The sequence below is a fragment of the Triturus cristatus genome, chromosome 5_1, assembly GCF_964204655.1.
Source record: "Triturus cristatus chromosome 5_1, aTriCri1.1, whole genome shotgun sequence".
In the NCBI taxonomy this organism is placed as follows: Eukaryota; Metazoa; Chordata; class Amphibia; order Caudata; family Salamandridae; genus Triturus; species Triturus cristatus.
In genome coordinates, this window is record NC_140587.1 from 437,114,331 (window position 1) to 437,258,509 (window position 144,179).

General features: G+C 46.7%; 1 pseudogene; it reads left to right on the top strand.

Moving 5' to 3' along the window:
• Positions 1-44,771: 44,771 nt before the first annotated feature.
• On the top strand, positions 44,772-45,857 carry LOC146831016 (18S ribosomal RNA; annotated as a pseudogene).
• Positions 45,858-144,179: the final 98,322 nt, after the last annotated feature.

A 144,179-nucleotide genomic window follows, 5' to 3' on the forward strand; every position in this document is an offset into this window, starting at 1 on the left:
CATGAAATAATACCACAGCCAGCAAATTCAAGCTTGCATCGGTAGTGAGAATGGTTTTCGTTGAGACATTGAACTGTCCCAGGGCAGGCATTTTTGCAATTGTGCCTTTAACAATTCTAAACACTATCTCATGATCCTCAGATGAATCAGAACTTGCAACTTTCTTGAGAAAAAGTCTAATTTTCTGAATCACACTAGCAAAGTTGGGGAAAAATTTGGCGTAATACTCCGCCAGGCCCATGAAAGTTCTAACCTTCTCTTTATTAGTGGGAGAAGGTGCCTCAACAATAGAATTGACAAAGTCCAGTTTATGACACATACCATCACCCAAAATAGTATTCCGAAGATAGAGCTCATTCCAAATCTGCATTTTTCCCTTTCCAGTGTAAGACCCTTGTCCTTAAGCCTTGTCAACACTTGTTTTAGAGTGTCGTCATGACTCTGTTTGTCCTTACCATAGACTAAGATGTCATTTTGGAAGAATTTCCACTTCAACACCACCTTCATAGGTGATTGAAAACATGTCACCACTAATGCCAAGCCAAAAGACAACACTCAAGTACCTGGACACCCTTACTGGTGTGACGAAGGAAGTGAGTGCCTTCAAATCCTGTAGCTGCACCTGGTGGTACGTGGCAGAAAGATCCATCACACGGAACACACACACATCCTTAAGCAAGGTCAGGGCTTCAGCAATATTAGAGAAAGACTGCTGATCAACCTAAATACACTGGTTGAAATACCTAAGATCCGCACACATCCTAACTTTATTTTCATTATCCTTGGGAGCTAAAACTTTGGGAGCCAGCCTGTAGTGTAGTTCCTATTTCCCTTATAGGCTCTGCACATTGGAATAATATACACTATATTTGTGGCATAGGACTGAGGTCAGTATGCCTCTATCAAGTACATTAAACTTAATTACTTTGTGTGCCAGCTAACTCAGAGGCCACTAGAAACTCCTTGAATAAACAAGAAGGGAGTAGTTTCTGGCAACCGCATAAACATGACAACTTTGTTTCCCTTAGAATCGGAACATGTCTCAGAATCGTGGAGACATTGGATAACAGTTTCACTCAGTCAATCGTGCATGCTTAGTTTCTTCAGAGTTACACAGAAATAGATAGACGGGTGTTTTAATAAAAGGATTTATTGAACAGTCTTGTTTCTCATGTAAGAGATATGAGCTGTTACAATTGCAAGACAGTGTGCGAAATATAATACGCACAGCTTAAGCAGTAAGAAGAAATAATACTGTAATAGCATTGTTTTCTAGCTATGACATATATTCATATATGTATACATAAATAACATAGGTTAAAAAGTGGATACTCGTTTGATACTTCTAAATCGTTCTATCCCAGTGTACCTAACCTAAGTGTAGTGCAAGGTAAGAAGTAGATGCTGTATGGGATGCTATAGTTTTGCATATGCCAAGAGTCCCTCTAGGTTCTAGTCAGCTCCATACCTTAGAATGAGAGAGGTGGGAATCCACAACAGAATTTCCCTCAGGAAGAAACGGAGAGGAGTACCGCAATGCAACGCCCAAACAGGCCATGGCTTCTTTGTAAGCTTGAGAGCTAAACGCAGGGCCCTGGTCAGAATGTAGTGTGCCAATTGTGTATGTGCCAATAAAGACTCGCAAATCTTTTAAAACAGTTTGAGCGACAGCCGAGCGCTGAGGCCACATCCATAGGAACCTAGAACACAAATCTACTGCGACCATGATATATTTATAGTTACCAACCCTTTGCAAGGGTCCGCAGTGATGCAGGTAAACACAAGCTAATGGTCTATCTGAAATTAACAGGGGTGTCTGCGCAGGACGTTTCACTGTAGAGACTTTCATCTGTTGGCATATTTCACATTCCAAAACATAGTTTTTGGTCTGTTTCCTAATGCCGGGCCACCAATATCTCTGTTTTAATAATGATACTGTGGCAGAAACACCTGCATGGGCAGAGACTAGCCCTTCATGTGCTGCTAGGTTTGGTCCTAATCTACGTTCCATGTTTGGAATTACCCGATCCCCACTCCAGGGATTCGAGCAAACGGAACGTTGTTCGCATCAATTATATACGAGTATTTGAGTGGAAACTTTTCAGGTAATGCTGCACCACTGCCTTTGCTTGAAGCATTGACAGCCAATAATATCTCACTGTCTATTTTCGTTTTTGAACGAGTGATCGCAGCTACGAAGCTGTTTGCACAGCCCCCTTCGCGGCTTCGTCAGCCAATGAATTCCCTTTAATGCGAACGCCATCACGTTGATGACTCAGCGTGTGTATCACATGAGTGTTTTGTAGTCCATCTTGCAACTGAACTACTTGTTCCCAAAGCATTTTATGCTTGATTGTGCCACCTTTTACATCTTTGAAACCATTTTGAAGCCAATTCTGTAAATATTAATTATATGATTGAACGCAGTAAAAAGAATTCCGCACTATAAGTGTGGGGAATTCTCGATACGTATTTTCAAGTGCCAATTTGAATGCTCGTAGTTCAGTTCGCTGAGCTGTACAATCTCCTAGAGATTGTGTTTTAGTGACCATTGGTCGGAATTTACCATCGAGCATGCGTCCTTTAACGATTGCGCACACTGCACTGTAAGCTTGCTTACTTTTCGGAGCGGGTTGTGCTGATCCGTCTATATATATTATAAATTCGTACTGATCAAGAGGGAGAATCTCAATAGGCAGAGTACATTCATGTTCATATTGCAGGAATGCTTGTGTTTTTAAATAAGGATCAAAAACATATTCAACATCTGTTGCAGCAAGAGACTTAACCCATTGTATCCAACTTGGATGTAAAGCTTTTGCATTTGGAATGCTCGCTTTTGTAACTGCCTCTAAGGCTGGTACCAGAGTCACAACAATAATGTGTTTCCCCTGAGCTAGAGCTCTTTCTTTTGCTACAGCGGAAGTGAAGCGCATTTCCGCTTGTGTATACAAATGTGATTTGTATGCAATTGGTACTTTTTCACCTTCATTAAAAGTAGGTGAATCTGCATTAATCCGAAATTATTCAGATCACTAAATTGCGTGTATTTACATGTGTTTGTAAGTGATTTGTTGCTAACATTGCAGCTTAAAGTGAAGGCAGGATATCAGTGTGTTCCTGTGTCCAATTTTTATTTTGAAATCAGGTTTGATTAATTCGTAGAGAGGTTTAACCCTGTCTGCGTAATTTAGAATGTAAGTTCTTCCAAAATTCAGGAAACCTAGAATTGACTGTAAGTTTTTCAACTTTTTTCGGAGGTTGGAACAGCACACACTTTTCTAAAAAGTTAGCTGCCAGGCTTTTAACTTGGATTATTTAAAGTTGAATTTATAGCCCTCAGAGGCGAAGCCCAGTATAGTGCTATTTACCCTGTTCAAGTGCCCATCCAAGTCATCGTCTGTCAGATAGATATCATCAACATATGACAATGCCTCGTCATCATAAATTTGTAGTAACTCTGTTACTCTTGCTGAGAATAACCCCGGGCTGTTCTTGAACCCTTGAGGGAGTCGACAAAAGTGACGCTGTGTCCCCATTATTGAGAAAGCTGTCAAGTACCTACTTTCAGGTGCTATGTTTTGACAAAAGAAACCATTTAAAATGACTAATGTGGTTTTATATTTTTTATGCACAATGTTATTCATTAATGCTGTACTGTATGCATTTTGCACTGCAAATGTCTTACAACAAGTGTTATATTGTCTGGTTTGGAGACAGGAAACAAAGGATTGTTCATTGATGAGGTGCATGTTTCAATCACCCCTTGGTATTCAATTTGATCTAAGATCTCCCTGGCCGTTTTTTAGCTTCTTGCTTAATTGGGTACTGCCTTTGTGCAGTAGGTTCATTTTTTAACTGTATCTTGTGGTGAGGTAAGTCCTCATCCCATCCTACATGATTTTTGTATAATGCTGGGGCCTGGGCAACTGCCCATTTCCTGGCATATGTATATTTTAAATGTATTGGAACATGGTTGGAGAAGGCTGGCATAATGATGTCTTCACCATGTGGGCAATCCCTGACAAATTCTGGTGGCCCGTCCTGTTCTGCTAGCTATGACATATATTCATATATATATATATATATATATATATATATATATATATATATATATATATATACATAAATAACATAGGTTAAAAAGTGGATACTCGTTTGATACTTCTAAATCATTCTACCCCAGTGTACCTAACCTAAGTGTAGTGCAAGGTAAGAATTAGGTGCTGTGTTCTATAGTATGGTATGCTATAGTTTTGCATATGTCAAGTTTGTATGCCAAGAGTCCCTCTAGGTTCTAGTCAGCTCCATACCTTAGAATGAGAGAGGTGGGAATCTCTTTCCGGGTCTCAAACTCTAACACCCCACGAAGTTAGTCAGAACACTGGAAGCTGGATTCTCTGTGAGGAGGGATGGCAGCGTCTGGTCAGTGCGTCAGGCAGGGACTCGAATTCTTCCAAACTTGCCGTGGCGAGCCGTATCGAGCTGTGTAGCCGAGCCGTGGTTTGCCATGGGAAGGGAAGGTATATTTATACCTGGAAGGTGCTTAGGAATGTTAGCATTGATGTAAAGTCGGGCAGAGGAAGACGTCATGAATGAACCCCTAAGGAATAGTAGTTCATGCATAATAGATGAGTTCTTGGAAAAATCAATAATCCTAGCTAGGGAAAGTCCCAATGGCTTAAGGGTATGGTTTCTAAGAACTCGTTGTGACGTGGATATGGACGTATCTAGGTGACCATGCCTGTATTTGGATAGCATGGCTAATATCTAAATAAGGACTAGGATTCTATGCCTAAATAAGGGCAATGCGAATTGTGCCTATATAAGGGCATGATTTAGGAGAACCTATATACGGGCATCTAAATCGAAACACAACACCCACTCCACTTTTGAATAATCGATAGTACTAAATGCTAAACATTTAAAATGCTAAACATATAAAATTGAGTACCACATGTTGCTAAAAACATTTGTAAAAGCATACTAAATAAGTCTTTGCTAAAAACGTTTACTAGACATAAAATGCAAAGGTGCTGTACATATTCAAAGCAATGTTCCATTCTACGCATATGTGTACAGTAAATGCTAAAGGAATGAACATAAATATATACAGTAATGAAATGGCTCACGAATACAGAAGAAAAAGTCAAAGCCATTTCATGTCATAGTAAATAAATGGAAATTTGGTGAATAAAGGTGTCAATGTGTCCCTCGAAGTCTGTTCTCTATGAATAGTTCTACTGTAAGCAGATTACTTTGCCATAAAAAGAAAACTTCAAATTTAGAAAAAAAAATTAATCATAGGAAAAAGTTCCAAGGTTTTGCCTTTGTTGTGAAGAATGAGGCCAAATTCATAGCTTTCCCGGTACAAATCATTCAGAAGACTCCATTTCTTCATTCACCTCTAAAGACGATAGTTTGTCAAGACTATCCTGCAATGGTCTCGACGTTAGATCATGCACCCTCCTCATCTTGTGCACAAGCCAGCTTGGCTTGGCATTTTTCTTTGAAAAATGCTGTGCTGAAAATGCTTCAAAAGACCCACCTCTTCCCTGAATACATCCTGGAATTCTTGTAAAATATCCAAATGCTCATCCACATTGGCGATTAAGAGAATTTGTTCTGGGGAATTAGGATTGACAATGATGCCCAAGTCCCTTTGTTGATGACACCCAAGGAGGTTATCAACACACTTGGCCATGTAAACTTTTCCCATGGTTTCTCTGCCTTTAAAATTGATATTTATGACCGTGTAACCAATCAAATCACTTTATTTACTTCATATACTTTGTAATATTTGAACATGCGGGCAAAATCTCCTCTTTTTTCACAACTTTGACAAACAGAATTGTGAGCAAAACAATTTGGGTTATTCGATAAATGGTTGGGACTGCCACACTTAAAACATTTGAACTTTGAGTTCTTCTCTTGGATATGACTTTTAGTTGGTCATGCCAACGAGGATTTTTCATTAGGTCTTCTCTTGTCTTCACTTGTATCCTTCCTCACACTCCCTGGGCTGTCGTTCATCGTTAACAATGGTGATTTGATCTAAACTTTCATGTACATTACACCCCTCTATGCCTAAGTTGGGAAGCAAAATACCTTGCTTTCTGGCAGCAGAAAACTTCTTTCTTCCAATCGCTATTCGGAAAGAATCAAACAGTCTTTTCACTTCTTCCAAGGTAGTAGGTGTTCACCATAGTCTGATAAAAATTGGGAAGCTTTTGACACACAAGTAGCGGCCATCGTAAAGCTACCTGCAAGGTAAGTGTAAACAACAAACTAAAGAAATTGGCAGAAACAACAAACTAAAATACCAATTCCACAATTAATAGACTAATATAACAAATTAAAATAACAACGATTTTCATGTTCCTGAATTATTGTGCTAGGAATCTGACTCTGAGGCAGCACTGCCCATTCATAGTAGGATTTTAGTAAATAAAGTATTTCCTTCCGTTGTTTCCACTTACAGTACATTTAAATGCATTTACAGTCTTGTTTTTCCAGTAATTATAGTCTTCAAAAATATTCTTGCAGTTTAGATTCTCAAAAACGGCAGATCACATGATTCCTGTGTGAGAGCCTGCCACTCCTACTAAATGCTCTGCGCGAAATAAGACTCGTGTGGCTTCACTGGCTAATGTCTCGAAGAGCAGTTTCCATATTGCGGGAGCTGGAGCACAAAAGATTGCATGGTGTGTACTGGGTTGCAGGCCTTGTACTGGCTTGGGAAGTGTACCGGCAAGCTTGAGTTAGCATGCACTGCAGTGCACTACTGCCTCAAGCGGCAGCCACCTCAGTAGAGAGATATTTGAGTGAAGTGTACTGCTTGCCAAAGCAACAAGTTGACACACACAGGAGAGTGGTAAAAGCTGGATAGAGGGTGAGACCTGCTGCATCAGAGGGATGATAGTAGGTTAGTTAGGAATCACCTCTTTCTTTCTTTTACTTATTTATTTATTTTAAACAATATCTGTCCATAAAATAAGAGTACTTGTGGTACTGCTATGGCTGAGGCTTGTCTTGGCTTCTGCAGAGGCGTCTCCCAAAATAAATCTTTAAAGAATGTCACACTGGGTCCTGCCAGACTTCCTTCAGGGGTGTTGGTGGATGTCCTGCCCCTCTCAGGCAGCTCATCTCTAAGGTTGAGATGCTAATCCATTGTACTTTGCATGTGTGGGTTCATATCCCATCCTTGTTGCCAATGTTAAGATGAACTTCAAAAAGCAGATGGTGCTTGAAGTTGTATTTAATCCACTAACAAAACAGCACAGATAAGTGCAGCTCCCACCCCTTCGACAGTCAACTGTGTATATACGAATCAGTTGCCATTGTACAGTTACAACAAAATAGCTCAGCACACTTGTAGATATTAGATATGGACAATCCACAAAGAATTCGTCTATAGCACAATTGTTTTCCCAAAAAGGAGTCGATATGTTCTGTTGATATTAAAATTCATCCTTTGTTCACATATTTTTTGCAACCACCAACTTCTTCAGGGCTCACAGCATAAACTTTATCTGTTTTCAAGTATCCATTTCCAATGTATTTGGCCAATTGATTTGACAATGAGTTTATCCAGACACTGTACATCTACAGTTTCCAAAGAAGGCCCAATTAAAAAAAAAGAGTTCTCTTTTACAAACTTGACGAAAGCGCGAAGACTGGTGCACTCAATCACTGATATACTTTTAATTGGGCCTCCTTTGTCATTGTAGCTCCGTGGCCGTTAGATCATGAAAGCAGACCACGGAGCTACAAGGACTCGTCCCAAGATGTGATAAGACGTTGCCACAAATTGGTATAAATACGGAAACGGGACGAGTGGAGCCTGCACCCACGATCCCTCAAGAAGGAATTACTGGGAACGCCATCAAAATTGAGAGGAACAGCCAAATAAATGACAATATGGCACTTTTGAATTTGCTAGATCGGCTGATCTAGACTACGATTGAGCTTTTAGGTCCTGATGAGAAGCCCGTGATTCGAGGGGGTTTGAAACACGTACACCTACTTTTTTCTGGGCCATACGAATTGTGAACCATTTTCAATTGTTTGATACATTGTATATAGTGTGTAGTGTGTTTTCTATGGCTTGTATTCAACAAATCTAAGGCTTTATGAAAAAAAATTGTTTTGGTGTGACAGGATATTGGGTGTGTGAGTGCTGGATGATGCGGTGAATGACAACAGTGGTGAATGAGAATGTATGGAGGTGCATGAAGATGGTAGAATGGGTGTTAAAAGGGGAAGAGTGGTAGCCAAATGTATCTGAACTAGGAGGTGATAGTAGTGTGTAAGTGTTTTAAGACTTTTTTGTGATGTATTGTGTGAAATAATTTAAACAAAAGAAACTTTTTATTTACTCAGACGGAAAAAGAGGTCTGTGGTACATGTTGTTTGATTTTCAATATGTCCCCTCGTAAATAAGTGAGAGTGAATAGGTATCAGTATTGGCAGTTCTGCTGTTTTTTGTTCAATGGAGGCTTGGCCTTACTGATTGGAGCCCAAACCCAGTTTTGGTATTGGCCTTTATAGTGTCTAGCACAGGGGTACTCATAGTACGGCCCGTGGGCCGCCAGCGGCCCGGCAAGCCTTCCTTGGCGGCCCGCGGACCATGCAGACATCGTACCTTGGCTTTTTGTATTTTTCAAAGTGTGTCAGCAAACACTGCCGGACTCCGAGAGAGACTGCTCTATGGGGGCCAGGAGATTCCAGGATAGAGTGGAGACAGGCGTACAACGCCCGTTGGACTCAAAGGGCTTCAGCCTCCCGTCATGTTTGGCTGCCCGGGATGAGAGAGCTTCCCGGGAACACACGCAGCCGCACCCGAGCACTTCACAGGTCTTTAAAAGACCTTTTGCTTGTTAACGAGGCTTTGATGGTGTTCAGTCCTGCTTACAGCCCCTGCAGCTCCACTCTGCCTTTTGCTTGAAGCATCAGCCTCCCCCCCAAAATGTTTTCTTAGCCCCCCCCCACCTGAAATTTGACTCTAGTTGCACCTCTGAGTGGAGATGCAGGGGCGCTAAGAAGAGGTGAAATACAACAAAGCATCATTAGCAAGTAAATGGTCTTTTAAAGACCCGTGAAGTTCTCCTGGTGAGGCTGTGTGTCAGCCCGGGAAGCTGTCTCAGCCCGGGCTGCCACACATGCAGGGTGAGGTGACAGAGGACAGCAGGGTGAGAGTGCCCAGTGAGGTGAGGGTGGGGCAGCAGGGAGTGAGAGCCAGCGAGGAGTGAGAGCCGGGTGAAATGGCAGAGGGTGACGGGGGCAGCAGGCAGTGAGAGCCAGGTGTGGTGACGGAGGGCAGCAGGATCTGAGAGCTGGCTTTTACATTACACAGGGAGAGGGGGAAGTGGGGGGGCTGTTTATGGGCTGGTGCCAGGGACGTGTAGACACAGAAGTGTGCACTGCCCAAGGCCCAGAGACAGAGAGAGATATAGATAGACAGGGACAGACTGACAGATAAAGGCAGGAGGCAGGCAGAGGCAGGTAGCGGCATAGACAGGGACAGGCACAGAGAGAGGCAGATGGAGAGAGGGAGACAGACGGAGAGAGGGAGGGAGACGGAGAGGGAGAGAGGGAAGGAGAGAGACGCAGAGGGAGAGAGGGAGACGTCGGGAGGGAGGGAGATGGGAGGTAGACAGAGGGAGGGGGAGGGAGGGTGAGGGAGACAGAGGGAGGCAGGGAGGGAGAGGGAGACGGAAGGAGGGAGACGGAGGGAGGGAGGGAGGGAGAGGGAAGGAGAGAGGGAGACGGAGGGAGAGAGGGAGACAGGCAGGGAGAGGGAGAGACAGACACAGAGAGAGAGAGACAGAGAGAGAGAGAGAGAGAGATGTGCGTATGCCAGGTTTGGTGGCTGAGTGGACGAAGGCGTCCACTGCAGGAGCCTGTGTTCAACCTCATGGACACAGTTTTTTTTGCTCTAGCCCCGCCCCCTCCCCCACTGACCCCGCCCCCACCAGTGCGGCACTCAGCCACAAACCACACTGTAAATTTAGCCCCTGAGAGAAAGTTTGTGAGTACCCCTGGTCTAGCACCTTCCCTGAGTTAAGTTAGATTGGAGTGGGAATAGTAAATCATGACCCTTTAATGTTCAAAATCTTCCCTGAATCATTTTATCTTGGAGTGGGAGTAATATATCTACCCTTTTAGTGTCCAACACCTTGCTTGAGAAAGGTTTTTGCTGCAGTGTAAAAGGTAAATGTTGCCTCTTCAGTGTCCAGCACCTTCCGCAAGTTAAGTTAGATTGGAGGGGGAACAGTAATTGTTGCCCCTTTAGTTTGCAACACCTTCCCCTACTTATTTTATTTTGGAGTGGGAATGGTATATTTAACTCTTTTAGTGTCCAAAACCTTCCCTAAGATATGTTTTGTTGCAGTGTAAATGGTCAATGTTGCCTCTTTCGTGTCTAGCACCTTCCCTGAGTTAAATTAGATTGGAGTGGGAATAGTAAATGTTACCCCTTGAGTGTCCAACACCTTCCTCGTCTTATTTTTTCTTGGAGTGGGAATAGTATATTAAACCTTTTGGTGCCCAGATCCTTCCTTGAGATGTTTTGTTGCAGTGTGAATGGTTAATGTTGCCTCTTTAGTGTCCAGCTCCTTACCTGAGTTAAGATAGACTAGAGTGGGAATAGTACATTTTGCCCCTTTAGTGTCCAAAACCTTACCTGAATTATTTTATCTTGAAGTGGGAATAGTATATGTAACCCTTTCAGTGTTCAAAACCTTCCCTGAGATACATTTTATGGCGTCAATGTTGCCTCTTTAGTGTCCAGCACCTTCTCTGAGTTAAGTTAGTTCAGAGTGGGAATAGTAATTGTTGCCCCTTTAGTGTCCAACATTTTATCTTGGAGTGAGAATGGCATATTTGACAATTTTAGTGTCCAAAACCTTTCCTGGGATAAGTTTTATTTCAGTGGGAATGGGTAATGTTTCCTTTTAGTATCCAGCACTTTCCCTGAATTGTTAGATTGAAGTGGGATTAGTAAATGTTGCACCTTTAGTGTTCAAATCCTCCCCTGACTTATTTTATCTTGGAGTGGGAATAGTATATTTAACTATTTTAGTGTTGCAAATCTTCCTAGACAAACATTTTATTGCAATGTAAAAGGTCAATGTTGCCTCTTTAGTGTTGAGCACCTTCCCTTAGTTAAGTTAGATTTGAGTAGGGATAGTAAATGTTGCCCCTTTAGTGTCCAACACTTTCCTTAATTATGTTATCTTGGAGTGGGAATAGTATCTTGAACCCTTTTAGTGTCCAAAACCTTCACTGAGATGAGCTTTATTGCAGTGTAAAAGGTCATGGCTGCCTCTTTAGTTTCCAGCACCTTGGCTGAGTTAAGTTAGATTGTAGTAGGAATAGTAAATGTTGCCCCTTTTATGTCCCACACATCCCTGAATTATTTTATCTTGAAGTGGGAATAGCATATTTAACCCTTTTATTGTTCAAAACCTTCCCTGAGAAACGTTTCTTTGGAGTGGGAATGAATAATGTTGCCTCTTTAGTGCCCAGCACTTTTCCTGTATTATGTTAGATTGGAGTGGGAACAGTAAATGTTCCCCTTTTAGTATCCAACACCTTCCCTGACTTATTTTATCTTGGAGAGGGAATAGTATATTTAACGCTTTTAGTGTCCAAAACCTTCCCTGAGATGAGTTTTAATGCAGTGGGAATGGACAATGTTGCCTCATTAGAGTCCAGCACCTTCCTTGAGTTAAGTTAGATTGGAGTGGAAATCGTAAATGTTGCTCCTTTAGTGCCCTACACCTTTGCTGACTTAATTTATCTTGGAGTGGGAATTGTTTATTTAACCCTTTTGGTGTCCAAAACCTTCCCTGAAGTAAGTTGCATTGTAGTGGAAATAGACTATTCTAAGGGCCTTATTACAAGTTTGGTGGACTTCCTGTTGCACTGCCAAGCCTGTAATGAACCCGCACACCAGATTACATGTTGAATCCAGGGTGGGTGGTACGATGGCAGTGGGTATGTTAGGCTCATAGGAGAGCCTGAACAGGATACCACCAACGTGACAGCACCTACAGCAGATTCATGCACTGTGTGACATGCAACATGTCATGCATGCCACACAGTTTATGCACGGATGTGCAATTCTAGGTGGGCACAACATGTGCCCCCGCAAGCACCTCTATAGGCAGATTCACCTGGGTACCTGCATTTCTGCCACCATTTTCAAGGCGGGGTCCCCCCCATGAAATGGGTGATGGAAATGCAGGTCGTAATCTGCTGTGTGGTGCCGGCACCATTCTGTGCCCCTTTCCACACCACCACCGCTGTGTGATACTGGTTCCCGGCGGAGGTGGCGGTCTTGTGGCAGTTCCACCACCATCATAATACGGTGGTTGAACTGCCAGGTTGGTGGTGGTATGACCACTATCATGAATACTTCGGTCCCAGGACCGCCCTATTTATAACAACACCCTCAATATTTAGTGCTATATATATATATGTGTTTACTTTGTAGTGAAGGGAGTAGTATGTGTTATGTTTGTAGTACTAAATATTCTGTTAAAGTTGATTTTGCATTCATATGGTAAAAAAGCGTAGCGTTAGCAATTCAATATTATTTTAACATTAATCAGTATTAGAAGAACACAATACACATGTAAGGCCTAATGACATATACAGCAGTCCTGGGACCAGCGTACCCATGGATGGCGGTCCGACCGCCGCCATCGTGTCAGGCCTCCTGCCTGATTATGATGGTAGTGGTGGGACAGCCACTAGACCGCTGCCACTGCCAGGATCCAGGATCCCGCAGCTGCAATGCCAGCACCGCCAAGCAGATTACGATCTGCCTTTCCATGCCCCCCAAAATTGCACAGTTGTGAGTGCACTGTGTGGCATGTACCACGTGCACCGCACTGCAAGTCCTGGATTACTGTTACTACAGGAAGACCACCAAAGTCGTAATAAGGCCCATAATGTTTTATTATTTTTATTTTGAAGAAAAAACACCCATTGTAACCTTTTCATATTTTTTATATATATTTGTTAGAAAGAAAATTCATTAGTTTTTTATTTACTATAGAACGCATTTTTAATAGTCAAACAAATACAGAACAAATATTTTTTAATACATTTTCAGTAATATATTTGTATATTTTTTTTAAGCATTGCACATTTTAAAATTTGTTTCACAAACATATTTTACATAGATTTTCATACTGTTAATGAACATAAATATTTTCAATGTATTTTAAAATGAATTTATATGTTATTTTTTTAGTATATAACACTTTTTGTAATAGTTGAACAAATACAGAACAAATATTTCTGAACACATTTTCTGTAACATATATTTTCATATTTTTTTAAACATTGTACATTTTTATATATTTTTCACAAATACATTTTATATAAATCTCCATAATGTTATTTAACAAAAATATTGCAAAAATATATTAAATAATTTTATATGCACTATAATATAATTTAATATATATTTTAGTTTTTTTTATTAATGTTTGCTACATTGTTGTACATGTGTTATATTCTTTAAAATTTTTAAACCTTTTAATAAATAGTTTTATAATATTTCAGCTAATTTTCCCATTGATTCCTATGGGTAGTTATTATTTTTTTATTTTCATTAGGCGCCCGCTGTATGACAAGGTTCCCTATGGGCTCGCAGCGGTGTTTCTGATGGTGGTGTATATTTATTGATATGTGTCGAAACAGGCATATATTATTTGACTGCAATGTACACATTTGCATGACATATGTGGAAAAATACCTACTACCAGTACTTTCCCATTGCTGGAGTCTGGACCATATGTGCCAGATCCAGTCAATGGGCAAATAGTACAAAGCGGACTTACCTGGATTTCAGCGCCAAAAGGGTCATTCTCTTCGGGGTCAAGATGCTGCTGTGAAAGGAAACCCTAGAGGAAGGTATCCAAGTCAGTGACTGAAGGGAGGAAATGGAAATTGGTGAGTATGCACCCCAAATCCTTCGATTCCGCTGACTCAAAGCAGGCACCCCCACCACCATGGTCAGCTCATCAGAAAACCAACTTGTAATTCAGACGGTGGTGAACGTATCTGTACCGGCCTATGACAGCTGCTTTTCCCCAGCCGCCGCGGAGGTGGTCAGTGAATGGCTGGCTTTGTCAGCGGTGCGCCTGCGATATTTCGTTCAGCAAACCGCAAAACTCATAATATGGCTATCAGACTGCATTGTCGGTTAATCCGAAGCCACTGCTACAGCGGGCTTGGGACCGCCAACTCGTTGCCAAGCCCTTAGTGCAGATTTCTGTAAGTGGCACCATATACTTTGATTAAAATGATAGTAACATTCCTGTATGTCTGTGTGGGGGTATATTTTTTAGTATAGATTGGATCTTAGCTAGCTCAAAGTTGATAATAACATTTTGGGGATAGTAGTTATTTGTCTGTTGCTTAATGTGGTTAAACAGCTCCATATAGGTGCTACCCTGTTTGTTTGGGAGTAATGCATACACAAAATATATATTCGTTCTTTGAAATTCACGACATATGGCATATAATTGATGGAATGGTTATGGAACATTTTAAATACGTTTGTCATGACTTTTATTATCATATAATATGAATTCATCCTCTCTGTGGGTCATTGTAAGCTGTGACAGGATGTGTACATCACTGAATGTTTTAGGAGCAGGTGGGGTGTTACTAGTGGCTCTTTTAGTTCGCGTTATGAGGTATTTTAAGGTGGTTATTGATGATAACTGGCCTGTTATATGTATGGTATGTGGGGTAGTATATCTTTAGGTGTGTGTGCTGTGGGCTCTTGGGAGCTAGGGCTTGCTTCTCTTAAATTTTCTAACACCTCCCTTACTTCTATGTCTGTTACATTAGGAGGGTGGTTATGCTCTTTTACATGTATTACTACAGTTTCTTTGGTAGTTGCCCTACCATAACATGCATCAGAAAAATATTTGGTACATTTCCAAATAATATGTTCAGCAGAAGCATTTTCTTGACTGTAAGTGTATCCCATGTAACACAGTAAACATTTTCTCTTCTGCAATGTTATAAATTTTTTGCCTTCAGTCACTATGGGCCTGATTACGAGTTCAGCGGTCCATAGGACTGCCGAACCCGTGGTGTTGGTCCGACCACTGCTCCACTGCGGGACCACCCGCAGTGCTACGACTGATAGTCAGACTGCCACCAGACTGCTGCGACCACCAGGATCCTGCACCGTTTACACATCGGTCAGAGGCCGAAATATACTGGTGGTACTGCAGCAGCATGGCCGAGCATATTTCCAGTTGCGGTGGTCAGGCAACTAGGGGGGCCCTAATATAGCCCCCTGCCACCTCATTGCCCAGGGGGTGCATTCAAGTAGTGTACTACCCCTCTAGATTTTCAGCCCCAGTTCCTGCAATGTGTGGCATGTGTGCCACACCATGCAGGAAGGTGAAGTTGGCACTCTGGGAGTGGCAGTCTGCATGTTATACTCTTCTATGAGCCTAACAGACCATCAATGTCCGAGCAGACCAGCATTGAAGTCCTACTCTGGCAAATGGTCGCGCCACAAGTTTGGTGGTCCTATAGCAGATGGCGCGCTGTGGTATGACTGCCAAACTCGTAATTGGCCCCAAAGTCTTGATTTACTGTAATAACATGAATACAGAAGGATAGTTGTTAAATAAATTTTGTTTAATAGAATATAGTTAAATAGACATTTTTGTTTTTTTGATGGTCCTTGATGTGTACTTCTTGATAGAGTTTAGTTAAAGGTTGAATAATCGACTAAAAAGATTAAATGTTAAAAACTGTGTTAGTGATTGTTTAATAAGAATTGTTTCTTAAAAGTAAAATTATTTACCTTCCCATTTCAAATTGTTACTTACTTGAAGAAGTGGATGTATAGTTGTATATGTTGCAGGCTTCTCTTTTGCAAAGAAAATCCAGCAAAGTTTCCTCCACATCAAGGGGCCGATTCCGATCCTGTAAAAAGGCCCTACGATTCGTCGTACGGAGCGTTTTCTCCGTACAACTCGCACCCGGTAAACTGTCCCTACAACCTAGGAAGTACGATTCATACAGAAAGCCTATTTCCGTATGAATCGTACAAAAGAGCGTACGTGGAAAAAATACCTACGATTCTGATCCGGAACAGCTTGTACGCAACGTCCGGACGTATTCAGGCAGCGGTTTCCGGCCCAGCAAGTACGATTCGTCCCTACGTCACTCCGTACGGCTTTTTTTCTACGGGAGTCAAATACAGCCGGAAAAGCAGATTTCGATGTGAACCGCCACTCAACGGATCCCCGGTACGTGACGTTCACGCCATGAACCCCATCGTACGTGTCATCCCGGTCCTCTTGGTCTACGACCCGGTGCACCGCACCCGACACATACGCCGCAAAAGGTGAGAACAACACCCAGGGGCCAGGGGGGGGGGTGAGGGGCAGGAAACATACCCCATAACCAAACCCAAACCTATAATATGGAGGCCATACATTACCACCAGGGTCTGGTCACTTTGGGGGGCGTGTCCAGCAACCCCTGGGTACCGCAACAACAGAAGTTGACGTGTACGGTGCGTACCACATGTACCCCTACGGCACCATTACAACAGTGGCACGGACCGTACCCACGCATGAATGCGTGGGTATGGTGCGTACCACACCTACCCCTACGGCACCATGACAACTCAGGTACGGACCGTACCCACGCATGAATGCGTGGGTATGGTGCGTACCACACGTACCCCAACCGCACCATGCCAAATCAGGTACGGACCGTACCCACGCAAAAATGCGTGGATACGGTGCGTACCACACGTACCACTACGGCACCATGACAACTCAGGTACGGACCGTACCCACGCATGAATGCGTGGGTACGGTGCATACCACACGTACCCCTACGGCACCATGACAACTCAGGTACGGACCGTACCCACACATGAATGCGTGGGTATGGTGCGTACCACACGTACCCCTACGGCACCATCACAACTCAGGTACGGACCGTACCCTGGGTACGGTGCGTAACACACGTACCCCATTACAGCAGCAGTAAATTTGGGATAGGATGCGTACACACGCCAGGAATGTGGGTCTAGAGGACTGGCCCAGCATGATACCTTCATATTGGTGTGGGTGTAGGTCCAGGCCAGCAGTGTACAGCCCCAAGGTGGTGCGTGGGTGGGTGCATATGACTCCCAGCAGCATCCAGACCTATGAGGGGTGGGTGCATATCACTACCAGCAGTGGACAGACATATGAGGGGTGGGTGCAGAGGACTTCCAGCAGCGTCCAGACATATGAGGGGTGGGTGCATATGACTCCCAGCAGCGTGCAGACCTATGAGGTGTGGGTGCATATCACTACCAGCAGTTGACAGACATATGAGGGGTGGGTGCAGAGGTCTCCCAGCAGCGTCCAGACCTATGAGGGGTGGGTGCATATCACTACCAGCAGTGTCCAGACATATGTGGGGTGGGTGCAGAGGACTCCCAGCAGCATCCAGACCTATGAGGGGTGGGTGCATATGACTCCCAGCAGCCTCCAGACCTATGAGGGGTGGGTGCATATCACTACCAGCAGTGGACAGACATATGAGGGGTGGGTGCAGAGGACTCCCAGCAGCGTCCAGACATATGAGGGGTGGGTGCATATGACTCCCAGCAGCGTCCAGACCTATGAGGGGTGGGTGCATATCACTACCAGCAGTGGACAGACATATGAGGGGTGGGTGCAGAGGACTCCCAGCAGCGTCCAGACCTATGAGGAGTGGGTGCATATCATTACCAGCAGTGTCCAGACATATGAGGAGTGGGTGCAGAGGACTCCCAGCCGCATCCAGACATATGAGGGGTGGGTGCATATGACTCCCAGCAGCTTCCAGACCTATGAGGGGTTGGTGCATATCACTACCAGCAGTGGACAGACATATGAGGGGTGGGTGCATATGACTCCCAGCAGCATCCAGACTTATGAGGGGTGGGTGCATATTACTACCAGCAGCGTCCAGACATATGAGGGTTGGGTGCATATGACTCCCAGCAGCGTCCAGACCTATGAGGGGTGGGTGCATATCACTACCAGCAGCATCCAGACATATGAAGGGTGGCTGCAGAGGACTCCCAGCAGCGTCCAGACCTATGAGGGGTGAGTGCATATCACTACCAGCAGCATCCAGACATATGAGGGGTGGGTGCATATCACTACCAGCAGCGTCCAGGCATATGAGGGGTGGGTGCAGAGGACTCCCAGCAGCGTCCAGACATATGAGGGGTGGGTGCATATGACTCCCAGCAGCATCCAGACCTATGAGGGGTGGGTGCATATCACTGCCAGCAGTGTCCAGACATATGAGGGGTGGGTGCAGAGGACTCCCAGCAGCATCCAGACATATGAGGGGTGGGTGCATATGACTCACAGCAGCGTCCAGACCTATGAGGGGTGGGTGCATATCACTACCAGCAGTGGACAGATATATGAGGGGTGGGTGCAGAGGACTCCCAGCAGCGTCCAGACATATGAGGGGTGGGTGCAGGGGACTCCCAGCAGCGTCCAGAACTATGAGGGGTGGGTGCAGGGGACTCCCAGCAGTGGACAGACATATGAGGGGTGGGTGCATATCACTACCAGCAGTGTCCAGACATATGAGGGGTGGGTGCAGAGGACTCCCAGCAGCGTCCAGACCTATGAGGGGTGGGTGCATATCACTACCAGCAGTGGACAGACATATGAGGGGTGGGTGTAGAGGACTCCCAGCAGTGTCCAGACATTTGAGTGGTGGGTGCATATGACTCCCAGCAGTGCCCAGACCTATGAGGGGTGGGTGCATATCACTACCAGCAGTGGACAGACATATGAGGGGTGGGTGCATATCACTACCAGCAGTGTCCAGACATATGCGGGGTGGGTGCAGAGGACTCCCAGTAGCGTCCAGACTTATGTGGGGTGGGTGCATATCACTACCAGCAGCGTCCAGACATAGGAGGGGTGGGTGCATATCACTACCAGCAGCATCCAGACATATGAGGGGTGGGTGCAGAGGACTCCCAGCAGCGTCCAGACCTGTGACGGGTGGGTGCATATCACTACCAGCAGTGGACAGACATATGAGGGGTGGATGCATATCACTACCAGCAGTATCCAGACATATGAGGGGTGGGTGCAGTGGACTCCCAGCAGCGTCCAGACCTATGAGGGGTGGGTGCATATCACTACCAGCAGCGTCCAGACATATGAGGGGTGGGTGCATATCACTACCAGCAGCGTCCCTACATATGAGGGGTGGGTGCAGAGGACTCCCAGCAGCATCCAGACATATGAGGGGTGGGTGCATATGACTCACAGCAGCGTCCACACCTATGAGGGGTGGGTGCATATCACTACCAGCAGTGGACAGACATATGAGGGGTGGGTGCAGAGGACTCCCAGCAGCGTCTAGACCTATGAGGGGTCGGTGCATATCACTACCAGCAGCGTCCAGACATATGAGGGGTGGGTGCATATCACTCCCAGCAGCGTCCAGACATATGAGGGGTGGGTGCAGAGGACTCCCAGCAGCGTCCAGACATATGAGGGGTGGGTGCATATGACTCCCAGCAGCGTCCAGACCTATGATGGGTGGGTGCATATCACTACCAGCAGTGTCCAGACATATGAGGGGTGGGTGCAGAGGACTCCCAGCAGCGTCCAGACATATGAGGGGTGGGTGCATATGACTCACAGCAGCGTCCAGACCTATGAGGGGTGGGTGCATATAACTACCAGCAGTGGACAGATATATGAGGGGTGGGTGCATATCACTACCAGCAGTGTCCAGACATATGAGGGGTGGGTGCAGAGGACTCCCAGCAGTGGACAGACATATGTGGGGTGGGTACATATCACTACCAGCAGCGTCCAGACATATGAGGGGTGGGTGCAGAGAACTCCCAGCAGCGTCCAGACCTATGAGGGGTGGGTGCATAACACTACCAGCAGCTTCCAGACATATGAGGGGTATGTGCAGAGGACTCCCAGCAGTGTCCCACTCCCAGGAGGATGGATGTCTTCCACACACTGCATGACACACCACATGTGGGTGTGAGGACATATAACACATGCATACCCACCCATGGCGGAGGCAGCACAATACACACCCAGATTTCATGCCAACAGACTATATAGTTGACCTTTCAGCAGCATTCGATACTATCTCTCATCGAATCCTATTGTGCAGATTACAGGAGCTTGGGATCAAAGGACCTGCATTGAAGTGGCTGTCAGACTTTCTGTCCAACCGAACTCAGGCAGTGACATTGGGTTCCTTTTCTTCTGCTCCCTCACAGGTTACCAGGGGTGTCCCCCAGGGCTCATGCTTGAGCCCTACTTTGTTTAACATCTATGTGACCCCCTGGCTAAACTTATGAGGGATTTGGGGTTTAACCCTATCTCTTATGCAGATGATACCCAACTCCTCCTCACCTTCGACAAAAATAGATCTGACACACAAATAATTTTTTCTCAGGGTATGATGGCTATTGCCTCCTGGATGAAAACAAACTATCTCCAGTTAAACTCTGAGAAATCTGAGATTATGTTGTTTGGGGGTGCTGATATCTGTTGGTCGCCCAGTTGGTGGCCTGAGGAGTTGGGCAAAGCTCCTTCTCCTAAAGAGGAGGTTAAAAATCTGGGCATTAAGCTTGATCGGAAACTCACTCTTGAGACCCACATTAATACAATTGTTGGTTCCTGTTACCACATTTTGAGTTTACTCAGAAGAATCTTTCCGTTGCTCCCCATTTCCACTAGGAAGACTCTAATTCAGGCACTAATTATGAGCAGGATTGATTACTGTAATGCCCTCCTTCTTCCTGCTCATGCAGCTGCTCTGGGAAAAATACAGGTCATACAAAACACGGCTGTCCGTTTGGTAACTGGTTCACCTGCTAGGACTCCCTCTCTGCCTTTGCTATCTAAACTGCACTGGTTGCCAGTTAAAAAAAGAATGGAATTTAAAATGGGCTGTATGATATTTAAGGCTCTGAATGAGCTTAGCCCCTCCTATCTTGTCAGGAAACTGAACGCATACATTCCAAGATGCTCACTTAGATCGGGGGCTAAAAGACTTCTTTCTATTCCTAGAACCAACAAGGCCCGTACGGGAGACAAAGCCTTCTCGTATCTTGCTCCTATGTTTTGGAATAGTCTCCCTCAACATCTTCGTGCTGAAATGTCTCTTCTTCAGCTCAGAAAGCTGATGAAAACTCATCTTTTTTAGTGCCAGGATAGTCGTCGGTTGCAAGCGCAGAGATACCCCTTGGGGTGATTCAGCGCTATATAAAATCATAAATAAATAAATAAAATAAATAGTCATGGTACTGCATACAAAACTAAGATAGCCAAAGGGAACAAACACTGTCACGCACATCCCAGGACTGATAGGAATGTCCAGGTGCTGGTCCAGCCACCAAGATGTGGTCTCTCATGGAAGGAATAGGGTTCAATTCCACCAGATACAATGCCCACAATTGTGAGTCAGGTGCCCAAATACCCTGCATAACAAGTACCATTTGTGTGGTAGGCCGTGATTACATACATGCATAGTGCTGAAAAGGGCCAATTTGTCCCTGAAGGTATTTCTACATACCCAAAACACAAGTACAGTGACTAGCAAGGATGGCACAGACGATTCAGCAGGAGACATCGGTGAGCAGGCATGGCCATTGTTGAAGGGATCCCTCACCAACAAAGGAAATGTGGACACAGGTCAGCACAACAATTGTGCAACTGTTTGCAGGGAAGATGTCAGGTGCCACAGTGGAAGGAACACTCCTTGGGACAATGTATCCAAAGAAAAGGAACACACACTACCAATGATTCTTTGCAGGGACATTGTGATGGCACACAGATACCATGGTCCACCTCTTGACCATCATACAAAAACATTTCTCAGAACCCTAACACATTACCAGAACAAAACCTCCAGGAGCCTCATCACCAACATCAAGTACCTGAAATGCAATAGTGTTGAAAGTAAAAGAAAAGGCTTTATTCAGCACACAGAAATAATAAATTAAGAAGACACTATCTACAAAGGCCAATGGCCAGTCCTTTGTTATAGTCCAAGGGTGGACGTAGGGGACTGTGTCCTCCCCTACCTTGCCTGCACAAAGTAACCTTAAGGTTTGTCATCTGTGGCAGGACCAGGCACCGCAGGGACAGGAGGGGGTTGGGTAGGTGTGGTGGGTGCAGGGCTGGACGTCTCCACCACAGGGGGTGGGGCAGCGCCAAAGGTGGAGGTGAGCTCGGTGCTGCACACTGCTGCCAGGGCGTCCAGAGTAACCCCTGCACCTGAAGAGACCCCAGGGCCAATGGAGGGGGGTGGCCGAGGGATGGGGTGCAGCACTCTTGGGGGAGGGGGTGGACATGGGGGTGGACTCAACTCCCCTGCCCGGGGACTTCCTTGCCCGCTTGCGGGGTGGTGTCACAGTGGGGGTGAGGGCCAGCCCACCCATGTAGAGCTCTTTGGGTGACAGTTTGGCAGGGGAGTTAAGGGGAGTGGTTTTGGAGGGACTGAGTTGTGAGGACTGCGGACTCTGACTGTGGCTGCGTGTCTGTCATTTGCCCCCAGACCCTGTGGGTGTGCCTAGATCCCCCTGAGTGTGTGTGTCAGGAGGTGTGTGCTGTGTCTTACTTGGGGGTGTGCTGGATGTGTCTGTTGGGGTGCGTGCCCGTGACTGTCTGTGTGTGTGTTGGGCAGGCATGGGAGAGGGCAGTGTGGATGGGTCCGGGGTAGGGGGGGCGGAGCGCTGCAGGAGAGAAACTGCTTCCGTCAGTGAAGAGTCCATGGACCGCAGAATCCTGCATTGCTCAGACATCATTGATGACATGCCCTCCACGAACGACACCAAGCAGTTTAGTGAGTCCATGGAGGACATGCAGCACTGATGCCTGACCAACCTGCAACTGGCGCAGTGTGTCCACAGACTCTTCACTGAGGGCAGCAGGGGTGACAGGGGCAGGGGGTGCGGTGCATGGTCCGAAGGAGACACGGTGGGACCCTGCATGGACAGAAGGGACGGGAGCAACTGGGAGGGCGGAGATGTCAATGGAGGAGGCGGGTACAGATGGTGGGATGCTGCCAGTTGTTGGGGCATCCTCCGCCTCCTCAGGGAGTTCAGCCTCGGACCCGTCGGCATCATAGACAGGTCCTCCGACTGACTCCCCTCGCCCTCGGTGCCACTGACTCCTGCTGACTCCACAGCACTGGCGGCACTGGCGCTGGGTCCCTCCTCAAGGTCCATGCAGGTGTCTCCCTCGCTTGCGGATGATGATGCAGTGGGCAAGGAGAAGAAACCAAAATGCATCAGGCACCTGTATACATCTGACACATGAGCACAAGAACAATTGGTCACAGTGCATATCAGGCAATGCATCATGAGTAACAGCTAGCCTACTCCGCACATATATAAGCCCTGTACTGCCCAGTTGTTAGACCCACCATGCCACTTTGACACCAGGAAAATACATACACAAAAGGCCACAACTGGTATGAGAAATACACTGAGAAGCTAGTGTCTGTGAACCGGTGAGCACAGCAATACAATGAAGTCATGACACCTCTTGTTTAGCCTGAAAGAAACAGTAGTGATGCACTCAAGGTAAACTAACACACCTCAATACTCAAGGTGTCACCACACTCAGAGACCTGTAAGTCCTTTGGAACACAAAACGAACAAATGTTGGTACCTTGGGACTCACAATACTTTACACAATCTACATGTTTGAAATGTGCCAATTGGCCATTTCGTGAAAAGAACACTCATCTGGCTGCATGCAATATGTCGCACAAGGCAGTGCACACAAAAGTACATGTACACTGTCATTGAAGAAGCTGGCACCTTTTCGGAGAAGCCACTGTTAGAAATAAATGGTGTTGCAGAAAGTACATATACATGGGCCCACGGAGGTCTTGATGTCTTGAGACTCGTTAGTTTGTATCACCAACAACAAAGGAGTCTCACAAAATCAAGACCACTGTGGGAACATGTATATGGAGAATCTGCAACACCATTTAATTTGCACATTGGCTTCTTTGAATAGGTGCCAGTGTGTTCCATGAAAGTTGAAATGTCGTGTGGTGTGCGCTACCTTGGTAGACTTTTTTCATGCAGGCACATCAGTGTACTTATTACAAATCATCCAATTTCCACATTTAAAACATGAACAAATGTTGACAAGTGCTGTGAGTGCCAAGGTACAATTTTGCAAGAGTAACAACTTTAATTATGTCAGTTCTCATCAGGCCATCCGTCACCTGATTACACAGTTGGCTACACATATGACCTACTGCCTGTCATCTGGAGTGGCACACATGTCCACACCCAGGACAATGCATTAGCTAATGGGCCTGCAATTGGGTAGACAAAAAGCCTAGCTGTACAGTTGGGACACCCTCATGGCAAGCCAGAATGTACACACAGATGTCATCACACAAAGTCCAAAATGCGTAGCATCAGAACCACACACAGGTGCAAAAAATTTATGATCAGGATTCATGTTGGTAAAATAATGACACAGGCTGCAAAGCACGAACATTGAGCACTGGCCACCATCACAGGGGCACTGCACAATGTATTTTTGTACAGGCAATTCTCACACACAAGCCAGACCTGGCAATGAAAAATCAGGGTTGCACATGTATGCCTCTCCCTCACCCCCCTCCCAATACCTGAGTCAATGTGATTGATACAGATCAAGAACTGACACCTCTTATTCTGGGTTACAACAACTGCGCTTGAAAAAAAGCTTCATTTACACAACATCACCTCGTGGGGCTGCAAACACATATTTGTGACAAACAACCATTAACAGATTGTTGTGAATAGCCACACAGGTACTGCCCAGTGTGAGTATGCACAAGCAAAATGGTGTATCCCTGTCCAGTGGACACAGGTAGCACACATTAGCAAAATACAAACTAGGCCAGGGAACAATGCCACAGAGGCAGACCTATGCAGAACACACAGAGAAAGTGCACAGTGTTGGATGACAAACATGATTAAAAGACCAGGGTGTCTCACGGGACTGTAGTGGGCACACTGCTCCGTGGTCCTGGAATGAGCTGACTGTACCATGTTCAACCGTCATGGCACTATGCATATCTCACACTCATGCACATCATGTCTGAGCCCACAACATTGGTCATGCATGCTGCAAGGGTGTCCAGTTGAAAGCTCACACTCCTATGTGGAGATTCAGCATCAGTGACAACAACTATGGACCCCCAACATAGTGAACAGGTCATGGCACTGGCAAGGTACCAATACAAGTCACAGACCACCCTCCCACATGATGCAGAAAGCAATGTGCACTTAGATTTACTGGCACCCTAGATGACCATGTGCAAATGTGATTACACACAGACCAGGGGACACATGTCAAGGAGGGGAAGGCATGAAAAAGAGCAACAGGTGACATTGGGGAACAGAAAAATCAATGCACATATCAACTCTGGGAGTGTATCCAGGCTACAGAGCACTTACAAAAGCTTGCGACACATAACACGACAAACAGCCATGTACCTACCCCCTCCTTACTGCAGTCTCTCCTGCAACTGCCTATCGAGGTCTGGGAAGACCACCGCCAGGACACGTCTCATTTGGGGGGTCAGCCGTCGGCGTCTGCCATGGGGGCGAGGACTGTTGAGTCCCAGCTGGACCCGGGCGATCTGCCGGGTCCAGCATCGGATGTCCTGCCACCTCTTGCGCACCTGTGGCAGCTGGCGATGACGATCCCCCTCAGATCTCACGGCCCTGACGATGTGGTTCCAAATCACCCCATTCTCGTAGGCAGTTACCTGTCAGGATGACAAAGTGACACATCATCAATATACCTGCTCCATGTCCCCGAGACACACATTTGAACCTCCTAGAAATGTTGAACAGGGCATAGGATGCAGACAGAAATTACATCATACACAATAAGAAATTTGCCTGTGTGCAAGCCCCAATGCACTACATGGCATTGAAAGTCAACCGGTTGACATGAGGGTTGCGACACACTCACTGATCATGCCACACACTGTGCAGCAGATGCTACAGCAGGCTGATGGCCAGCACGTGCCAAGCAGTCACATGTCCCACTCCACTGACGCACCCTCAGCATACTAGACATACACACCCAAGCACAGATCACTCGCCTGTCATTGACAACAGCAGATACAAAACTCACTCTGCACATGTGCCACTTGCCAGTGGGGTGTCACAGGTGTCATGCTAGCTATGCAAGTCAGGCACATAGCACGGCTTACTTGTCACATCAGATGGGTAGATATGTTGCCACCTCCATGCAGCTGTGGTGCAACACTTCACATAGACACTTAACCACATGTAAAGGAAGATTCACACACATCAATGTCCATGAGGTCGTACACATCATTTGGACACTCTCTCTGCAGGTCCAATCAACTCATACACATCTGTGGGTACAGTCACCTGTCACACCGGGGGGAGCACTGAATCACCTCAGGACAATAGGAAAAAAAAACACCAAGGATTTCACAGGCTGAATGTGTCATGCACTATCTAGTGAAAGTCACAGTAAGCACAATGCAAGTGAGGAGTGCACACAGGAACTATATCAGGATCTGCATGAGAGACATCAGCATGTCCCCCACCCTGGGACGCACTCTAAACAACATAGCATGTCTGTCCCACCTGGACACAATATTGACAGTCACACAACAGGTGCCTAGGCAAAGGTAGTGGACTCAGCACTCACCTGCTCTCCTGGTCTCCCATACAGGCTGGTGTACTGTGGGAGGAGGGCGTCCAGCAAGGCCTGATTCTCCTCCTGGGTGAAAGGCTAGGCCCTCTCCACAGTACGCGACATGGTCCAGAGGAAGCAGAGATAGCAGCAATGTTGTCGACTGGAAAGTTGTGCAGGCAAGTGCCCTCTCATGGGTTCTGGCTGCCTTATATCTGTCTTGCTGAGGGGCAGTCATTTAGAGGAGTACATAGTGATTGGTCAGACTCATTAGCATCCTACGTTTACTCCAATCCCTTTAAACATACACCAATGACTTTAAACATACACCAATGACAGCATTCGCATCGTTCAAATTTTGAGCATCATGTCAAGTCAACAACCACTTTGCAACATTGTATTTTGTGGCCAACTGACTGCTCCAGGACACATGATGGACACTTTCCAACTGAAAACTCTGTCTCCATGACAACCAGCATGCATTTAGGGCCTATTACTTGTCCCTTATGTGTCCCCTATGTAATTTTTAAATCCATACACAGGTACGGTGCGTTTCACACGTTCCCCTACTGCACAAGTACAATGGTGAAACAAAGCGTACACACGCGATGATAGCGGGTGTACGGTGCATTTCACACGTACCCCTACGGCACAAGAACAATGGTGAAACGAAGCGTACACACGCGATGAAAGTGGGTGTACAGTGCGTTTCACACGTACCCCTACGGCACAAGTACAATGGTGAAACGAAGCGTACACACGCAATGATAGCGTGTGTACGGTGCCTTTCACACGTACCCCTACGGCACAAGTACAATGGTGAAATGAAGCGTACACACGCGATGATAGCGGGTGTACGGTGCGTTTCACACGTACCCCTACGGCACAAGTACAATGGTGAAACGAAGCGTACACACGCGATGATAGCGGGTGTACGGTGCGTTTCACACGTACCCCTATGGCACAAGTACAATGATGAAACGAAGCGTACACACGCGATGATAGCGGGTGTACAGTGCGTTTCACATGTACCCCTACGGCACCAGTTGTACAGTGCGTTTGACAGGTACGTGTACTACTAGTGTGTACAAGTACGTGTACGCACTAGTAGTACACGTACCCGTACGTGTACTACCTTAGTACACGTATGTGTATGCACTAGTAGTACACGTACCCGTACGTGTACTACTAGTGCGTACAGGTACGTGTACTACCTTAGTACACGTACGGGTACGCACTAGTAGTACACGTACCCATACGTGTACTAAGGTAGTACATGTACAGGTACATGTACTACTAGTGCGTACACATCCGTGTACGCACTGTACTATTAGTCCATGCACCGTACGTGTACTACTGGTGCGTACCCGTACGTGTACTAAGGTAGTACACGTACGGGTATGCACTAGTAGTACACGTATGGTGCATGCACTAGTAGTACAGTGCGTACCCATACGTGTACTACCTTAGTACACGTACGGGTACGCACCAGTAGTACACGTACGGTGCATGCACTAGTAGTACAGTGCATACCCGTACGTGTACTACCTTAGTACACGTACGGGTACGCACTAGTAGTACACATACGGTGCATGTACTAGTAGTACAGTGCGTACCCGTACGTGTACTACTAGTGCGTACACGTACGTGTACTAAGGTAGTACACGTATGGGTACGTGTACTACTAGTGCATACACGTACATGTACGCACTGTACTACTAGTGCATGCACCGTACGTGTACTACTGGTGCATACCCGTATGTGTACTAAGGTAGTACACGTACGGGTACGCACTAGTAGTACACGTACGGTGCATGCACTAGTAGTACAGTGCCTACCCGTACGTGTACTACCTTAGTACACGTAGGGGTACGCACTAGTAGTACACATACGGTGCATGTACTAGTAGTACAGTGCATACCCGTACGTGTACTACTAGTGCGTACACGTACGAGTACTAAGGTAGTACATGCATGGGTACGTGTACTACTGGTGCATACACGTACGTGTACGCACTGTACTACTAGTGAATGCACCGTACGTGTACTATTGGTGCATACCCGTCTGTGTACTAAGGTAGTACACGTACGGGTACGCACTAGTAGTACACGTATGGTGCATGCACTAGTAGTACAGTGCATACCTGTACGTGTACTACCTTAGTACACGTACGGGTACGCACCAGTAGTACACGTACGGTGCATTCACTAGTAGTACAGTGCATACCCATACGTGTACCACCTTAGTACACGTACGGGTATGCACTAGTAGTACACGTACAGTGCATGCACTAGTAGTACAGTGCGTACCCGTACGTGTACTCATTTCACGTGCTTACATTGGTAATACAGGCGTACACATGACAGGAATGGAGGGCTACGAGTCGCTCATGGATGTCCATCAAGTACTTGTCATTGCATACTTACATGTGCAGGCCCTAGGTGTGTTATCCAGTGATATTGCACAGGTCATCTCATCTAGTTGCACAATTGATGTGTGATGACCTGTGGACACATGTCATGTGTGATGGGGCACTATGTGGCACACATCACCTTGCCACTTGCCACATGTGTGTCTGTAGTCCAACTGTGTCATGCACAGCAGCAGTGGGATGGCACAGTAATCAACACCCGCACCTGTCTCCTGATGCCAGGGACAGGGACACTCAATCAACTGACATGTCTCGATCACCGTGCCCCTTTGGGACTATGTCAGGTGTGTGTCATGTGTTCCCATGAGCTTGATATCAGTGTCCCGTCAACTGGATCTGCTGTTGGTGCATCCAACAGGGGTCTGCGTGGAGATGGGCATGGAACACGTCTACGCACACCATGCCACATGTGGATTCCCACGGCTGTAGGGTCTGTGTGCATCGTGCATCATATTTTCCCAGTCAGACATGTGTGCGTTGTCTTAATGGCTCTGTTTTTTAGTTGTCACGTGTACCCCTTCATCGCAATGTGTTTGATATGTACATTTGACATTCCATGTGACCTGTGCGTGTGCCTTGCAGTCAGCTGTCTGGATGAGATGACATCCTTCCAATGCAGCTATGTGGATGTGTGTCACTCTGGTGATACCTCTGGCTGTTCACTCAGACTGGCCCCCAGCTCATTTCAGGGCATGTCATGTAGACTTGACAATCAACAGGTGTATCCGGCTTTTTGTAGGAGTGCCAGCAAGCTTGCATATGTGTCCTGGATGTATTGCACACACCCGACTCCATAGTTACCTGATGTGTATTAGCAGTGTAGCATGTGCTATGTTCATTGACATTGATGTTGGCCGACTCTCAATCTTCATTCATCCAAACAATGTCTTTCAGGGCACCACCTGTACCAAGACTAATGCCAGACTTGGGTGCCATGAGGGAACGTGCCTGCATCCGACGTTACAGATTCGATCAACAATTGATTGAGGACTTGACCAACAGGCTGGCACCACACCTCCAACCGCAACACAGGTATCCTACTGCACTGACCCCAAAGATGAAGGTGATGGCAGCCCTACATTTTTTTGCCACACGTACGTTTCAATTCACCATAGCTGATGTTGGTGGCATGTCACAGACAATGTTCAGCCGTGTCCCGCATGATGTTTTAGCAGCCATGTTGGAGTACCTTGATGAATTTATCACATTTCATACTCCTGAGGTGTTGACAGATGTCAAGGGTGATTTCTATGCCCTGGGAGGGATGCCCCATGTCATTGGGTCCATTGATGGTACACATGTGGCTTTGGTACCACCACAGGCACAGGAACAAGCCTATCGCAATAGAAAACATTACCACTCGATAAATGCCCTTGTGGTGTGTCTTGCTAACATGCTGATTTCCCATGTCTGTGCACGTTTTCCAGGATCAGCACACAATGCCTACATCATGAGGCGTAGCAGGGTGCCACAAATGATGCTGCGGCTGCACAACGAACGAGCATGTCTTGTTGGTGGGTATACTCTGTTTGTCCTGTGTGTTGCGGTATCTTTGGCTATTACGGCATCTCCTGACCCTGTTTTTTACATGATGTTTCCATGTAGGGGACTCTGGATATCCCAACATGCCATGGCTAATGACACCTCTCCGCAACCCAAGAACAGCTGCAGATCACAGGTACAACGATGCACACGGGCAGACCAGGCGAGTGATTGAGAGGACGTTTGGCCTCCTGAAGAGCCGATTCCGGTGCCTGGACAAGACAGGCGGGTCCCTCCCTTATGCCCCGAAGAAGGTCTGCCGAATCTTCCTCATGTGCTGCATGCTGCACAACATGGCAGTTGAGAAGGCAGTGCCACTCATCCTGGATCCGGATGAGCAGGAACATCCACCCGTGGAGGATCAAGGGCTTGATCACGAGGCTAGTGATGAGGAGGAGGAGGAGGAGGATATCCGTAGTCAGCTCATACGCAACTTCTTCTCATAATGGTGAGTCACTGGGTATGAGTGTGCAAGCTTGTAGCATTGAGTGGCATGTGTTGCAATGTGTGTGTCCAGCTGACTGAATGCAAAGTGACTTGGATGTGTGTTCTGATGTGTCACTAGAGTGATGATGTCATGCCACACAGTTTTGCGGAGAGACATGTGGCAAACATTGTTCATGTTTGGTAAATGTCCATCTGTGCGGTGAGAATTGTTTTAGGTGACTTCTTGTGTGTCTGTCATTCCCAGGTATTTAGCGCCTGTTGTCTGCTCGTGTCATTGTTGTCCTCCTGCTATTCCTCATGAGGATTGCAACGTTTGCTGAATCAGCGTTCCATGCACGGACATGTGGAAAGGTCAGTCTTGGTTAGGTTAGCAGTAAGAATTTTTTGTGGTGGCACGGGTTTGGAATGTGTGGGGACTGCTTCTGTGCACGTTGTGGTACCATGCATACATGTCTTCTCACCATGGAGCATATAACATGTAGCATCACTCCCATGACATGATAGTCACCCTTCTTGACAGTCATCTGTAGTGGAGTGTGGCGTCTGATGAAGGCATCAATGTGTGTAAACCTAGCCTCTGAAACATTGCAGATGCTATGGGTGGACATAGTGGGGGACATCACAACAACAGGCTCCATGGGGAATTGCAGCCTCTCCGTGTGCAGCAGGATGTGTTTGCTCATCCCCTTAACTTGTGTGCCAGCTCATTGGGATTGACGTAATCCGTGTTGTGAAGGGGGTGTCCAGCGTATGTCCCTTCCCCCTCCACCCATTCGAAATCCAGGCAGCAGCTTTTCTGTGGCACTGTAGCCCCAGTGCCGTGCCAAAGGCCGGTACGTATGCGCCTGCAACATGCACAGTGCACGACCCTCTAGCCTTTGCATGACCCACGTCACATAACAGGCTCATACTGCAGCCACTCTCCAAGCAATGTCATCGTGACAATCATCCTCCTGCTATCAGGCAACCCCTAAACACACACACGACACCTTCGCATGCTGAGTGTGCTACTCCAACTGCCTACACAGCGCTGCCCAGACTACAAGACCCTGTCAGAACAACCAGGTAATCTGCCTCCTACTCCACACTTGCTCCGTCCACCAGCATGCCATTGGACTCTGTTACCTCCTCAACACGACAGCCCCACACATCACCTTCATGACAGTAACCTGGACAAAAGCATCCTCAGCACATGACGTCTTCATTGCCATCTCACACAGATACAAGACCACCCGCAGGGACGGCAACACCAGTCCTGGGGGATGAATTGCTATTTATTCACAAGTACACCCTCAGAGTCACAAATCCGGGTTTGCAGCAACTCCATGGCAACCCTCAGTGTAACACTCCTCTACAGATCTGCAGGACTACATCCACTATTCCACTAAGCTATCAACACGTACATCTGCACGCACGCCCTAACCTCCACGGGCTACATGTAGCTGTGTGCCAGTAACTTCTTGCTGAGGGGAACAACACCACCATCCATCATTGGTCCATCAACATTTGAGTCCACGTCTCCGACAAGCAACACACTGGCTCACACCCCGCTACCGATCCCCCAAAGATGCTTGATGTAAGTCACCACAGACAAGCTGTGTGGGAGACTCAAAACAACACCCCCGCCACACCCTGCAACCTCACGCACTGGATCAGCAACTGATCCAACAATCTTGCCACATTGACAGACTTTTCTGTAAAGCACAACAACAGTTCAGGCACCTGGGATAAGGCAGACCTACAGGACTCCTACAGACTTAGCCGGACTCTTGTGCAAACCTTGCAACACAAAGAGCCATCATTTGCCTTACAGCCCTGGAAACCACCACACACAGCCATCACAATATCATAAGCAAGGACAAGTGGAGATCCTTCAGATAGTGCCGAGACACCCAAACACACTACATCAAGGAGCTCATCAGCATTGTGAGTGAACTGACAGCAGATCTCCATCCAAGACACCCCAGCCTTGCAAGGCAGATCACATCCCTTGCAACTTTGTACCACTGCAAGCTCATGGGTATACAAGACAGCCTTGGCACACAGACGCAGACAGCACTATTATCCGCAGGACAAACCCCCATCAGGTTATGGACTCCCATCAGCAGCAATGACACAACCTGGCTCATTGCAACATACACTCTGGCTCTCCATCAGGCCCCTTCCCACACAACATCTAAACCACATCATTCCATATCCTTGAAGCCCACGTCCAGCGCGTCCTGAATGTCTCCTTTGAGTTTGCCACTTCCATGGGTGCAGGAGGCATGCAGAGACCCAGGCCCTTCTTAGACAACGGACGGCAGTACGGCAGGAACTCCTGGTACATCACCCTGCTTCCCTACCCAGGAAATGTCATCAGGAAGACGCTCAACAAGCAAATGACAATTTTCCTCCATGCAACCTTCTCCAGGCAACCGGCACCAGACCATCTTCCACTGTAATCACACCACTGCAACCGTCAGCATTGCCACCACCAACGACAACTTTGCCATGCTCAACAATGTCAGGCCACTACCCTTGACCTCTCAATGGCATTCTACACCATGTGCTACCACACTGTCAGCTCACACATCTCCAACACTGGTAACCAGAGGAGGGCCCAGAGTTAAATCAGAAAATCGCTCACCAGCAGGGACCAGGGAGTCTGCCTCCACCCTGCAACATGTAGTACACTGGGGTCATCTGACCCATGCCACAGGGCTCTTCTCTCAGCGTGACGATCTTCAATGTCTCCATGACCACCCTCTCCACCATCACATGCGCACACGACCTCATCATCATCTCGTATGCCATTGACACCCAGATGCTCCTCCAACTCACCAAAGACCCAGCCATTGCCAGATCAAAACTTCAAGAAGGCATGAGATCCGTTGAGGAATGGCTGAACATCAGCCACCTGAGGCTGGACTTGGACAGGACAGTAGTCATCATCTGAGGATTGTCCCCTTACAGCTGGCTCAACTCCTTGTGTCCCACTCGTCTGTGCACCGCACCAGCACCCAGTGGCCATGCACGCAAGCTGGTGTTCATCATGGACCCATCGCTGACAATTACCATGCAACTCACCACCATCTGTACCTCATGCAGCAACACCCCCCACATGCTGCAAATGACCCACAGTTGGATCCACTCCAAGGCAAGACAGACCGTCCCCCTGGTCAACGACACCAGCCGGCTCAACTACAGCACCGGCCTCTATGGAGAACAACAGCAAAACTGCAGGAGAAGTTGTCCACATCCTGGGTGCATCCGCACACCTCATCTGCAACATCCCCCACCCCAGCCCCATCACCGTCCACCTGAGATAGGTACAATGGCTCACTGTGTGCTGCAGGATCACCTTCAGGCTCCTCAACCACACTCAGGAGGCAGTCCACAACCCCAGACCCAACACCGACCTTGGATGTCTGGCCCAACTCCACGCAGCCCACCTTGCCCTGGCCACCATTCATCACATCCACATGATAACTGCATGCAGGAGATAATTCTCCCACCTTGCAAAACAGACCTGGGACTCCCTCCCCGGGCACATCAACATGACTCATGACCTCTACACCTTCATGATACGCTTCCAAATTGGTCTGTCTGAGCAGTATTGCAAGCCCCCTCTCAGCATCTTGAGGCCATCATGTGTGAGTATTGTGCTCCATGTCTGTTTTTTGTGATACATTGTGACCCATGTGTGTACTCGACCGGACTCAGATCCAAGTGTAGGGATGGCTGGAGTTTGTTCCACACTCAGGCATACTTCGACATATCCCCACACATATGTTGTGTAATCATGCTAAATGACTGCAACATAAAATCTCATGTCTTAATTTTTTATTTATATCTCTGGGGCATGATTAGTGCACAGAAAAAGGTGCTATGCAGGGACCATAGAATCCAAAGTTCACAGGGGGGGATGGGATCCTTGGCATTTGAAGTCATCAGAGTCCAGACCACAGTGTTTGGCATAATTGGTCAGACTGTGACCAGCAAGTCCATATGGCAGATGATGTCAGTCAATGAGGTGATGCTGTCGCACATGAAGGCCAGGTGCCAGGCCAGGTGACCTGGGAGATGTGGATGGTCCGCTGCCTCTCATGGTCTTTTCCGTGGATGACCCACCTTCCTCGCGGGGCCCTCAGATGCAGCCCTTGACGATGCTTGGGACGCTCCGTCGGACGAATCCTCCTCCTCCTCCCTCCCGGTGGTGGTCTTCGCCTGGTGGCACAGGGAGGGTTGCCCATGTTGTCGGCGATCCGACGGAGTGAATGGCTTATGTCCCATTGCACCGCCAGGAGCTCAGCCAGTCTTGCCTCCATCCGTCCTTGGTGTTCTTGTTGACTGGCGTGTTGCTCGGCCTGCTGGTTCTTGATCTCTGTGAGGGTCAGCACTACCTGACTGAACTCCCTGGTGTCACGCCGGTATGCCTCCATGATGTTGTGGATGTGTGACATACCGGTCCCTTCAGCTGGCTGGTCAGGTTCTCGCCTCCACCGTCCTCCACTCCCACCACCCCTGCCCACGCGAGCCTGGCCTGACGTTGTGGGCACATCGGGTCTACGGGACCCCTGAGGGATGGCAGTGTCGGTGTTGTCTGCCTCCTCCTGGGTGCCCGCCGCACCTTGTCCCTTCTGGTCAGACTGGCTCAGTTGTTCACTGCGGGCAGGGCTCCTCAGCGTCTCCTGGGATGTGGCAGGAATGGGGGTGGTGATTGGCACAGATGGTCCTGAACCAGGTTCTGCAGGGGCTTGGACACCAGAGGGTCCAGGTCGGTCGGGGTCATCCGCGGAGTGTTGAGAGGCGTCGCTGCCGGTGGGATCAGGTTCCTCCCGAGCCTGTGACTGTGATTCTTCCCCCCATTGTTGGGGGGATATTCATCACGTTGCCCTGTGTGTGAGAGACAGACAATGTTAATGCTGTTTCATGCAACATGCATGTTTCATACACATTCAAGTTGGCACTGTTCCTCCAGGTAGTTGTATGTGCCTAGCATTCTCCTCAATGTTCACTTGTGGATGGGTATGTTGCGGGGGGCAGATTGATATGTTCTACTGAGTCTTTGACATGTCGATTTGTGGCTTGGATGCTTCTGAGGCTATGTATTGGTCTTGTTGTATTGCATGTCCATTGTGACAGTGGGTAAATCCATTGCCTGTCCTGGTGGTGTCTGCTGGTGTAAGGGGTGTGTGTGACAGGGCCTGCTGGTGGGTGTAGTGTGATTTTGCACTGGGGCTCCTAGGTGATGTAGCTGTGCCCCCATGGAGCATGCTGCCATGACAGTGAGTGTGAGTTCCTGTCCTAGATATCTGACCTTGTTGTCTTGGTGTTTGTGTTTGCACTGGTCACAGGAGGGCCTTGTGCTGCCTACACCCAGGCCGAGTGTGAGCTATCTTGTCAGTACTTTCCCAATCCCTGTGTATTGCGCATGGTGCATGGGTATGTAGCTGGGCCATATGGGATGAGGGCAATTGTGTCTGATTTATGATTCAAACATGCGTTTCGTGCCTCCCACTCTCCCAGCATACCAGACATCCATTCTTGGGTTGGTGCTTCATGTAGCATGGGACATAGCATGGCCTTGCTTTCTCAATGGGGCATACATATGTTATTGCCATTAGCATAGTTTTTGACTGTGGTTCTGGCCGGTGATGGCTTGGGGGTAGGTGCGTGCATTTGGTGTAGTTGGGGTGTGGATGGCATTACCCCCATGTTACGTAAGTTGTTTGTGTACTCACCAGGCTCTGCAACTCCTTGGCGTCCATGTACTCCCACCGGCGGAAGCATGGCCATCACCTTCTCCTCCCAGGGATGGTAATGTACTGGTCTGCGGGGCGCACCACCTCCAGTGATGTTGCTCTGGGCGTAGTCCTCATTCATTTTGCGATTGACCGCCCTCCACAGATCGTACCACCTGGCTTGGCATTCATTCCTGATCCTTCTGATGGGTGCAACAGCATTCACCCTATCGACGATCCTCTGCCACAGGTATGATTTTTCAGCTATGCTGGTCTGTCTGACCAATGTTCCAAACAGCTGTGGCTCTACTCTGATGACTTCATTGACAAGGATCTCCAGCTCCTCACTTGTGAACTTTGGATTCTTGTCTGTGGGCATGTTGTGGGGTGAGGGTGTGGATGGTTGTGGGTGTGTGGGTCTGAATGTGATGGTGTGGGTGTGAATGTGTAGAGGGGGTATGTGTGAAGGAGGTTGTGTGACGGTGTATATGGTAAGGTGGATGGGTGCAGTTGTTGGTGTGTGCTCTGTAGCTGCAGTGAGTCTGTTGCAAAGGCTCATGGTTTGTGTGTGTGGGCCCTTTTTATTGGTCCATTTGTGGGTGTGGCTCAGTTTGAATTTTTGGTGGGTGTGTCATAAGAGGTGGTTGTGAGTTTGCCCTCTGTTTGCCTGTTTGGATGTGTCCAGGTGAGTTCTTTCCATTTTTTGTGCAGTGTAGACGTGTTTTGTGGCATTGTGCGAGTCGAATTGACCCTCCTTGTGCAGTTTTCCAGTGTCTGTGGTTCAGCACGGTACAGGGGTACGAGTCATACAGACACACGGCCCCATGCGTTGTGTATGTACGGGGCGTATGCCGCCATTGCTATGTATGGTGCGTACACCGCCATCGCTGATGTACGGTGCGTACACCGCCATCGCTATGTACGGTGCGTACACCGACATCGCTATGTACGGTGCATATGCTGCCATCGCTATGTACGGTACGTACACCGACATCGCTTATGTACGGTGCGTACACCGACATTGCTATGTACAGTGCATACACCGCCATTGCTTATGTACGGTGCGTACACCGCCATCGCTATGTACGGTGCGTACACCGCCATCGCCATGTTCAGTGCGTACACCGCCATCGCTTATGTACGGTGCGTACACAGACATTGCATTTGTTCAAGTCATTCCCCGTGTACGGGACGGATGTTTTCCGTACAAATCGTAAATCGGTAAGCTGGTCCGGATCGTACTTGTACGCTCGGACTGTGTTTTTACGATTCGTATGGAAAAGTGTCTGGGTCTGTCTCGTACAACTTTTCCCGCTACGATTCGTACGGATCGGGCCGATCCGTATGTACTTTTTCCCGTACGAATCGTACTTCACGGGTCGGACATGACTTGTACGATTCGTACGGAAAAGAATACGGATACGAGTCGTACGGTAAAAGAAAATACAGGATCAGAATCGGCCCCAAAATGTTTGGCATTTTCTGGGCTGTTTTTTTGGTTAAATTACTGTGGCTTTTATATTGTTGGTTTCATTGGTTAAGCTATTCTATTGGTTATAATTTTGTATATTTTAATATTACTGGTTGTTCTAGCTTTATTAAAATTATTTTTTCAGTTATGTCCTTATTTGGAAAACACCAATTAATCTTTATTTATGCTCCTATCAGAGATAACTTATTTTATTTAAAATTATATGTATTACTTTTAAGTAAATGAATAATATTTGTTGAAATCTAAATATGTGTTGTGTGTAAATGGGATGTAAATATTTGTAATATATATGTTAGTGGAGTTTTATATTGATTTATTTTAAAAGGATTATTTTGGTTAAGTAAATTTTTATATTTTATTTATAAATTGTAGTTATTAATATGGGATATATTTTTTGCTGTTTGTTTTTTAATTAATGTGTTTTTCATATTTTTCACTGCTACTTATCACTTGTTTTAACAATATTTATTTAATCAATATTCTTGATTTCGATATTTTCGACAGTCTATGCTTAGTTATAAGTCACAATATGTTTGTTTCGGATAATTTAGTTTTTGAGATATGTTAGATTAGATATTTTTGACGTCAATAATTTTTTAGTTTGATATTAGTGACTTTTTTAATTAAATACAGGTTCTTAGTATTTTTTGTTAACTGTATCAAAGTTTCGATAATTCTTAAGTCGATATTTGATGTTTCACTATTATGTCAGTGAACCCTTTAATGTAACTTCATTTATTTTTCCTTCCCAGGGAAAAGTTTATTCCCGAAGAAGCCTGTTCTCCATCACCCCAACTAATTTTGATCTTCATCTTTTCCCATTCCCGTCTGTACTTGACAGAAGTAAATCTCCAACTTTTCCAGGATAGGACTAAGTTATGGAGAAGTTTGAATGACTACAAATTCACAAGTTTAAGGGCCTGACTACAAGTTAGGGAGTCCATCAGACCACCAAACCTATCGTGGAGGTGTGGTGGTGGTCTGGGTCCACCGCACTAGTGTTCCGACTGCCATGTTACAAGTAAGGCGGTCAGGCTATTTTGGGACCACCGCAACTGCCAGGGAACCGCATTTCCTAGTGGTGGCGTAGTGGTCTGGGCAGCAATATGCCTGGCGGTGCTGCTGTGGCAACAAATGCAACAAGTTAATGTGTCTCAAGGGTTGTTCATATGCTTCTGAGATCTCTAGAAACATTTCTAAATTTTAGTTTGTAAAGTTGACAAATGGTTTTAGCATACCATACACATTCTCTCTAGTGTTCTCTTTTCACACAAGCCATCATAATGTGACTAGTTAAAAGTTACAAAATCTCCTCACTTGTAGTCATAGAATGTAAAATAAAACATAGTCTGTCAAAAGAAGTTGCCTGATAATTTCCAGTCTTTCTTTAAAGCCACAAAAAATGTTGCCACAAAACAATTAACAGGCCTCTTTATCCTAAATTCTCCATCTGAACTCAGCTATAGGTGCAGCAGCAGCTCCAGCAGCCCTTATTACAGTGCCACTGGTTCCCCATCTAGCCAATGGTTACATATCATCAGGGTTTATTTGCAAGACCATCGGGATCCTGGTGCAGGGCTATTTCTTGTACTCTGCTTCCAAGTACCCAATGAAAAGCAACCAGTCAATGTCAAAAGCTTTGAATTTATTTTCTAAAGCCATCAATAGCTTTTCAATTGCCATCAATGGCCATATACAAACCAACCACCGCACATAGTGTCAGTTGTATTTGTTTTCCCATGTTTGGCCAAACTGAAGGTGAGCCCCAAAAGTGAAGACCAAGTAGCACTACACCAAGTAGCACTACACCAAGGTTTCTGAGGATGCTCTGTTGGAACATGACCGCCATTGCCATCAAAACATCCTCCCAAAACGTATGTAACTTTGGTTAGTGTCATGAGAGGTGTGTCAGTATACCCACCACCTCACACGCCCTCCAACACTCGTCCGGTTTCTTCCCATCTCATTTGCAAGATACTGTTATAGATACTGTTTATATATTTTGATTTTATTTTTTTTTTTAGAATTTTTATATAGTGCTGGCTGGACCCAGAGGTATCAGAGCGCTTTACAAGGGTAGGAAAGAGGTCATATTACGGAACAATAAATCAATAGTAAAACCAATCAACATGTTAAAAAAAACCTAGGAACCGCTTAAGTCAAAAAACAGTACAGAACACCAAAAGAGAGAGCTAGGGCAATATGCATCAGTGATATCAAGATGCGGGAGATCATGTTTAGAGTGGTGATGTGAAAAAGGGGGAAAAGGCAGTTAAACAGCTGGGGGTGGGAGGTTGGACGATCAAAACATGGAGGGGAGAGGCAAAAGGGAAAACTTAGGAGGGAAGGGACAAGAGAGAAAGAGAACTGAGAGAGAAAGAGGAGGAGGGAGTAGGGTAGGAGTGAAATCAGCGCCAGTAGGATGCAGGGGCAAGGGTATGGGGGAGAAACTGGATCAGGTATATAGAAAGTTCTCTAATACTCCATTCCTTGTGGCAAATCACTGTCTTTTTTGTCTTGTTGTCCAAAGTAATGCTTGGTTCTTATAGCTCTCTTCTTTTTTCACGCCCATCATCCATTTTTCAAATATTGTCAGTTTCATGGAGGCTGGAAGCTTTATCAATGGTTGCAAGACCCAGTACAGAATCTGCAGGTAGTTAAGTCAATGAGATTCTGGAATTTTAAACTGGACTTTTAAATCTTCAAAGGATTCAATCACCCCATCTTTGAAGAATGAATTTTTACTGTCTATAGGACAACCCTGCTTTCTCTTTGTCTTCGCAGGAGCAGCATCCATTTTACGACACCATAGGCCGGAAAAGGGAACCCAGTGCCCTGGTGGGCTTGCAGACCCAGGCCTGCTGGCTCCCTGGCCCTGCAGAGCCCCGTCTTGTGGCCCAAGAGCCCTGAACGGGGCCATGGTCAGGGGTTTCTAACCAAGTATCCCACAGTCACTAAATAAGTCCAACTATGCCCGATCGACCAGAGTCCAGTCTGGACTTCCCCAGGCAGGCCCCCAATCTGTGACCACAGAGACCATTTCTCCCTGCTGCACGCATGGAGGCATAGAAGACCAGTGTATGGAGCCCGGGCCCAGCAGGAACACTGACCGTGGGCACGACCAAGGCCTCCCTCCCTGTCAGAGACGGGGAGAGGGCTTCCCAGGCCTCCCGCTTCCCCTTTGCCAGGCCCTGCTCATTCTTAGGAGAAAGCTAAGCCTTGTGCTGACAGTACCTCCTGGTTGGCACTGGACATCGACAGTCGCTGCCATTCGAGACTAGGCCTAGGTGTCTACTGAGAGCCTGCCAGAGCTCTCCCATGCTAGTGTTCCAGCTCGGCACCCCAGGGGGGCTGGGCCTCCATGCAGGGCTGGTCTCCGCTCTTTACCCCAAACCCAGAACAGGAGCAAGAAAGTCTTCCTTGGACCTGCAGCAACCCTGCCATGGGTACGGTTACCGCCATACCATGGACTCAAGGTGCTGCCTTGGGTGGGTGTTTTCCACCCTCTTGGAGGCCCAGGAGCCAAGGAGAGTTAAGCCCAGGACACATCCTCTCCCAGCGGCCTGACTGGGAAGCCCATTTTCTTCATTTATTAAGCCCCCACCCTGGGGGAGTACAAAAGTTGCAGTTAGCCAGCCATCTAGTCATGCAGCATGTTGACCAGATGGCCCAGGATGACCAGGCTTAGTACCCAGTCACATGGCAGTCCAATGATGACAGGAGTCGCCATGCAATCAGAGGCCTTTGCTCAGGGCTGCTTGCCTCCCTTGGACTCGTGCAGGGGGATCCGACCATCTGGTTGTCTTGCAAGAGATCATGCCCCCATCCCTGCACTCAACTGTGCAGGGACATGAGAGGGAGGCCCCTGTGCTGGGCAGCACGTGGTGGAATCATCCTCCCACCTGCCCACATTTCCCCCTCTGCTTACCTCCTGCCGGCCTGGCAGCAGAGGGACCCAACCCCAGGAGTGGTAGCAGGGACAGGAAGCTGCCATCCCAGCTGCCTTGGAAGTCTCAATAAGGGATCATTGGATACGTTAAGCCCGGGTAGGGCTCTAGGAGGTTGGGTGTGTTTGTGCTGGTGGTCCCTTCTGTTCCTCAGTGCACAGAGATTACGAGAAAGGAGGGTAGTCTTCCTCCGGATTAGTAGGGATAGTGTGCTATTGACCCCCTTGTGGTCTGGCAGTTCTCAGCAGGCGACCAGTTGTACAGGGGTCCAAGGGCCCAGGGAGGCATATCCCATTTTTCTGGTTTTAGGAGCTGTGCCTGGGGACCCCAGAGGGCCCTGGGGTTGGGGGCCCCACTCTCCTGGGCTCCGTCTTCCAGCCCAACACTTGGCAATGTTCCCGGGTTGGGGCCCGCAGGCCTGAGGAGGCCTTTCCTGTGAGTCCAGGCCTTAGGAGCTCCGACTGGGCCTTAGCTCTCCCACCCTGTGCTCCGTCCTTTGGCCTGCCTCACGGCTAAGGTCCCGGGTCCTGGGTCCACTGGGCCCGGGGAGGACACCCTCCCGTTTCACCTGTGCGATAAGGTGCCTTTAGGCCCTGGGTCGGAGGCCCTTTGGAAACCCTCTCACAACCCTTTGCCTGATGCCCAGGTGGGGCTCCAAGCCCCCGGGCTGCAGAGCCTCCGTCTTCTCCAAGAACAAGTGCAAGCCCTGTTCGTTAAGGCATAGTGCGACCAGATTGTCGTCCTTCAAGTCCAGCCATCTGGTCACACACAATGATTTGCAATGGCGCTACCAGATGGCGGTGCTGCCCTGGAAGTCCAAATGGGGGCTCAGTTGCTTCCCCAAGCCTAGCTGGGCTCCAGGAGGCACGGTGTATTTGCGCCTTTGGTTCCCTCTCTCACTCTGTACACATGGATGACAAGAAATAGGGGTAGTCTTCATTCGAATTACTAGGGACAGGGTAATCTGGACTCCCTGGGGTCTGGTGGTTCTCAGCCAGTGACCAGCTGGCCCAATACCGACCCACCTCTGACCTGGGCACCATCCCCTGCTTGGCCAGGTCCAGGAACTCTGACTAAGTTCTCAAGGTGGGTACCCCACCATCCTGGGCTCCTTTCACTCACCCCCCAGATGATAAAATGCCAGGAACGGGGTCGTGCAGGCCAGGGCAGGCCTTCCCTGCACATCTGGGCCCAGGAGCTCCGACCGGACCCCGGGGCCTGCTGGGCACAGGGGTGGGCTTTCTTACCCTGTTTTCCAACCTCTGTCTTGCCGCGTGGCTAAGGTCCGGGTTCGGGGATCCACCAGGCCAGGGAAGGCCTCCCTTTGCTTCCCCTGTGTGCTAAGGTGCCTTTGGGCCCATGGACGAAAGCCTGTCGGGGCTCCTGATGCAGCCCTTTGCCTGAGGTTCAGGTGGGACTCCAACCCCCAGCCACAGAGCCCCCATCCCCTCCAAGGACAAGCAGAAGCTCTGTTTGTTAAGTCACAGTACAACCAGATGGCTGTCCCTTGAGCCCGACCACCTGCCTGTGCACAATGCTAGCCAATGGCGCTACCATATAGCCAAACTGCCCTGAAAGTCCCGATGGGGGCTCGTTTGCTTCACGGCCAGGACTCCAGGAGGCCGGGTGCATTAGCGCCTTTGGTCTCCTCTCTCACTCGGTGCGCACAGATGACCAGCCTTTCTCCAGATTACTAGCGGCAGAGTACTCTGGACCCTTTTGAGGTCTGGCAATTCTGAGGCAGGTGAAGCCAGGGCCCAGTCCTGCCAGGTGAGGCCCCCTGGGGTCCACTTCTGCACCTGGCACCCAGCCCTTTCCTCTGAGCCTGCCTTCCCTGGGAGCAGGCAGGGATTTGAATCTGGCATCCCTGTGCAGGGTTGCCTGCCAAGGGAGTGCCCTGTCAGCAATGTGTACTCCGATTGATTGGTCTGATGAGGGATGGACTGCTTGGCCAGCCTCGGCTGTTGTTTCAAGCAAACAGCTTCAATCCTGCCAGGAACTGTCTGACTCGAGGGCCTGCTGGTTGGTGGAGGCCCCCCTACCCAGCAGAGCAAAGGCCGAGAAGCCTTGGCAGTTTTCACCCCCCCAGTAGTCTGACCAGAGTTGAAGGGGTCGGGTGGTGCCAGTTCCTGGGCAGGATGCCTGGCAAACTGGTCTCCTGCATGCCACACGGTCACCCGCCTACACCCAGAGCATTTACGCAGCAGCTCAGTACGACCATTCCATGGGGTGTCACTGAACCCTGTGTTTCGCTCAGGCTGTGTCTTGGCCCACCTCTCCCTTCCATGGAGACTGTTGGGCCTGCTGGTGCCCATGTGACCGCACCTGTCCCCCTGGGAAGCCCCCCAGGCAGGTGGGCTTCCCCAGCAGGCTCCCAAGGGGTGTGAAGATCAGTCGGGGACATGCACACGGCTCCCAATAACCCTGCCCAGCAAGTGAAGCTACCTGGTTGATCCTGCCAGTAGCATATGCTTGTCTCAAAGATTAAGCACGTGTAAGTACAAAGGGCCGGTACAGTGACACTAAAAATGGCTCATCAAATCAGTTATGGTTCCTACGATCACTCCATCTTTTACTTGGATAACTGTGGTAATTCTAGAGCTATTACATTTCTATGGGTGCTGACCTCCAAAAATGCGTACATTTATCAGACCATGACAAATCCAGGCACGCCCAACCGCTTTAGTGACTTTAGCTAACCTAGGGCAGATCGCACATCTCCGTGGTGGGATGATACATTCGGAAGTCTGCCCTATCAACTTTTGATGGTACTTTCTGTGCCTACCATTTTGACCACAGGTAACGGGGAATCAGGGTTCAATTCCAGAGAAGGAGCCTGAGAAATGGCTGCCACATCCAATGAAGGCAGCAGGCGCACAAATTACCCACTCCCGACTTGGGGAGGTAGTGACGAAAAATAACAATACAGAATTTTTTGAGGCCCTATAATTGGAATGAGTACCCTTTAAATCCTTTAACGAGGATCCATTGGAGAGCATATCTGATGCTAGTAGCCGTGGTAATTGCAGCTCCAATAGCGTATATTGAAGTTGCTGTAGTTATAAAGCTCATAGTTGGAGCTTGGGATTGAGCTGGCTGTCTGCCATGAGGTGAGCTACCACCTGTCCCAGCCCCTGCCTCTCGGTGCCCCTTGATGCTCTTGACTGAGTGTCCTGGGGGTCCAAAGCATTTACGTTGAAAAAATTAGTGTGTTCAAAGCAGGCCGGTTGCCTGAATACTTCAGCTAGGAATAGTGGAATAGGACTCCGGTTCTATTTTATTGGTTATCGGAACAGAGGCCATGATTAAGAGGGATGGCCGGGGGCATTCGTATTGTGCTACTAGAGGTGACATTTTTGGACCGGCGCAAGATGAACCAAAGTGAAAGCATTTGCCAAGAATGTTTTCATTAATCAAGACAATGAGATACCATCATAGTTCTGACTATAAACGATGCCAACTATCGATCTAGCTGTGTTATTCCCAATACCCACCAACCAGCTTCATGGAAACCAGAGTCTTTGGGTTCCGGGGGGAGTATGGTTGCAGAGATTAAACTTAAAGGAATTAATGGAAAGGCACCTCCAGAAGTGGAGCCTGCGGCTTCATTTGACTCAATACGGGAAACCTCACCCGACACAGACACAGAAAGGATTGACAGATTGCTGTAGGTGGTGGTGCATTTGACAAAAACAAGACAGGTAGTAGTGTTTCCTAAAAAGGAAAATGTTAGCACCTTCACTGAGTATACAATCGTCTTATAATTATAAGATCTATAATATATAGGGGATTATCGTTATCTCTTTTAAAATATCACTATACGGGTGCTCGAATGGCCCAAAACAACTACTACCAAAAGGTGTTAACAGCACACCTAGGTGTGCAACCAAATTTCACAAAAAACACAGGCATATACAGCACACCGTTAACTGTTATTGAGATCCTTATGAAGTATATAATTCTTCGTCACAGACAAAAACAGTTCAATGAGATCCTTCGAGACAACGCTCCAGAAGAATAAGACGGTCCTCTTGCTATTCAGCAGTCTTTATTTGAGTCATAGATGAATAAAAATTTCCCAGTATACAACTTGCCAGCCGACACGTGTTTTGCCTTTTTCTAAGACTTTTTCAAGGCTGGTATGTCAAAAACATTACATAAAAATACTACGATATACATTAAAATTAATCATAATCACAACAAAACAAGCCACATAATCTAAATAAAGATACTATTAATGTCGCCATTATCATGGATTATGCGAACAACAAGTGAAAACCAATAAATATAAAGAATTTTTTTAATAAGAAATATTGTAGCAAACAAGAATAGTCTACAGACCCACTACAGACAGCACACACTTTAACCAAGTTGAGTCACCTAATACTCCTGACTGCCTTCTAAACTCTTGGCCCTTGCTAAATACAGACACTCTAGTAAAATTTCTTAATAACATTAAATCAAGATCACCCAAAGATCCTCTGTCTATCTCTGTACTCAAGCAATTGGATCCACCCTCGAAACTTGTGATCACAGACCTCCTAAATGCTTCCCTACAGGAAGCCACTGTTCCACCTGACTGGAAACACGCTATGATACACCCACTCCTGAAAAAGGCAAACGCGGACCCAGACCAACCAGTTGATTATCGACCTATCTCCCTACTGCCTGTCTTCTCAAAAATTCTAGCGAAACATGTTCATTATCATCTATCTCAGTTCGTGACTTCCCAAAGACTTCTGCATCCCTCCCAGTCAGGCTTCAGAGCAGGTTTCTCCACCGAAACCACTCTGTTAGGGGTCACAGACAACATATGCCGCAAACTGGATACTAGAGATACCGTGGCTCTTATCTTATTGGATCTAAGGGATGCATTTGACACGGTGTCTCATACAGTATTAATCAAAACTCTCAGTGCTCTGGGCATCCATGGCTCTGCTCTTAACTGGCTCTCCTCATTCCTCACTAACCATACCTTTCAGGTTTTTTCCCGTACAGCCTGTTCAGAAACTCACTCCTTCCCCCATGGGGTGCCACAAGGTTCCATCCTCAGCCCTCTTCTCTTCAATTTGTATGTAAGACCCTTAGCTGATGTGGTAGAGGAATCAAGGCTGTCCTTATTTTCATATGACGACGATTCCTAAATCATTTTTTCTCTCTCCTCAACAAACACAAATGATTCTTCCCCTCTACAATTGGGTCTAAGCAAAATAGCATCATGGATGCAACAAAACTATCTTAAATTAAATGGAGAGAAAACCGAGGTCCTTGTATTTGGTAAAAAAAAAAGGTGATGAGCTGTTTCTACAGTTCCCTTGGGGACTAGAGGGTCATGTTCTAGGTTGCTAAAGTTCAGGTTAGGCACTGTGTGAGCTAGCGAGGATTTGGGCCGACAAATACTGATGTTGTAGAGAGACTCAGTCCCTACATTCTGAAGTCCTGTCTTTCCAAGGCACAGTTCTGCTTTACCAGCCGAATACCTGCAATACTTTATAATGCCCCTAAAACCACTATTTATGTTAATGGAGTAAAATCCTTCTATTTTTTACTTAAGCATTGCACTCCACAGCGTTGCCCCCTTTCTCTATTGCTTTTTATATTGTCCTTATAACATTTTCCTGAAACAAAACAAAGGTGTCCTGCTCTTTTGGATTATAAACACAGCAAAATAAAAAAATAATTTACAGCTCGTGCAGATGACATATTATTACAAGTGACTGAGCCGGCTTCCTCTATGACTGTTTATTGTTTTTATTTTTTATTTTTAGATTTTATTATCAGATTCTGCTGTTTCTGGAAATAAATTAAATGTGAATAAATCAGAAATAATGCCACTCAATAAATATTGTTTTAAGGATATTTAAACTTGAAGGTTTTATTTGGAATGTAACCTAAATCAAGTGGTTAAGAATTGTATATTCTAAATCAATTAAAAATATAAATTTGCTTAGTTCCAGGGAAGTTGAAAGCAAAATGAGTCACTTTTTGGGAACACTTTCACCATTTTGGAGTTGTCTAGATACGATCTAATTGATTATTTTATTATTACTTTTGTTTTGTTCATGCTTCCAATTACACTTACAGTTTTTAAATAAATTGATGGCCTCTTTCAAAGATTCTGTGGAATAAGAGGAAAGTGTATACTTCTCTTCATGGTCATAAACATTCGAAAATTCATGGTGGAGGTACATTTATAGAGTTTATGAAGTATCACTCTGCCTTTATACTCAAACAGGTGTGGGCATTGTTGTCTATTGTCCCACTCCCAAGAGTCAGAATATTTGGCAACAGTTAGAATGATCTCTTATCCATTCTTTCGCTTTTAAAGATTATATATCCATATAAAAAAAACTGAAAAAACTCTCATACCCTATTGTGAATTAGTCTAGCTTAGTTGTAAAACCTTTTCTTATGCATAATTTTTCAGGTCTCCAAATTATTTTTCATTTCTCTACAATGTTGAACGTGCTCACTGTTTTTTGTATTAGAAAAATTGGGCAAAAAAAGGCATTATATTTTATGGTCAATTATTCATACATAATCGCTTTATGTCTTTTCATGAACTGAAGAATACATTTGGGTGCCGATTCAGATCCTGTAAAACCCGGGTACGATTCGTCGTACGGAGCGTATTCTCCATATGATTCGTACCCAGGAAATCCACTGTACAATCCAGCAAGTACGATTCGTACAGAAATACCATTTCCGTACGAATCGTACAAAACACCGTATGGCTAAAAAATACCTACGAGTCTGATCCTGGACAGCGCGTACGCGACGTCCGTACGAAGTCAGGCAGCGTTTTACGCACCAGCAAGTACGATTCGTCCCTACGTCACTCCGCACAGTTATTTTTTTACGGCAGCCAAAAAAAGCCGGAAAACTGAGTCCGACGCGAAAACAGAGCCCCGGTACGTGACGGACAGCCATGGACCCCATCCTACGTGTCATCCCGGCCCTCTTAGCCTACGACCTGGTGCACCAAACCCGACGCACACGCCACAGAAGGTGAGAACAACACCCAGGGGCCAAGGGGGGGTGAGGGGCAGGAAACATACCCCCTACCCAAATAAAAACCTACAATAGTGAGGACATACATTACCTCAAGGGTCTGGTCACTCCGGGGGGCGTGTCCACCAATCCCTGCGTCACGCAACAACGGAAGTGGACGTGTACGCGTACCCCTACGGCAACACTACAATAGTGATACGCACTGTACTCACACATACATAGTGTGGGTAAGGTCCGTAGCACTATATCAGTGGTGCCGTGGGGGTACGCGTGGTACGGACCGTACACACGCCCTCAGAGCGTGTGTACGGACGGTATCACCATTGTAGTGGTGCCGTAGGGGTACGCGTGCTACGGACCGTACACACTGATGAATACAGGCCCCAGCTAGGCCCGCAAATACAAGGGTTTGCCCTCCTGTAACGTAAACTAGAAGGAAGTTGGAACGGAAACTGCAAATACAAAGACAAAGTTTATTAACCCTTAAGGGTGGTCCTACAACCCATACAACACTCTTCAGTATTGCATAGAGTAGCACAAAGAACTTGCGTACACGGTACACTTTTATACACAACAGAGGGGCCTATAAGTGGGTGGATACAACATGAGGCGAAAAGCATTACCTTTTATGGACATTTTCGATACAGAATCAATATGTGGGCGGAGTTAACACACTCCTAAGCCCGCGAAAACATGGTCAAGCAAGGACTAACTGATAACAGATGTGGTCAAGTCTGGACATGCACTAGACGGACAAAGGAACTATTTATAGACTGTTACTAGGCAGATTACAAGAGCAACTAACACGAAGATAGGATTCTTCTCGTGCTGAGCACGTGGAGACATGACAGTACAAAATGGAGTCCGGACATTAGGCAACATAAGACGAAAGACATGTTTTAACTGGAGAGAATTCATGTCTTTAGTGAATGCTTAATCATATCGCCATTTTAGTTTTCAACAGACGACCCTTTCAGCATTTACTGAAGACATTCGGCTTATTAGGATAATCATCATATATGTCAATTTTCATCATCTCTTCCACCTTTTTGGTTAAATGTTTCTGATAGGTGACATTGGCAATAGCTTTCTTATCAGGAATACAGAATGACACACATAAAGAACAGAGTAAAGGACCACACTAGACACAGATGCAGCAGGAAAACAAAATTGCCACAATAATGCAGAGACCAGTTAAAACCTTCCATCCCCATGTAGTGATCAATGCCCAAAACCATCCAGAAAAGGTCCAAGTGCCATTTTCTGTATGAATCTCAGCTGCGATTTTATGCAATTTATTAATAGCATTATAAACTGATGGCGTATGGTCAGGAATAAACACACAACAACTACTTCCAATAATTTTACATTCTCCACCTCTGTCAGCTAACATAACATCTAATACCATACGATTCTGCAATGCAACAATTCTAGTGATTTGTAATTCTTCCGTAAGATTCCCAAGAGCAGCAGCGGTTTGATTCGTCACAGCCTCTACAACTCTCGTTAACCTTCGAACCTTCCTACTATTTAGGGCAGCTCCAACAAAGAAAAACAATCCTAAGTTAAAATCAATATACTGCTGTAAGCTAGTGTCAGTTTGATCAACATCATCAATAGATAGGGTACGTTTATATCTATTTACAGTTACATTGTTCAACAATTTCAAATCTTTATGATAAGATGCAGGTGCCAAAAATACAGGAGGTAATAAGAACGCTACATAACATACTCCGGACCAGCCGGCTGGCAAACGATAATAACCCTTATTTCCACATACAAAGTATGTGTTATGGGAGGCTAAGAAAGTACTATTATTTAGACCATCTATATTCAAAACAATAATACAGTCACTAACACCAACTGGAATATAACCCACACTCTGGACACACAGGTCCGCTTGAGCTTGTGCCACTTGAATCACAAATTTTTCTTTCCCTACTGTGTCTCTAGTGTTCGTGAAAATGTAGGGGATCGATTCATTGTCTGGTCGATATTCTTCCCATTCCCATATTGTCCCATTCGCTTGTGGATAGCCTTCTTTATCCTGATGACATTCCTTATTAAGTCTGAAAAGTAGTCGTCCCACTGTAGGTTTCCGTGTGGCAAAAAGCAAAGTGTACCATGCCCTACAAGAGCCATTATGAGAAAAAGGAAGAGGTATAAATGGCGTTCCTCCTTTCTTCTGATGAGCTGGCATCATACCACATATCCAACAGTTCGTAGCATTTGTAGCAACATGGGTATGATGCAACATCTGGATGAAAGTGTTATTCAAATAAGACTGACGATGCTTCAATTCTTGATACGGGAGGGTATAAAAGTAGTGCTCCTCAGGCACTGGAGTGGTCAAGACAAGCAACTCACGAGCAGGAGTCACGTCTTCAACAAACCATGTGGTTATACCAACAATAGCTACACTGGTAATAAAACTCGTCGCACAAACAATCTTCTTCTTTTCCATCTTGTAGTAAAAAGTCAATATCTTCCTGAAACTAAAAGGTTGTCAGAACTCTTCCCCTTAGGCAGCCGTTGATTTCTTCACCAGCGGGCCAAGACGGGTGTCACTACACTAATGCAGGGCTGATCCCCCCCCTTGCCACATTGGCTCTCCGTTTCACTAACCTAAGGGCCGTTCTGACAACGTCTTTGGATACACAAAGAAAATCACTTCCTCGGTCTGAGATGATATCTTCCTCCTCCAGGAATCGATTGGTCCGGGAAGAGCTCCTCAGTATCGTTCGGTTCCACAGCACGGCCTTTCTCTGCAGTCAGGATTTCTCGATGGTCGGTCAACACAGCAGGCTCCACCAATCCAGGCGGCACTTTACGACAGTGCAAAGAGTGGATCCAGTTCTTCCGATTGGAAACTCGCACAGCTGTCCTCGTTGCAAGCAGGACCTGCTCAGGACCAACCCATCTCGGCTCCAGACTGTTCGTCCTTTCAAATACCTTGATCATAACCTGATCACCAGGTCGGAGATTATGACCTTCACCTGTGGACCGATCAGGGAGCGCTTCTCGAACCTGTTGATGAATAGAAACCAAATTATCCGTTAACTGTGCCAGATAATCATTCATCATTACACAAGGTACATCATACACTGACCTCGGTTTTGGTGGACCCCAAATATTCATTGGGCGTCCGAATACAATCTCGTAGGGTGTAAGACCGGTACGAGAATGCGGTATCGATCTAATTGACAATAATGCCAGCGGTAAAGCGTCTGGCCAAGTCAAAGAAGTCGAAGCTTGAATCTTCGCGATCTTAAGCTTCAGAGTACCATTATATTTCTCGACCAATCCCGCAGACTGAGGGTGAAACACTGCATGAAATTTTGGGGTAATTCCCAGGCCTTTCAGGACATACTTAATAACGTCTGCTATAAAATGAGGTCCATTATCACTCCACAACAATCTGCAAACACCATATCGAGGGAAGAACTCCTTCAATAGCATCTTGGCTGTAGTCATTGCAGTATTGTCTTTCGTAGGGTATGCCTCAACCCATTTGCTGAAGGCACAAACCACTACTAGAACATACTTCAGATTGTTACAGCGCTCAAGCTGAATGTAATCCATCTGCAAAACCTCAAAGGGTGCAGTAGGTGTCGCAAATCCTCCTGCTGGAGTTCGTGTACCCTTTCCCGGGTTATACCTCAGGCAAATCATGCAGGTCTGCACTACCCTCTTTGCCGTGCTAGCGATCTCCGGATGCTCCCAAACTCGTGTGAGTAATTTAACAATTGCGGAAGCTCCGACATGCGCTAGTCCATGTGCCATCTGAACCATAGGTTGTACGAAGGCTGTGGGTAACTTCCACTTATCCATCTGCTTACTTCTCCAACACCCTTCATCATCTAATTCTCCATCATTGGACCATTGCTCCCGTTCCTTATCGGAAGCGGTCCTCTGTATCTCCAGCACTTCTCTCCTAGCATCGTGCCATCTTTCTGCCTGTGACTTCACAACATACATTGCAGTAGCACCAGGCTGCATCGCAGTCTCTCGTGCCACCCGGTCTGCTAAAGCATTCCCTTCTCCAACTTTATCAACCACTTTCTTATGGGCACTACATTTGACTATAGCAATCTTCTTTGGATATGTTAATGCAGTCAAAAGGTTGTGAACTAACTCCCCGTACATTATCTGTGCTCCATGTGACGTTAGAAACCCTCTCTCCTTCTAGAGTAGTCCGAAATCGTGCGCTACTCCGAAGGCATAGCGGCTATCTGTATAAACATTCACACACAATCCTGCACTGAGCTCACATGCTCGTGTTAATGCTATCAGTTCCGCTGCTTGAGCTGATTTCTGCGGTATGCGCGCTGTCTCCACTATTGTTTGTAATGTGGTAATTGCATACGCTGCTGAAGTCGTACCATCTGGTAGCTTCAGGCATGATCCGTCCACCCACAGTTCTCCATCTACATCTGTAAAGGGCGTATCCTGGAGATCAATACGACCCTTTGTCTGTTCCTCAGTCACAAGAATACAGTCATGTGCTTTTCGTGCTTCAAACTGAGTTTCCGGGAACGGCAACAATGTGGCTGGATTTAACGTTGCACATCTCTTTAACGTAATATGAGGAGCCAAAAGCGTCAACTCATATCCCGTTAAACGAGCACTGGTCAAATGCTGCGTCTTTGTCTGATTAAGCAGGGCATCAACAGCATGGGGGACTAATACCAACAACTTATGGGATAACACAATTCCCTCTCTTTGGCGTATTGACACAGCTGTCGCCGCAACCGAGCGAAAACAACCAGGCAACGCTCGGGCAACAGGATCAAGTACAGCCGAAAAATATGCACAAGGGCGCTGCTTGTCGCCGTGCATCTGCACTAAAACTGATAATGCACATCCATCTTTCTCATGCACGTACAGTGAAAAGGGCTTCGTATAATCAGGGGTACCTAACACTGGTGCTGAACAAAGGGCTTGTCGTAATTGCTGAAAAGCAATTTCACACTCATTTGACCAGGGAAGAGGGATCGGTGTGTCTTTTGTCAAAAGTGCTAACAACGGCTTAGCTATATGTGAAAATCCCAATATCCATTGCCTCCAGAAAGAAGCAAGACCCAAAAATGCACGCACGTCCTTCTGTGTGGAAGGTACTGGCGTGTCCAAAATTGCTTGAATACGATCTGGTGTGAGTGCACGCCCCTCCTTAGACAAAAGGTGACCCAAATAAGTCACCTTTGGTCTACAGAATTGCAATTTCTTCTTCGACACTTTGTGATTGTGTGATGCCAAAAAGGAAAGCAAAGATAACGTACACTTTTCACACAACTCAGGAGTGTCGGCCGCCAACAAGATGTCATCGACATATTGTATAAGGGCGACACCCTTGGGCAGAACAAAGGAATCCAATTGCCTTTTCAATGCTTGACTGTAAATGCTAGGGCTTTCTGTATAGCCCTGAGGGACTCTACAAAATCTATAAGACCTATTATTCAGAGTAAAACCGAAAAGGTATCGGCTATCAGGGTGAATAGGGATCGAAAAGAAGGCATTTTTCAAATCAATAACTGAAAACGTGGTCGCCGTTGGCGGGACCAGAGTAAGTAACGTTGTGATATCAGAAACCACTGGATACTGAGGTATCACTATCTTATTCACTTCCCTTAAGTCAATGATAAAACGATAAACTCTGGTATCAGTATCTTTCTTCAAAATGGGTAAAATGGGACTGTTACAGACATTATAGGGAACTTCTTCCACTACTCCCACCTTAATCAAATCCTGCATAATCTGTATGAGTGCCTCCTCCCCCTCCTGGAAAATACGATACTGAGGGAGGCGCGGTAACACCGCACCCTCCTGGACACTAATGTGGACAGGCGGAATCACCATCTGTCCCACATCAGTATCCGAAGTAGCCCACAAAGCACGAGGGAGGGAAGCTAAGACAGTATCCTCTGCAGCCACACACATCCGTTCTGTCATGGGGTGATTGTCATTTAAGATCACACGTACTCCAGTAGGGGAGCAGCGGATCGTTGCTCTGAAGTACTTGAGCATATCAAGACCCATAATGTTGTCGGGCGTGTTCGGGGCAAGCAGAAACGGACAGGACGCAGAAAGGTTGTCAACATGGAATGCAAGGGGTCAGGAAAGAGGGCTTCGAGAGAGTGTACCATCAAACCCTACCGATGTAACCATTAAGCCAGATGGGGGAGCCCTCGGAACCAATTGTTTGGACAGCGCACTGCGAGTAGCTCCTGAATCAACTAGGAACCGATCAGTAGAACCCAAAACATTTGCTGAAACATAAGGACCCTTCTGATCAACCGGCACTTCAACTGATTCAAACCCCCATCCAACGTAATCCTACGCATGCTGTGAGTCATGATACCCAGAACGGTCGTTCCCAGACATTTGATACTGGTGTTGCCTATCAAACACATTAGGCCTATCCCGTTGCTGTACGCTAGGCTCAAATCGAGTACGATCATTAGAGTTCCCTCTATAATTCGAAAAGCCCCCTCTACCTCTCGGTGGTCCCTGACCACGTCCCTGACGAGATGCATACAACACCGGACAATCTCTGGCCCAATGACCCGACTGTTTACAATACGCACATTGATTTCTATTTACATCTGACCGACCCGAAGGGGGACCATAGAATCCTCCCCTACCTCTTTCTACACCCCGACAAGGCGGACCATATACTTGTGCTAACATCACCTTAGTTTTCAAATCTTTCGATTTCTTCTCCTCATTCCCCTTCGATTCTTGTTCCTGATGCTCATAATACTGAGCCATAGTCAGGAGGGATGCCGGAGACGAGGTGGACCAAGAACTTTCACTCGCTTTTAAACGAGCTGCTATTCCTGGTAATAAATTCGCCACATATTTATCCACAAAAAGATGTCGGCCCGTATCATCCGTAAGCGACTGACCACTGAAATCATGAAATGTCTCCTCAAAGCGTGTAAAGAAATCTGAAACTGATTCATCAACCTTCTGTTTACACGAGGCTAACATATTCCAATCAATCTTTTTAGGGGGAATAATCGTTTTCAACTTGGTCAAGATAGCAGCGGGGAGATCTAAAATAATCTGGGGCGGTTTTTGCGCGGGTTTTCTCTCCCTATCCTCATCCTCAATCTCAGACCATTTGGCCTTAAAAACGGCTAGATCATCCACCTTCCGCACAGATCGCCACATATCCGGTGGTAAAATAAGCCCAAAGAACAAATCTATATCTGCTAAAGTCATAGTACAAGAATTCAAGGCCCCCTCGACTTCTTCGTAAAAGGCCGCTGGATTCTTGCGGGGGTCAGGCACTGCATTCTTTAATGCCATAACATCAGCTCTATGCCAGGGAGTATAAACCCAATTATACACAAAATAACCCCTAGCATCGGGGGAAGACATATCCGAGCTAGTTCCTGCTCCTTTAGGAGGAACATACAAAGGTGCTGCCTCTCGCATTGGTTTAGCATGCACTAGTTCGCTCTTATCTGAGTGGGAGGTAGATGATTGGTTGCCGCCGATACGTGAATCCGATTGCTCCACCTCCCCTGTCTTGAGGCGCGCTCTCTCTTTAAGTTCACTCGCCGCGTCCCGCAATGCAAACAGCCGTCGGACCGCATCAGGTGCCTTAGAGGGAGAAAAAACACCGTTACGTAATGCTTTAGCATCTAATACTACATCATCAGGCTCAAAAACTTCTGAATATTTCCGAAAGGCAGTAATCACTTCATCAGAAAAGGTTTCAAGAAAATACAACTTCTCACTATCCCGCCACTTTTCCAAAGAGTCCAACAATTCAGCAAGGGATAACTTGCCCTTAAGTGCACGAAGAGAAATTTTCCGAAGCTCACCCATACGCTCAACTGATAACATGGACCGCGTGTCTACCTTATCCGTAACCAATCCAGAATCCCGTGATCTCGGGGCAGACGCGCCAACATAAGGGGGCGGAGAGCGATCTAATAAATAAAAATCATCGTCAAGATTAGTAAGGACAGGATAAAGTGGATGGCGGACAGCATATTGACCCGAGACTTGCAACCTACGTTCTTTCTCTTGTTTCTCCGCCAGTTCTCTTTCCTCCTGACGCTTCGCTTCCTGCGCTCTCACATGATCATTTTTCCGTTGCTCTTTATCCAACAGCGCTTTCTCACATTTCTCTCGCTCACGCACTTCCTTCACCAATAACCGTACACATTCAAACATGTCTTGCCGAACACGCCGTTTACACATACACTGTTCCACATACTCAATCTTGCGCATATCAAACGAGCCATACAAAGGCCATCGTAACTCAGGATCCTTTTTGGTGTATTTCCTCCACACTGTGCTGTACATCATAGAGGAAAAACCATGCTTCACATACATATCCCTATTAGGAGTCCCCTCTGGGGGGGCTGGAGCAGATTCCTCGAGGTTTAACCGGTTTCCAAAACAGCAGCACCACTTACGGAGTGCGCTAAAAGCAGGCATGCTCAAAAATAATGCAAAATATGCAGTATTATCAAAAAAATGGCACTTAAACTTTGCGCCGTTCAGATTTACACAGCTCCGGAGAAATATCTCCACATTACCTGCCTATATGTGTTGCAACGCATATATTCTCACAATAATCAATACAAAATATGACCAGTCATCACAAATCAAACTCAAATAGCCAACCCAGGCTTCAAAACTCGGAGCAAGTACCGTACAACGGTTCTTACCAATCAAGAGTGTCCAGGTTCCAACTGCCAAGTTCCAAAATTCGCCCAAACGGCTGTCGCGGCAAACCGACAGAAGAGGTCTCAGTCGAGGACCGGCGCCACCCAGAAGGTCAGTTCGGAAGGGAAGGAAGAAAACCTCGGGATGCCAGGACTAAAAACGCCACTGGCAGTGATCACATCCCCGGCCAAATTCCTCACCTTCGTCACGACCAGTCCTTCGAGCATCCGAGTCGCCGATGAGCCACACGTGACGGGCACCAATTGATGAATACAGGCCCCAGCTAGGCCCGCAAATACAAGGATTCGCCCTCCTGTAACGTAAACTAGAAGGAAGTTGGCACGGAAACTGCAAATACAAAGACAAAGTTTATTAACCCTTAAGGGTGGTCCTACAACCCATACAACACTCTTCAGTATTGCATAAAGTAGCACAAAGAACTTGCGTACACGGTCCCCTTTTATACACAACAGAGGGGCTCATAAGTGGGTGGATACAACATGAGGCGAAAAGCATTACCTTTTATGGACATTTTCGATACAGAATCAATATGTGGGCAGAGTTAACACACTCCTAAGCCCGCGAAAACATGGTCAAGCAAGGACTAACTGATAACAGATGTGGTCAAGTCTGGACATGCGCCAGACGGACAAAGGAACTATTTATAGACTGTTACTAGGCAGATTACAAGAGCAACTAACATGAAGATAGGACTCTTCTCGTGCTGAGCACGTGGAGACATGACAGTACAAAATGGAGTCCGGACATTAGGCAACATAAGACGAAAGACATGTTTTAACTGGAGAGAATTCATGTCTTTAGTGAATGCTTAATCATATCGCCATTTTAGTTTTCAACAACACGCCCACAGAGCATGTGTACGGTCCGTAACACCATTGTAGTGGTGCCGTAGGGGTATGCGTGGTACGGACCGTACACACGCCCTCAGAGCGTGTGTACGGTCCGTATCACCATTGTAGTGGTGACGTAGGGGTATGCGTGGTACGGACCGTACACACGCCCTCAGAGCGTGTGTACAGTCCGTAACACCATTGGAGTGGTGCCGTAGGGGTACGCATGGTACGGACCGTACACTAGGGGTGGGCGGAATTTCCGTAATCACGTTACGCAAATCTCCGCGAAACGGTAAAAAATCTCCGCGAACACGCAGTAATTCCGCGAACATGCGGAATTGCTTGTTAGCGATGCTTTTTTCCTATTCACAATTGCTGTTTGCGTGCTCGGGGAGAAATATCTCGCAAACACGCATTTTGAGAACTCAAGCAAGCAAAAAAATTCGTGAAGTCGCGGAACGCAGAATTTTGTGCAATTTCGCGTTCTCCGCGGGACGCGAAATTACCAAAATTCCGCAAATTTTGCGAGCGGAACGGATTTTACCACCCAGGCCTACCGTACACACGCCCTCAGAGCGTGTGTACGGTCTGGATCACCATTGTAGTGGTGCCGTAGGGGTACGCGTGGTACGGACCGTACACACGCCCACAGAGCGTGTGTACGGTCTGTAACACCATTTTAGTGGTGCTGTAGGGGTATGCGTGGTACGGACCGTACACACGCCCTCAGAGCATGTGTACGGTCCGTAACACCATTGGAGTGGTGCCGTAGGGGTACGCATGGTACGGACCGTACACACGCCCTCAGAGCGTGTGTACGGTCCAGATCACCATCGTAGTGGTGCCGTAGGGGTACGCGTGGTACGGACCGTACACACGCCCTCAGAGCGTGTGTACGGTCCGTAACACCATTGGAGTAGTGCCGTAGGGGTACGCGTGGTACAGACCATACACACGCCCTCAGAGCGTGTGTACGGTCCGTATCACCATTGTAGTGGTGCCGTAGTGGTACGCGTGGTACGGACCGTACACACGCCCTCAGAGCGTGTGTACGGTCCGTAACACCATTGTAGTGGGGCCGTAGGGGTACGCGTGGAATGGACCGTACACACGCTCACAGGGCGTGTGTACGGGCCGTACCATGCGTACTCCTACGGCACCAGTACATTTGGGATACAAGGCGTACACACGCCACGAATGTTGGCCTACAGCCTGGTACAGCATATTACCTCTATATTGGTGTGTGTGTAGGCCCAGGACAGCAGTTTACTGCACTAAGGGGGTGGGTGGCTGCATAGGATTCCCAGCAGTGGACAGACATGTGAGGGGTGGGTGCAGAGGACTCCCAGCAGTGGTCTGCAATATGAGGGGTGGGTGCATATTACTCCCAGCAGTGGATAGACATGTGAGGGGTGGGTGCACAGGACTCCCAGCAGTGGACAGAGTCTGAGACATGGGGGTGGGTGCATATCACTCTTAGCAGTGGACAGACATGTGAGGGTTGGGTGCACAGGACTCCCAGCAGTGGCCTGCAATATGAGGGGTGGGTGCATATCACTCCCAGCAGTGGACAGACATGTGAGGGGTGGGTGTATATGACTCCCAGCAGTGGACAGAGACATGGGGGTGGGTGCATATCACTCCCAGCAGTGGACAGACATGTGAGGGGTGGGTGCAGAGGACTCCCAGCAGTGGACAGAGACATGGGGTGGGTGCATATCACTCCCAGCAGTGGACATACATGTGAGGGGTGGGTGCAGAGGACTCCCAGCAGTGGCCTGCAATATGAGGGGTTGGTGCATATCACTCCCAGCAGTGGACAGACATGTGAGGGGTGGGTGCAGAGGACTCCCAGCAGTGGACAGAGACATGGGGGTGGGTGCATATCACTCCCAGCAGTGGACAGACATGTGAGGGGTGAGTGCAGAGGACTCCCAGCAGTGGCCTGCAATATGAGGGGTAGGTGCATATCACTCCCAGCAGTGGATAGACAAAGGAGGGGTGGGCGCAGAGGACTCCCAGCAGTGGACAGAGACATGGGGTGGGTGCATATCACTCCCAGCAGTGGACATACATGTGAGGGGTGGGTGCAGAGGACTCCCAGCAGTGGCCTGCAATATGAGGGGTGGGTGCATATCATTCCCAGCAGTGGATAAACATGTGAGGGGTGGGTGCACAGGACTCCTAGCAGTGGCCTGCAATATGAGGGGTGGGTGAATATCACTCCCACCAGTGGACAGACATGTGAGGGGTGGGTGCACAGGACTCCGAGCAGTGGCCTGCAATATGAGGGGTGGGTGCATATCACTCCCAGCAGTGGACAGACATGTGAGGGGTGGGTGTATATGACTCCCAGCAGTGGACAGACATATGAGTGGTGGGTGCACAGGACTCCCAGCAGTGGCCTGCAATATGAGGGATGGGTGCATATCACTCCCAGCAGTGGACAGACATGTGAGGGGTGGGTGCACAGGACTCCCAGCAGTGGACAGAGACATGGGGGTGGGTGCATATCACTCCCAGCAGTGGACAGACATGTGAGGGGTGGGTGCAGAGGACTCCCAGCAGTGGACAGACATGTGAGGGGTGGGTGCAGAGGACTCCCAGCAGTGGCCTGCAATATGAGGGGTGGTTACATATCACTCCTAGCAGTGGACAGACATGTGAGGGGTGGGTGTATATGACTCCCAGCAGTGGACAGACATATGTGTGTGGGTGCAGAGGACTCCCAGCAGTGGACAGAGACATGGGGGTGGGTGCATATCACTCTCAGCAGTGGACAGACATGTGAGGGGTGGGTGTATATGACTCCCAGCAGTGGACAGACATATGAGGGGTGGGTGCACAGGACTCCCAGCAGTGGCCTGCAATATGAGGGGTGGGTGCATATCACTCCTAGCAGTGGACAGACATGTGAGGGGTGGGTGTATATGACTCCCAGCAGTGGACAGACATATGTGTGTGGGTGCAGGGGACTCCCAGCAGTGGACAGAAACATGGGGGTGGGTGCATATCACTCCCAGCAGTGGACAGACATGTGAGGGGTGGGTGCAGAGGACTCCCAGCAGTGGACAGAGACATGGGGGTGGGTGCATATCACTCCCAGCAGTGGACAGACATGTGAGGGGTGGGTGCACAGGACTCCCAGCAGTGGCCTGCAATATGAGGGGTGGGTGCATATCACTCCCAGCAGTGGACAGACATGTGAGGGGTGGGTGCAGAGGACTCCCAGCAGTGGCCTGCAATATGAGGGGTGGGTGCATATCACTCCCAGCAGTGGACAGACATGTGAGGGGTGGGTGCCCAGGACGCCCAGCAGTGGCCTGCAATATGAGGGGTGGGTGCATATCACTCCCAGCAGTGGACAGACATGTGAGGGGTGAGTGTATATGACTCCCAGCAGTGGACAGACATATGAGGGGTGGGTGCACAGGACTCCCAGCTGTGGCCTGCAATATGAGGAGTGGGTGCATATCACTCCCAGCAGTGGACAGACATGTGAGGGGTGGGTGCACAGGACTCCCAGCAGTGGACAGAGACATGGGGGTGGGTGCATATCACTCCCAGCAGTGGACAGACATGTGAGGGGTGGGTGCAGAGGACTCCCAGCAGTGGCCTGCAATATGAGGGGTGGTTACATATCACTCCTAGCAGTGGACAGACATGTGAGGGGTGGGTGCACAGGACTCCCAGCAGTGGACAGAGACATAGGGGTGGGTGCATATTAACCCTGGGCGTTACACTACGCTTCGCCCACGTAGTGTACGTAGCGCTGCCTGCTTCGCAGTTTTCGAAGTAGGCGAAGCAGGCTAGCGCTACGCACACACCAGGGCGAAGCGTAGCTGCCTACCACCCGCCACCCGCCTCCCGCCCGCCCTCCTTTTAAATAATATCTTGCATGTTAACTAATTAAAAGTAAAGAGACTTACCTGAAGCGCGGCGTCTCCGGGGCTCCCTCTTCCTCGTTTTCAACTTCTTGTGACAAATGCGCATGCGCGGACACCCGCGCATGCGCATTTATCACAAGAAGTTGGAAACGAGGAAGAGGGAGACCCGGAGACGCCGCGCTTCAGGTAAGTCTCTTTATGTTTAATTATTTAACATGCAGGGTATTATTTAAAAGGAGGGTGGGCGGGAGGCGGGCGACGCGTAGTGGGGCTACGCGGAGCGCGCGAGTCTGCGTAGATTTGGGCACACTACGTGCTGCTTCATGTAGCCCCACTACGCCCATTACGCCCACCCTTAGTGCATATCACTCCCAGCAGTGGACAGACATGTGAGGGGTGGGTGCAGAGGACTCCCAGCAGTGGACAGAGACATGGGGGTGGGTGCATATCACTCCCAGCAGTGGACAGATATGTGAGGGGTGGGTGCAGAGTATTCCCAGCAGTGGCCTGCAATATGAGGGGTGGGTGCATATCACTCCCAGCAGTGGACAGACATGTGAGGGGTGGGTGCACAGGACTCCCAGCAGTGGCCTGCAATATGAGGGGTGGGTGCATATCACTCCCAGCAGTGGACAGACATGTGAGGGGTGGGTGCACAGGACTCCCAGCAGTGGACAGAGACATGGGGGTGGGTGCATATCACTCTCAGCAGTGGACAGACATGTGAGGGGTGGGTGCAGAGGACTCCCAGCAGTGGCCTGCAATATGAGGGGTGGGTGCATATCACTCCTAGCAGTGGACAGACATGTGAGAGGTGGGTGTATATGACTCCCAGCAGTGGGCAGACATATGTGTGTGGGTGCAGAGGACTTCCAGCAGTGGACAGAGACATGGGGGTGGGTGCATATCACTCCCAGCAGTGGCCAGAAATGTGAGGGGTGGGTGCAGAGGACTCCCAGCAGTGGGCAGAGACATGGGGGTGGGTGCATATCACTCCCAGCAGTGGACAGACATGTGAGGGGTGGGTGCACAGGACTCCCAGCAGTGGACAGAGACATGGGGGTGGGTGCATATCACTCCCAGCAGTGGACAGACATGTGAGGGGCCGGTGCAGAGGACTCCCAGCAGTGGCCTGCAATATGAGGGGTGGGTGCATATCACTCCCAGCAGTGGACAGACATGTGAGGGGTGGGTGCACAGGACTCCCAGCAGTGGACAGAGACATGGGGGTGGGTGCATATCACTCCCAGCAGTGGACAGACATGTGAGGGGTGGGTGCAGAGGACTCCCAGCAGTGGCCTGCAATAGGAGGGGTGCGTGCATATCACTCCCAGCAGTGGACAGACAGGTGAGGGGTGGGTGCAGATGACTCCCAGCAGTGGACAGAGACATGGGGGTGGGTGCATATCACTCCCAGCAGTGGACAGACATGTGAGGGATGGGTACAGAGGACTCCCAGCAGTGGACAGAGACATGGGGGGTGTACATAATTATCACATGACCACAACTCCATGGGTGTATGTACGCATCCCTAAATGTGGACAATGATGATAGTGCCATAACAACACATCACTGACAGCAGTGTCCCACTCCCAGGAGGATGGATGTCACTCCCCCACTGCATGACACACCACATGTGGGTGTGAGGACAAACAACACATGCATACCCACCCCTGGCGGATGCAGCACAATACACACACTGAGATCATGCCACAAGACTGTATAGTCATGTCACTGCCCACTAAACTAAGAGAGCCAAAGGGGACACACACTGTCACGTACATCCCAGGACTGATAGGAATGTTCAGGTGCTGGGCCAGCCACCAAGATGTTGTCTCTCATGGTAGGACTAGGGTGGAGTTCCCACAGATACAATGCCCACAATTGTGAGTCAGGTGCCCAAATACCCTGCAGAAAAAGTACCATATGTGTGCTAGGCCGGGCGTACACTACACACATGCATAGTGCTGAAAAGGGAGAATTTCTCCATGAAGGAATTTCGACATACTCAATACACAAGTACAGTGACTAGCAAGGTTGGCACAGACGATGCAGCCGGAGACATTGCTGAGCAGGCATGGCCATAGTAGAAGGGATCCGTCACCAACAAAGGAAATGTAGACACAGGTCAGCACAACAATAGAAGTCCTTGGGGGGACACATGGGCACGCGTCTCCCCTAGCTTGCCTGCACATTGGAACCATCAGGTTCGTCGACCGGGGGGGGGGCATCATGTGGGGAAGGACCAGGCACCGCAGGGACAGGAGGGGGAAGGGCAGGTGTGGTGGGTGCAGGGGTGGACGTCTCCAGCGCAGGGGGTGGGGCAGCGCCAAAGGTGGATGTGAGCACGTCGCTGCACTTCTGCCAGGGCACCCAGGGTAAGCCCTGCACCGGAAGAAACCCCAGGGCCAACGGACGGGGTGGACGAGGGATGGGGTGCAGCACTCGTGGGGGAGGGGGTGGACAGGGGGGGGACTTGACTACCCTGCCCAGGAACTTCCTCGCCCGCTTGCGGGGTAGTGTCACAGTGGGGGTGATGGGCAGCTCTTCGGGTGTCAGTTTGGCTGGGGAGCCAAGGGGAGTGCTTTTGGAGGGACTGGGTTGTGAGGCCTGCGGACTCAGACTGTGGCTGCATGTATGTCTTTTTGCCCCAGACCCAGTGGCTGTGCCTACATCCCCCTGAGTGTGCGTGACAGGAGGTGTGCGCTTGCCCTTACTTGGTGGTGTGCGGCCTGTGTCTGGTGGGGTGCGTGCTTGGGAATGTCTGGGTGTGCATTGGACAGGTATGGGAGAGGGAAGTGTGGATGGGGCTGGGGTAGGGGGGGGACGAAGCGCTGCAGGAGACTCACTGCTGCCGTCAGTGAAGAGTCCATGGACCGCAGAAACCTGCGTTGTTCAGACATCGATGCTGACATGCCCTCCATGAACGACACCAACTGTGTTAGCAGTGTGGTGTGGCCATGGAGGACAGTCAGCACCGATGCCTGCCCAACCTGCAACTGCTGCAGTATGTCAACAGACTCTGCACTGAGGGCAGCAGGGGTGACAGGGGCAGGGGGTGCGGTGCCTGTCCCAAAGGAGACATGGTGGTGCCCTGCACGGACAGAAGGGACCGGAGCAACTGGGAGGGCGGTGCTGGGAATGGAGGAGGCGGGGACAGATGTTGGGATGCTCCTAGGTGTTGTAGCAGCCTCCGCCCTTTCGATGAGGTCAGCCTCGGACCCGTCTGCGTCATAGTTGGAATCGCCACCAGACAGGTCCTCTGACTGACTCCCCTCGCCCTCCGTGCCACTGGCTCCCGCAGACTCGCCAGCACTGGTGGCACTGGTGCTGGGTCCTTCATCCAGGTCCGTGCAGGTGTCTCCCTCGGTTTCCAATGATGATGCTGTGGGCAAGGTGAAGATACAGAAAACCATCAGTCACCTGTATACATCTGACACATGAGTATAAAAACAATAGGTCACAGTGCATATCAGGCAATGCATCATGAGTAACAGCTAGATTACTCCGCACATATGTAAGCCCTGTACTCCCCAGTTGTTAGACGCACCATGGCACTTGGACACAAGGAGCAATAGGACACACCAGCCCAAAACTTGAATGAGAAAACACTGAGGAGCTAGTGCTTGGGAACAGGTGAGCACAACAATACAATGAAGTCATGCCACCTCTTGTTTACCCTGAAAGAAACAGTAGTGGTGCACCCTAGGCAAAGTAACACACCTCAATACCAAAGGTGTCCCCACACTCAGAGACCTGTAAGTACTTTGGAACACAAAACGAAAAAAAGTTGGTCCCTTGGGAATCACAATACTTGACACAATCGACATGGTCAGAATGTGGGAATGTGCCATTTTGTGAACAGAACACACATGTGCCTTCATAACAGATGGCTCCCAAGGAGGTGCACACAAAACTACATTTACCCAGTCAGTGAAGAAGCTGGCAGCCTTCTTTAAAGAAGCCACTGTTAGAAAGAAATGTTGTTGCAGAAAGTACATATACATGGGCCCACTGAGGGCTTGATGACTTGACACTCGTAAGTTGGTATCACCAACAACCAAGGACTTACCCAATTTCCACAACACTGGGGAAACATGTATATGTATAATCTGAAAAACAGTCTCATTAGAACAGTGCCTTCTTTAAAATTGTGCCAGCGTGTTCCCTGAAAGTGTAAAGGTGATTTGGTGTGCACTTCCTTGGGAGACATCTGTCATGCAGGCACATTATTGTTCTTAACAACAAAACATCAAACTAAAGCATATAAAACATGAAGACCTGTTGACAAGTGTCAAGGTACAATACCTTGTGACTAACAACTTGAATTATGTCAGTTGTCACATGGTCATCCGTTACCTGATGACACAGTTGCCAACACATCTGACCCACTGCCTGTCATGTGGAGTGGCACACATGTCCAAACCCAGAACAATGCATGAGCTAATGGGCCTGCTATTGTGTTGTAAAAAGGCATACCTGCACTGAGGAGACACCCCCATGGCAAGCCACAATGTCCACACAGATGTCAGCACACAAAGACCAAACTAAGTAGCATCTTGACCACACACTGGTGCAAAAAATGAATGAGCAGGAATCATGTATTTAAATAATTGACACATGCTGCAAAGCACAAACATTAAACCCTGCACAACATCACTGGGACACTGAACATGAGTCTCTGTCCAGCCAATTATCACACACAGGTCAGACCTGGCAAGGAGACATAAGGTCTGGCCATGTATTATAGTGATTCGGACTGTACACATGACGTGTGTACGGTCCGTTTCACTATAGTAGTGGTGCTGTAGGAGTACGCGTGTTACGGACCATACACACGTCGTGTGTACGGTCCGTATCACTATAGTAGTGGTGCCGTAGGAGTTCGTGTGTGTGTACGGTCCATACCACGCGTACTCTTACGGCACCACTACTATAGTGAAACAGACCGTACAAAGCCTCTGAGAGCGTGTGTACGGTCCGTACCACACGTACTCCTACGGCACCACTACTATAGTGATACGGACCGTACACAAGATGTGTGTACGGTCCGTAACACGCTTACCCCTACGGCACCACTACTATAGTGATACGGACCGTACACACGCTCTCAGAGCGTATGTACAGTCCGTATCACTATAGTAGTGGTGCCGTAGGAGTACACGTGTGTGTACGGTCTGTACGACGCGTACTCCTACGGCACCACTACTATAGTGATACGGACCGTACATACGCTCTGAGAGCGTGTGTACGGTCCGTACCACGCGTACTCCTACGGCACCACTACTATAGTGATACGGACCGTACATACGCTCTGAGAGCGTGTGTACGGTCCGTACCACGCGTACTCCTAAGGCACCACTACTATAGTGATACGGACCGTACACACGACGTGTGGACGGCCCGTACCACGCATACTCCTTCGGCACCACTACTATAGTGATACGGACAGTACACACTCTCTCAGAGCGTGTGTGTGGTGCGTTTCACACGCTTACACTGGTGATAGGAGGCGCACACGAAAAGAATGGAGGTCTCCGACTCGCACGTCGTGTGTACGGTCCGTATCACTATAGTAGTGGTGCCGTAGGAGTTCGTGTGTGTGTACGGTCCATACCACGCGTACTCTTACGGCACCACTACTATAGTGAAACAGACCGTACAAAGCCTCTGAGAGCGTGTGTACGGTCCGTACCACGCGTACTCCTACGGCACCACTACTATAGTGATACGGACCGTACACAAGATGTGTGTACGGTCCGTAACACGCTTACTCCTACGGCACCACTACTATAGTGATACGGACCGTACACACGCTCTCAGAGCGTATGTACGGTCCGTATCACTATAGTAGTGGTGCCGTAGGAGTACGCGTGGTACGGACCGTACACACGCTCTCAGAGCGTATTTACGGTCCGTATCACTATAGTAGTGGTGCCGTAGGAGTACGCGTGGTACGGACCGTACACACGCTCCCAGAGCGTATGTACGGTCCGTATCACTATAGTAGTGGTGCCGTAGGAGTACACGTGTGTGTACGGTCTGTACGACGCGTACTCCTACGGCACCACTACTATAGTGATACGGACCGTACATACGCTCTGAGAGCGTGTGTACGGTCCGTACCACGCGTACTCCTACGGCACCACTACTATAGTGATACGGACCGTACATACGCTCTGAGAGCGTGTGTACGGTCCGTACCACGCGTACTCCTATGGCACCACTACTATAGTGATACGGACCGTACATACGCTCTGAGAGCATGTGTACAGTCCGTACCACACGTACTCCTACGGCACCACTACTATAGTGATACGGACCGTACACACGACGTGTGGACGGCCCGTACCACGCATACTCCTTCGGCACCACTACTATAGTGATACGGACAGTACACACGCTCTCAGAGCGTGTGTGTGGTGCGTTTCACACGCTTACACTGGTGATAGGAGGCGCACACGAAAAGAATGGAGGTCTCCGACTCGCACAAGGCTGTACATCAAGTCATTGTCATTGCAGACTTTCATGTGCAGGGCCTAGGTGTGTCAGGGAGTGATATTGCACATGTCTCCTCATGTAGTTGCACAAGTGATGTGTGATGACCTGTGTACACATGTCATGTGTGATGGGGCACTATGTGGCACACTTCCTCTTCACACTTTGCACATGTGTGCCTGTAGTACAAACGTGTCAAGCACAACATCACTGGTATGGCACAGTCACCACCACCCGCAACTGTCCCCTGATGCCAGGGACAGGGACACTGACAACTGACATTTCACAATCAGCGTGCCACGATGTGACTATGTCATGTGTGTGTCATGTGTTCCCATGAGCTTGCTGTTACTGTTCCGTCAACTACATCTGCTGTTCCTGCATCCAACATGTGTCTGTGTGGAGATGGGCATGGCACACATCTACGCACACCATGCCACATGTGGATTCCGGCCTAAGCAGGGTCTGTATGCATCGGACATGATATTTTCACATGAGGACATATCTGCGTCGTCTCAATGTCTGTGTTTTCTGTTTTCACGTGTACCCCTTCATCGCAATGTGTGTGATCTGTACATTTGACATTCCATATGACCTGTGCGTCTAGCTTGCCGTCAGCTGTCTGTATGAGATGACATCCTTTAAATGCAGCTATGTGGATGTATGTCACTCCTGTGATGTCTCTGGCTGTTCACTCAGACTTGCCCCCAGCTCGTTTCAGGGCATGTCATGTAGACTTGCCAATCAACGGGTGTATCTGGCTTTTCGTAGGAGTATCACCAAGCTAGCATACGTGTCCTGGATGTATTGCGCACACCAGAATCTGTATTTAGCAGATGTGTAGTAGCAGTTGAGCATGTGCTCTGTTCATTGACATTGATGTTGTTATGCTCTCAATCTTCGTCACTCATCACAATTTTCTGCAGGGCACCGCCTGTCCCCCGACCAATGCCAGACTTGGGTGCCATGAGGGAACGTGCCTGCATCCGACGTTACAGATTCACTCAACAGTTGATTGAGGACTTGATCGCCAAGGTGGCACCACACCTCCAACCGCGACACAGGTATCCCACTGTGCTGACCCCCAAGATGAAGGTGATGGCAGCCCTACATTTTTTTGCCACAAGTACATTTCAATTCACCATAGCTGATGTTGGTGGCATGTCACAGACAATGTTCAGCCGTGTCCTGCGTGATGTTTTGGCAGCCATGTTGGAGCACCTTGATGAATTCATCCATTTTCCGACTCCTGAGGAGTTGACAGGTGTCAAGGGTGATTTCTATGCCCTGGGATGCCCCATGTCATTGGGTCCATTGATGGGACACATGTGGCTTTGGTACCACCACAGGCACAGGAGGTAGCCTATCGCAACCGTAAACATTACCACTCTATAAATGCCCTTGTGGTGTGTCTTGCTAACATGCCGATTCCGGTGCCTCCACAAGACAGGCGGGTCCCTCCCATATGCACCGGCGAAGGTCTGCAAAATCTTCCTCGTGTGCTGCATGCTGTACAACATGGCAGTGGAGAAGGCAGTGCCACTCATCCTGGAGCAGGATGAGCAGGAACATCCACCTGTGGAGGATGAAGGGCTTGGTCACGAGGCAAGTGAGGAGGAGGAGGAGGAGGATATGGAGTCAGCTCATACGCAACTTCTTCTCATAATGGTGAGTCACTGGGTCTGAGTGTGCATGCTTGTAGCCTTGGGTGGCATGTGTTGCAATGTGTGTGTCAAGCTGACTGTATGCTAAGTGACTTAGATGTGTGTTCTGATGTGTCACTCGAGTGATGATGTCATTCCACACATTTTAGCAGGGACACTTTATTTTAAATTTGCATGGGGACAACATTGTTCCTGTTTAGTAACTGACCATGTATGTGGAGAACAATCTTCTAGCTGACTTCTTGTGTGTCTGTCATTCCCAGGTTCTTGCGCATGTTGTCTGCTCGTGTCATCGTTCTCCTCCTGCTATTCCTCATGAGTATTGCTACGTGTGCTGAATCAGCGTTCCATGCACGGACATGGGGATATTTCATTTTGTGTAAGGATTGCAGCAAGGCATTTTGGGGGTGGTACGTGTTTGGAATGTGTGGGGACTGCTTCTGTGCATGTTGTGTTACCATGCATACATGTTGACTCACCATGGGGCACATAACATGTAGCATGATTCCCATGAATTGACAGTCACCCTTCGTGACAGTCATCTGTAATGGTTTTTGGATTCTGATGAAGGCATCAATGTGTTTAAAACTTCCCTCTGAAACATACGGGATGCTACGGGTGGACATGGTGTGGGACATCCCCATGACGGGCTCAATGGGGAATTGCAGCCTCTCCGTGTGCAGCAGGAGTTGTTTGGCTCATCCCGTTAACTTGTGTGCCAGTTCATTTGGATTTATAATATCCGTGTTGTGAAGGGGGTGTCCAGCGTAGGTCTCACATGTTCAGTCAAATGACCTGTGAGTCTGTTCATATTGATGCATTTCCCTCAGTGTGAGCTTGAGTAATAAAGGTGTTCCTCACCCCCCGAAGTGCCTCATCTCTGTCAATGCAGGACTCTTGCCACTTTGCATGCGTCATCTCTGGCATAGTTGTCAAAGATTGTGCATATGAGTGTATGTGTAGTTCGCCAACATGCATGCAGTTCTTCATGGATAATAATCTCTATTGTGCATGAAGTCCATGGTTGTGTATGTATTTTGGAAGGTTGCTCCCACCAACGGGCCGTCAACGCCTGCTGAGGGTGTGTCTCCTGTGCGCAGCTCGGCCTTCTGTTTCCTGATCCTGTGTCAGTCATCTTTGGTGATTGTTCATCCATTTTCTCTGGGTGAGCCATGAGTAACCTGACACTCCTTCCTTTACATGCACCTGTTGCAGTTGTCCTTTCGGAGATCCTTGTCTTTGTGTGCTACTTTTGGCCTAGTTTCCAGTACATGCCGCCTGCTGCTGCGGGCCCTGCGGCAAGGGCCCACCAAGTTCCTCCGATTCTGCAACCCACACGCCTCCAAGATGCTCCTCCCTTCCTCCCTCCACCCATTTATTAGGCTGTCATCAGCTTGTCTGTGCCACTGTTGCGGCCAGGCGGTGCCAAAGGCAGGACCGTCAGCGCCTGCAACGTGCACATTGCACGACCCTCATGTCCTTGCATGACCCACATCACACAACAGTCTCATGTTGCAGCCACCCTCCAAGCAATGTCCAAGCGAAAATCAACCGCCTGCTCTCAGGCATACCCTAAGCGCATGCTGAGTGTGCAACTCCAACTGCCTACACAGCGCTGCCCCGCCTTCCAGGCCCTGTCACACCAACCAGGTCATGTCCCTCCTACACCATACCGGCTCCATCCAACAGCACGCCATTGGACTCTGTTACCTCCTCAACACAACAGGCCCACACATCACCATCATGACAGTGACCTGGATGAAAGCATCCTCAGCACACAACTTCTTCATTGCCATCTCAGACGTATACAAGAGCACCCGCAGGGACGGCACTAACAATCCCGGAGGATGAATTGATATCTATTCCCAAGTACACACTCAGGATCATAAATCCGGTTTGGCACAAACCCCCTGCAAACCCTCAGAGTAACACTCATCTACAGATCTCCAGGCCTACATCCACAATTCCGCAAAGCCATCAACACGTCCATCGTCACTTATGCCCTCACATCCACAGGATACATGTGGCTGTGGGCCAGGAACTTCTGGCTGGATGAGAACCACACCAGCATCCATCATTGGTCCATCCACATTAGCATCCACGTCTCCGACGGGCAACACACTGCCACACATCCCGCTACCAATCCCCCAAAGATGCTTGATGTAAGTCAACACAGACATGCTGTGTGGGACGCTGGAACCAACACCACCGCCACACCCTGCAACCTCACACACTGGATCAACAACTGATCCAACAATCTAGCCACGTTGACGGACTTTCCTGTGACGCACATCAACAATTAAGCCACCTGGGACAAGGCAGACCTACTGGACTCATACACGTCTAGCAGGACTCTTGTGCACAGCTTGCAACACAAATAACCATCAGTGGCCTTACAACCCTGGAAAGCGGCACACACAGCCATCACCATATCATCAGCAAGGACAATTGGAGACCCATCAGATGGGGACGAGGCCAAAAACAGCACGACAACAAGGAGCTCATCAGCATCGTGAGTGCACTGACATCAGCTCTCCATCCAAAAGACACCCCACCCTTGCAAGGCTGAGCCAATCCCTTGCAACTTTCTACCACTGCAAGCTCATGGACATACACGCAAGCCTTGGCACACAGAGGCAGAACGCACTATTATACGCGTGACCAACCACCCTCAGGTTTTGGACTTCCATCATCAGCAGATACAACACCCGGCTCATGTGCAACATCCCCTGGGGATCTCCATCAGGACCCTTCCCACACAACATTTCAACCACATCATTCCCCATCCTTGTAGCCCCCATCCAGCACGTCATGTATGTATCTTTGGGGTTAGCCACATTCCATGGTAGATAGAGCCATGCAGTGACCCAGGCCCTTCTTAGACAATGGACGGCAGGAACGCTAGCTCTCAAGGAACCTCAACGTGCTTCCCTAGCCAGCAAATGTCATCAGGAAGACGGTCAACGATCAATAGACAAACTTCCTCCACGCAAAGAGCTCCAGGCAACCTGCAACAAGACCGTCTTCCACAGTAATCACCCCACTGCAACCGTCATCATTGCCACCAACACCGACAACTTTGCCCTGCTCAACAATGGTGAGGCCACCCCCCTTGACCTCTCCACAGCATTATGCACGATGCATGTAGTACAGTGGCGTCATCTGGCACATGGCCCAGGGCTCATCTCTCAGCGTGTCAATCTTCAATGTGTCCATGACCCCCCTCTCCACCATCACATGCGCACACAACCTCACCATCATCTCGTATGCCATTGACAGCCAGCTGCTCCTCACCCTCACCAAAGACACAGCCATTGCCAGTTCCAACCTTCAAGAAGGCATGAGGTCCATTGATGAATGGCTGAACATCAGCCACCTGAGGCTGGACGTGCACAGGACTGAGGTAATCATCGGAGGATTGTCCCCTTACAGCTGGGTCAACTCCTTGTGTCCCACCCGCCAGGGCACTGCACCAGCACCCAGTGGCCACGCACACAAGATGGTGTGCATCATGGACTCGTTGCTCACAATTGCCATGCAACTCACCAGCATCTGTACCTCATGCTGCAACACCCTCCGCATGATGCACATGACCCACAGATAGATCCACCCCAAGGCAAGACAGACGGTCCCCCAGGTCCACGACACCAGCCGTGTCAACTACAGCCCCGCCCTCTACGGAGCAAGTACAGCCAAACTCCCGGAAAACTTGTCTACATCCAGGGTGCATCTGCACACCTCAGCTTCAACATCCCACGCCCCAGCCACATCACCGTCCACCTGAGATAGCTGCAAGGGATCACTGTCTGCTGCAGGATGACCTTCAGACTCCTCACCCACACTCAGGAGGCAGTCCACAACCCCAGACCCCAAACCAACCTTGGACGTCTGTCATCCAAGACCCCATTGGGCCAACTCCGTGCATCCAACCTTGCCCTGGCCAACATTCTTCACATCCACCGAAGTCCAGCATGCAGGACATAATTCTCCCACCTGGCTAAACATACCTGGGACTCCCTCCCCGGGCACCTCCACATGAGCCATGACCTCTGCACCTTAATGATGCACTTCCAAATTGGTCTGTCCGCACAGTATTGCACGCCCCCCCCTCAGCAGCTTGAGGCCATCACGGGTGAGTATTGTGCTCCATGTCTGTATTGGATGATACATTGTGACCCATGTGTGTCCTGCACTGGACTCAGATCCCAGGGTATGGATGGCTGGAGTTAGTTCAACACTCAGGCATAGTTTGACATTTCCCCACACATATGTTGTGGACTCATGCAAAATGACTGCAACATCTAATTAAAGAAAATTAGTTTTATTATCGTGGGGGGGCGTCTATTGTGGGTAAAAATAGGTGCTATACAGTGTGCCTAGAATCCAAAGTTCGCAGGGGGAGATGGGATCCTTTGCATTTGAAGTCATCAGAGTCCAGAACACAGTGTTTGTCATCATTGGTCAGACTGTGACCAGCAAGTCCATGTGGCAGAGAATGTCAGTGAATGAGGTGCTGCTGTTGCGCATGAAGGGCAGGTGTCAGGCCAGGTGACCTGGGAGATGTGAATGGTCCGCTGCCTCTCACGGTCTTTTCCGTGGACGACCCACCTTCCTCGCGGGACCCTCAGATGCAGGCCTTGACGATGCTTGGGACGCTCCATCGGACGAATCCTCCTCCTCCTCCCTCCCTGTGGCTGGTGTTGGTCTTCGCCTGGTGGCACAGGGAGGGTTACCCATGTTGGCGGCGATCCGACGGAGTGAACGGCTTATGTCCGTTTGCACCGCCAGGAGCTCAGCCAGTCTTGCCTCCATCTATCCTTGGTGTTGTTGTTGACTGGTGTGTTTCTCGGCCTGCTGGTTCTTAATCTCTGTGAGGGTCTCCACTACCTGGCTGATGGCCCTGGTGTCACGCCGGTATGCCTCCATGATGTTGCGTATGTGTGACATACCGGTCCCTTCAGCTGGCTGGTCAAGTTCTCGCCTCCGCCTGCCTCCACTCCCACCACCCCTGCCCACACGAGCCTGGCCTGCCGTTGTGGGCACATCGGGTCTACGGGACCCCTGAGGGATGGCAGTTGCGGGGTTGTCTGCCTCCTCCTGGGTGCCTGGCGAACCTTGCCCCTCCAGGTCAGACTGGCTCAGTTGTTCAGTGCGGGCAGGGCTCCTGGGTATCTCCTGGGTTGTGGCAGGAATGGGGGTGGTGGTTGGCACAGATGTACCTGAGGCAGGTGCTGCAGGGGCTTGGATACCAGAGGGTCCAGGTGGGTTGGGGTAACCCCAGAAACGCTCCAGGAATACTTACAAAACTCCCAACCCATCCCGTCGTCTGACCCAGATAGTGATATTGACCATTTGGACACCTGGATCGGTCAAGCCCTAGAGGCTTTGGCCCCTCTTAAACCTATCAAAACCTACAGGGCTGCACCATCAGCACCATGGTACTCCGACAAGCTTCGTCAAAAAAAGGCCTCGTGCAAATCTCTCGAACGATCCTGGAGGCAGAACTATTCCCTGGATAGCAAAGCCACCTATAAGACAGCCCTCAAAGAATACCGCAGAATGATTGAGGAGCACAAAAAGGACTTTCTGGCCTCCAGAATTAAACATGCTAGTAACGGCGCTAGGGAGATTTTTAACATAGTCAGATCCTTCACGGACCCCAACGCGCTGACTCGAATTCAACCTGCCTCCCAGTCTCTGTGCGATAAACTTTCGCAATTCTTTGAGGAAAAAATCGAGACCATCTACACCTCCTTCCCTATTTCCAACAGTGAAGGATTGGAAGAGGAATCTACTACTTACACGCTACAGTCGCCCACTCTGTTAGAATTTGCAGATATTTCTGAGGCCGACACTATGGTAGAATTACTCAAATGCAAATCTGGATCTCCAAATGACCCTCTGCCAGCCAAACAATATAAAAAACTGGCACCCCTGCTCAATCCCTACCTGAATCATATCTGGAATGAATCCTTGAGAATGGGCATCTTCCCCGCCAAATGGAAGCATGCTTCCCTGGTCCCCATTCTGAAGAAACCCAATTTAGACCCTGACAACCCCAGTAATTACAGGCCTATTTCTCTTCTGCTTGCCCCAGCTAAGATCCTGGAAAAACTGGCACACTCCCAGCTGGCGAATTACATCGAATCCAATGGGCTCCTACATGATTCTCAGCACGACTTTCGGTCAGGCCATAGCACGGAGTCAGCCCTTGTTGAAATGGCTGACTCGGTGAGGTGGACGCTGGACCGGGAGTCGAGGGCGGTGTTAGTGCTGCTGGATCTCTCAGCAGCATTTGACACCGTCTCTCATAAGATCCTGCTGAGAAGGCTGGGGGACCTGGGTATCGGCAGAACTGTGTTGAGGTGGCTCTCTTCTTATCTATGCGACCGCACACAGCAGGTATATACCTCTCCTTATACCTCCTCCGCTAGACCACTCAAATGGGGAGTTCCACAGGGCTCATCCCTGAGCCCGCTTTTGTTTAATGTTTATTTTACCCCCCTGGCTAAACTGATTGCGCAAACTGGGATCAAATCCACCTCCTATGCTGACGACATTCAGCTACTTTTTACCTTTGACACACCCTCCGCCTCTGCCTTCGACCCGCTAAAATCCTGTCTCAGAGACATCTCTAGTTGGATGGACTCTAACTCCCTCCGACTCAATGCAGGAAAGACGGAGATTCTGTTTTTTAATTCACCATCCCCTTTAGATTCCAACCTGTGGTGGCCAGAGGATCTGAGCCAAGCCCCCACGCCTAAAGACTCGGTGAGAAATCTGGGAGTGCGCTGGGATAATCATCTAAGTTTTAATGCCCAGGTTCAAACAGTAGCAGCATCCTGTTTTGCTAAGATCAAGACTATCAACCGGCTTATCAACTATCTGCCGGCGGACTGCCGTAAGACTGTGGTACAAGCATTGATAACATCGCATCTCGACTATGCCAACGCACTATACCTTGGTATCACAGCAGGCCTATGTCATAAACTACAGACTGTCCAAAATACTGCCGCTCGGCTGGTGGAGAGAATTCCTGCTAGACATCACATCTCCCCTCACCTCCGTAAACTGCATTGGTTACCCATTGCCAAGAGATGTGTATTTAAGGGCATGACTCTGGCGCTTCTAAGGGCAATGGCTCGGCCCACCTGAAAAGTACTCTGAGGCCGTATGTCAACATTAGGACATTACGTTCTAACTCTCTACTTCTCCTGCAAACCCCAAGATTCAAACAAACTCGTGCTGGTGGGAAAACATTCAAGGTTTGCGCCACTCAGTGTTGGAACAAGCTTCCGGTTGCCTTACGTGCCTGTCAAACAAAATCAGCATTCCGAAAGTCTCTGAAGACTCATCTCTTTTCCACATAATGCTTCTTCTGTGCTGATCCTCCCTGTTCCCAGATTTATCAGCGCCGGGACGCCCCGTTGGGGCAGCTGTGCGCTTTATAAAACACACAAAATAAATAAAATAAATAAATAAATAATCCGCGGAGTGTTGAGAGGCGTCGCTGCCGGTGGGATCAGGTTCCTCTCGAGCCTGGGACTGTGATTCTTCCCCCCCATTGTTGGGGGGAGATCCATGACGTTGCCCTGTGTGTGAGAGAGAGACAATGTTAATGCTGTTTCATGCGACATCCATGTTTCATACATGTTCAAGTTGGCACAGTTCCTCCAGGTAGTTGTATGTGCCTAGCATTCCCCTCACTGTTCACTTGTGGATGGGTATGTTGCGAGGGACAGATTGATATGTTCTCCTGAGTGTTTGACATGTGGATTTTTGGCTTGGATGCTTCTTTGGCTATGGATTGATCTTGTTGTGTCACATGTCCATTGTGAGAGTGCGTAAGTCCATTGCCTGCCCCGGGGGTGCGTGCTTGTGTAAGGGGTGTGTGTGACAGGGACTGCTGGTGGGTGTAGTGTGATTTGTCTGTGGGTCTCCCAGGTTATGTATCTGTCCCCTCATGGTGCATGCTGCCATGACAGTGAGTGTGAGTTCCTGTCCTAGATATCTGAGCTTGTGGTGTTGGTGTTTGAATTTACAGTGGTCACAGGAGGGCCTTGTGCTGACTACAGCAGGGCCAAGTGTCAGCTACCTTGTCAGTACTTTGCCAGTCCCTGTGCATTGAGCATGGTGCATCGGTATGTACCTGGGCCATATGGGCTGAGGGCAATGGTGTCTGATTCAGAGTTGAACAATGTGTTTTGTGAGCCCCACCCTCCCAGCATCCCGGACATCCAGTCTTGGGTTTGTGCTTCGTGTAGCCTGGGACATGGCATGACCTTGCTTTGTGGATGGGGCATAAACATGTTAGTGGTATGAGCGTTGTTTTTGAGTGTGGTGGTGTCCGGTGAGGGCTTGGGGGTAGTTGCGTTCATTTGGTGTAGTTGGGGTGTGGATGCCATTACCCCCATGTTACGTAAGTTGTTTGTGTACTCACCAGGCTCTGCAACTCCTTCGACTCTGTGTACTCCCACCGGCAGAAGCAGGGCCATCCCCTTCTCCTCCCAGGGATGGTAATGTACCGGTCTACGGGGCAGCCCACAGTGATGTTGCTCTGGGCGTAGTCCTCGTTCCTTTTCCGCTTGACTGCCCTCCGCAGATCGTACCACCTGACTTGGCATTCATTCCTGGTCCTTCTGATGGGCGCAACAGCATTCACCCTATCGACGATCCTCTGCCACAGGCATGATTTTTCAGCTATGCTGGTCTGTCTGACCAATGTTCCAAAGAGCTGTGGCTCGACTCTGATGACTTCGTTGACAAGGATGTCCAGCTCCTCCCTTGTGAACTTTGGATTCTTGTCTGTGGGCATGGTGTGGGGTGAGGGTGTGGATGGTTGTGGGTGTGTGGGTGTGAATGTGAAGGTGTGTGTGAGAATGTGAAGAGGGGGTATGTGTGAAGGAGTGTGTGGGAAGGTGTATATGTTAAGGTGTATGGGTGCAGTTGTTGGGGTGTGCTCTGTAGCTGCTGTGAGTCTGTTGTAAAGGCTCATGGTTTGTGTGTGTGGGCCCTTTTTATTGGTCCATTTGTGGGTGGGCCTGAGTTTGAATTTTTGGTGGGTGTGTTATAAGAGCTGGTTGTGAGTTTGGGCCTCTGTTTACCTGTTTGGATGTGCCAGGTCAGTCATTTTGAAGTTTTTTGTACTGTAGACGTGTTTTGTGGTGTTGTGCGAGTCGAATTGACCCTCCTTGTGCTGTTTTACAGTGTCCTGGTTCAGTACGAGTCGTTTTCGCGTATGTAAGGTGCGTCCATACGCGATGTTGTTGTACCGTGCTCGCATACGCAATGTTGTTGTAAGGTCCGTATATACGCGATGCTGGGGTACGGTGCTGGGGTACGGTGCGTCCAAGTACGGGGCTGGGGTACGGTGCTGGGGTAACGTTCGTCCAAGTACAGGGCTGGGGTACGGTGCTGGGGTACGGTGCGTACAAGTACGGGGCTGGGGTACGGTGCTGGGGCACGGTGCGTACAAGTATGGGGCTGGGTTACAGTGCTGGGGTACGGTGCGTTCAAGTACGGGGCTGGGGTTCGGTGCGTTCAAGTACGGGGCTGGGGTATGGTGCTGGGGTACGGTGCGTACAAGTACGGGGCTGGGTTACGGTGCTGGGGTACGGTGCGTACAAGTACGGGACTTGGGTACGGTGCGTCCAAGTACGGGGCTGGGGTACGGTGCTGAGGTACTGTGCGTACAAGTATGGGGCTGGGGTACGGTGCTGGGGTACAGTGAGTACAAGTACTGGGCTGGGGTACAGTGCAGACATGGGGGGTACGAGCTGACATACGGGGGGTACGGTGCTGACATATGGGTGGACGTGTGGACATACGCGGGGGAGGAGGAGGGCTGTACGACTCGTATCCCGGGCACAAGTTTACCCGGGATACGAGTGGTACAGAGTTCGCTCCGTACGTTACGTTTTACATACGTTTGGATAATCGGAAGGGCGTTACGGATCGTACTTGTGCGCTCGGACTTCAGTTTTACGATTTGAATGTAAAACTGTCCGGGTACGTCTCGTAGACCTTTTCTCGAAGCAATTCGTATGTATTTTTCACGTACGAATCGTACATCACCGGTGGGACGGGACTTGTACGATTCGTACGTAAAAATATACGGATACGAGTCGTACGGGAAATAATTTTACCCGATCGGAATCGGCCCCTTGATGTCCTTTATATATTTCAACACAAATATAATTTATTATTATCAATCATTGAAGTCACACTACTAGCCTCTTTTGAAACATTACTATATAATTACCAGATTACAACTTTCATGCTCAGATTACTCCCTTTTTATATATAAATACAATATTGTACCCAATACTAATAGACTGAAAGCTAAGGTTGAATTAACTTGGAAGACAATTTTGAGCATACTTTGTCTATCTCTATTTGGGATTTGATTGGGGCAAAAATTAATGGAACATCTCAAGCTGCAAGTACCGCACCAACCGTATATTTCTTTTAAAATAGACTGTTTCTCACCCCTTAATAATAATATTAAGAAATCTTTGTCTTGCCTTGCTGCCAACAGTGATTTTATTATATGTTCTTTAGCTGTTTACAGGTATATTGTTTTGGTTACAAAACACAGGGAGCACTGCACCTAAATTAGGCAGGAAATGGACTAGAACCATTCCAGAAAAATTGACCAAGTCAATAGAAAGGCATATCCCGAAAATGTAAGGGGATGTAGTGAAAGCAGATTTGCTCTGGGACAAATGGCTCATTGATGTGACAGAACACTGCAATGAGAAAGAGAGGACAGGGACTAATCGGACACAAAGGAAAACAACCTGTTTTAATAGCCATCTTGCATCCCTGAAAAGAGCATGTAAAAAAATTTAAAGGACCTGTCGGAAATCATATGATACCACTATCAAGGAACAATATAAGCAAGCGATTAGAAACTATCACAATGAAATTAAATAGCCCAAGCAAGAGATTTCGAGGAAAAAATAAATTCGGCCACCCAGTCTTCCAGAGAAATCTTCAAGGTGGTTAGATCCTTACGTCAATATAACCTGATGCCTCTCCGCATTCTTCATCTAAAGAGAGATGAAATGAACTTGCGGTCTTTTTTAAAAACAAAGTTGAAAATATTTACAACTCCATGCTAGGGAGCAGACCCTCAAAGTACCAATATTCCCACTGGGCAAATGGCGAGACCCACATTAACACAATTTCCAGCGTTAAATAAAGACACCACGACTAAGATTCTACAAGGCATTAAATCAGGTTCCCCTAAAGACCTGATACCCCCACATATTTTGATACGGGGGATACTACTCTGACTACCGCCACAGATTTATCCACACTATCTCTCATGCAAGGGAAAGTGCAGAAATCTTGGGAACACACCATAGTCCGGTCTTTGCTAAAAAAGTCACAGCTAGACCCAACAGACCTAGGAAACCTCCGTCCCATTTCACTCCTACCCATCCTTGGAAAGATTTCAGAAAAACATGTCAATCATACGCTGTCCCAGTTCCTAGAGGAGAACGAGGTGCTACACCAGACCCAAATGGGTTTCAGACCATCACATAGCACCAGATCTGCCTTACTACTGGTCCCAGAGGAACTCAAGGAAATCCTCGACCAAGGAGGTACTGCTGCCATGCTGCTGCTCAACCTAAGTGCAGCCTTTGATACGGTGGATCACAAAACACTTATTCTTATATTACAATAAGCAGCCATACAAGACAGCACTCTAAGATGGATAGTGTCATTTCGAATGGACAGATCTTTTCAGACTACAGAATGTGAACACTACTCGGACACCCTAGAGGTTACATGCAGAGTGCCACAGGGCTCTGCTCTCAGTCCCACTCTGTTCAATCTATACATGCAACCTTTGGCTGAGATTGTCCAGAAATTTGGGCTGTCAATTGTATCTTATGCTGACGACACCCAATTGGTAGTCTCAGTGGCTGTGGGTCCCAACTCGAAAAACAACCTAGTGGCTCCCTGCATGGAAAAAGTAGCGAGTTGGATGATAAGCTGTAGAGTAATACTAAATGGTGACAAAACGGTACTTATGTTCCTAGGTAATAATCTCCCACCACGAGTCACCATTGATTGGCCAAAAGGATTGGGCTGTCCGCCGGTCCCCAAAAACTTCATAAAGAATTTAGGAATGTGGATAGACCATAACCTCACCATGGAAACACAAGACAGGAAACCAGCCTCCACCTGTTTTGGAATACTGCGGACGCTTCGCAAAATTCTAGGCCTATTCCAGAGGAAACCCAGAGAACAGCGAGACAGTCCCTGGTGGTCTGATGTCTGGACTACGGGAACTCTCTTTTTCTGGTGTCACCCAAATACATGTTGAACAGGCTGCGGGTGGTACAAAATGCAGCAGTCAGGTTACTTAGAAGCATACCCAGGTATGAATCAGCGAAAGAGGCCTTGACACAACTCCACTGGCTGCCCGTCCAGGCCAGGGTCAAATTTAAAGCACTATGCATAGCACACAAGGCCTTCAATGGCACAGGTCCGGCCCCCCTCAGGGCACTTATCACACCATATACACCGGTAAGGGCCCTAAGATCCTCCTCAGATTGCCTAGCCAAAGCCACAAGGATAAGGTGGTCCCGATGGGGAGGACGATCATTCTCGCATTTGAGGTACCAAAACTCTGGAACTCCATGCCTAAAGAGATAAGGCTTCTCACGGACGATCTTAGCTTCAGGAAAAAACTGAAGACATGGTTGCTTCCAAGATGATTCAATGCTGAACCGCTATCTCCTGCTCCGCAGCGCTGGGAAGTCCTTGTGCAGCTATTCCCTTTACAAAACTCATAAACATAAACATGTTTGGGAAAACATTTTGGACATTTGTTTATTAAGATACCTTTTGATGTAATACACTAGGTAATCTTCTTCTATTTGTGCATCAAATCATTTTACTAGGAACTTTGCAGCTCTTCTCACTGATATCGCCTTGCACGTAATAACATCCAACTGTAAAGATACAAGAATCATTACTTGACTGTCTTCTAAAAGATGCAAGTTATGCCACCCTTGACTTCTTTTTCATCCAAAAATTTTGACAACCAAAATATTCCTGCTGAAGTGCTAAAACCTCCTTAGTAATGCAAGTGTTCAATTTTTGACAGTATTAGCTAGTCTTCTACTTTTTTACTGTTTGGCTTTAATTCATTTCTATGATGTAACAAATACATGATATTTCTTTTTCCTCTCTTCCTTTTTTTGTATGGCATTATCTTCCTTTCTCTTCCTTCTTCTCTTTCTTCTTTTCTTTTCTTTCATTTGAAACAAAATCAAAAATATACAAAATGGTCTTTTCTTTTTATATTGTGGTAATTGCATGTTCACAGTTTTCTTGATATTTGAGATTTTGTTATAACATTCTTCGCATGGTGGTATTGTTATGGTGCTATTTTTGTGAACTTTTATCTTATTATTAATTTTAGGTAGTTGCCACTTTTGTTTGGTGATATGTTTGGTGCAATAAAGCATCCTAAACAGAAAAAAAGAATTGTCTACATTTGTTTTTTCAGTGGACATGCATTTCATTCAGTAAATTGTGGAGTGGAAAAGCTGTTATAGATGCTAATAATAGTTGACTTAAAAAGACACCAATATTTATCACATAGGTAGTTGCATCATCTAGCAACATGCAAAAAAACGCAGGTTTCATAATAATGTTTGAGTGAAGTCTGTTCACCAGCACCAGATTATTAAGGGCTACCATGCACACACCAAATCATGACCATGTATTCTGTGACAAAATACCCATCAAACTGTTTGCACCACTCTCTTATCGCTCACTATGTGGCCACTGCTATTATAGTTTTCAATTTCTGGGCAATCTTAATTTGTGTGGACCTAGTACTATAATGTAAATATAAAGGTGGTCTGTTCATTCATAATATGTGCCAATAGATTTCAGTACCAGACTAAACCTTCTTTTCTACTATTGTCAAAAAGACTGCGCAAAACTTGCTGATTCCGTGTATTAAGAGGTAACCAGTAGAAGGACTTCAGGTTCCAGAATCCTACTCTCGCCAGGACTGACACCAGTGGAGGGGAGAGGGAGGAGTGCTGTCACAAGGGCACTTCAAAGCACTGTGGTCTCTCCCGCTACATGGGAAATCAGCAGCAGGGCTCCAGGTCCCAGAATCCAACTCCTACCCGGACTGACACGAGTGGAGGATTATGAGCGCTGTCACCAGGGTGCTATAAAGCGCTGTGCTCTCTCCTGCAACACTAGACATGAGCAGTCCAGTGGTTGGCCTGTTTTTGCCCTTCATTGACCGGAAGGGGCCAGGAAGGGCCCCCCGTGGTTTTGCCCGTTTACATCAAGGCAATGTTGGATTTCATCTGTATCTACATCTTCCACTGGATTAAAAAGGCGAATACAGGTAATCTGATCTTTATAATGGGGAAACGGAAACTCAACATGGCAGAGGGTGTACGGCCAGCTGATTAGAGAAATTTCAAACAGGTGCTATGGGGGCTTTGAACAAAGAAATAAAAGATACTGAGGCTAAACTCGAGGCAACTCTAAAAGCTTCTTTAAAAATAGCCCCAGTCTTAATAGAGCCACCTGCCCCTATGGTTTCAGCCACATTTGAAGGTGTACCAATAGCAACAGTCACCACCCAAGTCCCATCACTGGGGGATGTCCACACCTTGCCTATACTAAAGCTGCAACCCCAAGGATAAGCACAACATCCCCGCCAAAGAAGAAACCGAAGCAAAAAGGCACACGAATGGGCCACTCCCAGTTCCTTCTCCCGCATACGGGCAGCAAGGTGGGAAAGAGACAGGTTGGGGGCATGGACAGAAAGAGTATCCCCAGTGAAGATGCCCAAGGGTGCCATGAACCTGTGATAATAAGCCTCAGAGACATTAAGGATACATTGATTGCCATAGAACAAAAGATGCCCTCTATGATTTTATCACTGAGCAACTGATTGACCGTGGTTGAGATTCTAGTTCAGTCCCACTTCGGTGTCCCAGATAAGTCCATGAAGAGCTCTGCCCATAATACGATGGACCTAAACCAAACAGTCCTAGACACAAAAACAGTGGATGAACTAGAGAAGGGCCTAAAAAGCACCAGCACCAGAGTTATTGCAGGCCTTGAGAACCACAAGACGATCATTAATACAAATAAAGTGAATAATTATGCAGAGGAAACCTGGAGCACACTAAAAAACAATTGTGTGCACTGGATGGAGGAAGGGTCAGATCGAAAGGGGTTAATGAAGTTAATAATGATATAATAATGGTCAGGCGAGTTAGCTGGGTGGGTAGAGGAAAGAAAAATATTGCAGGTGATTGTGAACTTTTCCTCTCCCATCATAGCTGGGAGGGTCCTTCAGGCATGTAGCTCAACAGCTCTGGTGACTAATAATATCTCTGTGGTCCGCTTGGTTTTTTCCATAGTCCTGCAGAGGCTGACATAGACCCACAGAACCATTGGATATCGGCTGAAAGCAGGAGAGAAAAACACCTGGGACCACAGCTAGAGGCCCTTAGGCCCTCGAGAGAGGGTAATAGGTTTGAGTCTCTCTCTGAGCTAAATGAACAGGACTGACTCAATCCTGATCCAAGTAAACTCATTGAAACAAATCTAAAGGTGGAGAGTGAAATGTTAGAGCCAATGACTGGCAAGGAATAATTGAGGAAAACCAAGATGGTTGTGAACCAGAAGCGAAGGAAATCGTAGGTCACAGTAAGGGCTGTGCATGTACCCGTAGTCCAGAGGGTGGGGCTTAGATCACTGAATGCCTCAGGGCTCAAACGCAAGATCGGTATACCCGACTGGCATATATTTTTAACAGATGCAAATATCCTCTGTCTGCAGAAAACATGGAAGATGTCGGTGTAGTATTCTCATGTTATGCTGTAATGTTCCCTTTCACCTTGTCCCTAGCTGCTCAGCCAGTGTGAGTGTTCTATGTAGAATGTTGGTGTGATTGACATGAGTGGAATGCTTGGGTGTCTGGTGTGAGTGTTGTCAATTGGAAGATGGGCAGTTGGCTTCTTCACCCCAGCTGAACCCTCGGAGAGGAGAAGGGCAAAAGGGAGAGTTGCGACCTATGGACTGAATACTACTCCATGGAAAACTCTGGAATTTTTTAATGAATCTTCTTATTTCCACCTCTTATTATGTGAAGTGCGGGAGGCTAGGATATTCTTTTAATCGATTTTTAAAATAACTGCTTCAATAGATCAAGAACCCAAGTAGTAATGCACCTGAATCTCGCCATCCAGAGACTTTCGGTTTCACATCACAATCCAGTGAGCATTATCTGGACAGACGATTGTAATACACAACACTGCCCATATGTAGCAAAACTAATCTGTGGTATCATAGATACTCAAGGTGTGACCCTCCCCCATTTTAAACACAATACATATGGACTAACTCTAAAAAGTCTTATGGTAAAGTTAAACCTGAGGATCCTAAACAGAGTGCTGAATGAAAACGATAGCTTAGCATCTATTTTCTCCAGAAATTATTATTCTACTGTAGACTTTATTATGACTTCTGAAGCTCTAGACCCAGACATGAAAGGTTTTGAAGCTATTTTCGCAGGCTATAACGAACACGCAATGTTAGATATTAGGGTGACCTCACCCATGAAAACAAAAGGTAGAACAAAGTTGGGATTTGATCACTCAGTTTTTCTCCCATCAATTATTCAGCATACTATGACAGAGATTGCACGATGTTTAGACCCCAAGGCTGATCCAGTACACACTATCTCCTCCTTTACTGCTATCATACGATATGTTAAACAAGCACTGAGTCGCAGGACACAATCAACGAAAGCCCATTAGAGGGGCTGGTATGACTCTGAGTGCACACTTGGAAGAAAGCAGCTTCATTTTGCGCTAAAGCAGAAACCTAAGGACTTAACATCAATTAGGCTGGCTTGTGTGCACTTTAAACAGATCATCGACCAGAGAAAGAAACGTATCATAGAAATGGCATGGGAGGAATTGGTGCGGTGAGTGCATTAAAGGATAGCAAATCCTTCTGGAAGGTAATTAACAATAATTAATTACAATAATTATTTTAAGGGGCCCCATGAGCCGTCAACTGAGGTGCATATCGTAGAAGAGGCCTGGGTAAATCATTTCTCAGCCATATATGAAGGCCCCCATAAGAGTCTTCCAATTGGCCTATAAAAGCCCTAGGAACCCAGACACTCATGGATAGCCACTTCACAGTCTTCTCTCCTACCCATGACCCTGGCTGAGGTCGAAAGCGCCCTAGATAAAAGTAGTAAAGGGAAGGCTCCAGGCCCAGACAGGACACCTTTGGACATGAACATGGAGCAGCAAGAACTCTGGGCTCTGCTGCTCACAAATGTTTACAAAGCTACGATAGTGGTAGGACCCCCCCTCATGGAAAACCTCAATCATCATCCCGATCCATAAAAAAGGTGACAAATCCCAACCCCAAAACTATCCACCAATATCATTGTTGGTTGCCACCGCAGAGGATAAGGGGCACATTCTACTCAGTAGACTGGAAGAATGGGCAGTAGCAAATAATATAATGTTGGATACTCAATATGATTTGAAAAAGGGTCTCAGCACAGCCCACCAATGCCTGAATCTAAGTACCATCATCAGAAAGTACATGGTGGCAAAAAAGGGGACGCTGTATTTATAATAAGTAATTTAATTATATTTATTTTATTTATTATTTATAGTAGTTATTATTATTTTTTAAACTGATTTTTGCATTATTAGTTCCGTAGCGGGTTGTGGGTTTATAGGGGAATAGCGTGAGAAGTAATTCAATTATATGAAATTTATTGGATACTTTATATTTATTCATATTTGTATAGTTGTGATGTTATAGTGTTAAATGTGTAAATAAATGTATTACTAGTTGTTTGATAATTAGTTGTTAATTAATTTACATTAATTAGTAATTACTTATGGTAATTGTGTAATTAATTTTAGGTGTGTGTTGTGGATATTATAGTGTTAAAGAATGTGTAATTAATGAATGTTTATTATCTTTTTTATTAATAATAGATTTTAAATGTAATATTAATTTTGTTAATTATGGAAATAAAATGTAATTAAAATGTTGATGTATTTTTTATTGGTGTGGTGTTATAGGATAGGAAATAAAAGAAATACATTTATGTTTTATATAATTTGGTTGTGAATATATGTTTTTTAAATAAATATTGTTTATAAATGTATTTATTATTTTTTTAAATATCACATTTGTAGGTTTTTATTTTATGTAATTAATATAATATATGTTATTTTTATATGTTTAATGGTATATTTTTTAAATAAATTTATTTATTCGTAAGAATATATATATTTGTTTAATTGTTGAAATGTTATTAGTAATTTTTGTTTTCCTGCTATCCAATACTTTCCCTACTGTTGCACTCACTGGAGTGGGAATAGTAATTTTGACCCCTCTGCAATCCAACACTTTCCCTGCTATTGCACTCACTGGAGCGGGAATAGTAATTTTTACCCCTCCGCTATCCAGCATTTTCCCTACTGTTGCATTCACTGGAGTGGAAACAGTAATGTTTACCCCTCCGCTATCCACCACTTTCTCTGCTTTTGCACTCACTGGAGTGGGAATAGCAATTTTTACCCCTCGACTAACCAATAGTTTGCCTACTGTTGCACTCACTGGAGTGGGAATACTAATTATTACCCCTCTGCTTATTGTTTTGTGGAATGTATGTTTTATTTTTGTTTTAATAGTTTAATGTTTTAATTAATCATAGAATATTTTATTTAATTTTAAATGATTGATATATGTATATATTTTATTTTTTTATCATTTAAAAAGTTTATAAATCAAATAAAGATAATAGTTAATAAATGATATTTAAGTAAATAGATGTATATGTATAAATTTTTATGTTTGTGTGTTTATATATTTTTTAATTACGTTTATTTGTTATATTTAGTTAAAATATATATTAAATGGAATTTATTTTGTTAAAAAAATTAATAATATTTAATATATTTTATGTAGGGTATATATATTTTTGCCTTTGATACTTTTGATTCGATATTCTTGTACTTAACTGTTTAAGTATAGGAAGTTGATTTTTTTGTAGTCTATATTTTTGAGCCGATATTTGTGTATGTCTGTATTTATTACATCGATAATTCATCAGGGAACCCATAGCTATATAGCATGTGAAATTGAGTCCTAGCCCCATAAGGTGCCTCCCAGGTTCTAGACCCTTGGCTGGTCTTAGAGTGTCCTTGTCTCCCCTCACAACTGCAATGTGCATGTCAAAGGCAAAAGATAAAAAAATTTGAGTACAGAGTCCGAGGCACAGAGACTCCTGCTACTTGCTGGATCGTGGGCAACCTTGAACACCATCAAGAACCAAGGCTTCTCACCAGACCACTGGACTTCACATTTCCCTCGTCATAGAGTCCAATGCCAGCATAAAGCTGCTGAGGTACTTGCTAACCTTATCGTCGATGAGAAAAAGAATCGGAAACGTTTCTAAGTGAGAAGGAAAAATCTTGACCTGAATCAACCAGTGCCTGTATATGACCCTGCCTTTCATCGTGGTCAGCCTAAAACATTGACTTTACCACGGATCATCTCTTTCGAGGCTCATAGACTACCACTCGCTGGGGTCGATTCCGATCCGGGTCGGACAGCTCCCAGAGAGCTGTTCGTAGCCTGACCTTGCGACCGATCCGTACCCGGAGCCTGTCCGTGCATTTCATGAAGTACGATGCGCATAACTGCCAAAAACCCGACCGACACGTAGGCTGTGATTCAAGCTCCATTCTCTGTCCGAGCCGTAACTCCTAACGCCGAACCGAGTCGCTCGGAAGCAGTATTCATAGCAGTTTCCACCCTGACAAGTACGATGCGTACTTCCTACGCGCCGGACGGGTCGCCACGTACGGCACGTCACAGCATCCGGAAAAGAAGCATATCAGCTACGAATCGTGCCACAACTCAAACCGCGGCTATGAGACGGACCAGCTTGCAACTGGTACGAGACGGAGCAACAAGCAGCGTGTACGAGACGAACACATCATGAATACCATCGCGCAGGTTATACCAGTACTCTACATCTATGACTGGATCAGGAACGGACCCGGACGGCGCAGACGGTAAGTCAGACACCTACCACACAAACAAACGACACGTACCCGCAAAATGGCACACACACACAGGGGATCCACATCCTGGCCACTAACAACAGCCCACCATAGGGGTTTTATGGCCAGCACCACTACCACCCCCACCCCTAGGGCTCATGTTGACCATCACTAATGCCACCCACACTCATAGGGGACCTGTTGCCCATCACCCCTGCCACCCCCACTCATAGGGCTTATGTTGCACATCACCCCTGCCACCCCCACTCATAGGGGACCTGTTGCCCATCACCCCTGCCACCACCACTCATAGGGGACCTGTTGACCATCACTAATGCCACCCCCACTCATAGGTATTATGTTGCCCATCACCCCTGCCATCCCCACTCATAGGGGACCTGTTGCCCATCACCCCTGCCACCCCCACTCATAGGGCGTATGTTGCCCATCACCCCTGCCACCCCCACCCATAGGGGACCTGTTGCCCATCACCCCTGCCACCCCCACTCATAGGGGACCTGTTGAGCATCACTAATGCCACCCCCACTCATAGGAGACCTGTTGCCCACCACCCCTGCCACCCCCACCCATAGGGGACCTGCTGCCCATCACCCCTGCCACCCCCACCCATAGGGCTTATGTTGCCCATCACCCCTATCACCCCCTCTCATAGGGGACCTGTTGCCCATCACTAATGCCACCCCCACTCATAGGGGACCTGTTGCCCATCACCCCTGCCACCCCCACCCACAGGGGACCTGTTGCCCATCACCCCTGCCACCCCCACAGGGCTTATGTTGCCCATCACCCCTGCCACCCCCACTCATAGGAGACCTGTTTACCATAACTAATGCCACCCCCACTCATAGGGCTTATGTTGCACATCACCCCTGCCACCCCCACTCATAGGGGACCTGTTGCCCATCACCCCTGCCACCCCCACTCATAGGGCTTATGTTGCACATCACCCCTGCCCCCCACACATAGGGGACCTATTGACCATCGCCCCTGCCATCCCCACTAATAGGGGACCTGTTGCCCATCACCCCTGCCACCCCCACTCTTAGGGGACTTGTTGCCCATCACCCTTGCCACCCCCACTCATAGGGGACCTGTTGACCATCACTAATGCCACCCCCACTCATAGGGGACCTGTTGCCCATCACCCCTGCCACCCCACCCATAGGGCTTATGTTGCCCATCACCCCTGCCACCCCCACTCATACGGTCCTGTTGACCATAACTAATGCCACCCCCACTCATAGGGGACCTGTTGCCCATCACCCCTGCCACCCCCACCCATAGGGGACCTGTTGCCCATCACCCCTGCCACCCCATAGGGCTTATGTTGCCCATCACCCTTGCCACCCCCACTCATAGGGGACCTGTTGACCATCACTAATGCCACCCCCCCTCATAGGGCTTATGTTGCCCATCACCCCTGCCACCTCCACTCATAAGGGACCTGTTGCCTATCACCCCTGCCACCCCCACTCATAGGGATTATGCTGCCCATCACCCCTGCCACCCCCACACATAGGGGGCCTGCTGACCATCACCCCTGCCACCCCCACTCATAGGGGACATGTTGACCATCACCCCTGTCACCCCCACTCATAGAGGACCTGTTGCCCATCACCCCTGCCACCCCCACTCATAGGGGACCTGTTGACCATCACCCCTGCCACCCCCACTCATAGGGCTTATGTTGCCCATCACCCCTGCCACCCCACATATAGGGGGCCTGTTGACCATCACTCCTGCCACCCCCACTCATAGGGGACCTGTTGACCATCACCCCTGTTACCCCCACTCATAGGGGACCTGTTGCCCATCACCCCTGCCAACCCCACTCATAGGGGACCTGTTGACCATCACCCCTGCCACCCCCACTCATAGGGCTTATGTTGCCCATCACCCCTGCCTCCCCCACTCATAGGGGACCTGTTGCCCATCACCCCTGCCACCCCCACCAATAGGGGACTTGTTGCCCATCACCCCTGCCACCCCCACCCATAGGATGGGTGATGCGCCACACATCCATCATACCCCAACATTAGGCATGTCAGCAAAATCCATCCATCCTAACATCATGACAACAGTGTGTAGTCTGTGACAAATGCCCACAACTGTGATTATGACTTTGAACATACAATGTAACTAACAGCACATGTGTGACCAACAAATGAGTGTGGCCTACACAAGGCAAGCATCACTATAGCACTGTGTCAATGTAAAAATAACACCCCCTCACTGTGTAGAACAAGAGTTAAATGTGGGGTTCCAAACTGCAGCAAATGTCGAGCAGTGTGGTGATGGGGTCTAAACCCCCCCTCATCACAGTGACCAAAAGGTAGTGTCATCATGGTCAAAGCTGCAAATGCCAAACAGCATGTATGATTCCTGGTCCCAACACATTAAACACTTTTGGGGCAAACTAGTGGTTGTGTCCCATACCCACAGAGATGTGGTGAGGCTAACAGTGCTGTAAAAACAAAACATACCCTTGGCCATGTGCAGACAAACACCACACATGGGGGCTGACAATGCATACAGTGTACAATGATACAAGAGCAGAAGTGACCATCACAAAGCATTCACACATCTCGAAAATAGACACACTAATCAAAACAACCTGTAGACTGTAGGTGTCAGATCACAAACTCACATTCCATGCCAGCAATGGCACCTAACAACCAGGACGAATGTGCAGAATGATGTGAAATGACTCACAGGGACAGCAGGAAAAATCACAGAAACAGCATCCAGACAATGGCCCACAACAGCAATACCAATGCACTGATGCAGATGCACAAACACAAACAGGCAGCCTCACACTGCACATCTGACACAACATGTGTGTGTGTGTCTCAGTATCCCCAGGCAACTACACAACACATGAGGGGGGCTGAGCCACAGTGACACAGATGTGGACACAGTGCCATACAAAAGTAAACCATCATTGGGACACCCTCAGTGGGCAATCAGGCATTGTGAGATGAGAGGGAGCACAACAGACACATGTGACACAAGCTGGAATGAACACAAACTAACACAGCAAGAGACTGACACACAACAGCACTACCATCAGGGACCAGACATTGGGATGACACAAGCATGCATGACACCTCCACTGTGATGAAAAAGGTAGATGTCTTACAAACTGTGACAACCAGACATGTGTCCTGTGCCACAAACGTACATCACATCTACACAAACACAAATCACTCAGCATGGCCCGTCATCCATGGACAAACGGAAGCTAGGGGCCCATCCATGCAAACATTTACATCAGTCCACCCTCAACACCACACACCCTGAACTGCAACAATGTGCATCTGTGAAGCCCACATGGACAGGTGACATTGCACATGCACCCATGGCAAATACAGGAATGTTGGGAGGAACTAAGGTGCACAGAATCATCACACAAGGACAGTTCACAACCCTGGTGAATGACAGACATACTGCACAGTATGGGGTACCTGGCCATGATGTCAAAGCTCACGTAACCTTCAGAATACCTCCCACAGTCCCTGGACAATGCAGAAGCCAAGGAGAACCACAAGGCACACATGCTGACACCTGCAAATATTGCAGCCCTGAACCGGACAAGTGGGAGCAGTCACACACACATACATATGTCTCAATCACTGAAAGGTATCACCTAGGGACAACTACATGATATTGCGAACTAACAAGTGCCTTGGGGACCCCTGACTGTGTCCCATCTGCGTCTGACAACATCACCACAAGTCAAAACTGAAAAATCCCAATGATGAAACACCAATTAACAGTAGTGTGTCATGCACCCACACATCTGGTAGCCCATGGCAAAGTTGTGGGATGAACACAGTACCACTCAGCAAGCATAAACAACAGGAACATATCAAGAGAACACTGCCTGTGTATGAAGAGGGATGTGGACACACACACACATGCTCACACAACACACACCATGGGCCCAGGCTATGTCACGGAACAACACATCCGTGACATAGCCTGAGGGGACCCAACTCCTGTGGAAGCCCAGCTGTGCCAAACATAGTCACAGCACATCTCACTCATGTCAGCAGAACACTTGGTCAGTCAGCCATCAGTTACCACACAATGAAGGCTCTGGTCACAACAGCCTGGGTAAGTGAGTCTCCCCTAAGTCATCTGCACATACTCAACACATATGTACAGCAAGTTGCACAGAGGACCCAGTTGCTCCTATACCAATGATGCCCACACCTGTAGGTCCAGTGGAGATGCGCCCAAAGTCAGGGAAACAGGAAAATTGGACAATGGGAAGCACATCATATGTGCATGGGTGCAAGCCACAGATGTGACCATGCAAATGAAATGTTCACAGAGATGTCCACAAATTGTTGATCATGACACACCCAGTTAGCTGCAAAGGATGACATGGATACCAACCAGAATAGGATACATATCTCATGGACCACATGGAGTACCTCACATCAACACCTCAGTATTCAACATTGGAAACCAAGCATTACAGGTGCAAGGGCATGCTAAACATCACCAACCTAATGTACAGCTAAATCAAGTTCACAAGGATAAAGAAAAAAGCTTTATTCAGCATATGAAAATTTAAACGTCTGTTCAAACAAAAGGCCAATGGCCAGTCCATTATCAAATGCCAAGGAGTGAACTTGAGTGACAACTGTCACACGTTGCTTGCCTGCACCTGTAAGGACAGGAGACATCCCCTCGGAGGGGCATACATGGGGCAGGCCAGGCACCGCAGTGACAGGATCAGGGTGCAGCAGAAGGAGGCAGTGAAGGGGTGGTGGATGCAGGAGAGTCACTTGCAACTGTAGTGGAGCTGACTGAAGTGGTTGGTGCAGTCACAACTGTGGGACACAAGTCAGTTGGGGTGGGTGCCGGCACAACTTCAGTGGCAGGTCAGATGGAGTGGATTGGGTCCCCACTGCAGTGCCCAAGTCAGACGGGGTGGTCGTGGACTCCACTGCAGTGCCTACATCCATGTGAGCGGAATGGGGTGCAGGTGAGGTCGGCAGGACAGAGGGGGGGACACGGTCCCCACATCAGTGGCACTAACCGTCTTACCAGGGGTTGGAGGAGCAAGTGGTAGGGGAAAGGGCCTCAGCATTTTGGGGATGGTGTATCTGTGGGTGGGGGAACCCAGGGCAGGATGTGACAGGGGAATCTCTGGAGTGGTGGCCTGGGGGATGGAGGACGGAGACTTTGCCTTGGAGCTGCGTGGCGGCAGTGGGGTCTTGCTCTTCTGGCTCCGGGGGGACTTGTGGGTGGGGGCCTCAGTCTGACTGTGCCTGGGGAGGGTGTCCGGGTATGAAGGGCACTCCCCTCTGTGTGTGTTCCTCTTCCCCTTGTAATATAGATCTGCTGGGTCGGTGGGGAAGAGACCAAGGTCACAGAGGAAGAGCTTCTGTGGAGATGGGGTTGCAGGTGAGGCAAGGGAAGGGGGCCGGGAGGGAGAGTTTTCAGAGGACTGCGGAGTGGTTGTGGATGACTGTGTGTGTGTCTGCAAACCATCCCCTGTGAGTGTGGTATCAGTCCCCTGCACTTGCTTGTGTGCACGTCTAGCCCTTGGTTTGGGTGTTTGTGTGCTGCCCATGTCTGTGGCTTTGTGAGAATGTGCAGGTGTGTGTGTGCTTGGGACAGGTAGGCTGCTAGGAATCGTGGGTGGCTGCAGGGACACAGTGCCCTAGTGACACAAGCAACAGACTGTAGGGGCCACACCTGTGGAAAAGATGAGGAGGGTGCATCACACAATTGAGGGACCTGAGTATTGGACTGCAAGACCTATGTAATGTGGAAGTGTGACCAGGCCAAAAGACTGCAATTAGCATGTCACACATAGTACACAGATTAGGCATGGACTTACCCCCTCCTTGCTGCTGTCTGGCCTTCAGCTGCCTATCCAGGTCCGGGAAGACCACCGCCAGGATCAGGAGCATGTGGGGGGTCAGGGTCCGGTGTCCGCCCTCCTGCGTGGAGGTGACAGCTTCAGCTGGACTCTAGCGATCCTCCGGGTCCAGCCCCAAAGGTCCTGCCACCTCATCTGGCAGTTGCGGATCCGGCGCTTGTAGACCCCCACCTAACGAACAGCCCGGGTGATGGTCAGCCATATCTCCTGCTTCTGGTGGGCATCAACCAGTGAGGATGACAAAGTTAAAATTCCATTAACACATATGCCCCGTATTTGTGATGCACACATTTGGATATACATGTCATCATCACAAAGGGAAATGAGTTACACAGGTAGTGCAACCATGGGAAAGGACAAATAACCTGCATGTCTGATATGTTAACAATGCCTGGGAAGTTTAAGCTTGCACTAATGCACTTAAGCAGCAGAACACCTGTTCATTACATGTACCTACACACTTTGGGGGATGAAAGTAGTCAGGGAGAATGCTTGCCACTGGTGTACACACTGCTAGTACTGCTAGTCAGACAACATGCACATTTAGGAAGGCATTGGACTGCACACTCACCTGCTCCCCTGGTTTCCCACACAGCTTGCTGTACTGTGGAAGGAGCCCGTCCTGTAGGGCCTGGTTCTCCTCCTCAGTGAAGGCTGGGGCCCTCTCCAGAGTACGTGCCATAGCAGGAGCCAGAGCATGCAGAGACAGCAGCAGTGGTAGCAGAGATGTGGTCCAGGAGCATGTAGTGCAGGCAAGTGCACTCCCTGGGGGCCAGCCAGCCTTATATCTGTGCTGCAGAGGCAGGATCTGTGCCATGTGTCCCAAGTGATAGGTCCAACACGGCTGCATTCTATGAATCTGGCCAATCCATGGAAATGTAAGACTCGTACACGCCTTCCGCATGGTTCAAATCTTCACCTTCATGAAACACTAGAAATTGCAACATTGTTGTAGGCTTCCAACTGAATTTCCAGCGCACAACTCGTACAAGTTTTGAATCTGCATCCGTCTCCATGACAGTCCAGAGCCAATGGGTGTGCCCGGCTCGGTCAACTGACTGTACAATGCGTATTTTTGAAAAAACACATGCACCCGTCTCCATGCGATTCAAAAGCCAAGGCGTACGCCTGTCTCGGACCATGCCTGCCCGACGCGCATGCATGATAGTCATCCACGTCGGGCCTCATTGCAGTCAATGGCAAAGCGTACGCACGGCTCGGTTATGAACCGTGCAATGCGTACGCATTGTCACCCGCATCGGACCTCATTGCAGTCAATGGCAAAGCGTACGCACGGCTCGGTCATGAACCGTGAAATGCGTACACATTGTCACCCGCGTCGGACCTCATTGCAGTCAATTGCAAAGCCTACGCATGGCTCGGTCATGAACCGTGCAATGCGTACGCATTGTCACCCGCATCGGACCTCATTGCAGTCAATGACAAAGCGTACGCACGGCTCGGTCATGAACCGTGCAATGCGTATGCATTGTCACCCGCGTCGGACCTCATTGCAGTCAATGGCAAAGCGTACACACAGCTCGGTCATGAACCGTGCAATGCGTACGCATTGTCACCCGCGTTGGACCTCATTGGTGTGACTATTTGACGGATTCAACACACAATTGGAGACAGTCTCCACATCCATGTAGTATATGCAGCAACCTTGATGGTGTGTGTGTGTCTAAGAGACATACATGTAGGGCCTGCAGGGACAACAGTGACCACTACCTGTGGGACTCACACTTTGCCTTGTGGTGTGTACGTGATACGCCATGTCCATGCCAGTGTTGATGTTGCAATACAGGGACCCTGGGTATCTGCATGGCAAAGATCTGTGATGGCTGGGAGACATCAGGCCTCACTTGTCACTGTGGTGTTTGTTTGTAACATCACAGCAGTACATAGGTCGGGTGACACAGCCAGATGATTGGTCATTGCACTACATGGGACTTATGTGGACATGTGGAATTGAGATGTAGGTGATGGTCATGTAGGTGACATATGTGTCCATGCCCAACAGCACACACCTCAGTACATTGTGTAATGTCATGATGTATCATGTGATATTGAGCCTGGTCATGGCCACATGGGTGGATGCAATATATAAGCAATTGGTAAGGAGGAAAAGATACACAAATATTTTTGGACACGGATACCTTTAATTATCCTGTCATCTGCGTATATATTCGCATTTTAGTTATTTCAACATTTTATCATTGAGCATATACAAAAAACATATATTTACACTTAACACCTCTGCAACTGAAAAAATATATATACACACAACAAACTTAAGCTACTGTCCACCAGGGAATTTTTTCATTATTGTGGAGCCACCTTTAAATAGTGTGGACTACCTAGAAGGTTCAAACATTGCATTAGGATCAACTTTTTCCAAATTATTCATGGGAAGCAATGTGAGATTGTAACATCCACAAATAATTGATTCAATTTTTACTCCTTCTATAGAACAACTGTCGACGCGGTCGCGTTTCAGCCGGACTATTTCTTACGGCTTCTTCAGGACAAAAAGCAACAGCAGCATTCTTAAGTACCCGTAAGGGTCACACTGGTCTGCCTAGGTAGGAGGAGCTAGGGACTCCGCAGATAACGAGTCAGATGGGAGGGGTTAGCATCAGTCTTGTACTGGCCGCTTCTATATAATTATTTACAGTCCCAGGTAATGATTCCCGTATCTCCAAACTAGTAATGTGGCCATGGGTGCGTTGGAAAATAAATCCTTAAGTTCCCACCAGTTCAGTAATGTAGCATTTCATTCTCCGCAGTGTGGAAACTGCTAGGGTTCTCTTGCTGAGCTACGGATAAATATCGTCCTTCAAACCGGCTGTCTGCTTCAGCTCCTACCTAGGCAGACCAGTGTGACCCTTACGGGTACTTAAGAATGCTGCTGTTGCTTTTTGTAATGAACCTGTGCTATGCTTTGTTAGGTGCGTTGTCTGTCTTCCCACATCTGAGTGACATTTGCTTACCTCACCTGTGGGCTTGTTACCAATGACTGTGGATAGGTGTTGTGTTTGGGCATTCCTATGTGTTTCAGGTCAACATCATTGTGTGGGATGAGTAACATGGCCATGGTGAGTATGTGTTGTGTTGCCATAAGGGTGTGTCTCCCTCACATGTGTCACATCACCATGACTCACCTAACGTTGGTCACATTGTTGCAGTATTTAGCATGCACTGTGTTGTGTAGCAGATCGACATCTCCATGACACATGACAAGTTGGAATCACAACAGAGGCAAGTATGGTGTACTGGTGAGTTTATTTTCGAACATGTGTGAGGAAAGTGCACAAGATGGTGGGTGCTGTACATTGGGTTTGGAATCCAAAGTTCACATTAGAGTTGGAAGTGCTGGTAGATGAAATGTCCAGAGTAAAGTCCACAGTCATCTGCTACACTGGACCAACATGAACCCTCCATGTCATGTGCGTGAGTTGTGTGCGACTGAACAAGGTGAACGGGTTGTGCACAAAGAACATTCTCCAGAACAGGTTTAGAGGCCCTGGGGGATGTGCTGGGACATATGCCTCTCACATGTCCTTCTTCGGACGACCCCTCTTCTTCTTGGGGGGGATCCTCAGGTGCAGGCCTCTGCGGTGCAGGGGACTCTCTGCCAGAGTCCTTCTCCCTCCCTGTGGCGCTGGCAGATGGTGTTGCAACAGATGTTGTGGCCACACAGGGAGGTGTGGACAGGTTTGTGTTGATCTGGCGGCAGCATTGGAGTATGTCCTGATGCACCGCAGTAAGGGCATCCCACTTTGCCTCCATACGGGCATGGTGGGCAGCCTGCTCCTGTTGTATGTCCTTGAGGATCCCCACTACCTGGCCAAATCCTCCAGTGCTATCCTGGTACACATCTATGATGTGTGCCAGTTGGGGGTCATCATGCAGTCCCCTCTACAAGGCGTGCCCTCTGCCTGCCACCCCTCCAAGCACCCCTATCCACATGGGCAGGACCAGCGGCGGGACATACAGGTGACACTGGGACCCCTTGGGTAGTGTTGCTGGTGGTGTTTGCTGTAGCTTCCGGGGGGGTCCTGTGTCCCTGTGCAGTGGGTGTTCAGTGGCCTTGGTCTGTCCGTGTTGGTGGGGGTGCCCTGTCAGTTTCCAGATGCTGGAGGCGTGGGTACAGGGGGTGCAGATGTTGATGCTGCTGGTGCTGCATGATGACTCACACCGGAGGGGCCAGGTTGGTCGTCGTCATCCAAAGAGGACAGAGACAGAGTCAAACCAGAGAGCTCAGTGTCCACCAGAGTCTGGGACTGGGAATCCTCTTCATTTGTTGCTGGGTCCCCAGCACCACCTGTGTTTGGAAGAGACACACAATGTAAGTTATGTTTCTACAGGCATCAATGGGTTAGTGTTGGTTTTGCTGGCTGTATGTGTGAGTGCTTTTGGATGAGGTGCTGATGGTGTGTGAGTTGTGTGATGGGTGAGTTGTGAGTGTGTCTGTGGTTGCTGTGTAATGGTGTTTGCTGCTGGCTGTGTCTCCGGTTTGCAAGGGATCACGGTAGTGATTGTAGTCCTTTATATAGTTGGAGTTGTGGGTGTGTCTTTGTCCCAGGTTTTTTTAATTTGATATTTATTGGCTTTGTCATTGCTTGTTTGGTCCTTTTTTTGTCTTTATTCCTTTGGGTTTTGTAGGCATGAAGGAGACGTTCTTCTGACGGAAACAGACACTGATGTTGGCTCGTACGGGCTTCTCCGCTTCGTTCACGCTGCTTGGTCTCCGTGCGAGTCGGTCTGGGTTTACAAGCATTGCATCGTACTGCGTGGATCGGACATCGCGGGTTCGGGTTCATTCCGGGTTCATGTCGGTCGGTGAAACTCGCGTCGGTTTTCCGGCCAGATCACTATTTTCCCTACGGCTCGGTCGTACGGCTTGTATTCCGTACGTGTCGGTTGTAATTCACACGTGTTGCATCGTACTGCACGGGTCGTACGGCGCAGGTCCGTGTCGGTCGGTATCCGGTCCAGGTCCGTGTCGGTCGTTACGATTTGCGGCCGGAATCGGGATCGACCTCAATGTGGGAAACCATGATTTACAAACTCTTTAAAACTTTTTGAAGTGAAAAGCAGTGATTTATTTAAACCTTGCAAAAATCATAATTCCAATTATTTTCATCTAGGTTTTGTTGTTTTGGTGTCGTTTTGAAGGTAAAATATATACTATTTTAATAAATTGGTGCTGGATTTGTATTGTGTAACGTTTCTTACTTATTCACTGTTTTAGTGCTGATAAATGCTTTACATTTGTTTTCCTTTGACTTAAGCCTGACCGCTCTGTACAAGAACCCTAACTGAACCTGATACGGTATAGTGACATAATTACTTGGTAATGTCTCACAACCACCCCACCTAATAATCCACTTTCCTCACAAAATATAAAGACAATGTTTAAACAATTTTTCAGTTAGATTAAATTAATTACGTAAAAAATATTAACAATGAAATATCTTTTGAAATTGACAAACATATATAAATAACACATCTTTCAAACTCAGGGGGTGATTAGGACTTAAGTCCGCCCGCCACATTAGGACCAACAGGACCGCCCGCCTGCCATGCGGTGGTCCCGCCACCCTAATTATGATGCATCAGGCATTTTAACATTGCGGCGGATGATGCTGGCTGCAGCACCTGCCACATTGGCAAAATGCCATGTTGTGCATTGCCATGCACGACGTTGCAGGCACCGCGCGGCCACCTTCTGCATGGCAATGTAGGGGGGTACCATAGGTACCCCCCAAGTGCAGCCCTCCATCCCCCCGGGGGACCGCAAAGAGCCCCCCAAAGCAAATCCCTACCTGGCTTTCCATGGCGGCATCGCCACCATGGAAAGGACTTAAATGCCACACATCATAATATGGATGGCGGTGCCTGCTGGGCACCGCCACCATATATGTGCCCCAGCTCCGCCCAGCTGGCAATCATAATGATTGCCGACCGGCAGAAAAGCGGCAGACGGACTTTCCGTCTGCCGCATGACCCACCGCCATTGTAATCTGGCCGTGGGTAAATCAGGTTACAATTTAAACCAAAGTAGGCATAGTGTTGGACTTTGGAGGGGTTAAATTTACTATTCCCACTCTAATATAACCAACAGTAGGGAGACCGTGTGGTATTATCGGAGTTTGTGCTAATACATTGGCTAGCATAATACTGAATTGTAGTGGGTTGCAATTTGACCTGCCTTATCAATATTAATCAGATAAAAAGAAAATTGCAACCTGCCATGATTTGCTGCAATCACAGAGTTGCTGGCTACCTGGAGTTGCTTTCAAAATAACGCAATCACTTTGTCTCCTTTATTTATTGTTTGTTTACGAGGATGCAGTGGTCCACTGCCTCCTCTTAAGCAAACATTGTTTTGCCTTCACAAAAAAGAAAGTGTCCCAAATGATTACTACCTCCTTTGAGTTGTCTGTAAAATATCAAAGTTCCAGAATGACTCCAGATAAGCTCTTAGCACCACTACAAAGGTTCTCTGGAGAGCCAAAGAAATGTGCATTTTTTCTTAATCAGTTACCTTTTTGTGCAAAAATGCGATATTCCCAGAAGATCAAACCAAGGTGGATTTTTTTCTATTTTATTTGAGTAGGAACACCCCAAAATGAATTATTGAGTTTGTGATCAGATGTGGAAATTATTTGATAGAAAGTCATATACTCTTTCTTTAGATAATGGTTTGCTAAATGTAAAATAGGGCCATAATGATATACTGAGTTATATTACAAGATTCAATTGATTAGTAGTTGAGATCGGTTGGCCAGAAGTGAAAAGTGCATTCTTATTCTATCAATACCTTGAAAGGGAGTTGAAGGATGATGTAGTGCATGCGGTTATTGCTCTTACTAAAGGGCCGATTATGACGGCATCATCGCAGCTGCAAAAGGGTCCGCCCGCCATAGGTGCAGCGGTCCCGCCATACAAATTGTGATGCTCCCGCCACACTGGCGGGCGCATCCCGTATATTTTACATTGCGGCTGGCGGTGCTGCAAGCAGCACCCACCACACTGCAAAATATACATGTCGTGCTTTTACATGCACAACGTGACAGGCACCGCGCGGTGCCTGCCACATTGTACATGCAAATGCAGTGGGGTACCATAGGTAGCCCCCATGTGCTCCCCCAACCCCCCAACACCCTGGGGGCCTGCAACGGGCCCCCAACAGCAGGAACCGCCAGCCTTTCCATGGCAGCAATGCAGCCATGGAAAGGCTGCTCTCAGCCTGCATCGTAATATGGATGGCGGTGTTTTCCAGACACCACCACCATATGAAACACGTTTTCCGCCGATCGACGAGTTGACAGGTGGAAAAGCGGCGGATGGTCTTTCCATCTGCCGCGGACCCCCCAGCCATCATAATATGGCGGGGGTCTTTGCTATCTGGATGGTGGGCGGATCGTCACCGCCGGGCCGGCGTGACCACCGCCAGCCCGGCGGGGGCGATCCGCCCGCCATCGTAATAGGCCCCTTAGTCCCTGATTTTGATTCTGGTGGTCCTCGGACTGCCAGACTCATGGGGGCGTGGCAGTGTCAGTCCAGCCACCACCGCACCAGAGGTTTGACCGCCCTATTAGGACATTGACAGTCGGACAGCCATTGCACTGCTGCCATCGTTGGTTCCCTGGTGATCCAGTGGTGGTCTGAGGCCTGCAATATGCTTGGAGGTGTCCTGAGGCACCACCAACCACATTAGGACTTTCCTCACCACCAGCAGTCTCATGTAGATTCTTCCTCCATACAGCGGCATCTCCTCTGCTAAGGCGGAGGAGCGTCGCACCACTGCCTTGCAAGCAGTGTAAAAAGGAAAACAAAAATGATAATGACTAACATTATTATAATTTTCGTTTACCTTCCTGCTTGGGTGTGGTGTGGGGTGGGTAGGGCTGGGCTGTCAAGTGCAGGGGGCAGGATAAGGAGTGTTAAGCACGCTCCCTAAGTGCGCATGACTGCTTGGCCAGTGTTCTTGAGCTGGCCAAAGCGTCATGAGCACTTTGCATCTTCCCCATCAGGCAGCATTGTGATTGGACAGGGGATTCTGGGAGGCTGTGTGCTTCCTGTTGCTCAGCCAGAAGATGATTAAGGAGAGGCAGTGGCACCAGGCGAAACCCAGGTAAGTCCATTTTTTTGTATCCCTCCTCTGCTTCCCCCACCCCACCACCCATGCTCAGTAGGAGCAGCTACTGCCTCCATGTAACTGCTGGCAGTGAGGAAAGAAAGGGGGCCCTACAGGGCCTCCTCTTGCCACTGTGCACTGCAGTGCATGCAGGTGGCCACATGTTGGGGCCCCAGTAGATTTGCACCCCTAGTTTCTGCATGGGAATTCCTTCCGGTGCAGGAACGTAAACTGCCAGTCCAGTGGCAGTGCTGTTTAAGGCTCACAAAGATCCTTTAAACAGTACTCCCTGGGACCACCACGCCACCTGCCAGACCACAAAATTACTTCTAATCTGGCGCACATGAGACTGTGAGTTTCAGCGGTCCTAGAGCGGAGCGGTAGCGTGCTGCCCACTCCAAGGCCGCCAAAACTCATAATCAGGCCCTAAGTGTGAGGAGCTCCTAAAGTTAGTGATGCAGTTGGATCTTTGCTTTTCCAAATGTCCTGAAGTCCTCTGAAGTCCTGGTAGTGCAGCCCATTGCAGAAGATTGTGGAGAATTCTGAACCAGCCAATACAGATAGGCAGCATGATAGAGTTCAAGAGAGAGAACAAGCATTTGCAATGCAATAGGTCTCACAATTACGACATTTTGACTGAGCTATTGGCATTGGCATTGTAAATGACAATACCTTTTATTTGTGTTTGAAAAACCTGCAATGATAAAAGGCATTGTCATTTACAATACAAGTAGGTCAAAGTTTCTAAAATGCAAGACCTACTGCATTGCAAATGCTTTTTGTTTGCATGCTGCGCTTTCACGTTAATAGAGGGCACAACCCTTTCTTCAGTTAAAGTGAAAGCATGGTATGGGGCACTTTTACCCAAAACAGCGCCTCGTGAAAGCTTGCATGGTGCTGTGAATTAGCTGAATGTTGCAGGAAAGCATGTAGTGCCTGCCACAGGAGAAACCATTAAAACAGGGCTTACAGAGTAAATGTTGTGATGTCAGTAGCGCAAAACCAGATAAAGCCACTAAGCTTGGAAGTCTGCCAGCGGGGACGAAGGATTGTAGAGGAGCCCCCCTCCTCCCCTGGGCGCAACCCCACACAGAGTGCTCTAACACTACTATGCAAGGAAGCACTCCGGGGAAAAGGGAAGTGGATAAGATATTAAACACTGCTGTCAAGAAGGGTTCTTCTTGAACCTACGTCTGGCCTAGAGTTCGGTACAGCTTCAGAAGACACACCTCAGGTGAAAGCTGTATATAGAAAAACAACAAGAAACTATGTGTTAGGCAGAAGTATTGAGGAGTATCATTCATACCCAGTGTACTCTGTCGCACAAGATATAACCACTCACACGACAGCACAGCAGTGACATCTGGGTATTGGACCTAGGACCTCGATCCTTGCAAATGAGTACACACTCTTCTCTGTGCATGGAAGGAGACCACACTTAATGCAGACTCTACAATAGAAAATCAAAGTAAGACCATAGGCAAACACACAGCGCCTTGCTCCAGAGGGGTTCCAAATACTGTCAGAGGAGACCTCCTCATACCATGTCGTGAGGCCTACCGCTGTTACCTTCACAGCATGTCCCAGATAATGCGCAGCAACCCAGTAGTGTTTTGGAAGATACAGCGCAAAAATCACCAAATAGTAATTAGCACTTGGCCGCTGTTAGCTTCACAGCGGGAGTGCTTTCCAAATAGCGATAGTTTATCCGGTAGGAAAACAACAACTTATACAAATAACGTTGCAGATATGGTGGGAGAAGCGCTCCAGCGCTTCGCTCCCGTTCAGCACACCTAAATACCTGGGGGAATCCTGGCGTCGTTAAGCAGCTTGAGTCCAGGGCTGCAGACAAAAAACGTCAGGAAACTGGCTAGGCAGCAATGCAGTAAAATGGCGACCTCGATCAAGCGAGGAGGGAGGATCTGGTTTGTCACCGCTTCCAGCCATCGGAATAGAAATTGGAACCACGGGAACTCCAGCGGGGAATACCATCTGCTTTGCAGGAAACGCTGGAAATACTGGCAAGTTTGTCAAGCCCCGACCCTTGGAAGGGAGGTGCTTTATAGAAACGGATTGGACGGCAATGTCGGATCCGGTTTCCTGTTTGGCGTCCCAATGGCTTCTGCTACCTGTAGTTTTTTGTGCGCCATTCGCCCCTGGTGGCGCCCTACTCGCCATAGACACAGCCTCGCTCACACAGAAAAAGGTGGATGGAAGGGTAGTTGACATGTAAGCCCAAAACCCCTGTTCCTGCTCGGTGATCACAACAGTAAATAAGAGGTACTATGTAACAACCAAATTAAAAAGGCCAGTTTTCATGGGAGGTTACAAATGAAGACAAGGCGGTACTAAGGAAGGACTAACAAGCCTATTAACTAATCAGAAGCCAGCATTTGTGAAGTACAATGACACAGGTCAATGACAAATATCGGCAGAGAGTGGGCGGGGCTTTAAGTCCATACTCCAATACAGCATGGCTCGCAGAGCAGCACATGTGCTGCCCAGGCTTGGCCTAAAAAGGGCATATACATGCTTTATGTTGGTATTGTGGAAGTTAAAATGCTTGGTAAAAGATTGTAGAAGTAGAGCTATGAATATTAAGAGTAAGGTGGTAGTGATACTTTCTGCTGACAGGTTATAGCTGGTGAAAAACTAAATTCCTCTACAATAACATCCAGGGCCGGACTGGGAACCAAAACCGGCCCTGGCAAAGTGCTCGGCCACCCCCCCTCACCCCGCGGGGTGTTGGGGGTGCAGCCGAGCTCTTTGCCAGGGCCGGTGTTTGGCCGATTTTGTTAGAGGGCCGATTTTGCAGCTATGCTGCAAAAACGGCCCTGTAACGAAAAGGGCCCCCAGGGGCCCAAAACCGGCCCCCACCCGTGCGGCGCACCGGGGGATTGCCCGGTGCCCGCTACGGCCAGTCCAGCCCTGATAACAACAACAACAGCTGCATTGCTGAGTGTAGAAATTAAGTCAGCTCCCAGATGCGTTGTGAATAATGTGCAGTAAGCTCTGGTGCAAAAAATTCTCATGAAGATGACTGTCAAATGTAATGAAAAAGTGATTTTCAAACTTTTAGATTCTTATGCATCGGTGCATTGCATGGATGGCTTGCTTACTTCTTGTAAGTTTATTTTATTACGAAAATCATTCCTGAGGATGTTAAGGCAGTGGATGGTTCTAAGTTATCTTCAGGTTTAGTAAGGTTTCATTTACATATGATTTCTTTGGTTTATTTTGGAAACCATAATGAGAAAATATGCTTTTAGTTGATAGATGCTCCTCGGTTTGAGGTGATTATGAGTATGCTGTGGTTGCCCTTGCATAATCCAATCATTACTTCAGCCACCAAGATTATACAATTGAATTCTGACAATTCTTAGAATAGTTGTAGTTACATGGGTAGGTAATACTTTTATTGTATATGTTAAAATCATTTGCAGCAAAAATCATAAGCAGTAAATAAACAAAAGGGCTGTGTTTATATACAGAAAAAAAGATGTAAGTCACAGCACAGATTCATAAACTTTTAAATGTTATACATGGTTAACTGTCAGAAACGCTCATTACAACTCTTTTAAAGTATACTTAAACAAATTTAGGTGGGTTATGAATAAGTATCAACTATAACAATACTCACAAGTGCAAATTTTAAAGTTGTAATAATAAGCCAACCAATTTGTTGGTATTACCTTGGAAAAAGAATGGGTTTGCCTAACAAACTGTTCTGCAACTGTTCTCCCTAAAAAGTGGTTGTTCGAATTTTTGGTGAGATCAAACATTGCAGGTATAAGCATATGATATATTCTACTGATTTATTTGCCCCCATAACATAAATGTCACAGTCAGTTTTTCTAATTCACAGTTAATCATGAAACTTCAGTCTGAGGGATCAGAATGTATAATAGTCTTAGCCACTAACAATCCTTTTTTGTTCTTAATTGGAGATTGGAAGCAAACTATGTCCCCTATTTGAATATGTATCGTTGACATAAGTAAAATTTTTGCAGGCTAGAGACAGAATATAGTCAATTTGATACATTTTTCTTACAGTAGATTCATATAGAGCAGTGTGGATGTGAAGATCTCAAATTATATAGAGCACAATCTGAGTGAATAAAAAATATTATGTTTTGATGGAAAAACAATGGGAACATATAACAATATTGCAACTAGCTTGCAAGTTACTGTACGTATAGCAGGTTCAAACACATATCTCCCATATTTACTGAAAAGATGCTTAATTTTAGTAAATACACTCTTAATCTAGAGGCTCAATTAAAAACATAAAGATTGCAACTCAGATTATTGCCTATAATAACTTCTAGATAAGGATAGTAATTTATTAAATTGAGGAAAAATCGATTGACCAGTGGAAAGCTGGTTTAGAAAATCCAAAGGCTCTAACTTTCGTTTTTGATAAGTTTATCTTTAAACAAGTAAGCCTGTTATACTCTTGCAAATGACCAAGCTGTCATTGCAAGCCAACTCTTTTCTTTGATAGAATGATCACATAGCCAGCATATGTCTAAGTGGCTAATCCTAACATATCCCAACTATGGGCCTTAAGGTGCCTGCCACACGGTGAAGGTATGTGTAAAAACTGACATTTTTCAATGGGAGCTTGTGCTGCAGGCAATTTTAGCCCACCACACAAGCTCCCATTGAAAAAAAGGGAAGTTTGCGACTGCACCATGTAGGGTTGCATTTTAATTGCGGTGTCAGAAACGCCGACCTGAGGTCAGTCGGTTCCCCATCCACAGCAATGTCGACTGACATCGTAATCAGGGCCTTAGGTGATAGGGGATCAGTCAGGGCCAAATATATTTGCAAATCAGCTATGTATAATACACCTCTGCTTCAGGCCACTGTTAGTATACTTGTTAGAGGAAAGACCCTTGCCATTTGACTGTTTAACTTGAACCCACGTTTGTGAGTGTAGTTCTACCAAAAATGCTAAAATATTATCAAGAGACAAACAAATAGCCTGAAAGCCAAATAGTGAGAACTTAAGCAATTTTCCTTCAAGCAGCCTCTGAGACAGTTTATCCAGCATAACCTTATCAATTAACTTGACATCTGAAATAATGTAATTATAAAATAGCTTTTGATATCAGAAACTGGACCCCACTTATAAAGTAGTTGTAGGATGGAACTTTCTTGCATGATGGTATTATTCCAAAATTATATATGTTGATGAACAACAAACTCAGGATGTTGGTCTATTTTAAAGAATTAGCCTTAAATCAACTGCCAATTCTCCATTTGGTCCAGCGACATAAGAAGAACAGTTATTCCTAATTAAGTCTGTAACTTCAAGGAGTTGTTATATACCTATTTACTAGAAGTATAGAAAATGTTATTGCTAACACCTTATAACAGGGCAATAAATGATTTCTAAGCTTTATATATTATATGAAAAGTAAATAAATGTTTCACCAAATGCCAAACTCTTCAGATGTTCCTAGACTTTACACTTCCATATGACTGACACCAATTCACATTTATGACAGTCAATATCAATAACCTACTTTCTCTAATCTTGTGTCAGCTAACATTTTTAAGACTGCAAATAAGGTAACCCCCATTTCAAATCATTAATCATCTTGTCAAATCTATTAAGTTGCTGATTGATTGATGTTGCTGAGGAAAACCATTGAATTGGGAGAAGGAAACTAAAATATGCAGAATAGTTATCAAATTGTGAGCATGGGAAAGATCCAAAGCCCACTCTAAGTCTACATTGGATACACACAATCACCCTGTTGCCAACAGCCAACTAAGGCCTTGTGTATGCAAAAAGACCCAAAAAATACTTTTGAATAAGTTTACACTTTTGAATAAGCTTACTACATTTTGGTATTCACAAACTGCACTTTTGCAGTAATTTATACTTGTCTAGTACCTCACTTTACAGTAACTGGCAACTAAGTTTCCTATTTTTTTTTAATAGTAATTTACATTTTTGTATGCTGGCTGTTGGTGGTGGTCTACCTCTATAGGAAATAATGTTAAAGTACGTTACATTGTTTAAAATAAATAAAAAATATGAATGTATATAAATTAATGTAAAAATATATAAAAATATTACATATTTATTGTTTAATTCTAAAATGTTGCATAACCTATTTTTTATTTCTAACATAAGGTGGCATTACATTTAATTGAACATAATTAAATTAAATGAAAATAATTATTATATTCATTATTAATGCATAGTAAAAAAATATTAATGTGAAAATTAATTACCGAATGTAAACTTCCCAAAATCATTTTTATTTAAATTATTTGTATTAATTCAAGTTTTAAATTCAATAGTGCTGTAGCATTTTTCTGTTTTGTTCTACATTTAAATTAAATATAAAAAATGAATTTACATTAATATTTAGTGACAAATATTTTTTATATTTATTTTCTAGTTAAATAATTGTTTACTCTTTTTCCCTATACCTTACCATTCAGTGATCTCCTTCTTCCTTCAGAGTTTCCCTTTGATGAATTATACAGAATATTTTAAAAATGCATTTAACTCTAAAATAAATATTAAATATATTTCTATGGTAAAGAGTAATGTAAATTCATTTTACATATTTACTTTAAAATTAGATCAGAATTGAAAAAATGCTACCACAGTATTAAATTGATTTTGAATTAAAACATTAATTAATGGCAATATATATGAAATAAATGTAAATAATTTTTCTGAAGCTTAAATTTGAATAATGTATCCTCAAATGAAGAAAAAATATGTTTAATATGCAGCACTAAATATTAGAAGTGACGTATGGAAATAAAATATTTGTAATTATTTTCAATGCAATTTAATGTTACATTTTTTAAATTAAAAATAGGATATTTTATATTGTATAATTAAATAATAAATATGCACTATTTCCCACCTTGTAAAAGTTCATTCATTTCTATTTAGTTATATTTTAAACTATGTTAAATAATGTAATATAATTTAACATTGCTTTCCAAGGGAGGTTAACTATGCCTGTGCGAATTTTGATCACACCTGAGTAATCAGAGTAATTTCAGTAATTTTGCGTAACTCTTTGATGTTTGAATTACTGATAATTTGGCATTTACTCCTCCTTCTGTAACTAAGAGTAATTTGATGGGGAAAATCCTACAGCGAGAGCACATTTAGTGACTGCGAGCGGCTGCTCGCGCTCACTATTCCTGTTCTGCTGCATTTAGCGCTGTTTCCTAGTGCAAAATGCATCATAAGAAAATAGCAGACAATGGTAGTAGTAAGTTGGAGAAAAATCCTACCCCAAGAGCACATTTAGGGAGCATGAGTGTCTGCTTGCGCTCTCTATTTGTGTTCTGTTGCATTTAGCGCTATTTCCTACTAGCACAAAATACATCCTTTCATCCATTTTAGATGTAAAGGGGTATTTTTACACTAATAAATAGCGCTAAGTGCAGAATTACTCTTCTAGCGTAATTTAGGTGGAATTGCGTGGAATTCTTCGGTAATTCTGTGTATTATGCTACACAGAATTATGCAAGTTACCCCCACCCCTTTTTTTTAAGTCCCCACCTCCATTATCTTTCATGGGAGGGTGTTGCGGTATCAGCGGTTGACCATGCATAGTGCTGGACTAACTACAAAAGTGTAAGGTCCTACAAAAGTGTAAATTACATGTGTAAGCTAGTAGAAAAGTGTGGGTTACATATGTTAATTACTACAAAAGTGTAAATTAGTACAAAACTGTAAGTTACACATTTAAGATACTACAAAAAGGGCAGTGTGTAACTAGTACTTTGTAGTAAGTTTTGTAGTAGTACTGTTGTAGTTCTACAAAATGTACTACAGAGTGCAGTTTGTGAAGCATGCCCAATGATTTCATGTAAGTATTTTGACTAGATTCCATCAGCAAAAGCATAGCAGAAACTATATGAAAATAAGTGGAAAAATATATGATAATATAACTACCATAATATTTTTCCAGTATGTTTATACAAAACTCTAAGGCGTGCAGGTGCAGTTTCCAGGCATATTCCTGGAAAAAGGCAAATTACTTTTTCAGGGGTGTCCAATTCTCATTGTTTGGAGTTCTCTGTAGTGACAAAGTCTACACAAGGGGATAAAATCCACTGTTGAAATGCACTTACAAAAAAATCCCTGTGGGGAAAAGTGCTTTTCCCATCATTAAAGCCCATTTCCTACAACTCCCAGGATTCTAGGGGGAGATTTGGTCCCCTTTTGCACCCTGTACAGTGAGTTACAGCTGCCATCTGCTGAAGTATATCTTCAAACATTTCCAGGGTGGGAAGAGGCTGAAGAGGAGTGTATGGAACAAACATAGATGTTTGCGAGTGCTCCCAAACTTCCAAAGCAAACCTTACCTTACAACAGCCACTTCCCACCGCTTGAGTGGGATTTGCACTTATGAAGGTCTCCACACTCGTGCTGGAAAGATGCATTCTAGTAAAAGCCTTTACGTCTGTGAATTCCTCGCAGACATAAAAAAGTTAGATTAGGTTGTAAGCATACCTTTATGATACAATTACCTTGTGAAGTGCCCCATAAATGTGGAGGTTGTACCGAGCTGTAATGTTATTACTGCTACCTCCATATTTACCTCCATTTATGTAGTCATGTACCCTTTTGTAGCAACTTGCACTTTTGCAGTAAGTCCAGCACAGAATTATTCAATTGTGCTGTAGGATTTATCTATTGTGTTCTACATTCAAAGTAAATAAATATAGTGAAGTTACACTAATATTTAATATAAAAATATTTTAAATTTATTTTCAAGTTAAATAAACTAAAAACAACTTTTAAAATCTTCTGAGGAACAAGGCTAAAGTTCTCGAAAAGTATAGTTGCTAGGGTAGCTGGAAAATGCATATCTTGGAATCAATCTTGGTGTCTGTTATATATTTATTAAGGTTGCTTTTTGCCTTTTTCTGGTGCTGTTTGATGGCCATATGTATAAAATAGTCAAATAATCTAATACCAGATAGTAAACACTATAACAGTCCAGAAAGTCTTTCCTTTCTTTAAAACAGATGCATTTGTAAATATGCAATTAATGGCATACTGACAATATTCCTGCTCCAAAGAAAAAAAAATAGCTGGGATCAGCGGCAAAAACAAAGCACCATCGCGGTAAACATTGGTTGATAGACAAACGATGACAAAGTAACCACAAAACCCATCTCAGAGAGTTTTCAGAAGTGAACTCACCATCCTTTAAATTAGAAGGTCTGAGAAAGGCTTTTCAATCTGCTGTCTTGAAGACCTCCTGCTCTGCTCTGTAATCTCCCAGCAGTATCAGAGAAGTGCTTGTGATAGAAGTCTGTGGCCTGCAGTCCCTCACAGAGTGATTGATGCCGCTCTCTTCCATCTTCGTTTAAAAACAGGTCTGGGTAAAGAGCGAGCGAACGTGTCGTAGCAGCGAACATGCCCAGCAGGGCTGACCTGCTGTTCTGCGCTTCATTCTTGTGACAGAAGTGGACAGAAACCCTGGCGCGGGGCTGCGCCTACAATGACAGATCATGGGAGAACATTTCTGACAGTCCGTGAATTCCTGAGAACCATCAATCACGGGATATAAGGCGCATGCTAAAATGGAAAAAAATAAAAAGGTGGATTAAAAAAGCGAGCTAAAAAAGATGTGTAACGGGCCATTGTGCTATTCTGTTCTCGCCGAACAAGAATGAATTGCCAAGCACTAGGCTCTCACAGAGTGAATAATATACTGACCTAGCCAACTGTGCCAGGTGCCATAGTGAACTCCTCACCTGGCATCCAATGATCCACTATAGGCTCCTACTAACAATGCGCACTATTACCTAAGAACAGAAAAATTGTTCTATAGGTTAGAAACACAATTCAGAGATCATGATTTGTAGAAATTGTTTCCTTCCCGAAAGTGTCACTGGATTTGTGATTGTAGCCAGCTAGAAATTTTTGTCATGCTGGCGTAATGTTGCATTATTTCGATAAAACAAAATCCCTGAAGCTAAGGTATTATGCTTTGTAATTAAGGGCCGAATGCATCATGGATTATACCGATCGCAAATGTTTGCGACTGGTAAAGGCATTTTGGTATGCATGAATTCCAATTTGTGATTCGGTAATGTTACAGAATCGCACTTTGCAGTTGCGAATACATACCGATTGGGTATTAGGAAGGGGCGTGTTTAGGGCGTCCCTTCCTAAAACCGAATTGCAGCTGTGTGTAAGAATGCTTTGCGACCCAAATGCGGGAAAAAAGCATTCACATTTTACCACCTACTTCAAATAGGTGGTAACCCATTCGCAAATGGGATGGGGTCCCCAAGGGACCCCTTCCACTTTTGGAAATGGTATCAAAAACGTTTTATCAGAGCAAGGAAAAGAATACTGTAGGAAAACCGGCTGCACTTAAAAAAAGATTGCTTTATTTAAATTGCTGTTCCCAATATTGATGCATCTGACCCTTAGTGCTGGGAACAACACGAAAGGCCAGAAAGCAAAGTGCTGCTGTTGGCAGTGCTTGTGTTTTTTGCAATTTTATTCTCACAAAATTCATCTGAGTGATCAAAATGATGTCAGCATGCATTTCGTGCTAAAATGGAGCATGAAATCACACATAATTTTCCTGAAACTTCCAGTAATTAAGCACCCACAAATAACGCAAATTTTGTTCACCCCTAGTTGTAACCCAGTCCACTTGTGCTGAGTGTACAGTGTGATCACACTAATGCCGGCACAGCGAATCTTCTCTGCAGTGTGTGTGTGCGCGTGTTAAATACATTATAAACAGAGGGCCATATATATGGAAAAGTAACACAGTGCAGCAAGTCAGCTTGCTGTTCTATGCAACAGGGAAAGGGCAGGAATACACCGTATCTAAAAGAATATAACACTTTTCTGTCCTCGTCCCTCCACTGGCACTGTTTTGGCTACCTAGCGCCAACTCAGGCACCCTTGCACCATGGAAGCATAAAATGATAATAAACCAAAGTTATTATAATTTTATGTTTCTACTATGTACGCACTGCTTAAAAGCAGTGGGATGACACTATTCCACCATAGCGGAGGAGCCACCACTGCTCCCTGGTGCAGAGTAAGACAATACATCGATTTGCGCTGCATTGCTTTACTCAAGATACATGAAGCCACTGAGGCCTACGCAAGTTGGCCTTGCAGAGCTTCATAAACATCTCTTTTGAGTTGCATCACTCTTGCACCACATTGCCTGGTGCAAGAGCGATCAACGAGGATCATAAATATGACCCAAAATGTTCATTAATGGGAAATACTTGCTTCCTAAACACAGACCGAAGAATATTCATCTCCTTTCCATCTACTGAGGCTTCAAGGAAAGTGAGCTGACAGAGTGCCATCACATTGCCCTCTTATTGCAGATCTTAGACTTCTTCTGTCCATCATCATCTTCATCTTGCAGGCCATCACCATAAGAAACCAAGATATAAATCCTTTAAGAAGTATCAGTGAAAGACATTTTTGACTCAGAACTATCTGGCTTCAAGGGTTTTGTTCTGGAAGTGGCAGTAATACACTACTGGATAGTAATTTGTATGTCACATTATCAACACCTGAAATATCGACCTGCATATACATCAGGACCATACAATCGACTCTTGTAATATATTACAACATAAGTGTAGATATTCTATTTTTACCTCTGCAATGATGATATTCTGACAGTCAATATAATGTTTCTGATATGCAAGTGGGTCGATATTTCGACTGTGATAATATGGCAGGGTTCCCCCAATTACTAGCCAGTGGTAGCTACTTCTTCTTATAGAAAGTTTGCCGAACCCATCAGATTGCTAAGTTCCCAGTAAACTCCACTGGATGAGAGCTGCACTGATATATTATCCTCTTTGGCAGACCTGGTTTGCAGAGAGCATGCTTATGCAGATGAGGTCCATCTCCTTCCACTGCCACCTGTGTGATGCCTGTTGATATTACAAGTGCCAGTTGAGTTTGGTGAAACTGCTAAAAGTAAGACCAGAATTTTGCTGGTCTTGTTCTGAAATGGGTGTTACTGGAGTAGATGGATTGGTTTCCTAGGACCGCTGATTAGAGCTTGTATTGACATTGACCTCCCCATAAAGGGGTACTCTTCCTCTCCAGGCGAGTACTTCTCCACTGTGTCACCCTACACTCATTATTGATGTTTCGACCAAGCATCTGGTGGACCACTAACCAGAAATGACCAAGTGGGTAGTAAAATTGCCTTTCAGTCTTTCCGCCGATCTAGATGGACAGAGGTTACTATATTTCTGAGAACAACCATCAGACATCAATCAACCTGGTTAGAGAGGTCCTGCTTTTGTGGCTTCAGTTAGGTGTCCTAATTGAGAATGTTGCATTCCTTGAGGATGGGGGTGGGTGAGGGATATTTACACTAGTTCATCCTAGTGCCATGATAAAAGCAGTTTTAATTGCACTGTGAAGAGATCAGTAGTGTCTGACAAAGTGTTATTCTACTATGCTTAGTTCCAGCTTTTTATTCTCAGGCCCCTGTGTTACCATGTCCATGGAGTTTTATCTTCCAACTGCTTCCATTCTGAGAGTATGTTGACTACTCTAGGTCTGTGTTATGGTGCCCAGCACTCGGGATCTCAACATCTATTGATGTTTTTTGTTCTGTCCTAGAGACAACATTAGTTGTCTAGTCAGCCTCCTGTATAAACAAATAAAAAAAACAGCACACACATATATACGGGGAGCTTTGAGTTAACCTTCTTCATCATTGGTCTGATTAATTGTCTTTCATATTTCGCCTTCTGTCACTACAGCATGGAGAAATGAGCCAGCCACTTCTGCATTTTGACTGTTCTCAAATGAACATCTACCTAAAGAGTATTGCGTTTCAAAACCAGATAGTGGGCCGAATACTCCTTGCATTTATTTTTTTAATTTAAGTTTTATTTTTCTGCTTTGCCAATGTTTCACGATCGCCCAAAACCTTTTCTACCTCTGCTACTTCTGCTACTTTGCTGCTCGTTTCGCCTACTGATTTACCCTTTTTTTTTTACTTGACCATTTTTTATGTGCGGGCCTGGTAGTTCTCCACGAATGGCTACAGGGTTGTGCTCATGCCACGTTCCTGCTTCATCTTGCTTAGGCACAGCATTAATGGGTGTAATGGTATTCTGCAAGTGTCAATGAACATTTCGAAACCTTAACCAGTGTTTATAAAATGAAAACACACATTATGCATTGTATTTTATGTGACCTTAAGCAGGGCTGCTGATGAAACGCCACTTTTTCAGTGTTCAAGCACTCTTATGCTATTATGGTGCACCCTATCAAAAAGTACTAAAGTAAAATAGGGTTGACCCCATATCACACTCTAAAGCTTAGGCTACACATCAACAGTATACAGAAAAACAAATAGCTCTAGCATAGAGGTCTTCAAACATTTTGATGCCAAGGCCTCCCAGTCAAAACCTTTTATGTGTAAGGAGCCCCTCCTGACAAAAATTTCCAGAACTTGGTACTACTCACCATTGACAACTATCGACAACCATAAACGCCCCCAAGTCACACAACAAATCATTTTTACAGTGGGGAATTAATATTAAACAATGTTTAGCAAACCTATGGATGCGTGATTTTACACAAAGTACCTGTAGTTGCGTCAAAATTCACAAGGCCAAACAGCCGCAAAGTCAAGAACTTCGAAAAAACAAAGAGATGCGTCAGTTCCTGAGTCCTTGGGGAGGCAATGCAACAGTTCTGCTGCACGCAGGAGAAGTGATGCGTCAAATCCGTTCTGTAGGGGGAAGTGATGCGATGATTCTTCGTGACGGTTCTGGTCTACAGGTGATGCATCGGGAAAACTTGTCGCACAGGTGAAATGCGTGAAAACCCGGGGTGCGTGGGTAATCAATGCGGCGAGCGGCGCTGTGTCAGTTTTCTTCAGCCGCCACCTCTCGATTTGGTGGTTCTTGCTGAGGCAACATACACTGTGTCAGTTTTCGTAGCGGCACGGCGATGCATGGAGATTCTTCTCGCACCGTGGAGCTACGTCAGAAAAACAGCCGCAAGAAGAGCGATGCATGTTTTTTGTAGTTCTTCAAGTTCCTTCTCTCTCCCAAACAGCAGCAACAACCTCCAGAGGTCCAATACTGGCACAGGCACCACCTGGCAGGTCAGAACTCACAGCAGCAGAGTTCAGGAGAGCTGGGGGTGAAGTCTGTGTATCCCTGAGACTTCAGAACAGGAGGACAGCCCACACAGGTCCTTGGAGATCTCCTTCAGGGGACACCACACACAGTAAAGTCCTTTTCCTTTCCTTGGCAGAAACAGCAACTGCAGGCCAACAGCACACAGCAAGGGGGCAGTACTTCTCCTCAGTCTCTCCAGCTCTTCTCCTTGGTAAAGGGTCCTCTGAAAATCCAGGGATGATCTAAAGTCTGGGGTCTGGGCCCCTCTTTTTATACAAAAAATCTCTTTGTTCTCTCCTGGCCCAGAGCTCTGAACCCAGTCTAAACCAGTTCTGGGGGAGCACTTAAAAATCTCCTTACAGTGCACAACACTCCCCTTGTAAGTCTAAGCCCTGGCCCCAGACACACAACAGGGGGTGGAGCCATCATTGTGGAAGGCAGGCACAGCCTTATTCAAGTGCAGGTGCTACTGCTCGCACCACTACAAATGCAGAACAGGCCTATTCAGCCTAGCGCTGACTCATCCAGACTCTCTGGAGCCCCTGCACCTCTCCAGCCCCTATCACTCTTAATCCAGACAGTCAATACACAACCCAGCAGGGGCACACAGGATGGCTAAGCAAGAAAATAACTACTTTTAAAAAGTGGTATTTTCAAGCACAAAATGTAAAAATCACCTTTCCTAAAAGATGCATCTTTAGATTCTGAGTTCAGGCATACTAAACTTTATTTTCCTACATTGTTCCCAGGGGTAGTAATGTTTATAAGATGTTATAAGCAAACTCCCCATTCTATCCTATGGGAACAGATAGCCTTGCAATAGCGAAAAACGAAATTGGCAGTATTTCACTATCAGGACATGCAAACACATCAGGGCATGTCCTACCTTTCAAATACACTGCACCCTGCCCACAAGGGTACCTTGGGCCTGCCTTAGGGGTGACTAACATGTAAGAAAAGGGAAAGTTAGGGCCTGGCAAGAAGGTGCACTTGCCAGGTTGACATGGCAGTTTACACACTGTGCACAGGCACAGCACTGGCAGGCCTGAGTTACCTTTCCAGTGCTACTCATGTGGGTGGCACAATGAGTGCGGCATGCCCACTAGTAGCATTTGGTTTACAAGCCCTGGCACACGCAGTACACTTAACTTGGGGCTTATCAGTAAATCAAATATGGCAATCATGGATAACCAATCATAATAGCAATTTACGCCAAGAGCAAATGCGCTTTAGCACTGATTAGCACTGGTAAAGTGCCCAGAGACCTAAGCCAAACACAGCAGGTCAGGAAAAATAGTAGGGAGAAGCAAAAGGTTTGGGGATAACCCTGCAAAAAGGGCCATTTCCAACAACATACATCTCAAAGCTTCATCAATAAAAAAATGAAAGGCGCCAGGGGCATTACTGAGGCTGAAAGGCATCACAAGGTATTCATAGAGCCCGAATTTTGTCCGAAATGCCGTTTTCCATTCATCGCCTTTTTTTTCTCTCACTAAATGATATGCTCCCCTTAAGTCCAATTTGGTAAATATTTTGGCCTCGTTAACCTGATCAAGTAAGGATTGGATAAGTGACAGAGGGTACCATTTTTTAATGGTTATATCGTTTAAGGTGCGGTAGTCAATACAACATTGAAGAACTCCCTTCACTTTTAGGGGATAAAGAAGAAAGGAAAAGAAGCAGCTGAACGAGAAGGATGGATAAACCCTATTATGACCATTTCGTCCAAATATTCCCTAAGATAGATGTCCTCTTTTTAGTTAGACCATAATTCCAAAAACAAGCAATTTGAGCTCCATTGACCAGATCTATACAGTTGTAAGGTTGGTGTGGTGGCACTCTAGAGGCTTTTTCCTTATCAAATACCTCCACCATATCTTGGTAACAGACAGGTAAAGCAAGTTCATTGGAATCTGTAAGTACAGCTTTATCTTTTGGTGTTACATGTTCTTGATTGTAATGGAGCTTACAAAATTCACAAGAGAAAGACAAGGCACGGGCCCTCCAATCAATGGTCAGATTATATTGCGTTAACCAGGGGATCCCTAGAATTGCTTGGAATAGGGTTGAGTAAATAAGATCAAACCTAACTGTTTCTCTATGTTGATCTAATATACGGAGTTCCAGTTCAGCAGTCACATAAGTGACAGGGCTGGATTTTACATTACTCCTGTCAATAATTTTTACTTCATCCATTACAACTTAGGGACAGCAGGTAATTCCATGCATTTGGCCCATTGCATGTCAAAAAAATGTCCGGTTGCGCAAGAGTGATTATAATCTGAACATAAATTGACTGATCTCCCCACAGTAGTTTTGCTGTTATCAGAAAATGATAAAGAGAGAATAAGGAATTATTTTTGGCTAGGAGTTGGGAGACTATTAGTCCTGATCTACCCGAAGACCTTGTCCCCATAGTCTTCGGGCTCTTCAGTTTCCCGACTCAATATGCCTTTTTGGTTTTACTGGACAGTCAAGTAGGAAGTTTCCTTAGTTTCCACAATAGAGGCACAACTTCTTATCCTTACGTCGCTGTCTCTCTTCGTCACTCAGATGGCCCCAGACACTACCTATTTGCATAGGCTCAGGTTCTTCTGCATCTGTGTCAATTTCTTCTCTCTTATCTATATACATAGCCAACCTGGGTTAAAAATGCCCTTTTTCTCGGCTCCGCTCAAGCCGATGATCTAGTTTAACCACTAGGTCAATAAGAGCGTTACAGGACTCTGGGGGATCTACTGCTTGCGCCAGTAAAACGTTCAGTTCATCTTTTTTTTAAGTTTCTTTTTATTAAACAAGTGAACAGTGCACCATTACAGCCATCCACATACATTATACTTGGTAATTTGATAAATTTTACAGGTCACATTTTGACCCTTTCAATTAATCTTATAAAAAAGAGCACTCCGTTTTGCCTCATGCCACCCTGTCTCTGCCACCAATCTATTGAAACTGGAAATGTAAGTCATCAAATCTTTGGACCATTGTTTTAAATTTAAGAGTTCAGTTTCCACAGATTACATAAATTATTGCCTATCAACAGCAGCGGTTCATGCAGGTAAGTGTGGTGGGGCGGGGCCAGGGGGATGCCGATAGACAACAGTATAGGAATTGTTTATTTATTTAATTTTCCTTATTCCGTCGTCTGTCGACTTCCCCCCTCCCGGCACACCCACTGCGGTTCCCTGCATGGACCGCCGCTGCCTATGAAACAACTTTTGTAATTCGCTCTGGAAGTCTGTATAGTTGTATAATAAGGAATCATTTTGTTTCACTAATGGTATAGACTAACAGGCAGCCATTCCTCCTAGGTATGACATGACACATGCTAGTTTTGCGTGTTCTGTGGGGAAATAAGATGTTTTACACATGTAATGGAATTGGCATTTACTTATAAAAGCAGCGAACTTGGCAGGGTCCCCCAGATATCTCTCAGGAGGAGCTAGAGGTATTGTGGAAGGAGTAGGTACATGAAAAACCTGATGACCCACACTAGAAGAGGAGGGCACAGAGGTGAACAGATTTCCAGCACTCTCAGCATTGGAATCAGCTGAGGCTGCAGGGGTAAGCTTGGGTTTCTTTCTGCAAATTCCCTGTTATGTGAGCTGCATCAGCTAAAGTGATCTGATGTTCTTCCATCTCGCCCGGGCAGGAATAAACGTGGGCTTCTCATTCACTAATTCTCACCTGTTGTGGTGAGATGCAAGATATGAAAAGAGGTCCCATCTTCCCGCACTCACCAATGTCAGCCCAACAGTGGCAAAGCTAACACAGTAGATATGGGGAAACAAGGGAAACAAAACAGGGAAATAGAGAAGGAAAAGAAACACGCATCAACACCCATCAGGGATGGATATTCTTGTTGGAAGGTCCTTATGTGATTTCTGTAGTAGAGATAACGTTATACGTATTACCTTGCAGACAGTAATGACCCTGATGTGGTACTATCCAGATCGGAGGGGATCTCTTCGCTCGCTGGTTCCCATTCAGACTAACTCCATATCCAGTAACGTTCCATCCAATATACGCTAGCGTCTCATCTCTCGGGATACTCTCATAGGAATCTATTCCTCTAATCATGTCGACTATACCCTTGACCAGAGCACTATTCTTCTGGTTATCCTTCACAGAATGTAGGGGGTTAATTTCACGGGCATAAATGAACATTGTTCTGTATGCCCACACAGAACCATTATAGCTAAATGGCAGGATCAGGTAAGGAATACCTCTATCGGTAGTATGGGGCATAAGGCCACACACCCAACAATTGGTTGTGTTCACTACTAGCTGGTGTTGGTGCAGAAGCTCCTAGTGGACTCATGTTCAGGCAGAGGGTGGAAAGAATGAAAAGAAACAGTAGGAGGAGGCATAGGTTGTGTGGTGGGCATGAACGTCACTTGAAAGGAGAATGTCACATAACCAATTAAAAACATCATTAAGCTAAACAGCATAAACAGACATAATATTAAAAAACGTTTTCCACTCATTACTATACACATTTTGCTCTTGAAACTCATTCTTTTAGCAGGTCTCTCCGTCCCGATAAACTCCATCCTCTAATCGTGCTGCTCGCGGCGGCTGAGTGTTCCCTGCTAAGGAATGCGCCTGTCAGTCCAGGGAACGCCCTAGACCAACCAGAACCGTCGACCTAACGTCTTCGGCTTGCACTCCAAAGACTTGACACCGCGACCCTACAGCTGAACCCGGATGGTGGTTCAAAAACAAAAATCAAAAATAGTTTCTCGGAGGAGAGTTAACCTGAAAAAATAGCAAAGAAAGAACTTAATCGTCCATTTGTCTCGTGGCTCTCGATCGCAAATTATAACGCTTTTTGCCAGGCAATGTCTGTTCTCGAAAAAGTAGTTCAGGTTCAACAGTGTTCAAACGGTTCAATGGAGGCACAGCTTCTTGAAGAAGATCGTCACTTTCTTGCTCAGTGTTTGTTCCAATCAAACGGGCATCGCTGAAAGGCAGAAAACGAGGCACGGTCTCAGTCTCAGAATCAGGAAGTCCGTTTTGGACCCGCCGATCGTATGGCAGAGGCAAAGGGGCCCTCTTACAATGTATGCCGTGAATCCAGTTCTTTTTACCGTGCACTCGTACTGCAGAACGGGTTGACAATAACACCAGGTAAGGTCCTACCCAGCGGGGATGCTCGTTCTTGGCTCGCTGAAAATTTTTCACGAACACCCACGAGCCAGGTTCAATAGCGTGCCCTGGATCTTCAGAAGCCTGTGGCAAAGTATCATGAACCTGTTGATGCAGAATACTCAGTTTAGCCGTCAATTCGTACAAGTAGTCAAGCAATACAGGGTGTTCTATCTCACTAAATTTTGTCGGCTGCGGCACTCCCCAAATATTTGCCGGGCGACCAAACACAATCTCATAAGGACTCAGACCCATTCGCGAATGCACAGTCTTTCTTGTGGATAGAAGGGCTAATGGCAAAGAATCGGGCCATTGTAGACCAGAGCTTGCTTGAATTTTGGCCAATTTCAGTTTTAACGTGCCATTGTAGCACTCAACTAGACCAGCTGACTGGGGATGATTTGCAGCGTGGAACTTCTGCCAGATTCCTAACCCATCACACACTCTCTTCATTACTTGACCCACAAATTCACTCCCATTGTCACTCCAGAAAAATTCCTTAATAAGAGCTTTAGCTGTGGACAAGGCAGTATTGTCCTTCAAGGGGTAGGCTTCCACCCATCTAGAAAAAGAGCAAACAACCACTAAAACATATTTCAGGTTGTTGCACCTCTCCATGTGGATGAAATCTAGCTGCAAAGCCTCAAACGGATACGTTGGAGGAGAAAAATGACCAGCTGGAGTTGAAGTTCCCTTACCAGGATTGTACATCAAACAAACCATACAGTTCTTGACCAAATTCTCTGCACACTTAGGAATTCCAGCATTTTGCCATACTGGAGCCAACAGCTTACAAATCCCTTTCACACTGATATGCGCCATTCCATGTGCCATCGTAACCACTGGAAGTACATACGCATCAGGCAACAACCATCGCTGATGCTCTGACAACTCAACCCAACAACCATTTGAGTCCAATTTACCCTTGCTTTCTCTCCATTCATTCAACTCTTTCTCTGTAGCGTCAGTTTGGATGGATTTCACATTCTCAATCGTATCTTCACACATACTTTTATCTGGAACCCATCTCGCCGGACCTGCAACATACATTCGACTCATCACATCTCTCGCAGTCTCCTTCGCGACCTTGTCTGCAAACGCATTACAACGACCAACATCATCCGTGACTTTCTTATGCGCACTGCATTTCACGATCGCAACTCGCAACGGCAGAGTAAGTGATTCAAGAAGTTCATTCACCAATTGACCATGTTGGATCTTGGTCCCATGCGAAGTCAGAAACCCACGTTCTCTCCACAATCGTCCAAAACTATGAGCAACACTAAATGCATACTGACTGTCAGTATACACAGTCACTCTCTTCCCTTTCGACAACGCACACGCTCTTGTCAATGCAATCAACTCTGCTGCTTGCGCTGAGTTATGTGGGATACGTGCAGCTTCAACAATCGTATGCAAAGTCGTAACAGCATATGCCGCAGTCGTATCACCATTCGGAAGCTTGAAACACGAACCATCAACCCATAAAGTGCCATCACATTCTGCAAGAGGAGTGTCCCTAAGGTCTATCCGCCCTTTCGTTTCTTCCTCAGTCCTAAGGAAACAATCATGCTTTTCGGCATCATCTGTCTCAGTTGGAATGGGCAACAACGTGGCTGGATTCAACGTGTTGCATCTCTTTATGTGCACATGACTTGCTAACAAGGTCAATTCGTAACTTGACAACCGAGCACTAGTTAAGTGCTGTGTCTTGGTACGGTTCAACAAGGTATCCACTGCATGTGGAACCATCACAATCAGTGTATTGTCCATCACTAAACCAGCAGACTGTCGGATTGAAACAGCCGCTGCCGCTGTAGCTCTCAAACAACTCGGCAACGCTCTAGCTACCGGATCCAGAATCGACGAAAAGTAAGCACATGGGCGTTGCCTATCGCCAAACTGTTGAGTCAAAACTGACAATGCACAACCCTCTCTCTCGTGGACATACAACGTGAAAGGCTTACTGTAGTCGGGAGTACCCAACACAGGAGCCGAACACAGCGCATCACGCAATTCTGAAAAACTCTTCCGACATTTGTCAGACCAAGGAATAGGATTCGGAGTATCCTTAACAGTAAGAGCTGTCAAAGGCTTCGCAAACAACGAAAAATTAGGAATCCACTGTCTACAGTATGACGTAATACTCAAAAACACACGCACTTCTCTCTGTGTCGTGGGCACGCTCATGTTCGCAATTGCTTGAATTCTTTCTGGGGTCAATCTTCTTCCCTCCTTCGATAAGAGGTGACCTAAGTAGGTAACTTCTTGTCAACAATATTGCGAAAGAGAAACCTTATGATGAAAATCAGACAAGTGACGTAACAACGACAGAGTAGCCTCTCTACAAATCTCTTCATTGTCAGCAGCAACTAACAGATCGTCAACATACTGAATAAGAGCAGCACCATCAGGTAAAATCAACAAATCAAGTTGCGTCTTCAAAGCTTGGCTATAGATCGATGGACTCTCACAATAGCCTTGAGGAGCGCGTTTAAACCGGAAACTTCGGCCTCCTAAAGAGAAGCCAAAGATATCTCTACTCTCCACGACAATCGGGATGCTGAAGAAGGCATTCTTCAAATCAATCACCGAAAACCATGTGGCTGTAGCCGGAATCAAAGTCAGTAAAGCGGTGATGTCAGGCACAACAGGAAATTGCGGAACAGCGATTTTATTCACCTCGCGAAGATCGATCACAAACCTATATACAGGAGGCTGTGAAGAATCGGTTCTTTTCAGAACAGGCAAAACTGGACTATTGCACACATTACCTCTCGTTTCCTCAATGACACCATTCTCATATCATCATAAATGATCGCCAAAAGTGCTCTTTCACCATCACTTGGGATACGATACTGTGGAATACGTGGCAATCTAGCATTCGCCTTTAATGTCACAACATATGGCGAAATCTCCAAGAGACCCACATCATTAGGACCAGTTGCCCAAAGAGAATCAGGGAGAGAGGACAATTCAGCTGGAAGTCGATCTTTGGACAAATACATCGGAGAGATCACTCTTTTCCCCAATGTAAGCTGTACTCCTGAAGGAGAACAATAAAGTGTCGCTTGTAATCTCTTCAACAAGTCCAATCCCAACAAGTTCTCACCGCAACCTGTCGTCAAAATGAGGGGTGCTTTGAATTCGCGAGATCCAACAGAAAGAGACAAAGGACTAGAAATCAGATTACTAACCGGGGCGCCAGAGAAACCTACTGAAACATTCGTTAAGCCAGACAAAGGTGCGCCAGGGAGTTTGGAGTGCATGATAGAACTCTTCGCAGCACCAGTATCCAACAGAAAAGGTTCTGACACCTGATGCAATCACCTCAACATAGGGTCCACTCTGATCTTCTGCAACTGCGACGACTCCCTCTCTTTGTCTGTGGCTGTCCTAGCAATCATGACCTTCCATAATCTCACCCTCAACATAATAATCGTCCGCATAATACTGAGCCGTCCTACCTGACGCACCACTCTGTTGATCAAAACAATTCATCGAATTCTGTGGGGGCAAGGAACGCGCAATCTGCGGCATACCACGTCCTCTACCACGAGGAGCTTGTCGCGCACCTCGACCTCTCGCACCAGAAACGCCACTCGGGCGTTGTATCAAGCTCGGACAACTATTCTTAAAATGGCCTTCTATCTTGCAATATGCACACTGATTAGGGCCTACAGGGAAACGCGGTTGAGAAGACTCGAACATTTGAGAGTTTCTCGGATATTGCTGGGGTTGCCGATGATCATGTTGGGTATTGCGAGGCGGATATGCTTGCTGCAAAAGAACCTTAGTCTTCAGATCTTTAGTCTTTTTATCCGCTTTCTCTATCTCATCCTTATTTCTATTCTCATAGTATTGGGCAGTAGCCAATATCTGTGCTGGCGAAGAAACAGCTCAAGCACTCTCAGAATCCTTCAATCTATTGCACAACTCGGGAAGCAAATTATGCACAAACTTGTCAACGAACAACCATTGACCACCTTCGGTACTCATGTCTTGACCACTATGGTCTACAAATGTCTCTTCAAATCTAGTGAAAAAGTCGGACGCAGTTTCGTCTTTCTTCTGCTTGCATGCAGACAACTTGTCCCAATTGACACGTATAGCAGGCATCAAAGTCTTCATATAATCGATAATTCTACCAGGGAGGTCAACAATCAAATCCTCGGGTTTAGCACCACCTACCTGTCTTTCATCCGCAATTCTAATGTTATTTCATGTATCACATAATTCCTGCGCATGATCCGTATGACGAATCTTACTCCATATAGGCTGTGGAACAACATTCCCAAACAACATATCTATATCGGCCAAATTTATAATACAGGAATTCGCAATTTGAGATAGCTCCTTATAAAACCCCGTAGGATTTTTACGTGGATCAGGCCAAGTCTGCTTTAAGGCTAAGACTTCTGCACGCTTCCACGGAACATGTACCCAAACTCGCTGGAAATGTGGCAGAACAGGTGGAACAGCTTGCGCATCGCCAGGTCTCCAAACTGGAGGAACCTAACGCATCGGATACTGACGCGCCTTTCTCCTAACCGAAGAATCAGGCTCAAATAATGACCTAGAAGGAGACTCACTCCTAAATGACAACAATATCGCGACTGCTTTTTCAACATCGGAACCCACTATAGTTCCTTTCGCAAACTCGGACTGGCCACGGGACAACTCGGTCGGAGTCTGTCCCATCTCACTATCTTCCCATTGTTCACGAAGGAAAGAACACATCATCCCAAATACATATCTTTGTTTCGGCGCTTCCCATTGACGGAAAACATCCATAACACCCTCAAGATCATAGTGCGAAGGATAGGTAACCCATTTACGCGCCAAGTGATCCAATACTGTCCGTTCATCAGAACCAGGCAATTGACTACGCAATTGCTTACGCTCTACAACAGGAGACATACCCACTGAACCCAACAGAGGAGAAAAGAGACTAGCAACCGCATTGGTTATTCTCTGTCGAGCAGAAGGAGAAGGTGACAGGAGAACAGGAGACAACGCAGAATGAGAAGAAACTAGAGTCGGAACAGTAACAGTAGGGACAGACAACACAGATATAGGAGTAGCAGAAAAAGAAGGTAACAAAGTCGGCAGCCCTTGAGAAGGCTGCGCCAAAACAGTAGTAGCCAGTGGAAGAAGGGCTGGCTGTTGGGGAACCACTGGAGGCAAAGCAACTGGAGGTTGCGCGACTACAAGTTGCGGAGGTGCGGTAGCATTCTGGGCATAAGGGGGTGGCGAATTTAATAGATGCGACATTAAAGGATCTTTCACAAGATCTTTCTTTTTCTCTTGCTGTGGAGGCGGCAAAGCTGGATAACATTTGTCTACCGCTAATTTACGTTGCCTATGCATCTGTTCGCTTTCTTGTTCTTCCTCATTATCCCTAAACTGTATAGCAGCTTGCACCATAGACATACCTCGTTCATGCTTATTTCGTTTTGCTAGCTTAATTTCCTTCTGTTTGGCTTCTTTTCGCCAAAGGCGGAAAGAGTCAAATATTGCCAGCCGGGCTTTCTTTTTGAAGAGTCTAACCTCTAAATTATCTAAAATGTCTGTGTCATAGCTACCATATTGGGGCCATCTTAGGACACCATCCTTTCTAGTATACCTAATCCATACCTCATTATACGTGATGGGGGCCACGCCATGTTTTAAATAGAGCTCATAGGTCGGAGTTCCAATCGGAGGCACCGGACACGAGTCCTCCAATCGGGAATCCTTATTACAACCACAACAAAATATCTTTCCAAGTCTGCTAAGACCAGGCATCTTCGCTCACTAGTCTAGCTTCAAACTTCAAGGGAATATCAAAATGATAGCCTCGTGAATACACGAGTCCCTCGGCTTTGGGGCCTGCAGGTACCAAATCAAAGCGATCCCGAAGGATACCAAGACAAACCAAGTCAAACGATCCCGAAGGATACCAAAACAAACCAAGTCAAACGATCCCGAAGGATACCAAAACAAACCAAGTACTGGGAGACACACCACGTATACTTAACTGAGATATCGATGACGTCGCCAGAAGACCCGTCTATCGTCTCGCTTAACAAGTCATCAAAAGGGCTCCAAGACAGGGCGACAGTCAGGGCAGCAGTCCTTCGTAGCCGTCGGAAAGCGGGGAACTTCGCAGCAAAGACTTTCGGACCACAACGACATACAGGGGTCGATGAAGTGGTAGGCCTCCCTCCAGAATTTTCACACAAAGCTCCTCACGATCTTCAAGCTTGGACCGGTACCGCTGAAGTCGCCCAACGTTGGGCGCCAACTGAAGAACCGGGATATAATCCCAGCGGCGCTGGGGCACGCCCTAAGTCTTCGGGTTCTTTCCTGTCCTGGAGTACAGAGACACAGGACTCTTCTTGGTGACGTCAAAGATCGTATTTATTAGCTGCAGCCAGTAGCAGAGATCCTAGAAGTACAACACGGTGTATGTTCTCAGGAGACTGCTCAACTCTATTGAGCAGAGCATAGTCTTATATACCAAAAATCACATTCCTGGCTAGCATCCATTACTTCAAACTTGACCAATCAGAGAATGACATTGCAAAGGTATCCCATAACGACAAACCCACTTTCAGTTTGTCCAGCCCACTAGAAATGACAAGGCAAAATCCAGCATTCTTGTTCGAACAGGTCGGTCGGACCTCAACCCCAATCGATAACTAGGCCATAAAGGAAAGAGCAGAGGTAGATGAGAAGCAAGATAGAAGGGTGTGTGCATGTACCATAAAATCAGCAATGCCCTGTTCTTTGATCTCTATCTGACCAGCTGCCTAACGAGGCACTGGCTCAACAAGTTCAGCCTCGGGCAACAGGGCCAGTTCACTCAGGTCACACAGGAGTCAACACGAACTCAAGCTAAGGTGCATGTGTCCCCAGAGACTTGTTTGGCCACAGTCATCCTGGAGTTATCAGCCTATGTGAGGGCAACCACAAAATGTCTGCTATGCACAGAATGAAACCCAGGGGTTCAGACTAGATCGTCAAATGTACCATGAATCCATTGGAGAAACTTGACGAAAACACTCATGCATACCGCACTTGTCATTTGTGGTTCGCTGATACCAAAATCGTCATGATACGACAACCTAGATTGAACGGGTTCAGGATTCACGGAACCAGAGACCCTCCTTTTGCCCTTACTTAGGCAATAACCTAAATTCACGTCAATCTGAATCCGGGTCTATGCTCATCAGATCATCAAGATGTTGCTGTAGCATCATCCTAGAACTTGGTAACTCTCTCTGGACAGGTCTCCTTGAACGTGAAGTAGCGCAGAGGCCACATATAACAGGGGCACACTGCACACAAAGACAGAACAGGAAAAGGATAGCTAATATCATTCCGATGACCATCAGAATCTTCCATCCCCAGGTGGATAACAATCCCCAGAACCATCCCATTAACGACCAATCTCCTTCGTCCACATGTATAGACTCGGAGATCTTATGCAGCTTGGAAATGGCTTGGAAAACTGTCGGAGCGTTGTCTGGAATGAAAACGCAGCAGCTCGATTGGATCAATTTACATACCCCACCTCTATCTGCTGCAAGTATGACATCTAACGCAACTCTGTTCTGAAGAGTCATAAGGCGATCCGACTGGAGCTCAGCAGTCAAGTTACTAAGGGCACCGGCAGTTTCGACTATGGTGGATTCAACCACTCTCGTCAATTGCCGTACGTTCCTGCTGTTGACCATAGGTCCCCAGAACGGCAGAGAACCCGTCAAGAAATCTCCCAATTCTTGTCCTGCGGTATCTTACTTACTGAAGACACCTCTAGCAACTCTCATCTAGTGATAATCTGCCGCAGCTGTAAACGTAGGAGGCAACAGGAACGAGACAAAACATGTGCCCGAGAAATCTGGGGGCAACAATGTATACGCTCTGTCATGGCAAACGAAGTAGGTACCCTTAGCTGCTAGAAACGATGGGGAAGTTTGGGATGCAAAAACATACGTCTCAGTGCAAACACTTTTCCCCAACTGAGCTCTCGGATTCTTGCCATTACCTTGCAGACAGTAATGACCCTGATGTGGTACTATCCAGATTGGAGGGGATCTCTTCGCTCGCTGGTTCCCATTCAGACTAACTCCATATCCAGTAACGTTCCATCCAATATACGCTAGCGTCTCATCTCTCGGGATAGTCTCATAGGAATCTATTCCTCTAATCATGTCGACTATACCCTTGACCAAAGCACGGATGTATGACGTTACAACGCACACTTTTACAACGCATGCACTTACAACGCATTTTTTACAACGCATAATCCATTACAACGCATGACATTACAACGCATGACACTACAACGTATTTTTAAAAAATACCTTTACAACGCACTACCATTACAACGCATACTACCTTTACAACGCATACCATTACAACGCATAATATTAAATTACATTTAAGGTAAGTATTAGATAGTATAGGGGTAAAAATTACTATTCTAACTCCAGGGGGTGCAACAGTAGGGTAAGTGTTGGATAGTATAGGGGTAAAAATTACTATTCTAACTCCAGGGGGTGCAACAGTAGGGTAAGTGTTGGATAGTATAGGGGTAAAAATTACTATTCTAACTCCAGGGGGTGCAACAGTAGGGTAAGTGTTGGATAGTATAGGGGTAATAATTACTATTCTAACTCCAGGGGGTGCAACAGTAGGGTAAGTGTTGGATAGTATAGGGGTAAAAATTACTATTCTAACTCCAGGGGGTGCAACAGTAGGGTAAGTGTTGGATAGTATAGGGGTAAAAATTACTATTCTAACTCCAGGGGGTGCAACAGTAGGGTAAGTGTTGGATAGTATAGGGGTAAAAATTACTATTCTAACTCCAGGGGGTGCAACAGTAGGGTAAGTGTTGGATAGTATAGGGGTAAAAATTACTATTCTAACTCCAGGGGGTGCATCAGTAGGGTAAGTGTTGGATAGTATAGGGGTAAAAATTACTATTCTAACTCCAGGGGGTGCATCAGTAGGGTAAGTGGTGGATAGTATAGGGGTAAAAATTACTATTCTAACTCCAGGGGGTGCATCAGTAGGGTAAGTGTTGGATAGTATAGGGGTAAAAATTACTATTCTAACTCCAGGGGGTGCATCAGTAGGGTAAGTGTTGGATAGTATAGGGGTAACAATTACTATTCTAACTCCAGGGGGTGCATCAGTAGGGTAAGTGTTGGATAGTATAGGGGTAAAAATTACTATTCTAACTCCAGGGGGTGCATCAGTAGGGTAAGTGTTGGATAGTATAGGGGTAAAAATTACTATTCTAACTCCAGGGGGTGCATCAGTAGGGTAAGTGTTGGATAGTATAGTGTAATATTATGCGTTGTAATGGTATGCGTTGTAATGGTAGTATGCGTTGTAATGGAATGCGTTGTAAAGGTAGTTTTTAAAAATGCGTTGTAGTGTCATGCGTTGTAATGTCATGCGTTGTAATGGATTATGCGTTGTAAAAAATGCGTTGTAATGATAGTGCGTTGTAAAAGTTGCGTTGTAAAGGTTGTTCCCCCCAGAGCACTATTCTTCTGGTTATCCTTCACAGAATGTAGGGGGTTAATTTCACGGGCATAAATGAACATTGTTCTGTATGCCCACACAGAACCATTATAGCTAAATGGCAGGATCAGGTAAGGAATACCTCTATCGGTAGTATGGGGCATAAGGCCACACACCCAACAATTGGTTGTGTTCACTACTAGCTGGTGTTGGTGCAGAAGCTGAACAAAGGAATTATTGGCGAATTCCATTCTCCTAGTGGACTCATGTTCAGGCAGAGGGTGGAAAGAATGAAAAGAAACAGTAGGAGGAGGCATAGGTTGTGTGGTGGGCATGAACGTCACTTGAAAGGAGAATGTCACATATCCAATTAAAAACATCATTAAGCTAAACAGCATAAACAGACATAATATTAAAAAACGTTTTCCACTCATTACTATACACATTTTGCTCTTGAAACTCATTCTTTTAGCAGGTCTCTCCGTCCCGATAAACTCCATCCTCTAATCGTGCTGCTCGCGGCGGCTGAGTGTTCCCTGCTAAGGAATGCGCCTGTCAGTCCAGGGAACGCCCTAGACCAACCAGAACCGTCGACCTAACGTCTTCGGCTTGCACTCCAAAGACTTGACACCGCGACCCTACAGCTGAACCCGGATGGTGGTTCAAAAACAAAAATCAAAAATAGTTTCTCGGAGGAGAGTTAACCTGAAAAAATAGCAAAGAAAGAACTTAATCGTCCATTTGTCTCGTGGCTCTCGATCGCAAATTATAACGCTTTTTGCCAGGCAATGTCTGTTCTCAAAAAAGTAGTTCAGGTTCAACAGTGTTCAAACGGTTCAATGGAGGCACAGCTTCTTGAAGAAGATCGTCACTTTCTTGCTCAGTGTTTGTTCCAATCAAACGGGCATCGCTGAAAGGCAGAAAACGAGGCACGGTCTCAGTCTCAGAATCAGGAAGTCCGTTTTGGACCCGCCGATCGTATGGCAGAGGCAAAGGGGCCCTCTTACAATGTATGCCGTGAATCCAGTTCTTTTTACCGTGCACTCGTACTGCAGAACGGGTTGACAATAACACCAGGTAAGGTCCCACCCAGCGGGGATGCTCGTTCTTGGCTCGCTGAAAATTTTTCACGAACACCCACGAGCCAGGTTCAATAGCGTGCCCTGGATCTTCAGAAGCCTGTGGCAAAGTGTCATGAACCTGTTGATGCAGAATACGCAGTTGAGCCGTCAATTCGTACAAGTAGTCAAGCAATACAGGGTGTTCTATCTCACTAAATTTTGTCGGCCGCGGCACTCCCCAAATATTTGCCGGGCGACCAAACACAATCTCATAAGGACTCAGACCCATTCGCGAATGCACAGTCTTTCTTGTGGATAGAAGGGCTAATGGCAAAGAATCGGGCCATTGTAGACCAGAGCTTGCTTTAATTTTGGCCAATTTCAGTTTTAACGTGCCATTGTAGCACTCAACTAGACCAGCTGACTGGGGATGATTTGCTGCGTGGAACTTCTGCCGGATTCCTAACTCATCACACACTCTCTTCATTACTTGACCCACAAATTCACTCCCATTGTCACTCCAGACCATTCTCGGCAGACCATACCTAGGGAAAAATTCCTTAATAAGAGATTTAGCTGTGGACAAGGCAGTATTGTCCTTCAAGGGGTAGGCTTCCACCCATCTAGAAAAAGAGCAAACAACCAGTAAAACATATTTCAGGTTGTTGCACCTCTCCATGTGGATGAAATCTAGCTGCAAAGCCTCAAACGGATACGTTGGAGGAGAAAAATGACCAGCTGGAGTTGAAGTTCCCTTACCAGAATTGTACATCAAACAAACCATACAGTTCTTGACCAAATTCTCTGCACACTTAGGAATTCCAGCATTTTGCCATACTGGAGCCAACAGCTTACAAATCCCTTTCACACTGATATGCGCCATTCCATGTGCCATCGTAACCACTGGAAGTACATACGCATCAGGCAACAACCATCGCTGATGCTCTGACAACTCAACCCAACAACCATTTGAGTCCAATTTACCCTTGCTTTCTCTCCATTCATTCAACTCTTTCTCTGTAGCGTCAGTTTGGATGGATTTCACATTCTCAATCGTATCTTCACACATACTTTTATCTGGAACCCATCTCGCCGGACCTGCAACATACATTCGACTCATCACATCTCTCGCAGTCTCCTTCGCGACCTTGTCTGCAAACGCATTACCACGACCAACATCATCCGTGACTTTCTTATGCGCACTGCATTTCACGATCGCAACTCGCAACGGCAGAGTAAGTGATTCAAGAAGTTCATTCACCAATTGACCATGTTGGATCTTGGTCCCATGCGAAGTCAGAAACCCACGTTCTCTCCACAATCGTCCAAAACTATGAGCAACACTAAATGCATACTGACTGTCAGTATACACAGTCACTCTCTTCCCTTTCGACAACGCACATGCTCTTGTCAATGCAATCAACTCTGCTGCTTGCGCTGAGTTATGTGGGATACGTGCAGCTTCAACAATCGTATGCAAAGTCGTAACAGCATATGCCGCAGTCGTATCACCATTCGGAAGCTTGAAACACGAACCATCAACCCATAAAGTGCCATCACATTCTGCAAGAGGAGTGTCCCTAAGGTCTATCCGCCCTTTCGTTTCTTCCTCAGTCCTAAGGAAACAATCATGCTTTTCGGCATCATCTGTCTCAGTTGGAATGGGCAACAACGTGGCTGGATTCAACGTGTTGCATCTCTTTATGTGCACATGACTTGCTAACAAGGTCAATTCGTAACTTGACAACCGAGCACTAGTTAAGTGCTGTGTCTTGGTACGGTTCAACAAGGTATCCACTGCATGTGGAACCATCACAATCAGTGTATTGTCCATCACTAAACCAGCAGACTGTCGGATTGAAACAGCCGCTGCCGCTGTAGCTCTCAAACAACTCGGCAACGCTCTAGCTACCGGATCCAGAATCGACGAAAAGTAAGCACATGGGCGTTGCCTATCGCCAAACTGTTGAGTCAAAACTGACAATGCACAACCCTCTCTCTCGTGGACATACAACGTGAAAGGCTTACTGTAGTCGGGAGTACCCAACACAGGAGCCAAACACAGCGCATCACACAATTCTGAAAAACTCTTCTGACATTTGTCAGACCAAGGAATAGGATTCGGAGTATCCTTAACAGTAAGAGCTGTCAAAGGCTTCGCAAACAACGAAAAATTAGGAATCCACTGTCTACAGTATGACGTAATACTCAAAAACACGCGCACTTCTCTCTGTGTCGTGGGCACGCTCATGTTCGCAATTGCTTGAATTCTTTCTGGGGTCAATCTTCTTCCCTCCTTCGATAAGAGGTGACCTAAGTAGGTAACTTCTTGTCAACAATATTGTGAAAGAGAAACCTTATGATGAAAATCAGACAAGTGACGTAACAACGACAGAGTAGCCTCTCTACAAATCTCTTCATTGTCAGCAGCAACTAACAGATCGTCAACATACTGAATAAGAGCAGCACCATCAGGTAAAATCAACAAATCAAGTTGCGTCTTCAAAGCTTGGCTGTAGATCGATGGACTCTCACAATAGCCTTGAGGAGCGCGTTTAAACCGGAAACTTCGGCCTCCTAAAGAGAAGCCAAAGATATCTCTACTCTCCACGACAATCGGGATGCTGAAGAAGGCATTCTTCAAATCAATCACCGAAAACCATGTGGCTGTAGCCGGAATCAAAGTCAGTAAAGCGGTGATGTCAGGCACAACAGGAAATTGCGGAACAACGATTTTATTCACCTCGCGAAGATCGATCACAAACCTATATACAGGAGGCTGTGAAGAATCGGTTCTTTTCAGAACAGGCAAAACCGGACTAATGCACACATTACCTCTCGTTTCCTCAATGACACCATTCTCAATCAGATCATAAATGATCGCCAAAAGTGCTCTTTCACCATCACTTGGGATATGATACTGTGGAATACGTGGCAATCTAGCATTCGCCTTTAATGTCACAACATATGGCAAAATCTCCAAGAGACCCACATCATTAGGACCAGTTGCCCAAAGAGAATCAGGGAGAGAGGACAATTCAGCTGGAAGTCGATCTTTGGACAAATACATCAGAGAGATCACTCTTTTCCCCAATGTAAGCTGTACTCCTGAAGGAGAACAATAAAGCGTCGCTTGTAATCTCTTCAACAAGTCCAATCCCAACAAGTTCTCACCGCAACCTGTCGTCAAAATGAGGGGTGATTTGAATTCGCGAGATCCAACAGAAAGAGACAAAGGACTAGAAATCAGATTACTAACCGGGGCGCCAGAGAAACCTACTGAAACATTCGTTAAGCCAGACAAAGGTGCGCCAGGGAGTTTGGAGTGCATGATAGAACTCTTCGCAGCACCAGTATTCAACAGAAAAGGTTCTGACACACCTGATGCAATCACCTCAACATAGGGTCCACTCTGATCTTCTGCAACTGCGACGACTCCCTCTCTTTGTCTGTGGCTGTCCTAGCAATCATGACCTTCCATAATCTCACCCTCAACATAATAATCGTCCGCATAATACTGAGCCGTCCTACCAGACGCACCACTCTGTTCATCAAAACAATTCATCGAATTCTGTGGGGGCAAGGAACGCGCAATCTGCGGCATACCACGTCCTCTACCACGAGGAGCTTGTCGCGCACCTCGACCTCTCGCACCAGAAACGCCACTCGGGCGTTGTATCAAGCTCGGACAACTATTCTTAAAGTGGCCTTCTATCTTGCAATATGCACACTGATTAGGGCCTACAGGGAAACGCGGTTGAGATGACTCGAACATTTGAGAGTTTCTCGGATATTGCTAGGGTTGCCGATGATCATGTTGGGTATTGCGAGGCGGATATGCTTGCTGCAAAAGAACCTTAGTCTTCAGATCTTTAGTCTTTTTATCCGCTTTCTCTATCTCATCCTTATTTCTATTCTCATAGTATTGGGCAGTAGCCAATATCTGTGCTGGCGAAGAAACAGCCCAAGCACTCTCAGAATCCTTCAATCTATTGCACAACTCGGGAAGCAAATTATGCACAAACTTGTCAACGAACAACCATTGACCACCTTCGGTACTCATGTCTTGACCACTATGGTCTACAAATGTCTCTTCAAATCTAGTGAAAAAGTCGGATGCAGTTTCGTCTTTCTTCTGCTTGCATGCAGACAACTTGTCCCAATTGACACGTATAGCAGGCATCAAAGTCTTCATATAATCGATAATTCTACCAGGGAGGTAAACAATCAAATCCTCGGGTTTAGCACCACCTACCTGTCTTTCATCCGCAATTCTAATGTTATTTCATGTATCACCTAATTCCTGCGCATGATCCGTATGACGAATCTTACTCCATATAGGCTGTGGAACAACATTCCCAAACAACATATCTATATCGGCCAAATTCATAATACAGGAATTCGCAGTTTGAGATAGCTCCTTTTAAAACCCCGTAGGATTTTTACGTGGATCAGGCAAAGTCTGCTTTAAGGCTAAGACTTCTGCACGCTTCCACGGAACATGTACCCAAACTCGCTGGAAATGTGGCAGAACAGGTGGAACAGCTTGCGCATCGCCAGGTCTCCAAACTGGAGGAACCTCACGCATCGGATACTGACGCGCCTTTCTCCTAACCGAAGAATCAGGCTCAAATAATGACCTAGAAGGAGACTCACTCCTAAATGACAACAATATCGCGACTGCTTTTTCAACATCGGAACCCACTATAGTTCCTTTCGCAAACTCGGACTGCACACGGGACAACTCGGTCGGAGTCTGTCCCATCTCACTATCTTCCCATTGTTCACGAAGGAAAGAACACATCATCCCAAATACATATCTTTGTTTCAGCGCTTCCCATTGACGGAAAACATCCATAACACCCTCAAGATCATAGTGCGAAGGATAGGTAACCCATTTACGCGCCAAGTGATCCAATACTGTCCGTTCATCAGAACCAGGCAATTGACTACGCAATTGCTTACGCTCTACAACAGGAGACATACCCACTGAACCCAACAGAGGAGAAAAGAGACTAGCAACCACATTGGTTATTCTCTGTCGAGCAGAAGGAGAAGGTGACAGGAGAACAGGAGACAACGCAGAATGAGAAGGAACTGGAGTCGGAACAGTAACAGTAGGGACAGACAACACAGATATAGGAGTAGCAGAAAAAGAAGGTAACAAAGTCGGCGGCCCTTGAGAAGGCTGCGCCAAAACAGTAGTAGCCAGTGGAAGAAGGGCTGGCTGTTGGGGAACCACTGGAGGCAAAGCAACTGGAGGTTGCGCGACTACAAGTTGCGGAGGTGCGGTAGCATTCTGGGCATAAGGGGGTGGCGAATTTAATAGATGCGACATTAAAGGATCTTTCACAAGATCTTTCTTTTCTTCTTGCTGTGGAGGCGGCAAAGCTGGATAACATTTGTCTACCGCTAATTTACGTTGCCTATGCATCTGTTCGCTTTCTTGTTCATCCTCATTATCCCTAAACTGTATAGCAGCTTGCACCATAGACATACCTCGTTCATGCTTATTTCGTTTTGCTAGCTTAATTTCCTTCTGTTTGGCTTATTTTCGCCAAAGGCGGAAAGAGTCAAATATTGCCAGCCGGGCTTTCTTTTTGAAGAGTCTAACCTCTAAATTATCTAAAATGTCTGTGTCATAGCTACCATATTGGGGCCATCTTAGGACACCATCCTTTCTAGTATACCTAATCCATACCTCATTATACGTGATGGGGCCCACGCCATGTTTTAAATAGAGCTCATAGGTCGGAGTTCCAATCGGAGGCACCGGACACGAGTCCTCCAATCGGGAATCCTTATTACAACCACAACAAAATATCTTTCCAAGTCTGCTAAGACCAGGCATCTTTGCTCACTAGTCTAGCTTCAAACTTCAAGGGAATATCAAAATGATAGCCTCGTGAATACACGAGTCCCTCGGCTTTGGGGCCTGCAGGTACTAAATCAAAGCGATCCCGAAGGATACCAAGACAAACCAAGTCAAACGATCCCGAAGGATACCAAAACAAACCAAGTCAAACGATCCCGAAGGATACCAAAACAAACCAAGTACTGGGAGACACTCCACGTATACTTAACTGAGATATCGATGACGTCGCCAGAAGACCCGTCTATCGTCTCGCTTAACAAGTCATCAAAAGGGCTCCAAGACAGGGCGACAGTCAGGGCAGCAGTCCTTCGTAGCCGTCGGAAAGCGGGGAACTTCGCAGCAAAGACTTTCGGACCACAACGACATACAGGGGTCGATGAAGTGGTAGGCCTCCCTCCAGAATTTTCACACAAAGCTCCTCACGATCTTCAAGCTTGGACCGGTACCGCTGAAGTCGCCCAACGTTGGGCGCCAACTGAAGAACCGGGATATAATCCCAGCGGCGCTGGGGCACGCCCTAAGTCTTCGGGTTCTTTCCTGTCCTGGAGTACAGAGACACGGGACTCTTCTTGGTGACGTCAACGATCGTATTTATTAGCTGCAGCCAGTAGCAGAGATCCTAGAAGTACAACACGGTGTATGTTCTCAGGAGACTGCTCAACTCTATTGAGCAGAGCATAGTCTTATATACCAAAAATCACATTCCTGGCTAGCATCCATTACTTCAAACTTGACCAATCAGAGAATGACATTGCAAAGGTATCCCATAACGACGAACCCACTTTCAGTTTGTCCAGCCCACTAGAAATGACAAGGCAAAATCCAGCATTCTTGTTCGAACAGGTCGGTCGGACCTCAACCCCAATCGATAACTAGGCCATAAAGGAAAGAGCAGAGGTAGATGAGAAGCAAGATAGAAGGGTGTGTGCATGTACCATAAAATCAGCAATGCCCTGTTCTTTGATCTCTATCTGACCAGCTGCCTAACGAGGCACTGGCTCAACAAGTTCAGCCTCGGGCAACAGGGCCAGTTCACTCAGGTCACACAGGAGTCAACACGAACTCAAGCTAAGGTGCATGCGTCCCCAGAGACTTGTTTGGCCACAGTCATCCTGGAGTTATCAGCCTATGTGAGGGCAACCACAAAATGTCTGCTATGCACAGAATGAAACCCAGGGGTTCAGACTAGATCGTCAAATGTACCATGAATCCATTGGAGAAACTTGACGAAAACACTCATGCATACCGCACTTGTCATTTGTGGTTCGCTGATACCAAAATCGTCATGATACGACAACCTAGATTGAACGGGTTCAGGATTCACGGAACCAGAGACCCTCCTTTTGCCCTTACTTAGGCAATAACCTAAATTCACGTCAATCTGAATCCGGGTCTATGCTCATCAGATCATCAAGATGTTGCTGTAGCATCATCCTAGAACTTGGTAACTCTCTCTGGACAGGTCTCCTTGAACATGAAGTAGGGCAGAGGCCACATATAACAGGGGCACACTGCACACAAAGACAGAACAGGAAAAGGATAGCTAATATCATTCCGATGACCATCAGAATCTTCCATCCCCAGGTGGATAACAATCCCCAGAACCATCCCATTAACGACCAATCTCCTTCGTCCACATGTATAGACTCGGAGATCTTATGCAGCTTGGAAATGGCTTGGAAAACTGTCGGAGCGTTGTCTGGAATGAAAACGCAGCAGCTCGATTGGATCAATTTACATACACCACCTCTAGCTGCAAGTATGACATCTAACGCAACTCTGTTCTGAAGAGTCAGAAGGCGATCCGACTGGAGCTCAGCAGTCAAGTTACTAAGGGCACCGGCAGTTTCGACTATGGTGGATTCAACCACTCTCGTCAATTGCCATACGTTCCTGCTGTTGACCATAGGTCCCCAGAACGGCAGAGAACCCGTCAAGAAATCTCCCAATTCTTGTCCTGCGGTATCTTCCTTACTGAAGACACCTCTAGCAACTCTCATCTAGTGATAATCTGCCGCAGCTGTAAACGTAGGAGGCAACAGGAACGAGACAAAACATGTGCCCGAGAAATCTGGGGGCAACAATGTATACGCTCTGTCATGGCAAACGAAGTAGGTACCCTTAGCTGCTAGAAACGATGGGGAAGTTTGGGATGCAAAAACATACGTCTCAGTGCAAACACTTTTCCCCAACTGAGCTCTCGGATTCTTGCCATTACCTTGCAGACAGTAATGACCCTGATGTGGTACTATCCAGATCGGAGGGGATCTCTTCGCTCGCTGGTTCCCATTCAGACTAACTCCATATCCAGTAACGTTCCATCCAATATACGCTAGCGTCTCATCTCTCGGGATAGTCTCATAGGAATCTATTCCTCCAATCATGTCGACTATACCCTTGACCAGAGCACCATTCTTCTGGTTATCCTTCACAGAATGTAGGGGGTTAATTTCACGGGCATAAATGAACATTGTTCTGTATGCCCACACAGAACCATTATAGCTAAATGGCAGGATCAGGTAAGGAATACCTCTATCGGTAGTATGGGGCATAAGGCCACACACCCAACAATTGGATGTGTTCACTACTAGCTGGTGTTGGTGCAGAAGCTGAACAAAGGAATTATTGGCGAATTCCATTCTCCTAGTGGACTCATGTTCAGGCAGAGGGTGGAAAGAATGAAAAGAAACAGTAGGAGGAGGCATAGGTTGTGTGGTGGGCATGAACGTCACTTGAAAGGAGAATGTCACATATCCAATTAAAAACATCATTAAGCTAAACAGCATAAACAGACATAATATTAAAAAACGTTTTCCACTCATTACTATACACATTTTGCTCTTGAAACTCATTCTTTTAGCAGGTCTCTCCGTCCCAATAAACTCCATCCTCTAATCGTGCTGCTCGCGGCGGCTGAGTGTTCCCTGCTAAGGAATGCGCCTGTCAGTCCAGGGAACGCCCTAGACCAACCAGAACCGTCGACCTAACGTCTTCGGCTTGCACTCCAAAGACTTGACACCGCGACCCTACAGCTGAACCCGGATGGTGGTTCAAAAACAAAAATCAAAAATAGTTTCTCGGAGGAGAGTTAACCTGAAAAAATAGCAAAGAAAGAACTTAATCGTCCATTTGTCTCGTGGCTCTCGATCGCAAATTATAACGCTTTTTGCCAGGCAATGTCTGTTCTCGAAAAAGTAGTTCAGGTTCAACAGTGTTCAAACGGTTCAATGGAGGCACAGCTTCTTGAAGAAGATCGTCACTTTCTTGCTCAGTGTTCGTTCCAATCAAACGGGCATCGCTGAAAGGCAGAAAACGAG